Source organism: Drosophila santomea, chromosome X, assembly GCF_016746245.2.
Source record: "Drosophila santomea strain STO CAGO 1482 chromosome X, Prin_Dsan_1.1, whole genome shotgun sequence".
Taxonomy (NCBI): Eukaryota; Metazoa; Arthropoda; class Insecta; order Diptera; family Drosophilidae; genus Drosophila; species Drosophila santomea.
The window spans coordinates 5,434,186-5,578,364 of NC_053021.2; the positions used below are offsets into that span (position 1 = coordinate 5,434,186).

The 144,179-nt window shown below is 41.9% G+C and overlaps 6 protein-coding genes across 8 annotated transcripts; 3 read left to right on the forward strand and 3 right to left on the reverse strand.

Moving 5' to 3' along the window:
• Positions 1-14,516: 14,516 nt before the first annotated feature.
• LOC120456114 (thioredoxin domain-containing protein 17) lies at positions 14,517-15,715 on the reverse strand. Its single transcript, XM_039642741.1, has 2 exons — positions 15,098-15,715; positions 14,517-14,797 (listed from the first exon to the last, which is right to left on the reverse strand). Exons 1-2 carry the CDS (start codon positions 15,240-15,242, stop codon positions 14,535-14,537), a joined length of 408 nt encoding a protein of 135 aa, XP_039498675.1. The 5' UTR covers positions 15,243-15,715; the 3' UTR covers positions 14,517-14,534.
• Positions 15,716-16,368: 653 nt separating this feature from the next.
• Positions 16,369-17,476, forward strand: LOC120455807 (follicle cell protein 3C-1). Its single transcript, XM_039642267.1, has 3 exons — positions 16,369-16,500; positions 16,569-17,176; positions 17,242-17,476. The coding sequence occupies exons 1-3, from the start codon at positions 16,497-16,499 to the stop codon at positions 17,425-17,427; spliced, it is 798 nt and encodes a 265-aa protein (XP_039498201.1). The 5' UTR covers positions 16,369-16,496; the 3' UTR covers positions 17,428-17,476.
• A 142-nt stretch (positions 17,477-17,618) lies between these two features.
• LOC120457269 (UPF0729 protein CG18508) lies at positions 17,619-18,344 on the forward strand. Of its 3 annotated transcripts, none has more exons than XM_039644687.1 (2): positions 17,619-17,776; positions 17,853-18,344. In XM_039644687.1, the coding sequence occupies exon 2, from the start codon at positions 17,857-17,859 to the stop codon at positions 18,127-18,129; it is 273 nt and encodes a 90-aa protein (XP_039500621.1). In that variant the 5' UTR covers positions 17,619-17,776; positions 17,853-17,856; the 3' UTR covers positions 18,130-18,344. The 3 variants fall into 3 exon arrangements, with proteins under 3 accessions (XP_039500621.1, XP_039500622.1, XP_039500625.1); XM_039644688.1 differs by having other exon boundaries at positions 17,657-17,756; XM_039644691.1 differs by having other exon boundaries at positions 17,661-17,756; positions 17,828-18,344.
• Positions 18,345-18,538: 194 nt separating this feature from the next.
• Positions 18,539-56,827, reverse strand: LOC120457270 (neurogenic locus Notch protein). Its single transcript, XM_039644692.2, has 9 exons — positions 55,908-56,827; positions 43,204-43,285; positions 34,715-34,977; positions 34,437-34,641; positions 31,641-31,771; positions 21,256-27,422; positions 20,835-21,144; positions 20,308-20,745; positions 18,539-20,192 (listed from the first exon to the last, which is right to left on the reverse strand). The coding sequence occupies exons 1-9, from the start codon at positions 56,065-56,067 to the stop codon at positions 19,846-19,848; spliced, it is 8,103 nt and encodes a 2,700-aa protein (XP_039500626.1). The 5' UTR covers positions 56,068-56,827; the 3' UTR covers positions 18,539-19,845.
• Positions 56,828-57,146: 319 nt separating this feature from the next.
• LOC120456682 (irregular chiasm C-roughest protein) lies at positions 57,147-93,830 on the reverse strand. The gene is made up of 6 exons (XM_039643640.2): positions 93,083-93,830; positions 61,401-62,466; positions 61,231-61,333; positions 61,014-61,141; positions 59,845-60,952; positions 57,147-59,777 (listed from the first exon to the last, which is right to left on the reverse strand). Exons 2-6 carry the CDS (start codon positions 62,439-62,441, stop codon positions 59,287-59,289), a joined length of 2,871 nt encoding a protein of 956 aa, XP_039499574.1. The 5' UTR covers positions 62,442-62,466; positions 93,083-93,830; the 3' UTR covers positions 57,147-59,286.
• Positions 93,831-119,465: 25,635 nt separating this feature from the next.
• Positions 119,466-120,257, forward strand: LOC120456543. Its single transcript, XM_039643422.1, has one exon. It carries the CDS (start codon positions 119,466-119,468, stop codon positions 120,255-120,257), a length of 792 nt encoding a protein of 263 aa, XP_039499356.1.
• Positions 120,258-144,179: the final 23,922 nt, after the last annotated feature.

Genomic DNA, 144,179 nt, shown 5'->3' on the forward strand with positions numbered 1-144,179 from the left:
GGAGATATTAAACGTCATAAGTAGCTGAAAAAAAATGTATTCTTTGCTCGAAATTTGATTGTGCTACACTTTCTAAGATGTTTATTTCTAAAAAATATTTATTCCTCTGAAAAAATCTAGAGATGTGTTTCAAATTTTCGCACAGTGAACTACAGCTAATTAATCAAAATGTTAAGTAATGCACGCAGAAATGTGCTCAAATTCCTTGACCGCAGTCCACAGAATGTAATCATCCCTAAGAAGGGGACACAGCCATTGATTATACTTGATTAACCAACGGAAAGGGGGAAATTTGGGGAGTACAGCATGTCCAGCATGTCCTATTTGTCCTATTTGTCCTATTTGTCCTATTTGTCCTGTTTGTCTTGTATGTCCGGAATGTGTATGCGGTAACCCCTTTCGGGGACCACGGGAAATGCAATTAGTTAATTCAATGGCTATAATTTCATTTGGAACTTTATAAGCCATAATTTGCCACCGTTCGATTCACCCTGGATCAACCCACACAGCCACCTAAGTAGTTACCCGCTCACTGCCAATTAAACTAATGCCAATTTGTTAAACACGAGACGTTGGGGGATTTGGATCGGGCTTTGAGTGTATATAACCATGATATATGTATATAAATGCGTACACCTAGTTACATACGTTTAGTCACACCTAATTCGATGTTCGAGCGTAAGTATAAACGTACCTGCAATGAAACAGAGAAAAACGCACATTAGAATGACATATTACATATGTATAGTATGTATTGCTGCTTTTAATTATACAAAGCTAAAACTGGCTAAATTGATTCCACAAATCTGTAGCACATATTTTTGGAATTCAATCACGTCATATATATTATATGAGAGGTAAATTAAGTGGATATACGCCACAAGTTTCAAAAGGCAAAAGGACCCCGAAAAAAATGCCCCACAAAGGTTCTTTTTTACACGCAAAAAGGCTGTGCATCATTTTTCCTTTGCGACTTTGTCCATCTTTCTAATGCTTGGCTGGAACACCTTGACGAATTTTTTTTTCTTGGTTTTTTTTTGGGCTCGACATGCTTTTGCTCTTGTGAAAGGACCAGCTTTCCCGTTTACCAGGTTTTCCTTCGCACTTTGGTAACTTGAGCCCGGCCTGTGTGTAAAATGAAAATGCCCTCAAGGCATCTTCCAGCTGTCGCCCATTTTTACCAAATGCAGTGGCAAACATTATATATGTATATACATATATATTTTTCGGAAAATCATCTTCAACCTGGCCAAAACTCCGCCCACGACCACTCCCCGTTTTAAGGCGCGCCTGCCAAGCGCTTAATGATGCTTATTTCCTGCGTGGTATACACACACGCCCACAGCTGTGCTCAAAGTAGGAGTACAGTTTGCCTGTTTGTCCAAATTTCTATTTATGCTTAAAAACTCTCATCATCCGAACATCCTCTCTTGAACAACTCCTGTTTGCTAGTAATTTCACAAGCTTACTTATCATCAGATAAATAAATATATTAATATTTAACAATATGTACAATTCATAAGCTTGCTAGTGTCTCAGCCAGCGCTGTTTAAAATCGCGGAATGTGAGGGAGGTGTTGAATATTTTGTATACCTTATTAGTTTGCCAGGGGACCAGAAACCAGAAAAGAAATTGTTTTAAATTAATTTGCATGCCGAAGGAACGGAAGCCGAGCAACTGTTGAGGGACACAGGACAAAATGAAAAAGGCAAAGGCTCATTAAGGATTTCACCCCTGGGAAAAGCAAGTTTTCCCGCCACCATTTTACGCACTCTACATTTTTGGGGGTAATCCCCACCATGCCTGAAACAATTTTAATTTAATTAGCGATTCTGTCACTAACAAACCATTCATGTTGGAAAACAAGAAATGACCTAGACGTGTTATAAATAAATATGGAGAGTTTAAATTGAAATTAAAAAGTTTAATAAGATTAAGCTCACCAAAAGAGGCATGCTTACAATATAAATATGTATAAGCAAAAGTCTATCAAAAATTTCATAAAATGTAAAAGTGTAAAAAGCATCCCTAAATTGGCCAAATTTTTCCGGCTATTAATTTTTCCCATCTTTGTTCACCTTGTGAAGCCAAAATTATGCACAACAACAGCAGCGGAAAAGCTGTGGAAAGCAAGGAATAGGAAAATGGAAGGGAAAACCGTAACGAATACTTTAATCCCATTGACGTTTAATCAAGAAGGCAGTCTTATGTGCAATTACCCCAAAGAAAATATACAAGAATATTAAAATAGCTGGGAAAAACAAAGACAAGGCAATCGGTTGTACATTTCTCGCATTGAAGTTTCCCATGAATTTCCATTTCAATGCGACACGGCCCAAACAAAGTCAAAGCAAATTGTTTACCTGTTGATGGAGAACGCCCTCAAGTAAAGCACGAGAAAAAAAATGTTTAAAGCGCTTAATAAATAATCACATTTGCATTTTCACTTGTTGATTTTCGGTTGCCAGGCTGCCGAAACGGAAAATCTCTGAGTGCCGAGCGGAAAAGTGCTGACTTGAGGGTGGAAAATGGAAAATGGAAGCCAGAGGACATCGAAATTAGCCAGCCACTCTAAGGCTCGGTGCCAAAGGACTCCAGTGCATTTTCTGCTTTGTCATTGGTAGGCTAAATAAATTGAAATTAGACGATGTCAGCACAAAAAGAGGGAGGACAATACAGGATGGGAAAATGTGGTAAAGAAAATCTCTGTCCCAAAATCCGAGGCAAAGATCCAGGCGGCAAAATCCTGGCGTTACTGATACAATTCAAGGACGTCCAGGGGCACTCACGACATCGACTGGGTGTCCGTAAAAACACCCACACAATCTCACCAAGCTTCTGGATATGAATCATATTAGGATATGTAAGGGAGCCCCTCCAGTCATGGTGTTCAACTATGCTTTGTGTGAAATTTTTCGTCCGTGAAACTAAAAGTTTTCGGGTAAACTATATTAATGCTAATAAAGCGTTGCTGCATTTTGAAGATAACTGAAGATAGATCATCACTTCGTTAAATGCTGCAATTTTAATAAGTTTACAAATTAGTGTATGAAGAGCTGCAACAGTGTGCTTTCAACTACTATCATACTTTTTGATTTACTGCAATTCCTTAGAACTTCCTCCATAGACTTGAACGAACTGTTATTCTCAACCCACGTGTTTACTTATCTAATCTTGCTCTTACTTTTTCTTTCCTTCAGCTAAACGGCATCTGCTTTTCCAGGAAAATGGAGAGTCTATTTCTGAAATGTAGTGGGGGGGCGTAGAGAATGCGTTTAATTGTGGGTAAAAATGGCAACTCAGGTTCAGAGATTCAGCACCTGTGGCCCAAATTGTTGCCCATAATTCCCCCACTGATTTTCTCCGAATGTTGGGATTTGCCAAAAATAATGTTTGTGTATGGACAGATTTATGCTGAGTATGCGTAACATTTGCTCGGAAATATTTTGGCAGCAACATCATTTTTTACCACCTACCACCTACTCCTCCCCAAATTTCTTTCGCCGTGCTCTATAATTTCTCTCCGCTTTCACCCACTTTCTTTTTGGAGGGTGTGGCGTAAAGTTGCCCTCCATATTACCTCAACTTCATCTGTTCCAGCAAAAGACAAACATTAAATCACTTAAAATACCAGTCCAAGCCCTGGACAAACATACATACACCGAGAGAAAAGAGAGGTAGAAGGGGAGGGGTGTAGAAAAAGTAGGGAGAAAACACTGGGCAAGCGGGAAAGGGAAGATAAGGGGGCAAAGAGCCGCCAGAGGGCTTGTGGTTTCCTTAGCGCTAAGAACTTCAGGAATTTTTCGCACCCCTCCCCCAGGGCTTTTCTTCATTTTTCCAACCACTATCGCCCTCTATCTCACCCCCGCAAGTGGGGTATAGCACCCTCTCGCTCTTTTGTACTATTTTTGTATATACAAATAAGTGTTTGTCCTGGCATTTTGACATTCGACTATGGCATTTTCATCATAATAAGCAGTTCCTCCTTTTCTCCTTTTGTGGTTTTTTTGTTAGAAAATATGTTTTCTGCTTGAATTTCAATGTTAGGAAACATTTGTGGGACTAAAGCACATTTTAAAATGCTACCAACACTAACTTTATTTAATTTAATACAAAATTTATTATTTCGTAATATCTAAACTATTGTTATTTTACTTAATTCCTTGGTGGTCAGTACTAATTAAATACCCAAATAAATCTGCAAGATTTAAATTTTCTTTAGTTTCTTTTTTGACACTTTAGGGAATGCAAATGTTCGGTTCAAATGTTTGCTGATTCATTTATTATTTTTCCCAACATTTGCACGCGCTTTTCACACACACACGTACACACAGTCGCGATGAGTGTTGTATGCAAATAATTGCTGAGTGTTCTTTGACCGCGCCCCAAGCCCTTGAAATGTGTACACTGCTAGAAACTTGGGATTTATTAAAAATACATGTGATAATCATTTCAACCGCTTCATTATATTTGATTTTCCCTTGAACACTTCAGAAAAGCAATAATTTCGAATTTACATGAGGTAGCTGATGTTTCTAATTAGTTTTTTTTTCAGTGCGGTTATTTGTGTAGGTTTTTTTTGGGGGGTTCAGCACTTTCCTTCACTAGCAAGTCGGGGGCAAATGTCCTGACAGAAGGGGGGGTGGGAGAATTTTGGGGTTTGGGGGCGGAAATTTAAACAATGAACTGCCATTCCCATTAATATTACTTTAGGCCACTCGCAACTTTGACTTGGCCGCTGGTATTGCCTTTTTGCTTGTTTGTGTTGTCGCAGAGCCAACAAACCAAGAAAACAACAAACCAACTGAAGCAGCAGCGGCGTTTTCTGTGTTATTTTATGTTCTTATGTTTTCGCGGAAAAGTTCACAAGTCAAAAGTTTTGCTGGCATAGGCAAATACGAGTATATGTTGGATATACAGCTTTTTAAAATATATACTTACTAAACGGAAAAAAAATCTCAGTAACAAAAAAATATTATATCTTGATACTAGAAATTTAAGGGTAACATTGAATGATATTTTAAATCAAATAATTCCTTAATATTTTATTAATTATACAATTATTGTTACTCAACATAACATGCCACTTTGTTTATACAGCATGTTATTAAACGAAAAATAGTTGAAACGAAACGAGTTCGAATTTTTCAGCTTAATATGGGAAACGCATAATTGTGTCAAATGGAATTCCATAGCCGAAAAGTCATTTTCCCTTGACTTACGCACAGTCAAGGGACAAATGAAAAGGAGGAAAAATTCAACTTATTGAAGGAAAAACCATGTTTTTTTGGACAGGGGCGATGGTGGAACAAAGTTATTATTACTTTAATTTTGTAAGTCAGTTGCGTTGAGCGTGTAACTTTTCGGTTTTCTGGGCTTTTATTTTTATTGCTTTTTTTTGAAGGTTTTTCTTGGGTGGAGAAGGGGTAACTCTTTGTGATTTGTCTTTGCCCAAAGTCAGGAGCGAAATACCCCGAAAAATTCTCCATATTTACCGCTCTACAATCTCAGCCATCCTGTTTCCATTTTTGTTTATTTTCTAAATTAAAAAGTTACCCGAGTTCCAAAGAAAATGCGATCGGTTTTGGCACAAAATCCATTTCACTTTTAGCAACATAACAGAGAGAAAAGTTCTCTGCTTTAAATCTGCAGTTTTTAACAAATTAACACCAAGCATACTATACTTTTACAGGTAATGCATTATTAGCACTACACAATATTTACCATGAGTTCCCAGAAAAGTGTGTATGCTTTTAAAAAATAACTACGCACAGCTTTGGATATTTTTTTGTAGTGTATCTAGCGTATTTTCATGTGTGTTTGGATATTTTTGTTTTGTTGCCAGAAGTTTAATATGTTCCCCAAGGGCCTCATTAGTGGCGCCCCCTGTCGGTGGTTTCCACCTCTTCCATTTTTTTCTTTTTCCCCTTTATTTTTCGCTCTGGCCACCTAATATAAAAACATTTGCTCTACACTATTTGACAAGGTTTGGGCTGTTTGAAAATCTTTTTCCTCCTTTTATTTGGGTTCGTTTTCCACCGATTTGTGTTGATTGAACAAGCCAAAAAAAAAGGAAACTTGAGTATGGGAAAATAAATAGATAAATAAAAGAAATCAGCGTTGTCCAAATGACTGTCGATTCAACTTTAAAGAGTAGGTCCTATAATGAGTGTTATTATGGGATTACTTTAGAATAAACGAGCGATGATGTAGGGAAAAGAAAGGGAACGTCTTGCCACTTTGGAAAAACGAAGGGTTCGCTTTGTGCTTTCAGAACATCGAGAGCTGGCAAAATCTTGGCCATAATTGAATTATAGATTCTAGAGGATAGAAATTTATTAATCCGGTTAGTTACATATTGGTATTTATTTTACCCTTAAAGGTGAAAAAGGTACACAACAAATGTCCCATCATTAAGTGAACGACCTTGCCAACTACACGAATGAAGCCCACAGGGATGCAAACCTGATTATTATTTCTGGTGGCATCTTGTAAAGGACGACATTGCCACTATATGTTCGGTTATCCAGAAAAAAAATATATGCTAATGCCTTGATTACAATTTTACTAATGGCGCCAATTTGTTGTTGCCGCCGAAGGAGCGGAAGTAGCGCCAAGGAACGGACAAAAAGAGAAAGACGTCACAAAAGGACGAAGGAGGAAGTGAAAGGAAGTAACGCCATGAACGCCACGGAGAAGACAACGTTGTCGTAAAAAGAGGAAGACAGGGCCCATAAAGTGGCAAAAACCGAAGACGCCAGGTCCCAAAAAAATTACCGAGAAAATGTGGGCGGAAAATGCGAGCGGGAAAAAGGGAAAACTGAAAGCGAAATGATGCCAGAGCCGTTGGTTAAGTAACCAGCAGAGTCAAAATGTGGGTGGGAAACTCAGCACCCCCCCCTTTCCGCCCTTATTCTTGCCAATCCGGCAGATACAACACACAAACGTGATACGCCAGGAATGCGGCTAAAAACGGCCGAAAAGCGGCGCTTTCCACGGCCCTTTCCGTGTGTTTGTGTGGTAGGCCACGAACCAAAAGTCTGCACAAAAGCGACTCAAGTCCCGAAAATCCACTCGGAGCATCGTCTCCCAGTATCACTTTGCTCAGCCACTCAAGACGGCTGAAAACTCAGATGGAAATGCAAGTAACTCATCTCAATGGCGCTGACTCAGTTCCTGTAAACTGTGACTTCAGCAAAAATAGTTGATCTCCTATTAGTAGAATTAAGAAATCAAGCTCTCCGAATCTAGAACACTAATAAAATTGTAAAAATAATGGAGAGAGTTTGCAATTACAATTATTATTTATATTTATTATTATAAATGAGTTAAGTTCCTCCGTTTCTTCGGCGAAAAATCCCTAAGAGAATGCAGCTCATTCATTCAGATATCTCTCTTTTAATTCTCTGCTGAGAACATCCTCCCCGTGAAAACTCTCAAAGTGCCATTTCCACTCCGATTCGTTGCTCTCGCAGTTTTCCCAACGCAGGCGCTTTTCTCCAGCGACAGAACAATAAAATTCAATAAACCTAAGGCAGGAAAATGTTTGCCGACAGCGGCCAGCCTCTGGCCTTTATTTTGCCCAGAAAAATTCAATGTCCCCCGCCCCCCAAAAAAGTGTACCCCTCACTCATCCTACTCCTCGGCGAAGGCAATGAAAATGCGTGCAACATTTTCTTTTTCAAACTCACTCTCCAAACGGCAACGAGCTGAGAATTTTTAATTGCTTCGAATTCGGGAGTTTGTTGTTTTTTTTTTTTCTTCTGTTCTTTTTGCCAGGGCAGTGGGTGGCAGTGGGTGAGGGGGGGTGAGAGTGGGCGAATGTGGGTGCTGTGGGTGGTGCAGGAGAAGGTCACTTACCTTTTGTCTCCTCGGATTCTGCTCTGCTTCTTGCTCTCTGCAGAATGCCGCCTATGGTATTTTGTTGTTTATGTTTGTTTGCCAATTCATTTGGGCAGGAAAATTCGGGTTTTTGCTTGATTTATATATATACATTAACATATGTATATTTACGAAGACACTTTATTTATTTATTTGCCCGAAGCGTTTTATATTTTGTTTTCAGACACTTTATTCATTTGCTTGCCGAGCTAGTTTGGTTTTTCATTTAATTTGTTGGCACCTAGTGTTTTCATTTTTGCTTCACAGCTTGTGGCTTTCCTTAAATTATTTATGCACACACACACTTTCGAGCACTCGAAAAAAAAGTAGTTTTAACAAAAATATAACGGTTTATTTAAATGGATTTAATAGTAATATTGCTCATGGTTATTGCTATCGGCGTTTAGTTGTTTATTGAATCATATTTGTTTTGCGGCGCTGCGGATGATTTTTCCGCATGCTGCTGCTGCTGCGGCCAAAGAAAACTGCCTTTTCCGCGTTACATTTGTTGTTGTTTGGGCTGCCTTTTTGTTGTCGTTTTCTATTTTCCTTTTCATTTTTCCCTGTTCCGCTGCATTTGTTGTTGTTTCGTCTCTTTTCCGCCTTTTTGCTCTTTTGACAGTTTTTTGTCGACGGGAAAAACCCCCCTTGTGCGAAAAGCCCGCGATAAAAAGTGCGCAGCCGCCGCTCTTTCACTCGATTTGAACACTCAAAAAGGGAACTGAACTCACCTCAAACCTTTGAGTTTTATTATTTTCCAGATACCGCCGCTTCTCTGTTGTTTATCAGCTTCCGCTGGCCTATCGCCGCAAATATTTCAAATTTCGAATTTCAAATTTCTGACTTATGACTAGCACAGTAACCGAAAAAAAAATTAACAAAACATCGGATTTCCCATTCAGTGAAGTCGAAGACGTTATTATTTAGCGCACGCTGTAACTTTCAATCAAAGTCTTTATCAACCGCAGACTGTAAACAATTTTAATGATTACGTATTATGTATGTAGTATATAGTATAGTATGTATATGGTGTATATTATATGCAAAAACAAACAAACACACGACCGCACAGATAAGTGGGCTTATCGGTTGCTGGGAACCCAGTTTACTAGTATTACTTTCTGTGCTCCTATTTTACTACTATTTATTTATTGTAATCAGTTTCGTATTGCTTTGATTGCTTTTTGTTTTTCCACACCCAAATCGGGGATCGCATTTCGCGTTTCGCACCGAGATGATCGCTCGAGCACAACGCGCCAAAATCAACTGAAATCCAACTGAAATTGAATAAAGCGAACAGCCTCTGAATTCGAAATAGAAAAAATGAAAAAAAAAAATGAAAATAGATCGGCATGCTGAACGGCAGAGAAAGACGGGCAGTTTTAATCACACACGCAAAAAAGTCATAATAAAATTGAAAATGGAAAGCGAAAAAATCATGAAACGTGAGAGAAGACTCAGCAGAGGAAATGGGAAATCACGGAGCGGAGAAATCTTAATTATGACTAAAACTAAAGCAAATCAAAAAGATCACGAAAACAAATAGTAGTTTAACCCTTTAAACCTACGTGATTTGTTTAATATCTTTTCTAGCTTTCATTTATTATTGCTTAAAGATATCACAGCACATTATAAACCAGCTGCAGATCAAATTCAACCGAAAAAAATATGTTCAAGAAAAGTAGAGGACCAATTGAAATAGAGCAAAACTAAACATGATATATGGGATGATGAATTCGAAAAATAAACTTTGCCATCAGAGCGATTTCATCTTAGGCCATTCACATCACAGGAAGCAAAAGATCACGATGCGAAAACATCATCATCAAAGGGCTGCTCGAAATCTCTGAACAAATTTCCCAATCAATTCGAAAAGTCAACAAGTGAAACTTAAATATTGATGCGATCCGAGTGCTCTGATCACCGATCAATCAAGTATGCTCTAACCACTCAAGCAAACACACTTCATAACTGATTGATTTACTAAGGAGGGAAACTAAGTGGGTTAGCAACCATTTGAGAATGAAAAGTGTGAATGATTCAAGCGATACTCATAGATAGTAATCTTGCAATAGGCTATATCATTAATGATCTCTGGGAGCAACACTTTCAATTCTTATCAGTGCCAGAAGATACAGAGAGGTTAGTACCCATCTAATGATCATTATGGAACATTAAAAAACTTGTTTAGATACGTTTATTACAGCTGCCCAAAAGATAAGATATCTCCCAGATCGCGAACGATCTCCAGAGTTGTTTTTGTGAATCTATACAGATTCGAAAATATTTCAATACGCAAAATCTGCCACATTTCAAATTGCTTGTTCCGATTTCAATTGCAATGATCAATTCGTTGGAAAATAGTCACATGCTGCACTTAAATCTGAAATTGCTGAAACAGGGCAAAAATTGCACGACGGCGCTCAATCTTGATTGTTGTCTGTCGTTGTGGATGTGCATGTGTAGATGTTCAGTAATGATCACAATCACAATCACAATCACAATCACGATCACGAGCTTCTTTCTTATTTGATTTTATTGCTCGACTGCCGATCTTCGTTATGACAAATCAATTTGTTTATTGCTGCGGTTGTGCCGTCGTTATTGTTATTTTTATTATTATTATTATGGTTATGGCCGTTGCTGCTGTGGCACTACGTAATATAATTGCAATTAAACAAACACCAAATAGAACTGTATGTGCGCTGCCAGCGAGAGTCCAATTGGAATCGAATCGGAAACCGAGTTCCAATTCACAGATCCGAGTTCCCACTTCCGAGTTCCGAGCAGAACAGAACCGCTCTGACAACGCAGCCCGACTGATTCTGAGTTTCGACCGCCGTTGCCATCGAACCGCATCGAAAAAAAGGTCGGAAAGTGTTAAGCCAACGTCAACAAAAAACGAGGGGGCGCTGTAGGGTTAAGCGGGGGACGGCGACGAAAGCCAAAAGAAATTGAAATGAAGACCGGGAAACGGAAGCTCCCCAAAACAAATAATACCCGAAATAACTTAGAATTATTAATAAAAGATATTCGATATCCCTTGTGCACATATACGGTAAATGCAAAAAAAAATACATTAAAAATGGCAAAATATTGGAAGTGGTAAGAAAAACTAATCATAAACAAAGAAATTCATTAATTGTTCTAAAAATTCATTAAAAATATATGTTTGTAATCTGAATTACCGAGTGCCCTCTTTATTAATATGAAATAAATAAATTATTCTTTATATCTTATCATATTTCTAAACATATCATTCTGAGTACCTGCTATCAGACTGCTATTAGGTGGAATTAACCGAAATGCTATAAAGTGATGAGCAAATAAATTAAAGTAATTATTTTCGCACTTGTTTGTTTAGTTTCTACATAACTTTGGAAAAAACGTTTAATATGGGAACAATAGAAATAAGTTTTAAATAAAATGCACTAAATTAATGCATGGAAAACCTTAAGACTGCAGTCTTATTTTTTGCCAAGTGCAGATTGAGAAAATGTGCTGCACTTTTGTTGCCATTGACGTTGTTAACGATTTTCAAATAGCGCGCGGCAGTTGACACCCCTTGCCCCATTGGCCCCTCCCCCTTCTCGAACGCCCCTTTTTTTCAGTGTCGTCATTAGCAACGTTGCCGGCAAAAAATTGTTATTTCTGTTGTTTGTTTGACTTTCGCCTCGTTCGGTCTCGTTTAAGGTTTTGTTTGCCCGAACGCTCTATCAGTTGGAACTTCTGAACATTCTGATAAGAATACCAGACCGCCCACCTCCCCCCGCTACACAGTCCCTCCGCTCAGGTGGTACACGTTAATTTATCGCAATCATTTGGGGAAATCGGTCAGTAAATGCCTGGGGGCTGACCACCACATGGCTCATTACCAAATTGGGGCAAGTGCTGCCGAAAAGCCAAGGCAGCGGGGGCACTATAGGGTTAAATGCGGTGGGATAGGGTTTTCTTTTTTCTAGGTCACACGATCGGAATTCAGAAACTCAGAAGGATCAATCGAAAATTCTATATATTAAAGTTGTTTATACTATTGAACTGAATTATCCACTTTTCGGATTACTTGGTTCCTACCTCTATTTGTTCGATATATATAATAGATATATTTTTTGTTTCGCAATCGTTTCACCCTTTTCCCTCGCCTTTAAAAAAAAACACTCTATCCTCTTCAGATCCAACCGAGTGTGACATTTGATTGGATTTTTGCGTATTTATATCATTTTTTTCCTGTTATTTTTGATTTCGATTCGCCTATAAAAATTCAATACATATACATATAGGCAGATAAATATATGCATATATATATTGTATAAATATGTATGTATATGCAGAGCTCTGCGCAGCAAATCTAAAATATGTGCACACTGCCACATGTATCAGCTATATCATCATTATAGATATAATTTTCACATATCGTTCCTACACGTTTGTTTTTGCTGTTCCTATGGACTAAATGCGTCAATTAAATATAAAGAGCAATAATAAATGAAGTATACAAAGCGGCGTGAGCGATGCAGATCCTAAGATTCTCGTCTCGTATATAAAGATTATAAATAAAATATGATTTTCAATGACACTATAAATCGAAACACCTGCAGGTGCATACGGACGGCAAAAGCAAAATAAATACAAGTATCCGTTGCGTTAAAAGATTTAGAGCCCAAGGAAAACTCAATGCCCAGAAAAGAATATGTAGATTTCCAATCCGCATAGACGTTATGTACTATATAATCCCGATATATGCCATTCGGTTTCAGGTTCTGCGTATGCTTAATTTATTTGCAATTTGGATTTCGGATTTTTACGAGCTTCTTTAATGACATTTCGCTGAATTTGGATCGTCAGGGGTATGATCTTTATAGAGGGGGTGCGAACAATCAGCTGTCTAGCTTGTTACGTGCCTCATTAAGAATTTTTCTGGCTTTAATTGACAGAACAACAAAGTCCGCACAGAAATAAGACATAGAAATCAGAATTTGATTTCGTTTATTATAAATTTCCAATGTTTTCTGACTGCTCATTAAATTTAATTTTTCGCCACAATAAATATGCCAAGGTCAAGTCACGGCGAAATGTATTTTTCTCAATGTTTCTATGGAGGAAATTTCGGCCAAGACTTTGGGATTTTTTTAGATCGGAAAATATAATTTTCATTTACTACAATATCTAAACCAACTAAACTAGTAACTCGCATTATGTAAACGGAAAGAAATAACCGCATATTTTTGGGCTGAACCAATAAAAAACACAATATCCATGTGCATTAATAAGAAAACACATTTACATATAGTATGTGATATTTTTTTAAAGTGCCAATAAATAGTATAGAACGAATGGTGGTTGGCAAAGCAAATTTGTAGCGCCTGAGAAACGATAAAATAATATATTTGCAACCTTCAGCATTTTCCTCGCTGCCTCCCTGTTTGATCGCTGCCAATTTAATTTAATTTATTTGTTTTTTACTTTCTCATTTACCCATTCGCCGCGACTCGTTTGAACAATTTTGTTGTCATCTTCGCGTTTTTAATAATTTAGCACCATGCCGCCAAGTGGATCACGGTGCATGTTGCTGTCACTGGCTGCCTCTGGCTTCTGATTTATTTATTCATTGATTTGTCAATGATTTAACGTAAAAGTTAGCTAACAAAGCGCCCAAGAAGCAACAGTCTAGCCACACAATTAATATGCAACGCTGCTTTGGCCGAAGCAACAGGGTTTTTGCCTAAGAAGTTATGGTAACTGGGGTTCCCTGGTTTTACATTTGCTACATATTCCACTTAAAGGTTTACCTGACTTTGTTGCATACTTTTCAAAGATTTATTCACTTTATTTTTAGTTTCGTTTTAAATCTAAGACCGAATGAATTGCTTCTTTTGGGTAGAATTTTATGCACTTTTTATATTTCATATCTATTTTCGCTACGAACAGTTAGGGGAAAACGCAACAGGATATACCGTTACAAGTCCATTCTGGCATCCACATTAAGGCAGGATCTATCATGTCTTCCTTCATTGCTTATGTGCTTATGCTTAGTAAGTTTACAATTATTCACCTTTGCAAAACTGTGTGGTCGTGTGCTTCAAATTCGATGTTAATTTGTGTAATCTGTTATGTTTCGCTATCTTTCTTTGAGTTTACCTATTTATTGAGAACTGTTTTGGGTTTGTGTTTCGTTAGGCTTTTTGTTGGTTATTTGTTGTTGGAACACTTGCAAAAAATAAAACAAAACTTCAAAACTTAAATCGCGGCATTAGCGCGTGCGAGCGAGATGGCGCGTTTGCACGCGTGTTTACCGTTGGACGCGTGTGCCGCTATTACCGTTACAGCCCCGTTTCCGAATCCTTTTTTTCAGCCGCGTTCTGCCAAACGATTCGTCCTGGTCGACGACATGCGTGCAAATAAACGAGCAAATCCCGAGCAAAGCGTTGCCAGCCGCCAGAAGTGCTCGACTCATTCGGTTCTCCCCGTTTCTCTATTCCCCCCATTTTCTCACCCTCGCCACCGCCCTCCTACGACAATTCCACTCGTTCTTTCCTACGAGTGGAGCGCACAGCAAAAAGAGCCGGAGAGCTCACGGCGTGAGAGCGCGCGCGAGATAGAGCGCGCGAGAGAGAGATAGTGAAAGTGAGAGCGAGTTTAAGCCAATTCGCATTTTATTGAGCGACAAAAGCAGACTTCTTCGGATCGGTCTCCTCGAAAAAGAGCTCCAGCAGACTCATCTTGAGCAGCTGATCCCCATCCAGGCGCTCCACGCCCTTCCAGCGTATGAGTGTCGGTATGCCCTCCACCGAGTAGGGCGGCTTTCGGAACACGTTGTCCTTGCCCATCCAGAACTCTCGGTTGCCCACGTCCACCACCAGGATCATGCACTCCGCCGGCGCGTGGGTGCGGAAGGCACTCATGATAGTGTCCTCGGCTGCAAAATATCAGCGATAATTGGGTTTACTTAAGGGGGTGCTACAATCAACGAAGCTATTGACGCCACAACTATGCGATGAAATGCATGGAAATGATATAGATGAACCTAAAACTCAAAGCAAAAGCAACTGTAATTAAAGAGCTACCTAATAGCTTTATGCCTAAATAGAAACTAACCTAAAACCACAAATGAATGCATGAGAAGCGTGATAAGCAAGAAAGAACCGTGCCCAACTGGTGGACTAGTAACGAAGTGCGGTCGCGTGCCTCGGTGGGCGATGGGGAATTCGACACCTACCCGCCACGCAGTCCGGACACCAGCTGCGTCCGGCCTTGTCCTTCTCGCCATAGAAGTAGATGTAGATAGGGCTGCGCTGGTTCTCGTACAGCTTGATCAGATTCTCCATCTCCTTGAAGCCCCGTGCCGGTACGTAGTCGGGCATGCTGCCGTTGTAGAGGTGTGTGTGTGTGAATTTCTTGATTTCTGGCTCAAATTTGGCGTCTTGAACGGCGTTGCGGCTGGAGTACAAGTGAATTCCGTTTGCGGCGATTTCATGCGGATACCAAACAGCCCAAATTCAATTCCAATCTTATCTGGATCTTATCACTGGGTGTTACGGGTCACTTAGCCGCTGCTTATCGGCCATCGGTAAGGTTTATCGGGTAAATTAATGGCGTTTAATTTCGTAGTTTGCAGTGTTTTTCAATCTGTTTTGTTTTCTATTTTGCGGCAAGCTCCAACAACTGGGACCACACTGCCGCTCCAGCGAACGCACCACAGCCGGCGGTGCGTGCTGTTAGGCGCGCCGTGGTGAGTACGGAACTGTTAACCGTTTATCGAAACTCGACTCGAGAGCTTTTACTTAAAACATTTGGCACAATGAAAATTTTGACATTTTTATGGCATAAATCTATTGGATTGTTGCGTTTGTTCCACACAAATAACCTAAACTTTACCACTTTGGTCATGTTACATATCGCTGAGCTGTGAATATTTTCAAATGCTGGGCGGTCGATGTTTTCTGTTCTGTTGGTATTTCTGTTAAGTTCCGCAAACAGCACAAAATGCCAACTAACAGAAAACAAATCAAATAAGAAAAGTATTTAAAATAAAAATTGAGGTAAAATAAAGAATATTGCATTGTTGATTTTAAAACATTACTAATGTTGTAGTTACTTGTATCACTTGTAGTTATATGCACTATAGTACTTATTACTATTTGCTTGGTCGTATTTATATTACCCAATTCTTAACTAATGTTAACAAATTCTTCTGTAATTTGGCGGGATTTTAAAAACGATATTGGAAAGTAGTTTACAAATCTGCAAGCAGTTTCAACACATTAATAGATATTTTTAAATTTGATAAGAAAAGGAATTGGAAATATTTATGCAGCTAAAACACAACTTTCAGGTAACCATCTGCAAAAAATATGAATATGCCTCATAAATTTCGGAAGTTATATTCTTATATTATATTTTCTGCTCACTTTCCTCCAAGTGAATGAAGTGCATAAATTCTGCTTAATCAGGCATAACCCTGACACAATTTGTCGGTTCTCACAACTTGAACTTCGTTGGGGGTCACTTAAATGGAAGACTGAAAATCTCTCAAAAAAACTGCAAGCCCAGTAAGAAATGGCTTATAAAATGGTTGGCGCACCGGCAGAAGTATTCAGTGTTTCACAGTTACCACGATGGGTAAGCGTTCAAAAGGCGTATTGTACCAAAGATCATACTCATCAACAATTCATCAACTCACATTTCAGCTGCGTACAAGAGTTCCCTGCTGCTGCTGACGCTTCTGCTGGCCATCCACCTGGAGGCCTCCAAGATCGTCTACAAGAAGCCGCTCTACGGGATGGGCAATCTCATTAAGGACAAGCGTGTGAAGACGAAGCCTGTCAAGCTGGAAACCAGCTCCACCAGCAGCACCACCACGAGAAGCACCACCGCCGCAGAGGATTGGCCAACGGCCGTTGAGTTTGTGATCATGACGACGCCCGCCAGCGAGCTGGAAGCCAGCTCGGAATCCGTTGGTGCCATCAATGGCACCACAGAATCGCCCGTTGGTGAGGCGCCCTACATCGGATTGTCGGAGGGATCTACCAGATCCATCCAGGTGGAACCATCCACCAGCTCACCGCTGAGCACAACCCCAGCGAGCAGCAGTCTGGCGAGCAGCATTCCCTCGCCACCGACACCTGGAGTGCTCGTCCAGGATAATCAGCCAGTTCCCTGCACCTGCGGCGTCTTCCTCTCCTCGCAAATACCCAATGGCTTGCCCACGAAACCACTTATACACCAGGAATTGGATCACATGTTCCCCTGCAATGCCATCGGTCGCAAGCAGTGTCAAACCAAATGCCTGGAGACGGTGAGTACTGTACAGGGGACACCGGGAGGAGCGCTCAATAAACTCAACGCTGTCTTTGTTTGTAGATCGTACAGCACTTGCCGAATTCCGCAAATATAGTGTGCTCGGCGCTGGGTCACGATTGCCACAAGGAACGGGCGTATTTGTTCATCAAGAACTGCCACAACCAATGGGTTAATACGAATCTGCAGGCGGGCAGGGAGTACTGTTGTCGCTCTGGCCTTCCATACCGCTGCCCATTGATGGGTTAACACGCTGCAAATGAAATAAATGCCTGATATGAAACAATGTTCAACTGTATTACAAACGGTGTTATGGGGTTTAAACAGAGACTGTGTATTTAATGGGTTAATATTTGAAACCAGCTAACAGTGGTTCGAGTTCGTGCTGAATTAGTCCCAGCGGTTGCGGTTTCTGCTAGCGAGTGCGTATTTTTTCAAGATAACAGTATATTCGTGGTGTATTCAGGCCTTAAAGCAAAAACAAAAGAACTGGTTACACTGAAATTTTTGGCAATAAATAAAGTGTAAGTAAGTTAAGGAAAACAAAGCGCCCTCAGGCAATAACTTCCCCCAAGCCAGTAAGTTAGCTTCCAACTAGGTAAGTGTTCCACAATTCAGTTCAATCACTGAAACACCAATAACTCAACAGTTTTGCACCCGTTTTTATCAACCAGAACAATGGTGTGCGTGCCCTGTTTCATCATTCCACTGCTGCTGTACATTTGGCACAAGTTCGTCCAGCCGATCCTTCTGCGCTACTGGAATCCCTGGGCGAAGAAGGACGCCGAGGGCAATGTGATCAACAAGGCGCCCGACTTCCCCTTCGAGTGCAAGGGCGGCGTTTGCCCCTTCGTGCCGGGGGCCAAGAAAACCCCGACAAGCGCCAGTGATGCGGATGCCACGGTGACGGAGGCGGCGGCGGTGGCGGCGGAAGCCAAGAAGGATATCTAGTCGAAATGTTCCAAATACCATAACTATAACTTTTTTTTGACCTTGTTCATAAGCCTAGAAAAATGACGCACACTACACACAAAGAAAAACAACACCAATCCAACGTGCGATGTGTGGTGGGCGGCGGTCGGTTGGGGGGCGTGGCCGCTGGGGCGCACCAAGAATGCCCATCGAGTAATTAACTTTAATTAAATGTACACCTTGACCACGCGAAACAGTTGCTCTTTTCCTGCGGGTTCCTCTGGGGTTAAAGGTTAACTTCACACATTTCCATTAGCCACAATATATGTTTATGTGAATGTTACACATTATTCTAGGTGCATACTGTTAAAAACTGCTAAAGAATTCGCGTTTTTAACAGTTCGTCAATGAATGAAATAAATAAAATGAAATGAAATAAACACACGGCTTTTAAAATAATTATTTAATATTTATTATTTATGTCAAAAAGGTTGCAGTTTCGTTTTGCTGTCTGGCTGTTTAAGTTAGGAAAACAAGTAATTTTACAATTTACACATTAAAAACTTACACAAATTATAGGCGAAAGAAATTCGAGCAAATCGAACGAGAAAGTCGTGTCTGCGTTTCTCTAAGTGCGTGCTTTTCTGTTGCATATTTTTTGAAAATATCTATTCATCATCTTAGATCATAGAGGCGTCTTATATATATAGTAAACTTGGCTGGTTACTGTCTATATCATTTTTTTTTTTTCGTTTCGTTTCGTTTTTTGTTTTGTTTTAATTAAACTTATACGTTTCCGTTGGTGATTTGTGATTTTGTGTAATTTTTGCAAATTCTTTTGTATTTGTATTTGTATGTGTCAACTTAAATCAAACAGTTATGAGAATCTTTTTACAGTTTAGCTTAGTCAATATGTAATAATACATAATAGTCATAATAATAATAATAAAAAAAAACTTGGTGTAAAAAAAAAGGTTTGATGCGGTGTACGTCTAACAATTTTGTTTATATAAGCACTTCAGTTTCAAAACCTACAGAACTATGAAATTTATTTATATATATATATATCTATATATATATGTATATATTTATATAGCCTGTGGGCCATAATTAAATGTAGAATTCGATAAAAACTTAGCGTAGTCTTATGGCCTAGTGATATAATGGTCACTTACAACTACAAATGCCCCACAAACGTTTAATCGATCAATCAGAATTTGCGCTAAGTGTAGTTTCTCCTCTTCCTCTGTCTGCTTATGTTGCTTTTTTGTTTGTTGGTTCTTTCTTTTTACTGGAAGCTACGATGACGTTACGACAATAAGATAAAAAGCGCCACAAAACGAGCTCTTAACTGGAATATCTATGAGTAGATATATATATCTATATCTATATCTATATATATATAAATATATATATATATATATATATATATGCGATCGGCGCGCACTGTACAACAATCATAAAAATAATTTAAGTTACTACAATTTATGACGCTTCTCCCGCTAGAATCGCGTATTTTCAACTAACATCTAAAACTTATGGACACACAAAAAAAAAAAAATAGTCGCGTGAAAAAATACATAATCGTTAGAGATTAGAGAATTACAATATATAGCATTTTTAGATAGAACGTAGCCGCGGACTCTTTAAGAGTCCCTCTGCTGATATCCTTGGCAAACCATCCTCCAATTATCCTCATCCGATCTCAATCAGATCACCCAGATCATCCAGATCAAGTGGAACACCGACTTATGGTCAAATGTAGATGGCCTCGGAACCCTTGTTGGCCTGATGGCCACCGGAAATGTAGAGATTATTGGCCGCCGGCGACTGGACGCCCTCGCTCCAATCGGAATTCGATCGCGGCGACGAGGAGGACCAGTGGCCAGGTGACTCCGGCGAGGGCGTTGGGTAGCTGTCCAGCGTTTGGACCAAATGCTGCGGCGTATGGCCGCCGGAATGCTGGCTCGGTGGCGTTAGGTACTGGTAGAAGGCCTGCTGGTTGTGCTGCGACGACGGCGACAGCATGTTGGTCGACGGCGACGAGCCGGACATCGAACTTTGTATAGAGGGCGGATTCATTTGACCCGAGTGAAATGAGTCTGCGAGTGGAGATGGTAAAGTTATTAGTCAGCTTGCATGGAAATACGTAGCAAGATGGATAGCAAGATGGCAAGACCCTGCAAACCAATGCATCTAAAGTAATTGGTGACCTACCCGGAGATCCACAAAATCCATTCAGGTCCAAGCCCGCTGAACCGAACTCCAGGCCTCCGAGTTGCTGCTGCTGTTGCTGCTGCTGCTGCTGTTGCTGCTGCTGCTGCTGCTGATGTTGCTGCTGTTGCTGCTGCTGTTGCTGGGGGGATATCGTTTGCATTATTGCACTGCTCTTGGAGGATTGCGGCGGGGCGAGCATAATGCCCATATCGCTGCCCGTTGGCGAGATTATACCCAAGCTCACGGGCGAATTCTGTGGCCCCTGGCCACCAGCGCCACCACCTCCGCCGCCGACCACGCCACCGCCATTGGCGCCGCCCAGCAGGCTGTTCAGATTGCTGCCACCGAACTGCTTCTGCTGTGTGGCATGCCGCATCGCCTGGATGTGGGTGGGCGAGGTGGGCAGACTGGGTCGCGACTTGGCCGGCGATGGTGAACCTATAGCGTGTAAATTGAAATGATTAGTATACACACATGCACCAACTAACAGATGATAGCTGATAGCTAACTTGCAACTTGAAACTCACCCAGGTAGGCGTGGGGCGATAGCGCCAGGCTGCTCTGCACCGAATGAGGTGGCGACTGGTTCGAGTACGGCGGACTGAGTCCCTGCTCGTGGCTATTGCCGTTTCCGGCACCAGTCAGACCGCCCATGCCGCAGAGGCCGCCGGGCAGGATGCCGGCGCCGACACCGTTCCGCTGGCCATTCCCATTCATGCCGAGTCCTTGGCCGTTGAGCAGCTCCTGCTGAAATGGCGAGCCCATCGAGTAGCCGTAGTTGTCCAGCTTGATCATGTCCAGCCCGTTGCCCTGCAGCGACTGCATCGACTGCGCATTCTGCAATTGTAATTGAGTGCGTTAGTAAACCGCTTCTACCACTGATCCGCTGATCCGGTGATCCGGTGATCCGGTGAACCGGTGATCCTTCAGCACAACTCCACCACTTACCTTGATGCAATCCTCATAGCTCGGTGGCTGTTTGGCGCCCGTGTTCAGATTGCCGTTCGCCAGCGGTGCGGCCATCGCGTTCGAGTACATGGAACTGGTGTCGTACGGACTGGGCAGATTCCCGCCCATGCCCACGCCCACCGGCGATCCCTCCAGTTCGTGTGACATGGCCGCCACGGCTGCCGCTGCCGCTGCTGCTGCAGCTGCTTGTGCCGCCGAATTCGAGGGCGGTACACCCGGCACGCCCGGCACACCCGACACTCCTCCCCCCGTCAGCTGGCCCGGATTCAGGCCATTCAAGTTGGCGGCCTTTTTTGAGGCCGCACTTGTCTTTTTTGAACTGGCCTTGCGTCGCAAACTGCCCGTGGCATCGAGTCCATTGTCGGGACTGCCCTCGATCAGCTTGGCCTTCTTGGCCGCCTTCTGTTTGGCTGTCTGGCTGCTCTGCTTGCCGCTGGCGTTGCCGTTGCCATTGTTGCCGCCATTGCCGGCGGATATGACCGTCGGCTGGGTGATCAGCTGCGGCTGCTGCTGGCCAGGCGGCGGTGAACCGATCATCGCCTGCGGTGTCATGCTCAGCATTTGCGGAGATCGCGGCACATGCTCGTCCAGCAGCCGGACGATATCGTGATGCAGTCGCTCGCTGGCCACGTCCCGTGGCAGTCGGTCCATGTGATCGGTAATCTCGCGATTGGCAAAGTTATCCAGCAGCGCCTTGCACGCCTCATAGCTGCCCTCTCGTGCGGCCAGGAACAGCGGTGTCTCATCCTTATCATCCTGGGCATCCCGATTGGCGTGATGCATCAGCAGAATGTTCACCGCTTCGGTATTGTTCACCGCCGCCGCCCAGTGGAGAGCGGTCTTGCCGGAGTTATCCGCCGCATTGATGTCCGCATCGGCGGTGATCAGATCCTCCACCATGCCCTCGATGGCCAGGCGAGCGGCCAGTATCAGTGGCGTTGTGCCGTCGTGCATCCGGGCGTTTAGATTGGTGGCCCTGTTCCTCAGCAGTATCTGGAATACACCCATGGCATCGGCGGCGACAGCAGCGTGCAGTGGTGTCCTGCCGGTGTTATCCTGGCAATTGGCATCCGCACCGGCGTCCAGTAATCTCTTGGCGGCATCGGCACGCGCAAAGCGAGCCGCCAAATGCAGCGATGTCTCGCCGGTTTTGTCCATGGTGGCATTCAGTTCGGCTCCCTGGGCCAGTAGATCGGATATCACCTGGGCGGTACTGTCCTCGTTGTTTTCGATGTCCTCGCCGGTGTCCAGACCGCCACCGCGCACGGCTGCAATCATCAGGGGAGTCAGTCCGCAAGGGCCACGTGCATCCACATCATGCTTGCCTCCATCCTGGTGCGCCGGCGGTGTCATTATGGCACGCACATCGACCACATCCAGGTGGGCCTGCGACCAGACCCTCTGGTCCGCCTCCTCGTACTCGCTGACCATTGTGTGATCACTGGCATAGCCACCATTGTTGCCCAGACCCACGCCGGAAACGGGATCACTGCGCTGCCTCTTGGGCAGCGGCATATCCGATTCATCGTCGGACCAATGGGCGCCCGGCTGGCCGACTCCCTGCGACTGCAGGGCCACCTGTTTGTTGAGGTTGCGCATCTCCTGGCCGTGGGGATCACGGCGACGCCGCGACATAACCGCTGCCGGTGCGCGGAATCCCTCCGGGAACCAGGTGACGCCATGCGCCCGCTTGCGTTGCGTGCTGAGGACCATGCCAAAGAAGGCCAGTGCCAGGATGACCAGTATGATGCCGGTTATCACGTACTTTACGTTCGCCGGCGGCTCACCATTGTCCTCGTCGCCGGGATTCTTGATGCCACGCACGCTGTGTATCTGGAAGTCGTTCCGCAGCTGATGTTTGGCCGCCGTGGCAGCCAGGAATTCGGCCGCCTCCACGGCGTGGGTGAAGCATTCGGTGCACTTGCGATTGTCAATCTCCAGATAGATTTGTATGCCCGTCTGGTGGACCTGTTGCGTGTAGAGTATCTTGTTTTTCCTCGCAAATTCGGTGTCTTCGATCTCCGGGACGCGCACATTGTCCTTCCAGTTTATGATGATGTCGTGGCCGAGGGCGTCCTTCTTCAGCCGCACCGTTGTCCGCAGCATGTGGCTCATATTCCTGAGGAACTGCGCCTGTATCTGACGGAATGCCTCCACATTCATCAGCATCACCACGGACATGGCACCCTCGGCGAGAACCGGTGACTGTGTCTTGTTCTCGCAGTCGAGACCGTCCCAGCTGCACTCCGCATTGTTGCATCCGTAGTCGCAGAAGCCATCGCCGTAGTGCTTCTGGCAGTAGGCATCGAAGAGGCTGTCGCAGCTCTTCAGCTTCTGCTCGCAGTCGTGACCATCGTAGTGGCAGGCGGCATTGTTGCACTCCTCGTTGCATTTGCCATTCTTGAACTTGTTCCAGCACTCGTTGGCCGTGCAATTGGCCCACGGATTGATGCCCAGCGAGCAATCGTTGCCATCAAAGTTGCAGGCGTATGTGTTGCAATTCTTATCGCAGATGCCGTCGCCCTGCTTCTCGGTGCAGCCCGCCTTGTCGCACATGGCCCGCTGTTGCTCCAGATCCGCTGCATAGCGGACACTTCCCGATCCGGAGCCACCATTCCAGCCCGGGTAGTTGGCATCATAGATGTCGCAGCGTTTGCCCTTCCATTTGCTTGGGCAAAGGCACTCGAAGTCGCCCAGAAGATCCTCGCAGGCGGCGCCCTGGTCGCAGGGATTTGGCGAGCATTCGTCAAGCGTATCGATCTCGCAGTGCTCACCCAGTGTGCCCCTCGGACACTCGCAGCGGTAGCCGAATCCCTCGTCGGCGACCACACAGTTGCCCACCCGGCAGGGATTCGAATCACAGTCTTGGCCACTCTGCTCACAGTTCTTGCCGTAGTAGCCATTATTGCAGATGCAGTGGTGGCCACTCTGTCGGATGTTGCAGTTGCCGCCATTCAGGCACGGGCTCTGCGCACAAAAGTCCACCTTGTGCTCGCAATGTCGTCCCATGTGTCCGGGTCGGCAGTTGCAGTGGTAGTTATTCACCAGCTGCACGCAGTCCAGGGTGCCGGCATTCGAGCAGGGATTGCTCAGGCACTCGTTGATGTCGCCCTCGCAGCGGGCACCAACGAAACCAGGCTGACAGACGCACTCGAAGCCGCCGACGCGATCGATGCAGCTGCCATTGTTGTGGCACGCACCCGGTTTGCAGTCGTCCTTGTTGATCTCGCAAATGATGCCCATCGTTCCCGGCGGACAGCTGCAGCTAAAGTTCATCACGCGGTCGTGGCAGGTGCCGCCATTCTGGCAGGGATTCGGCGCACAGTCATCGATGTTCAGTTCGCAGTTCTGGCCCTGGAAACCCTGGCGACACTGGCACTCGTAGGCGCCAATGAGATCACGGCAGGTGCCACCATTCTGGCACGGTTGCGACTGACACTCGTCGATCTCCTTTTGGCAATAGCTACCCGCGTATCCCTGGGAGCAGTAGCAGACGTGACTATTTCCGTAATCCTTGCACGTGCCATTGTTGCACAACTGGCGCAGGCTCAGTCCCTTCCGGTCCGCCGCATCCTGGCAGGATATGGTCTGGACATCGCACAGCTTACCGGTCCAACCCGCCGAGCACTTGCAGCTAAACTGATGCTTCATCTGGCTACAGGTCGCCCCATTCTCGCACGGCGACTGACCACACCAGTCCACATACTCGGAGCACTGTTTGCCCGTAAAGCCGCTGGGACAATGGCATGTGTACTCGTTGTTTTGCTCATGACAGGTGGCTCCATTGAGGCAGGGATTCGAATCGCACTTGTTCAGCTTGTACTGGCAATTGGCACCGGAGAATCCGGCCAGACAGCTGCAGTTGTAGCCATTGATGCCGTCGATGCAGCTGCCACCGTTCAAGCACGAGCTCTCCGTGCAGTCCTCGTCATTCGTCTGGCAATTGATGCCGGAGAAGCCAAGTGGACAGGTGCAGGTGTAGCTGTTCACGTACTGGCTACAGGTGGCTCCATTCTGGCACGGCTGACTCAGGCACTCGTTGATGTCCGTCTCGCAGTGCTTGCCATCGAAGCCATCCACGCACAAGCAGCTGTAGTCACCGATCCCGTCCAGACACGTGCCACCGTTCTGGCACGGAAACGAGGCGCAATCGTCCGTATTGATGGCGCATTCTCTGCCCTCATAGCCCTTGGTGCACAGGCACCTGAACGAGCCGGGCACATTCACGCAGCTAGCACCATTCCGGCAGGGTGAGCTCAGCGAGCACTCGTCAATGTCCTCATCACAGTAGCGACCCGTATAGCCCAGTTTGCAGGTGCAGGAGAAGTCCAGGAAGTTTGAGCTGGGCGTGCACTTGGCCTCGTTCTTGCAGCGATTGCTGGCGCAGGGATCCATTTTGCTCTCGCAGTCCCTGCCCGTGAATGGCACTTTGCAGACGCACTTGTATCCGTTGACCTTGTCGATGCAGGTGCCACCATTGCCGCAGGGATTCGTCACACAATCGTCGATATTCGTTTCGCACTTCTGGCCCGTATAGCCCGGCATGCACTGGCAGCTAAAGGCGTTGAGCTTGTCGTAGCAGGTGCCGCCATGCTGGCAGGGATTGCTGCTGCACTCGTCGATGTCCAGCTCACACCGCTTGCCCGTGTATCCCGGCGGGCAGTGGCAGATGAACTCGTTGATCCCGTCCTCGCAGCGACCCTCGTTTACGCAGGGATTCGAGGCGCACTCGTCCACATCGCTGAGGCAGTGGGCGTCGTAGAATCCTCGGGGACACTCGCACTTGTAGCCATTCACCTGGTCAATGCAGACGCCATTGTTGGCACACGGACTGCTGATGCACTCGTCCACATTCTTCTCGCAGTGCTGACCGGTGAAACCGGGCACACACTGGCACTTGTAGGAGTTGATGCCATCGATGCAGGTGGCACCATTGTTGCACGGATTGCTGTGGCACTCATTCACGTTGACCTCGCAGTTCTTGCCACTGGTGCCAGCCTGGCACTGGCAGTAGTAGCTGCCCACACGATCCTGGCAATGGCCATCGAACTGGCAGGGATTCGATTCGCACTCGTTGATCTGCTTCTGGCAGATGTAGCCCGTGTAGCCGGGATCGCAGAGGCACTTGAAGCTGTTCACGTCGTCGATGCACTTGCCCCGATGGCAGGGATTCGAGTCGCAATCGTTGATGTTGATCTCGCAACTGGTGCCCGTGTAGCCCGGCGGACACTCGCAGCTGTAGCCCGCTATCGAGTCGTGGCAGATGCCACGATTCCGGCATGGCTGCGATTGACAGTCGTCTATGTTGATCTGACATCGTGCGCCCATGAAGCCCAGCGCACAGCTGCACTTAAATCCATTGATCTTGTCGTGGCAGGTGCCGTCGTTCAGGCAGGGATTCGATTGGCATTCGTCGATGTCGATCTCGCACTGGGTGCCAGTGAATCCTGGCATGCAGACGCAGCGGAAGGTGCCCGGATCATCCAGGCACGAGCCCTCGTTCTGGCACGGATGCGATTCGCACTCATTGATGTTCGTCTCGCAGCGCGGACCGGTGAATCCCTGCGAGCAATTGCATCTGTAGCTGCCCGGTGTGTTAACGCAAATGCCGTTGTGCTCGCACGGTGATCCCTGGTCACATTCGTCAATGTCCTCCGAGCAATCGACGCCCTTGTAGCCGGTGGCACAGGAGCAGGCGTAGGAGCCGTTAATGGGGCTTGTGTCGCAAATGGCGTCCGCGTGGCAGGGATTCGAGGTGCAGGCGTCGTCCAGGTGGCAGAGCAGACCCGTCTTGCCCTTGGTGCACTGGCAGTAGAAGCTGCCAACGCCATCGATGCACGTGGCGCCATAGAAACAGGCCGCCTGCTTGCAGTCGTCCGTGTTGTTGCTGCAATCCAATCCCGCCCAGCCATTCACACAGATGCAGCTGTACGAGCCGTGGGTGTTGGTGCAGGTGGCACCGTTCTGGCACACCGGATGATCCCGCTGGGCGCACTCGTCCACGTCGTCCTGGCAAAACTTGCCCGTGAAATTTGGCGGACAGCGGCAGGTGTAGTCCGAGATGCCGTCGATGCAGGTGCCTCCGTTCTGGCACAGATGTCCCAGGCAGTCGTCGTAGTTCTGTTCGCAGTTCTTGCCCTCGAAACCTTGGGTACAAATCACAATGTCACCATTAGTACGGAAGATCTTTCGTTTTAATACTAATACTATCCACTTTCAGTAGTTTAGAACAATCAAATTTTTAACGAGCGGCCGAACATTCAAGAAAATCCATATATGTACAAGTTTCCATTTTATTTGTTAAATGATCTCAAACAGCATGCGATTTGTGATCAATATTTTCATTAATTCAATAAAATAAATAGTTTTGGATATCAAATTAAGAATCAGAACGGTCACACTGAAGTGCATCTGTTCTATTTCCACCCCCCGTCCCCATCGCGCTCGCACCCGCGCGGTGCAATGAAGTGCATAAACAGATTTATGGCAACATCATAAAAATACTTCAATAATAAACGTTTAAAGCAACAAAAAGTGGTTGAGAGACCAGCAACAATAACAACAATACAAACAAGGGGAAGAGCGGGCAAGCGAAGGAATCGAACAAAAGGAACGGGCCGCTTAAAGCTGTAGTTGCTCTGCAGCTGTGCTGCACATGTTGGTTTCTCAGAGCGCTCTCTCTCTCTCTCTCTCTCTTTTCCGTTGCGCCTGCGCTTCGCATTTAAGCGGCTGCGCACCAGCGTTGCCCCTTTGGTTTTTTTCCCGCCAACGCTAGCCACAATGTTGAGCCCTAAAGTTAGCTATATTTTTCTTAGCCTCGCATTGGCTACTTTTCGAATCTTTCGCCGGCAGCACTGCTGCGCATGCGGAGCGAATGGGCAAACAAAGTGTAACGTGAAAACAGACAAGGCAAGGCAAAAAGCGCGCAGACGCACACACACACATACACAGTCATCAGCATTCGAGCAAACAAACACACACGCACACCTGAGGGCAGCGAAACAGAAAGTTTGCAGTTATATTAAGTTTCAGAAATGAAAATGGTGTTATGAAGAACTTAAGGGACATATGTATAATAATAAATTTTCATTGTAGGTATTGCAAAGATTTGCTTGTGAGTGCACTACTTTTGTGCCCGCTGCTGTGCCAGCATATATGCGGCCACTCACAAATACACAGCAACGTCATGTCTTTCGTTGTTCTTTCCCACGGTCTCATATCTTGCCCCAAGCCTCTGCCGCAGTCGACGCTGGCGTCGCTGTCGCGGTCAAACTATCTCGAATGCGCGCCAAGCCATCTGCCCTCTCGCTCGCACAACAATGGAAAAATGCCGTTTATGCTTCAGTTTTTCTTCGCTCTCTTCTCGCTCTCTCGATCAAGTTTTTGGACTTCGTTCATTGCGCTTTATTTTTCTTGGTGTATCTGTGTGTTGGAGGAATTAAATCGCATTTTGTGCCTGCAATGGTATTTGTTTTGTTGTTGTTGTTGTCGTATTTTTTAGAAAGATCGCTCTCTCGCTCTCGCTCTCGCCCACGAGATTTGTTTCTTTTAATGGATTTTCTTGCTTGGTCGGTTTTTTTTGTGTCCATGCCACAAAAGAAGGGCCTCAAATACATGAGCACACACTCACAGGCATATGCATGCGTGTGCGGCATTTATTATTATTATTTTTATTATTTGCAATTGCAACTTGTTGCTGGATCTTAGGGGGAAAGGAAAACAGGAAAAAACAAAAACCAAAAAAAAAAAACTAGTGACGAAAGTGACATTTTAAATGTGCCCCACGCCATTAACCATTTTTTCCTACATTTAAAAATATACTCAGCAGAGAGGGGTGGAGCACAACATGACACCATAACAACAACATCTGTTTCATATTCGCTGCGATTTTTTCCAAGTCACCCAGTCACTTAGTGACCGCACTTTGAACTCTAATCCTTAGAAAAAACTGTATCCCAAACGAATTAACCTTACTTCCGCTTTCGAAAAATGTTCGATTACTTAAATATCTTGGGAAGTTATAAGCATCCCTTGAAGGTTTCGATTTTTACCCCGACTTTGACTTTTATAATCTTGGATTTTAAACATAAAACCCTTGACCTTTTTTAATTTATATCTTAGATCCTCGAGGGCCCCATGTTCATGTTGTATCCCTACTTTTTCTACATCAGCTCAGCTCTTTAACCTTCTGTCGCCAATTGTCGCCCATTCAGTGTTTTTCTTATTGTAATTTCGTATTCATCATGTAAATTGCTCGCATTGCATTTAAGCACACATATGCATTTGTGAGTGTGTGCTTGTGTATGTGTATGTGTATGTGACAGTGTGTGTGCCAGTGTGTTTTGTGTGCAATTTTCAATTAATTCATTTCAATTGATGCGAATTGCACACGACAATTTACAAGCTGCACAAACTGCAGCGAGGGGAGCTAAAACAATTTGATAAGCTTCACTCTGTATCTTCGTCTGGCCTTTTAATTGCGTCCAATCAAAAATTCTAATGAGCCAGAAAGCGCGCAAATGAAAAGTGCAAAATAGTTCGGATCAGCTGGGGATCGTGTGAAAAATAGGAATCTAAACAGGAATTGGCAATATTTGTAGCGGAAAATGCAATCGTATTCATTTCATTTATTCTGTGGGAATGTTTTGCACAACAAAAAAACACACAATCGTCCCAGAGAAGGGTACACAAATTGGTTTATCCCTTTGAAACTCTAAAAAATTACATATATGTAGTATTAAAATACGTATAGTAACTGCAAAGTAGCATGTTTTTCATTTGAGGCATGCTTGTAACGATCGTGTGAAAGTGTGACCAAAGTTGGGATTTGCAATATTTATTGCTCTGGGAAATGTTATAACGCCTTTTTCGCATTCTGCTTTTTTGTTTTTAAAACTTGGGTTGTTGGCTAATGTTGGGCAATTCCAACCGAATTACAACAGCCAGCGAACAACCAAACAACGAAACCGACACGACACGAATCGCCCTGTGGACATCACGTTGCAATAAGAGCGCAAAAAACCTAATGGGAGGGGGAGGGGCAGGTCGGAGTTGCACTCATTATGCAAAATAAAGAAAAATTCAAAGCACAGCAGCGGGCGGCAACTCACTAAAAATTGCTGGCTGGGAAAACAAGTTGAGGGCAAACAAAAAAGTAACAAGGAAAACCTTAAATATAATCGAGCACAAACAAGAGGAAAACTATTGAGGCGGCGCTTAAAGGCAAAAAATGAATCAAAATATGAATATAAACAATTAGTGTAACTTAAAGAAAACGTGTGACCAAACAGAACCAAATGAGCCGTCTCAATACGATCCCATTTTTGGGTTACCTATCGTAACTTGGATTGTACAGAAGGTTCCGCTGCTATTTTTGGTAAGCAGCATGCTTCGTCCATTCATTTGTGAATAGTCCACATATTCATGTCCAGGCGGTCAAACATCTGAAAAGCCATTCAAGTGAGCAAATCTCGGCGAAAATTGCGCCAATTCCAGAGGCTATCATTTCCCCGTCTGCTTGGGCCATCCATCCACTCGCATCACCGACCAATACTTTTACCCAATGATCTGCGGGGCGGATTGGATGCTTAAGCACAGTTACGCCCTAAGGAGGTCATGCAACACTAGCGACCAAGCGACCACGCAAAGGAAGATGAAGAAGCCGAAGAAACCCAGACCGCCAGAAGAGAGGAAGCTGCAGAATCTGCACAAGAAACAGAAGAAAGACGCGGTGTGATGGGGCCACGATCTTTAAATTTGTAATGCGCCCGGAACGGTGGAATGGAATGAAATGCACTGGGAATGGGCTGCAATGTAAAAGTTGCAGTCAAAAAAAAAAAAAAAAACTGATGAATGATGCTGGGCCGGTCGAAAAAAAAAAGGAAAAAAAAAAAACAGGAGTAGGCGAGTAGGCAAAGGGGTTTTCAGCTGACAAACGAGTTTGCCCCTTGTGGCAGCTACTTCAGATACTTCGGCGTGGGCGACTATTTCTTTACCGCCGCCCCCTCCCCACTTGGCTCGTGGCCAGTCATAAGTCATGACTCACCATCATCGATAACTGGTTATCGATAGGCGATGAGAACGTTCTCCTGATGCTGAGAACTCAAAGCCTCGGGTGGAAAACCCATCGTAACTTCGCTGTGAGTCGGACTAGAAATATGAAATCTGGTATCTGGGTAGTCAGCAAATCGAAGTTATACTATAATACAATTTGGTGTCCAATAATTTTGATTTAAAGTGGATTGAGGGGAAGGAAACTAACGTTACTTGGATTGTATGGATGGTTCGTGCATTGCTTTTGTTAACGTTGTAGACGAATATATTTTACGCATTCTCAATAACCTGGCTTAATAACTAGCACTCACCTTTGGGGCACTTGCATTCGTAGGACAGACCGTTCGATCGGCAGACTCCGCCATTCTGGCATGGCGATGGCGAGCAGGGCTTGTACTTGGTGTCGCAATCCTTGCCCGTGTAGCCCGTGGGACACATGCACCTAGAAAAGAACAGAAGCGGGAAGAGCAATTAAACGCGGGTTAACACCAATTAAACTCGGCCAGGCTAACTGGCTACCAGATTGCCAGGTTGCCAGGTTGCCAGGCTACTGCCAGGCCAGGGAAACCATAAAATCTGTCCCTGGCCTCAACTTCCGTTTTGCAGTTCGAATTCAGATTCGGGATCTGGATTTGTATCTCAATCTGAGAGGGGGCTTAATTCGAGCGGGAGTGTGTGTGTGCTTGTATTGCTTAGAGGAGTCTCGACCGGTTTTTTGGTTACCACAAAACCATAAGAAAAAAAAAAAACAATGATATATTATAAAAAACTTCAGTGGAGTATCTCGCCCTCTCTCTCACTGAGACTCTCTTTTATGGCCGGGTTTTTGTTCACTTTGATTTCGTACTGCCGCTTCTTCTTTCATTCTTATACTGTTCGTAAATTTTTTTTTGGTTTTTTTTTTTTTTAATGTGATTTAAACTTAATTTGCTTGTGAGCCTTGTAAGCCGTACCGAAACTCCAACTGCACTGGGATTCTTGAGAAATTATGTTTTTCAGCCATTAAAACGAGTTTGGTTTGGTTTTGTGTTTTGTGCTTTGGCCGCCTATGGGAGCACCTTAAAAGGCCAATGGACAAGACCACGCCCCTCCCAGCGCTAATTAAGACCATTAAAGAGCATTTAATTAAATTAAACAATTAAAAGGCACCAACGAGCAGCTCTTGAAATAGCCAGCAGCATGGCCAAAACAGAACTCTTTGGGGATCTCAATTCTTCGAAGAAACCGCGCGCGATTTCCACCCATTCTCTTGCTTTGTTTCCCATCTCCCCAAAGAGGTTTTCGAGTAAATTACATTGGATTGAAAATTGCCGGTGCCTAAACAAAGAAGACAAAACAGAAACACATTCCGAAAAAAATTGATTTTTGATTGACATGTGAAATTCAGCAGGCCAATAGCCCAAGGGCCACTCTTTATTTTTTGTATCTTTCAAATAAAGTTCGGATTTTGGGATCTTTCTTGTTTCGTTGTTGTTGTTGTTGTTGTTGGGTGTGGGGCTCTTAATGAGCCAGTGAAATCTGCGCAGACTTCAATTATTTATGTTACACGTTATGAATCACGATTCCTTTTTTTCTATTAACTAAAAGGCAACATGAGTTGGAGATATTTAAGAAGCAAAGAAATGATTAGCATTCAGTGCACTCGAAAAAAATGCAGTTAACCTTTGACCAACTCTCGTGGTGAAAATTATTCATGCATTAAACCGCTCAATATTCAATGGAAATGGGTCCATTCCAATTGCCATGAATAACGAATTACCTATACCTATTCACTTAATTATTCGCTTGTGTTCGACGGTTTGTTTCCATTAATAAATTCCCACCAACTGACAGTTGACAAATAAAATCGCTGTCTTTGCCAAAATAAAACGAAACACAAAACCTAAAACCTCATAAACTAAAGCATGACTAAGCTTTGGCCGCCGCTTTTAGCATAGAAACATCATAAAGTCCCCAAATCGAATATGAAATTTATGCAAATTACCCTGCCAGCCATTCAACAGTGGCAGAAGATCATTTAGGCCCCCCATTCACTTGCCAATCGCAACGATTTATCTTGGATTTTTTCATTTTAAAGCCACACACACAAAAGGACCAAAATGAGGCGTATCTCAATGTAATCCTAATCCCACTCAATGTTTCAAAATTGCGTTTGGAGCAAATTATTTCAAGTGTATGCTAATTGCTTTGAAAACATCCGCAGTCAAACTAAACTAAAACAAACAGCAAACACATGTTCACATCGCACTTTTCAGCCCAAATGGTTTTTAGTAAAGATATATTTAAATGCCTCCCCCCCTTCCGCGCACCCTTTTGGATAATTTGTGTGTTTCAAATTAAGAATGCAAATGATTTCAAGCTGACACAAAACCAAAAATAAAAAGCCAAAAATGAAACGTAAACGAAGTAATTTAATTTACGTGCCTGAACCAGTTCCCAAAAAAAAAAAAAAATAAAGAGTAAAACGCTGTGTGTTTCGTCTCTAGACAAAAGATCGCCGGAAATTTGAGATCTTTTGTTCGACGACTCATTTTCTATAGGTCGCGATCGCGTTTTGTGTGTTTTAATTAGAGTGGAAATGTTGTTGGGGCCAATTGGGCAATTTGTTGTTGGCCCAAACGAAAATCAATAAGCTATGCAAATCGCCACAAAATCGAAATAAAATGAGATTTTTCTAAATTATTACTCTTAAATTGCCATTAATTAAAGGAAGTCAGGCAAAGCGGCCAAGCTTTAGATAAATATGCTAATCATTTCGCAAACGATGATTTGTTATCGATTTTCGGGGATTTGTTGTTTTTTTTTTTTGGCGGGGGCACAAAGAATCAGACGTGTTCGATCTTTTGTCGAACAGAGAAAACAATTTGCACTTGTCAGCCAGCGGCAAGTTGAGTTATCACATCCGCTGACAATTCGATTTATTGACAATCGGCGATTCGATTTGATAAACCGCACACAACAACACAAGGCGACATTTCGATGTCCACCGATTTGTTTCAATGTGTAATCGATGGGTTAAACAGCAATATCTAGATATTGTGTATTTCCATAAATATTTCAAAGCTGTTCAATGGTAAGTGGATGTAGAGGGCTTTTGCTGTACTCACTGGTAAGATCCGTGGGTGTTGACGCATGTGCCGCCGTACTTGCAGGGATTCGACTGGCACTCCTCGATGTCGTAGGAACAGGTGTCGCCCGTGAAGCCCGGCGGACAGGAGCAGGTGAAGCTGCTGCTTCCGGCCAAGGCGGTGCAGGTGGCTCCATTCCGGCAGGGAGAACTGGCGCACAGATTCTTCGTCTCGCAACGTTCGCCTGTTAAATAGAGAGTGGTGAATGGAACGACTTAATTTTGGAGGCGGGAACATTTTCCCGGTTGTCAACTCACCTGTGTAGCCATTGGCGCACGCACACGTGTAGTCCTCCAGGGTCTTCAGCTGACAGGTGCCGCCGTTGAGGCAGGTCACATGGTCGCAGGCGTTCGGCACCGCAATCTCGCAGAGGGACTCGTCGAAGCCCAAAGGACACTTGCAGGAGATGCCCGGGCGGCCGTTGCGAAAGGTCACCTGACAGGTGCCGCCATTCTGGCAACGCATCGAGTTGCACGGATTGCGGTGTTCACAGTAGTCGCCGACATAGTGTGAATCGCATCTGGAATAGATACAGATAGATACAGATGGATGCGGATTAGCGGGTTTGCCATTCAAATGGGTTGCAGCTGGCGATTTGAATGGGAGCAATGTGACGGCAGCCGACACATATTATTTGCACTTAACGAAAAAACGCAGAGTGGCGGCCGTGCAGGAAGTACACAGTGCATCAGCAACATTCCCACTGGTTTATGATTTTTCCCGCAGTGATTTCACCACATATCGTTCGCCAGTTGCCAGTTGCCAGTTTATCGACTTGTCGGCTTAGTCGACCAAAGTCAGGAGCCAGATCTGCGCCGCCTGATAAATCCCACAGTTTGACTCCCAAACGACGGACTCCAAAGTGTTAAAGCTGACAAAGTAGCCTCATTTCCGCCCGAGCTCGCGCAGCTCCTTTGGACCACTTTCACATGGCTGGACGTGGACAAGTTGGAGCGACAGATGGGCCATCGCAACGAAGGTGTTCTCTTAAACTTATCGAACTTAACCCATTTGTATTTAATCCTTGTTCCTTATATGTACATAGGTTCTTCAAACTGACTGAAGAAAACATTGATGGCAACGCGGTCATAGACAAATCGCTTCAATGAGTTTCCCATAAGCAATATTTTCTGGTGTAAACAGCGAACACAAAAAAATTTACTACAAATTGGTTGAGTAATGACAATGATGGAACAATATCTGCTCTTCCCATTGGAAACTAACTCTCTTTTCGCCGATTCTCCACTCCCTGCAACGACGTGGTTGTTGTTGCTGCTGCTCGACGACAACATTATGCCTGCTTGTTGTTACTTTTCCCTTGAGAAAACAATTTTTATGTACGGTAATTTGTGCGCGATCTTGATTGCATATTAAATTTTTTTTGCCGCCGCTGCTGCTGCTTCTTCATCGGCTGCAATGAGAAAATTACACGCATTGCTGCTGCTGCTGCTGCTGCTGCTGCTGCTGCTGCTGCTGCAGTTGCAGTGGCAACAGCAACATGAGGCAGGCAGCACGGCAGCAACATACCGAACAACCAGCAACAAGCAATGAATAATCATTAAGGCGGCTGCTGACCAAGCTGAAAGGCGATGGAGATGATGCTGCCGATGGTCCAGCCGGCAGGCGAGGAAAAACCGCTTTTCTTTGTCGAATTACTTATTTTTTTTTGCTACCGATGCTGCTGCTGCTACTTCCCGTTACAAGTGTGTGAAAATGCTTTAGATTTAGCATTAATTTGTAGCGATCCCCTTTGCAGACCCTGCCCAACCTCAAAGTCTGTCGATCGCAATCGAAGAGGACAGCTTGCAAATTTTCAAGCGAGAATTTAGAGAGTGGCCAACGAAAAGCGGTGAAAAGCATTGGCACACTGGAAGAAATTACTTAAAAGAGCTTTAAAACTAACTTATTTTCGTTATTATACAATCCCTATACAACTATTAATCGAATGCATTTAGATGTACTGAGTCTTTTGCAGTGACTTTTTCGCCATCGCAAAGTGGTCGCATAGGTATTTAGTCGATATTGGCCCACTGATAAAAGACCTGGCCAAAAATGAGAAGCAACATCGACGATGGTTAGGAGAAGTCAAAGAAGTGGCCGGGGAGGGTGAAGGGGAAGGCCCATTCAAATGAGGTGTCAGCCTTTTTTGCTGCTGTTGCGGCTGCTGCTGCCCAAGGAGAGGGAAAAATGTTGGATGGAAAAATTAATGTAATATAAATTATACACAGGCCAAGCCGAGTTTTCAGTTCGAGTTCCAAGTGCTCGCTTGCTAACTTGTTTTGAGAGGCAGCAAGAGAAGGCTGGCAGAAAACGTGACTCGCATTGGCAAATAAACCAAGGCAGCCACTGGGTGTGTTGTGTGTAAGTGTGTGTTGTGGTGTGTGTGTTGTGTTGCTGGCTTTATCTCCTGTTCCCCAGTCCAACCCCCCTCTATGCCCCCCCTTGATCTGTTTTAAACCTCCTTTATGCATTTGGCCAAAAAGGGAATGAGTCACCCACTGTCAGGTGAAGGAAGCGAACTGGAATCAAATCGAATGTTAAATGGGCAAGAAATGGATGGCGAAAATGCTTTATTTGATTCTAAAAGTATTCTATTTTATGAGCAAACAATTGCTGGTGAGAAGAGAGCATTAGCAGTATAAATCTACTGTCTGCGATTGGATCAGATCATTGTATCTGCATCTTTGCATCTCTGCATCCGTATCTCCGCTTCCAACTCAATTTGCGGTCGGCGATCGGGACAGAAATTGTTCACAATCATAACTACTGCATGGAGTGAATATGAAATATGCATAGATATGCATCTGTATACTGTATCTATATACATAGATATTTATATTCGCTTCTCACGATCGCTCGAATGAATGGGTAACCACAGCAGCTCGTATCGAATGGATTATGGATTATGGATTTCTGGGCTAGATGAGGGGGGGCGGTATTGGCCATAGACTTATGGCTTGTAGGCAAATGATTTAATGTCATCGCCCGATGATCATTCATCGGTTTTCGACCACTCTATGGCTATATATGGCTTCCAAAGAGATCGAAAGACAACTCCTCTCGACTCTGCGTTTATCTCTCGAGTGTTTAATTTCCCTATTGCAATTCACACGCCTTGTGCACTGCTATAAAAACCCTTTCAGCACTCTAAATATTATCTAAAAAATTGATTGGAATATTCACAGGCCTTACACAATTAATACAAACTAACGTTTATATCTAGGTCGGTGAATAAATGGTAGTTTCCAAACTTGATTCATCGATTTCCAATTTTGTTTGTGTGTACAGTGCAGGCGCAAACAAAGCCACATTCACGAATAATAATGTATTCATACATGCACATGCAGCTTTCTGCTGATCTTAGCACATTATCACAGGATCGGCGGTGGAGTGAGTGGAGTGCGGGGATTGCCTGACAACAAATAAACTGCTTATCACCGCACAAACACTACCGAGACACACTCTACAAAGATTCCAAAGTCGTTAGCTGTGCGATCCCATTTGTTTAATTAGCTGATAAGACTACACCAATTAGTTCAACTTGATCAATTTGTCCGAATGGGATTTTGTTTTTTGCTATTGATACCAATTACATGAAAGGATTACTTTGTAAATGTTCTTATCAGAAAACTTGGCTTTTCCCTACTTAGCTTTGATCTCATTAAATCGACTTGGTTTTGCACTGGGATTCCCATGATTCCAAACTCTACAATATTCGTTCCTAGAGTCTTTAAAAGGCGACTTGTGCTTTCCAATCTGATTTCAATTTCATGGTAGCTTTTGTTTACTGCACCTTCAAACGAAAACTCGGCGAAAAGTATGATGTGTATGAAACCATAAGGAGGATCAGTAACGAGAACAGGGGAACATATTAGAGCAGCACACTTCTCACATTACATGGACTCGGACTCGGGTTTTTGTTTTTTCGGCTTTTGCTGAGCCGTGGTTTTCACGTGAAAATGTGTTCGCTTTTCCATGCGCAGGTGCAACACGTCCATGTATTTCTCCTCAATTCTCGATTCCCGATTCTCCCTATCCCGGCACCTTTATCTATTGCTTCCTTTCACCCAGTCATTTGTGGTGGTATTTGCTTAGCTGTTCGAGAACAATGGGAAAAGGGAAAAGGGAGGACAGAGTGGAAAACGAACTGAACTGAAGTGAAATGCGTGACCCCGGCGGCCTAACCAACAAATTTTACACCCAAACAAATTTCCTTTCCGTTCTGTTTTTCTGTTTCCATCCATGTACGATCCGAAACCATTCCATACATCTAACTACATAACCATCCATCCATTTCCAGCTGTTGTTTGGTTTAGTGGAGAGAAGATTCGAGGTATGCTTCGGATCGGGTTTTGTTTGATTTCCCAGTGTCCGCCAGTAAGCCAGGTAAAAAATGCATTTTCTGACACCAGTCCGTCAAACGCTTTCCACACAGGTTCCAGTTTCCAGGTAACGAAATATACCAATATACCTGACCAAATTCCATTGCACAACGTGGGGATATCGCTTTTCGGAAATTCGAAAATCTCTTATACAGAACGGCGATTTTATTAAGCTTTTATTGGTTTAATAAAGCGGAGAACATTTTATCGATGTGAAGCATAAAAACGGTTTTATGATGGCTTGTCTCGCGTTGTCAGCTTGTTTTATTTATGCAAATAGAGGTCTATCTAAACTATCGACAATAAAAACGATTTTCATGCACTCAATTTAGTCTTTTTGAATTTAACTATTTGATGGCAGCATAAAAACACTATAAAGCATTACCCCAAAAAGTCTATCTAGACTCACTGAAGCTCGCGTTTTGTCTTTTAGAATATATAAATAAACGTTGTTTCTTAGAAAGAGTTCCCGACAGAAACCCAATCTTTTTCCCATCAATAACCATCATATAACTGATAGAGCCATGTTATACATATTTGTGATGTGACTTCTCTGAATCAAAAGTTGATATAAAAGTATAGAAATCAACATGCGATGTGCTGTAGAAAAGTTACCTAAAACCAAATTTTGATATGTGATTGGTCGACTTGCGGACGAGGTGTGTTGAAACGATTTGTCGCTGGCAGTGGAAGAAAAGTCAAAGGTATTTTTCCATATGTGCATAATTAAGAGATGCAAGCCTGGGAAAATCTTTCATTTGAGTTATGAGAAGACAAAGCTCAGATTTATGTAATGCATCATTCCACATTCGAATAATTAACATTATGCCTTCTTCTACGCTTCTTCTCTTCACCATCAAGCAAGCAACCAACCAACCAGCCAACCCAACCAGCCAACCCAACAATCCATCCATCCATCCATCCAACCATCATCATCAACTTGGTCTACCATCTTCAGCGTTTCGTGAGAATGCGCAACTTAATTGAGTTTCAATAAAACGTTTTAATTTGACCAAAGAGAGAGGCAACGAGACCTGGCTAAAGGAATTTTGTACGCCAACGCCTTGGCTGCAAAAAAAACAAAAATTAAATAAAAAAAAAAAAATACGAGAAAAACAGAGCACATATACATCTACATATAGATATGTGCACATATACAAAAAGAAAAGGGAGCAAAAAGGGTCTCCTCGTGAAGAATGTACAATGCAAGCGGAATGCACAATAAATATTCGCTACGCTTTTCGGGCAGTCAAGATCTCATGGGATGGGCCCAAAAGCTCCTCGGTCTCCGCATCTCGGGACCCTTGTTTCTTACGAGCTTGTGTAACACAGAAAAGCAATCAGAGCAGGTTGCAAACAAGTTTTTAGCCGAACATCCGAAGGATGTACACATATACATACATATATATATATTTATATATATACAAAGAGATATATAATAAAAATGGCTGCCCTGCTGCCGCAAGTTAAATGTGTCATCCCAGCGCAGATGAAATGTTGGCTTTTCCATTGTCATTTCCAGCACACATTTCCAGCGCATAGAGCATCGAGCCCCATGGCCAATGTGCTTAATGATCAGTTAATTAAAGTAATTGCAGCCTGGAAATGCTTTTCCCCTTTTTTCACTTTTCGAGAAGAAAAGAAATGAAAAGACAAGACATCAAAAAACAAAGAAAGAGAACAAGAACAAGAACAAGAACCAGAACGAGAAAGAGCAAAAGGTAGAAAGCAAAGAACATTTTCAAGTGCAAAGCGTGTGAGCCAAGAGTTCAAATAAAAACGTAAATTATTCCCCTGCGGCGAACGTTCGTGTGTGTGTGGGCATTTAGAAACACGCACACACACACACATGCCACGTCTGGAAAACAAAAGACTTAGGCAACGAACTTTTCTCACTCGTCGGTTAATTCACTTTCTGAAGATTAAATACGTCTGGGCATGAATGTTTTATTGCGATTCAATTCAAGTTGCCAGAAATTGCTAAGTAATCCGATTAGATACCCTTTTTAAATGGGACGGTTTGGTTTTCCATTTCTGCGAAATGTTCACATTTTGAGTGTTAATTTAGGCGCTCTTGACTTTCTCATTAAATTTACTTCCACAATCGATTGAAGCTGATCTTGTTTGAGTTCTAAAACAACACAGCAGCGGTTTCAATGGCCGATCAGTTTGCCTTTTTTGATCGGCAAGATCTTGGCGTTCGTTGTGAACAGAGTTTTTCTAGCTTTTCACCGACGACGGCCACCTCTCTTCTCTGCCCACAGAGACTACACATGTCAACCGATCCTGGCTTGCTCTTTCTTTCTTTAACTATCTTTGGGCAATTACATAAAAGCGCTTGGCTCTTAGCCTAAAACTGCGAGATGCCAGTTCAGTTTTTTTCTTTCCTTGTTTCGTTTATATATATATATATTGTTGTGCAGCAGCCTTTTGAATCTCGCGGGATTCGTGGGTTATTTTACTTTGCTTAGCTCTTTCTTTTAGTTGCCTTGCCTTGGTTTTGGTTTTGGTTTTGCGATGATCATCAAAGGCACGATCAAGCCAATGGCCATGTGTATGTGTATGTGCTGGCCTCTCTTTCTTGAAGCCATTTTTTGGTTTGTTTTTTGATTTGGCGATAAGATCGCTTTGAACTTTTGTCTTGAGCTTGAGCTATTAGAGCTGATTTTTTCGGTCTTGTGGCCACAACAACTGATCCTCGGATCGTTTACGACTGATCCGTTGCTGATCCATTTACCACATTTTCTTGATTTGGAATTGCTCTGGTTGGCAGAGCGCAAAAGTCTGTGTCCACAAAACCTTAGCTTTTATGCGGCTCTTGCGATCGCTTTTCCGCCTGCCAGCTTGTTTGTTTAATTGACTTGATTGCCAACACAGTTTGGTTTTCGTTTTGAGTGGACCGACCCGACCGACCGACCACGACACAACTATTTTTGCCTTTTGCTCATGTCAAATGTCATGTAGTCGGGGGTCTCAATTTTGTCTCTGCCATCTTAGAACAATGAGTTTGATTTATATGGCTAAAGAGCCACAAAAGCGAAGAAAAAATCGTTTTCTCGCTTGCGGTTTATGACATGTTAATGAGCAGCATCTCTTTCGGCCGAGCCACGCCCCCTCAGCGCCCCCCTTTACGGCGGAAATTTCTTTTGATGTATGAAACTGTTTTTTTATTTTTGTACCTTTGTTGATGAGTCAGTTGAGCCGAATATTAAATAAAAGACAAAAAATAATGGCAAATAAAAATGAGTGTACGCGCGAAACACGAGAGCCAGTTTAGAAATTCATCGATCCCAACAAAAAAGCTGTAAAAAAATGTATTTTAAAAACGACAAAAGCCAACTTTCGGATATTATCATTTGCCATAGCTTCCGTTTTATCCCTTTTGCTGACTTAACAGATGTGGTATAAAAAGAAATAAAGCTTAAATTAAACTGAGTGGCTGAAAATAGTCGAGGCATGAGTCTTCGACACGAACTGGCTGGAATGCAATTCGGTCTAAGCCTTTTTTGTGTGTTCTTGAAATGGGTTTTTTTTAATTATGCCATGTAGGTTTCGGCCCGCTTCGCAGACTCGTAAAAATCGTTGACGACAGTCTGTCAAAATATATGGATATTGCGATCGTTTCAACGGCTCGGCTCAACTCTCCGCCGAACGGACTCAAACTCTCTATTTATAATAACTCAAACGGAGTTATGCGTTGCGTACGTGCCGTTTGTTTTGGCCGCATTTGATTTATTGCAGAGACAACAGAGAGAAATAGACAACAAAAAAATAGAAAGAGAAAAAAATAATAATAAAAAAAGACAAAATGCTGAAATAAATAACAGACAACACACGGAGGAAACAAAATACGAAAATCGAAATACGAAATACGAGGCGAGTGAAAATCATGCGAACCGGGCTAAAGGCACGAACCAGAGACTCCCAGACTCTCGTTTAGGTTCAAACCGATTTGCCAGGAATGTCGCTCGACAACGAGCCCGATTTGATTTGATTCGCAGCTGAGAAGACTGCAGACCGAAGACTGCAGACCGAAGACTGCAGACTGGAGGCTGGAGACCGCAGACTTCGCAGGCTGAAAGACAGAAGATTGTGCGGGCGCTTTTGTCTGGCCGAACAACAACTTCCCACCTTTTGTCTAGACGAATTTCGAGTTAAATTAAAAGGAGTACGCACACCAAAATCCCTTGTCCTTGAAAATCTTGATCTCTTGATTGACATATGCAAATGCCACTTAGAATTGCGCAACGATCATACTCCACTCGTCTGGTTTTGACACATAGATCGTTGTGATCCTTATCATCACGATATTTAAAGTGCTTGTCCATAAACAGATTATCCTAATAAAATGTAACTTTACTTACGCGCAGTAGGTTTTGCCATTAAGTTGTGTGACGCAGTTGCCGCCATTCTGGCAACCAACAGTTGTGCAGGAAGCCGCGATATCTGCAAGAATAAATGGTAAAAGTTTATTGCCAATTCTAGTTGATTTAAGTTACACACTGCGTGTTGCAGGTACTAACATTCCCAATTGGGCATATTTCTGCGTTCTTAGTTAATATTCTATAAATTAACGTAGACATTGTCCCAACTGACCCGCGCCGCCCCCAAAAGCTAACCGCCATATCTGTAAGATCATGCTAACTTGTCGCCCATTTGTGTCTACTTAACATGCCACATCGTTGCAAAAGAAGTCAAGAAGAACGAACAACGAAGAACGAAAGAAGAAGAGACATGCCACAGGGAAAAGGGGGAGAAGAATCAAAAACATTCTTGTTCTGTTTGCAGAAGATCGAGAGATCGTATATGTATCGTATATGTAGTATCTGCCTTTTAAGGGCAAACGGGCGGCATGTCAAAGTCACCGTCTCTTCATCATTATTATCATCATTGTGGCCAATCACAGACAAAAAGTTCACTGCACTTGAACTGGCCAGCGCTGCAGAAAAATAGTTGGATAAGAAAACTGAAACGTTTGCAATCAAATCAAATTATTATTATGCATACACACACACACACACACACACACACATACAATGGCACACACACAGAAGAAAAAAGCAAAGAAGCACACAAAAATTATGCTTATTCCATTGAAAAAAATATGTGGCACACAAAATTAAACAAACGAAGCCGCAAACAAGCAGCAAACCCCCAACTTCACTTCACCTCCTCAGGTTCAGTCGTACGAAAAAGTACGACTGTATATCAGATGTGAACAGATTGGCTCAGAATAGTAGGCAATTTCAATTTCAATTTCAATGCAATTGCATTTCTTCTGCACAATTTACCATAGCTTGTATAAATGAAATTGTTTGCGAGATCTTTTTTTAATGGTTTTTAGCGGCACTTATAACGCTTTTCACACCTTCGCTGCTATTCTCTTGCGCCCAACTGTGCTATATATGTGTTTGCTAATTGGGCGTGTGGCGATTTCCTGCGCTGGAAAAAGCTCAGAAAAAATAAAAAATTATAAAATCGGGAAGGGGGGAAGGGGGGTTTCCTAACTCAGCAGAACAAAGCGTTCTGACATGCGGTTTGGTTTATTTCGGTTCGAATCGCGGCGACGACAATAAGTTTTGATTGCCCCCGACAGGCGGAGATAAATAAATCGCTTGTCTGCCCAAAGGGGCTGTGGGCGGCGGGGCGTGGCACGAGGTGACAGTGGGGCGATGGTAGATGTGTGCCAAAACACACACAATGAGTGGCCACTGTACCGTCTTGCATACACGAGCAGCAAATCAAATCGAATGCAAAAAGGCTTAAGCCAAAGCGAAAGCTAAAGCCCCAATTGAGTGCACAAATTGAGCATTTCCAAGAATTAATCGAACTTATATGGACAGTTTTGTAAAGTGGCCAAAAAAAATGATTTTGTAAGCATTTCATACACACATTTTCGCTCACTGCCTGCGTCTCCTTTAAACACTGATGATCGATGGCTTGTGGACAAGACGTGGCATAAATCCCAAAGATATACATATATGTACATATATATACAATATCTCTGATTAACTGGCTAATGACAATGCATAAATAAAGCGGCGAGGAAGCAAAAAAAGAAAGAGATAACTTCAAATTGAGTCACAAGCAGTGTGTGTGTGCACAATGTTGCAGAAATTTATGCAAAAGGAAAAATATTGCAGCATGCTCAGTTGCTCAGATACTCAGATGTTGCTCTGCATTTGATTGTCTTCGTTGGCCGCGTTTGTTTGTAAACTAATTGACCTCAATTAGTGTAAAAAAAACAACAACAACAAAACAGATGCAAAAAAACAGACAAATGCCACAAATCCAGCAGCGAAAAAGATATGAAAATAGTGCAGAGTCAGTGTGTTGTGGGTGCAGCATGCATATCTCATCAGATTTTCCAAAGCTGAAACATTTGATGTGATCCCATTGATTTGTCAGTTGTCAGGCAACTTTTGATAGGTTGGCAATCTTATTAAAATTGAAATATATTAGCGCTAACTAACTAACTAACTGATGAGCGACAAATGTGCGACAAAAGTGCCCAAGTGGAATGGGCAAATGGGTCCGAAATTGAATTATACACATTCCAGGTAAAGATCACTCGATGGGCACCGAGCTTAAATGTTTTTTTTTTGTATTTTTCGTGAGGTGTGGCTTGGGCTTATAGCTCTGTTTAATTAATTTGCCGGCAGGGAAGGCGAGAAAGACAGGGGGACAGAGAAACCACATATGGGCACTCAACGCTTCATCGACAGAGCGTGAAAAGATTTTCAGTTTTTTTTTTAATTTTTCAGCTAGCTTTTTTGGTATACACTACGAGTATCGGAGCGTTTTTATTGCGTGTGATTTACCGCACATGTAAAATCAACGTGGAATCGCTTTTGGCCGGCATTTATGCGCCGTTTAGGCAGATGCTTTTCCGCTTTTTCGCTTTTCCACCGCCGACAAATGAGCTGTTAATTGCTTGAGTTGGCTCTCAAACCGCGTTTAAGACCTAATTAAACTTGCTCAACGATATGTGTAATAGAGATTGTCGGCGTTTAGTTTGCTTAGGTTTGGCGTAAAGTTAAAGTAAGCTAAATCCAGGGGGGATCTCTCAAAGTCACGACATTTCACAATCACCGATGAAAGCAGGCGTGACTGTGACTTGCAAATATCTGTGATATTGATCGATGAAAATGACACGGAGACGACAGAAAATGTTGCACGTTACAAGAGCGAGATATATCATTTTTTTTAATAATTAATCATGTTGTGGATTTGGCTCTCGCACAACATACATACATAAAAAGCAAAAAAGTGTCCCTACCACCTGAAAAAAGGAATAAACCAACTATTGGCGCCATGAAGCGATCAATGAACCACTTGTAATTAGCCCAAAAAATAAAAGAAACCATTTACATACATCAAACAAATATAAACGAGCAAAAAGGAAGCCAAGACAATAATGAAATATCTCCGCTGGTTTTTTCTTTACAAAATGGTGCTTATCGAATTTGAATTTTTCGCATTACCACACATACGAATAGAAAAAACAACAATGAAAAAGTAGCAAACGCTATCAGCATAATAAGCAACAACAGCTGCGACAACTAAAACAAAAAGCAACCACACCAAACTAAAAAAAAAAAAAACAAGAAAAACACCAAGAAACACAAAAAAGCCAAACCACGGCCAAAAATTTCTCACGCTTTTCTCTAAGCGCTAAAAAAAAAAACAAAAACATATCAACAAGAATGTCAGCATGTTGAGATATACATATAATAAAACGGAAAACCAACGAAAATTGAATTAGGCTTAAAATGAATCCTAGATTTTCTACATTTCGGAATGAAAAGCTAACCATGCCGCTTGAACATGCCACATGTAGCAAGAAGGATTAGCAATGTATCTGTGCACTTGCAAATGAAGTCGGAAACTATAAGACCAAAAGCTTTTTCGGCCTTATCGCCCCCATAATACTCGTACACTATGCCATGCCGCTGGGCCCACTTCCTTATCTAAATTCAGTTTGTTCTCAGGCTGCCTTCATGTTTATTCATGATTTTTATTCGGCGACAATTTCGCCACGATTTGTAATTGGATATGGGATATGAAAAAGTCCGGATGTGCAACAAGTCATCAGTCGCGTAGATTTATGTGTAGGTGATTAAAACAAATAGTTGTGTATTGAACTTAGCTAAAATAGAAATTTCATTGGTCAAAACAATATAAGTGGTATTTTGTACAAACAATAGAAATAACTTGAACTTCGTTGGAAATACATAATGAGATTCTGCGGAACGCAAGATACTGTTCTAACCGTTTCTTGAAAGGCATCTTTTGTTATCTGCCGAAAATAAATGTACTTTAATTGCTTATTGATCGTTTAACCCCCACAACTTCTATTTGGCTTCCAATTTGGCATGCTTAAGTATTTCCATTTGCCATTGATCGCCAAGCTTACGATGGCCATTTATGCACATTTATTATATTTGAAGTGTGTATGGCGAGATGATAAAAGAAATTTTCATACACAATTTGCGTCGCAAAAACTGCAACTCTGATAAGCTTGCCGAAGAAAACGAAGCGATCATCGAGCGATCATTATTTTTATGGGAACTGTCCGGCGCGCGAATGATCACAAATTGCTGCGGGGGCCCAGCAATAAATAAATACTTTGCCTACCCAAATGTGTAATGGCGATTACAAAATTGGTCACAAAAAACTATGCTACAGTGGCGGGAAAAGTACGCACTACTGGTATATATGTACATATGTAGTAACTTAAAAAAGTTCGATCGAAATAATTGAAAAATGTAAGCAACTGCTCTTTAGTTGCAAGTTTTAAGTGAAGTATAAACTATCGAGTTCATTGACCCATAATCCACAATATTTGTTAATAGAAAAGCACATATATTATTTTGGACTTGGCTGTAAGCGTAGAGAGATCGGAAAATGAGAGGCCTGCAGAGGCGTTGTAACAACAGCAGCAGGCAACAAAATGCGGAAAGATTGTAGTGTTAATGAAAAAGTAGCCGCGATCGGTGGAGAATCGAAGTGGCAAAAAGGGGGAAAAGGGGGAGTGGCAGTGGGGCGTGGAGCGGGAGGGGGGCAAGTCGTAAAACGAATAAACGAGTGTGGGAACCGCGACGTCAACCAAACACAACGTCTCGCTCTTTCTTTCTTTTCGTCTTTTTGGGTTATGTGGCATGGAATTTTGCCTTGGCTCGCTCGCTCCACCTCTCTTTTTCTAACCCACTCTAACCCCGTCTCCGTCGCTCCATTTGCCACCATCTCTTTCGGCCCTCTATCTCTATCTCTGCTAACCCCTTTTGTTTGGTCCGAAGCGTCTGAAGCTTCTGATAGATTAATAGGCCACTGTCGTCGGCGATAGCAAAATAAAAAAGAAAAAAACAAAAAATAGAAAAAAACGAGGAAAAATCGGACAAAATATTGAAAATACAACTCCCCTGCTCCTCCCTTCCTCTACCCCGCAAGTGTTGAACCCATTCATACGTATAATTTTGGAGCAACATGGGGGAGGAAGTTTGTGGTTTTTGCGGTCTACGATATTGTTATTGCCACATATGTTGAAATAGATTTCGGATTAGACGATCTTTTGAAAAGGGGAAATGCCTGTGAATGTGGTTTATGGGTACCCTGATTGATGTCTTCATGAGAGTGGGTTGAGCCAGACTTGTATGTAATATATAATAAATAATATATAATATTATATGTGAATCGAAAGAAACAGGAAACTTATTACTGCAGTAGATGTTGCATTTAAATTGAATTTTGCTTGCGGCATTGCGAGTAGAACGTTGCGTTTTAAAGTGCAAGTACTATGAACTTCATAGCTAATAGAGAAATTGTCTTTGATAATGAAACTAAGTATATGGTAAGTAAGTCAGCAACCCACTTGCAAGACGCAAAACTTTTCACAGTTGAGCGCTGTTCATTCCACTTGATGATCATCGCTCGTTTTTCCCCCCCGTTTTCCACGCCACTTTTTTCACTCGCACTTTATTTTCCCACAGCGAGAAGCTCGGATGATTAGCATAATGCTTAGCCAAATGAAAGATAATATTATGGGAATAATTGACCTACCCGACGATGTAATTGAGTGCACGATAAGAGGGGGTGGAAAATGTTTTTTTTTGTTTTTTGTATTTTTGGGCGGGAGGATGAGTGATAAACAGCCCTCCGGAAAGGACACACAGCTGCAGTTGTAAGTAATCTATATGCATGTACATAACTATATACATATATATAGGTTTTTTTTTTGGTAATTGAAGTGCACTTGAAAACATATGAGACACTTTGACAAAATCCGCCCTCGCCGGGGAAAAGCATATAAAATGCATGCAGAGAGGGAGAGAGTGAGAGGGCAAGAGCGAGAGAGCAAGAGCTGGGGTTCAAGAGGTCGAGGCTGAAGGAAATGCGCGCCAAACGGAAAAGGCCGCGCAGGCGCACAAACAAAAAGGGTTGTTGCTCGGAAATCCATAAAAATAATGGCATATGAGTGATATTGTATGGAGTCTCGACTCGTCTCTCCGTCTCTCCCTCACTCTATCTCTCTTACTCCTCTTTGTGTGTATGTACTTTAAATAAACTGAAGCATTTAACACTTCCGGCAGACAACAAACCAGCGTGTGAATGTTTAGTTAAAGTTCGGAAAACGACAAAAATGAAATGGATGAAAGAAAAAAAAAAAGGCAGAGTCTTCAATTCATATTTACTTTGCAGCTCTGCTAATTTGTCACCGAAGAAACGCCAGTTCTTCTGGCGCCCTACAAAATGGGCCTTATGCAAATGTCGCGCAGGTTGCCAGCATTAAAGGGAAAACTCAAAGAGAAAGAGTCTGCAGATTCAGAAGATGCAACTGCATGATATGGCTCTTAATCAATGCTAAGTGAGCGTTCAGATGAAGTGGAACCCGGTTGCTAATGATCTTTGCATCTTTGCACAAAAGATGCAGCCCTAATAGATGACTTTAAATTCCAGATATGCATACTAAATCAATGTTGTTTGATAAAGCATCTACTCGTTTGTTTGGGAACGCCAAGCCAAAGCAGAGTTCCTGCAGATTCTCAACTGAAGTACTTTAGAGCCAGCGAGTGTCAGACGCTTGAAATTTGAGATACATTTTCAAGTGGCAGCTTGAAGCATGTGTTTATCTCAGTGTTTTTGTATCCTGCCGTTTCAAAGGTGTCTTTTATTTCTTTTAAGGATATATCACGGTTTCTAGTTACTTTACAATGTATCCACTTCTAGATGTAAGTGAGCAATAGCTTTCTCGATTTCAGTTTTTGATAACCATATAGTATCCAAGTTTCTTGTATCTTTTGGTGAATTGAACGATACACAACTCCTTGCTAATGTTTTATGTGAGGGTATCTGCGATGGGTCTGAGGCACCCTAGACCACCATGAAAAGTATCATTCGGTCATATCATCCCGTATCGTTCGGCATGGCTTCTTCCTTCGACCACCGATCATTATTATTATTATCATGATTATTATTATGCAAGCCAAAGTATCTATGCATCTCTTGAAGTCAACCACTCACTTGAGCTTGGACCGATCTCTATTCTGCCTCTGCGGATGATTCTCAAACACGCATGTGAAGAGAGAGATGGAGACGGATGAAGACAAGGAGAAGAAGGAGGCAGAGAAGAAGGAAGAGAAGAAGGAAGAGAAGACAAAGTCGGAGCAATTTCAGTTTCAACTTGAGAAGACGACGAGCACACGATCGGCGACTGTCGTCGATCCGCTCAAGTGTATATAATGATGATTGTCATTTTTCATTGCCTCCTCCAAACAGGATAGAAGACGGGAAAGAGACGGCTATACAACGAACCAAAGAGCGAGAAAGGGAGAGGCCAGAATCTTGGCCCGGCCAAGAACAAGAAGTTTCTATGCCAACTGATTGCGTTGCGTTTGCCAAGGAAATCGTAAATTTCCTTAATGACAAGACGCGAGCATCGTAAAGAAATTTCTTTCGACTTTCGAGCATACAACAACAATTTTCTAATTATTTTTGGATTTCTTATAACATTCATACACTGACATAATGACGTATTTTCGTGTTTTGTATTCAAAGAAAAATTGAATAATGGTCGTCGTAAACATCAGTAAGTTATTTCCTTAGAATATTTTTTGATTGCTGCGTTGTAGAAACTATAAGTTACTACCGTTAAGATCGAGATTTTCCTACCACTTTTCCACTTTTCGAAGACCACAAATGAGAGATCTGTAGGTATAAGAGTATCGGAGTAAATCGCATGGCAACATAGGGGGATTTCTAGGGGGCGTGGCAGGGGCGCAGCCTAAAAGCTCAAAAGCCTGGAAGACAAGACGACAAGAAGAGACCGGGCCAAAAGCGAAGGAAAGAAAACAGAACCGTACCAAAACCAAACAAGACACTTTGGGTAATATCTATAAAAATTGCTGTTGGTGTGTGTTTCCTAGAGAGGGGGAGGTGAGGGGCGGGGCTGGGTCGAAAGGAGGGGTTCTTCTGAGGTTGTCAGCCTTTTTTTTTGTTTTGTTGTACCTCGCAGATACTTCAAGAACAAGCCACACAAAGGAGACCAAAGAGACCAGTCAAGAAAACCCAAGAAAACAGAAAGAAACAACAGAAAAAAAAAACTAAAAACTTGTTCGGTCAGTGCGTTCGTTGTCTCTGTTTGTGTGTGTATCTTGTATCTTGGCTCGAATAGTATCTGTGTGTGTGTGAGTACCTGTACCTGTATCTACCGACTCGAAATGTACATGTGTTGGCCATAAAGAAAACTCATTAAACTGGCCACGGCAGAAAGAGTAAGTCAGGGCGCACTAATTCGCCTGGCCATCATTAAAAGTCAATAAAAGCCGAGAAGAGAAGCGTAGAGTGGAGTATAGACTTGAGAGCCAAGTCCAGTATAGTGAAGTCAAGTCAAGTCGAGCTGAGATTTAGAATCCATACAATCCATGGATTTTTCTAAGCGGATTTAATTGCAGCCGACACATGTGAGGACTGTTTTCATAATTAGTTTGGCCAGCAAAGAAGTACATATCTGTATATACATATGCGTATGTAGAGAGAAGAAAACCTCAATTCATTCGTTGGCCATTTGAGGCATTTTCCCAAGACAAAACTTGGAAAGTAGTTGTCAACATATACACTGCAGAGAGAGATGGGCTGGGAAAATGATTTTCATGTTTATGCAATGACTCTATGGGAACAAATAACAAATATCGGCAAAGACAGCACAGTGCGCAAAAACATTGTGGATTTCCGTTGAGCCGTTGAGATACTGAGAAGATGAGATGACTGCACATTGGCAAACGAAATTCTACCTGAAGAGCCTTGCCAATTCTGGTTTCAAAGGTGTGGTGTGTCCCGAAAAACAGGATCGAGATCGAGATCGAGCATCGAGCATTGGAGCATCTGAGCATCTGAGTATCGGGATCGTCTGGAACGGAACTGCTTTGCCGTATATCCATATCAAGTGACCAGGCAACAAGATTCCTCAACTCCTCTGCTTTATTTTGTTTTCCTTTTTGTTTTTTTTTGCCGAAGTTTACTTTATCACTTACAGGTTTTTTGATTTTGGCCAGGTCTGGCAAAAGGCAAGGAGTAACAGCAGAGTTAACACTTGAGAAATTAGCCGATTTCATATACCGTTTTTTAATTAAGTCTTCTTAAGTTACTGATGGGAAAGTTATATTTTCAAGTGATACTCCTGTTTTTTTGTTGTTTTTTTTTTTTTTGGTCAACGTCGGCGGCGTCGATTAATTAATAAATGCGACAGTAAATGGTCGATAAGTGGTTGTCTCAAATTAATTGAGACGCCCAAAATAAGAGAGACTTTCACAATAATCTGCGTTTTTAAGTGCCGCGTCCTTGCAAAAGGGTTTGCGTTCGTGGGAATTGACCTGATTTTTACCTCAGGTGTTATAAATGCATCTCAGACATGTTTTAAATTTATTTATATTGATAAAATTGAGGCATTGAAACCTTGCATTCAAGTATTTTTTGAGCTGATTTGATTGACTGCATTTTACTCACATACTGACGCATTGACATACCTACTCATAGCTTCTTTGATTTTGTAATGATCGGTTAATGTATTATTTATTCAAATGAAGTTAATGGTATTTACTAATGATGGCTAGTTATACAGTTTCATCTACTCCACATTTTTAGCAAGATAGTCTTTGTGTTCGTATAGCAGCTATAAATCTAGGTAGTACTACCCTCATCTTTGCTTGATCCTTCAATTTAAGTGCCCTTCTGGCCCTCTTAATTTGACTTCCATTAAATTTGGTTGCAACTTTATGTGGATGATCCATTCCGACCATAAAGTGTACACTTTACGACCCATAACCATGGGCATGTTGGTTATGCATCGCCATACATGCCGACCTCATGCGCCAGGCGTACAGGGTACACATACAAATATAGTACTTTATATAGTAGTAGTATATGGTATATGGTAGGTATGTTGTATATTGACTGAAGTCTAGGCGAGGGCTAATTAGGGAACCGCCGTGTGCGTGACTTACGAAAGTCAAGAAATGTGTTTTGGGTTTTTCCTTCTTTAGTTTTTGGGGTGCACACAGGATATACAGGAAACAGCCGGGAGCGGAGCGTGGAGATACAAAAGTATCTGAGGCGATACTCTACTATATGCCCGTTTCTTTCTCTCTTTCTCTCTCGCTCACGCACAACACTATGCCATGCAATGCCATACCATATCGTAATTTGATCTTTGAGCAAACAGCAAAAAGGACGCGCATGTGCAATATGCCAGGACACAGGGGTTGCTCCTGCTTCTCCTGCTGCTTCACTTTTGGCTCCAGGAGCCCAGCTGTCGTTTATTCCTATACTACACTATACATTCTATATGCGGTGCGATGCGGTATATGGTATAGGTATATATGCCTGGATGTTTTTGTATGATGAAATCGAATGCGGTGGTTGGTTCTCGAAACCGTTACGTGCCACATTAAACCTGCAAAAAAATAATACCCCAAATTGGTGGCTAAATGCAGGCGTTCGATCGCACAAAGTTGAACAAACTTGGATTGGAGCTAATGGGGCGTAAATTTGTGAGAACTTAATCGCTACAAAAAGGGTATATGAGCTCTAAGCGTTTTTTGTCTTTTTTGTTTTTGGCCTTATGAATATGCAAACACTTTTTTCTTAGGGAACTAGAAGTGAAATTAAATCGAATGTATGAGGTGGATTTTTAGGAATATTTCTGGCTTTAATTTACACATTTAATATTACTACTTTAAGCATTTCTTCTCCCCGCTACACAGTTTGCTATGTGCACAATTATTTGATGTCTCTTTCATATATCCCGTTTATTTACCTTTTACTACCAACTTCCTCTGGCTAATTTCTTGCAGCTGAAAAATGCAAATGTTGTGTCGCTCGCAAAGATCACACGTTCGCCCATGGCTAATAAACCCAGAAAAAAAAAGAGTTTAGGAGGCGGAAACCCGAGCTCAGGAAATGCCCAGGTAAAAGTTATAAAAATAATAGTTCAACGATCTTCGCTTGCAGCTGTTAAAAAATCGTAGAGTTCATATAGAGTGTGTTATAATGAAATTGCCCGATGCTGGGGGATCAAAGTTCTGGTAATGATCATTTAAAATGATTGATGGATTTCAATACTTTGGAGCAATGAAACTTGAAACATCTGACATATTCAATAAAAAGAAAGAAACATTCAAACATTCTCAGACATAATGAAATTTGTTGGAAAAAACTGTGATATATCTTCTTCGAGCTGCACTTTCACATACTTTCTCAAGAATTTCGCCAGGAGATTTTGAGTTCCGTGGAAAGCTGACATACTGAGGCAATCGACTCCAAGTACCCTAAGAACACCTACAACCGATCCGAAGCGATCCGATACGATACGATACGATTCGGTATTTACTCAGTGATTAGACAACGGCCGCTCCATATGCAAATACGCAAATACCCAGTACACAGTACCCGATACCCAGTAAAACCCCATGTGCATGCGCATGCGGCACTTATCGTGTGGAGGAGTTCGCTTCCAAAGCTGGAAAGTTGGAAGGAAGTTGGCCACTCCAGAGCAAATAGCGCAGTAAAAAAATAAAAAAAAAAGTAAAGTAAAAACACAAAGGAAAGAGTCGCCTTTTGCCGACGGTAAAATCGGTCTTTCTTGTTTCGAAAAGGTGAGTTTTCAAATCTGAGAGAGCATGCGCAGTCCGCGGAGAGCGGGACAGGCAGCGAGCGAGTGAGAGGCGACAGTGGAGCGAGAAATCAAGGAGAGAAAGATAGACGTAGAGAAAGAGAGAGAGAGAGAGAGAAACGACCACCTGTCCGAAAAGCGACAACAAAGCGAAGCGAAGGAAGACGGCGCAAAGGAAGCGCAATGAACACAAGCCACGCAAAGCAAGGCGAAGAAGTAGGAGCTGCCCAAAAGGGAGACGGACGGAAGAGGTTCAAAAAGAGAGTGGACGAAACACACACAGAGAAGCTGTTTTCATTGGGATTGCGACGATTCTTTAAGCTAGGACTTTTTACTATCTATGGGTTTACCTATCAAAAAATCTAAATACAGCTATTATACAGTAGCGCACTATTTGTACCTTTTCTTTTTGTATAAAAGCTGCATGGGCTGCTTAGTCACTTATCCGTTGCAAATGCATCCGATTTAATGGACCAACATTTCCTAGGTGTGCAATATACATAGTTGGATATATCCAACTGGTTTAAGCGGAACTAGTCCAGTTCACAAGTATATTTTGTAAGTGCAATCTAGCTTGATTCGAACTTTTGAAAAAGGAACACCAGAAGCCAACGTAAAATGAAATACTAGTATGCTCTGAATAAGAAAATTACATCCAAGTATACAGTTAGTAAGATTAGTTAGGATCCACAGCTACCAGCGCTACAAGATCATCTAATTTCACAGTTTAGTTTGGGTTCTATAAAAGCCCTAAAACATCTAATTTCATAGTTTAGTTTGGGTTCTATAAAACCGTTTTTAAGCGAGACCATGGATCGTTTTTTGAGCCCTGGAATTCCTGTTTCTCTGCACCCACCCTATATTTTGTACCCTCGTTCTGATCGGCGTCTCCGCTTTACTCACCAGTTCCGCGTACGGTGTTTGGCAAATTCGCAAACGCCAGCGTCAGCAGCAGCAGAGGCAGCGACGCCGGCAGCGACGCAACGGCGTGCATTTTGTTAATCCAAAAACAAATCCAAGTGTTTGGTGCGCGACTGCGACGTCGGCTGCGCTGCGATTGCATTGTAATCCAGTTTTCCAGTTAACCACTTTTCCAGTTTTTCACCTCTTCTCCTCTTCTCTACTCGCTTCTTCGGTTTCTTTAGCGCTCCTCTTTGGTCTCTCTCTTTGAGGATATTTCCTACTGCTCGTATTTTGTATGGTTAAGTCTTTATTTAAGCAATTTGTTGTTTTAGCGCGTTTTTAATTCGTTGCTTTTGTTTTGTGTTGTATAGTTTTGTTAAAACTGCAGACTTTAAAGCTTTATTTGATAAACTAAGAGGAGGCACTCTCCCGACGACGGCGACATTTTCCGTTTGCAAACATAAAAAAAAATGGCAAAAAAAAGAAGGCTTTTTTGCTTTTTTGCTTTTTTCCGCGAGGATCGAGCACAAATTCAAATTCAAACCGACGCCGCACGCTTGCGTATTGCTCTCTTGCGCTGGCTCTTCCTCTTCTGGCACTCGGCTTCCGTCTCACTCACGCACACGCGACTCGAGGTAGATACACTTTGTCGAAAATCCTTGTTTCTCTCTCGCTCTCTCTTTCCTATCCCTTCGACAGGCACTCCTTGCTGAACGGCTTTCTCGCTCTGGCCATCCTTTTCATTTCATTTCATATTCGAGTTGATTCAATTCAATGCAATTGAATTCGATGCGATTTGTTTGTATATCCTGTATGCTACGCGGGTTTCACTTCCAAAAAAAAAATATTCAAGCTGAGAACTGTGCTCTGCGCTTTCCAGGTTCGTCTGCCTTACGCTCGTCCGCTTTCACAACCGTTTCATCCACTGCAAAAAAGCGATCTGTTTCCAAGGCGGCAGTGTGACCGCCTCGCTGCGAGAGAAACATACCGTTTGCGAGCAGCCATCTTGCGTTTCGAGAATCGGTGGGTGAACAAGATCGAGATCGGTGGGTGAACAAATAAGCCTAGTCGAGTTCCGAACCACTGTTAAGCGCAGTTGCCCTCTTTGTCCGAATGGCGCTTTGGTGCAGTCATAGCGAGATGTAGACATGACTACATGTAAAATGCATGTAATTCGACAATGTAAGATTGGTAGGCACTGCAAAAAAAACAATGAATACCAATTGAAAGTCGTGCTTGTAGCATTTTGAAGTATTTTTATTTTTCTTTTATTTCAACTAATTTGAGTTCTTCTCGACTTAAGTTAGGTTTTCGTACTTTTCCCTTTTCCACGCAACACGTTCTTAGTTTTCATTTTGCGAACCATTTGCTCATATTCGCTGCATTCACTGCATTCGCAAACTCGCTGCCTGCATTTATCATACTTTTACTTGGCTTAATAGGATTTCATTTGAAATTACATTCGTTTCGTGTAACGTCTATATAATTGAACTCTTAATTGAATCGTTTGACAATTATCCAAAAAATGCAACACCATTCTTAACTCCGATTTTCGGTACGTTATCCCAGTGAAAAAGCTCTGCGCGATTAGCCCACGGAAAGAATAGAATTAGATTCGAGTGAATAAATCAGTGTAAACGAAGAACATTTAAAGCATTTTCTCAATTACTCTAGATACAATATGTATATTTGTGTATATAATGTTCCAAAAAAAAACAAAAAAAACAATTATTGAAACAATTAGTTAAATAAATACAGTACTGGCTTAGTGAATTAAGAACTCAACGAGGAATCATAAGGCAGCATTTCGTGTTAAAAATTTTACGCTTTACACTTAAATTTTTTTGGTAGATCGCTCAAATGTTTTACAAATTGTTTCTAAGCTTTTTAAGTTTTTTTTACCATTAAAATTGTTTACATGTACTTTGCTTTTACGTCTATAAATAGGCTTAAAACACTAGGCAGACAAAAAAAAAATATTACAAACATTCTCTCTAATTCTTAGCTAGTCATTTAATTTAAGCGTTGACATACACATTTATGCTCTATATATATTTATATATATACGATATACAATAATTCATTTCCTTCTTTACATAATTGATTTAAGTTCAAATATCATTTACTCGCTTACGGCTAGACAAAAAAAAATATTCAAGTTTTCACATGGATGTCCTGTTCCTGAAAACCCGATCAAGTTGAAAAGTGGGAACTGAGTTGGTGGTTCTAGTTTTATTCTATTCACTGCGATCACCAATATTTGGACATATTTTTCAGCTATTTGCGGCTTGGGGATTTTGTTTTCAAAATTGTCATAATACTGTAGCATGCCCTTAAAAATATAGATTTAATTTGAGATTCAATGTGAGTGTTGGTGCAAAGTAATGGCGGATTTTTTTTTTTTTTTTTTGATATTTTGCTTTTGGCTCTTCTTGACCGGGTCACAGGTCAAACGCAGCACTCTTACTCTAAACGTTTCTCTCACTGCATTCATTTTGTTTCGTTTCGTTTTGTGTATACGTAAACGTAATTAAGTCTAAAAATTTGATAAATTTTGGCTTAGAAAATTGTTTTTGCTTGCTGCATTTGCATTTACTCTTCTCATTTCTCATTTTTATGTTAGCTTTTCATCTTTTTACTTCAAACTAACTACAGGCTTTTTTCTTTTTTATAATTTATATAATTGAATTGATTTTGGGTTTTCTTTAAAATTGTATGCAACTCGCTCTTTTTTTAAAATGAACTTTTGAAGTTTTGTAGTTGGTTTATGTTTATGTATATGTATATTCATATGCTTCTGTTTTTGTTTTTCTTTTTGTTTCATTTCTGTTCGATACGTTTCGTGTTTAATTGATATACGATTTTTTTACTCGATAAGTAGCTTAAGATTTGCACTAGTTGATATAATTTGCCATTTGCCGAAACTCATCGAGTCTCAGCCATAAAATAATTAACGCTATAAATCACAATACGGTTTTTGTTTTCTTCTTGTTTTCTGTTTTCTGTTTTCTGTTTTTTTTGTTTTTTGTTTACACATATTTGCATGGTTAAGTTTTTTACTCAAGGGTGCTGAACTCTTTCTCCTTGGGGTCTGTACGATACAAAAATTTACAAACGATTGAAGTTACATTTCAGCCAAGACATTAATATATCCATATATATCGAAGTTAGTTGATGCCTCACAAGACCTTTGCGAAAAGTGGTCCACACCACTTGAACCGGAACCGGAATTACGCTAATATCGATGGACAAAAAAAGTTTACACACTAGAAGTTCTGCTTTTCAATACATTTACGAGTTATGCTAGTGCCTTCCACATACATATATATATCTCTATATATATATATCTCTATATATATATCCTTCTCCCTGTGCGCGCTTAGACGTGAGTGGCCAGAGGTCCTTTCTGCGTGTGTCCTTTGCCATTGTTGGACAGTATGAACTGGCCGGACGGACTCTGGGCGCACTGGCCGCCGTTGCCGCCGCCCGCGAGGGGCGTGGCCGCCAGTGTGTTGCTGCTGGCGGTCAAGTTCGAACTGCTGCCGCTGACGCTGCCACCTCCCGCTGCCACGCCCCCAACGCCGATGGGCGTCGAGCTACCGCCCACGCCCACGCCGCTATTGCCGTTCACATTGGCAACGGGACTTGTGGTGATCACGGCACCGCCCACAAAATGCTTGAGTCCGCCATTGGCGTGGTGGGCGTGGCCGTGGCGGGCGGCATGATAGGGGGGCGGGGCGGGTGTGGCCGCCGGATTGGCGGTGCTCGGCGGCGGCAGCGGTGGCAGCAGCGAGGAGTTCGTCCTTAGGTAGGGATTACCGTAGATGGCGCTGAAGCGGCTGTCGATGCCGTTCTGCAGCAGCGGTTGTCCTGCAAAAGTTGCCGAGATATCACATTAGTTGCACGGCAAATGCAATAAATGGTTAAAAGAACTCACCGAGAAATCCGTTTGCCTGCTGCGATTGTTGAGTCTCGTGTCGCTGGTTGCGCGGCAGACTGGCCCCGCCCCCAGTGCCAGCACCGCCCCCATTCACGGTGGCCGCCGAGTGCGGCAGCGTGGCCGAGTTCATGCCACCGTTCTTAAGCTTGCCACCACCACCGCCGCTCACAACCACGCCAGCGCCCTCGCCCGGCGGACTGTAGTCCAGGGCGTACTCAAAGTAGTGGGCATAGCCATTGGCCTGCGTCTGTGGACTGCCCTTGTAGGCGGTGGGCTCCTGCTGGTTCTTCAGATTCTTGATGTGACACTGGCGATTGTAGCGATCGCCGCCAAAGTCGCCCGCAAAGCGCTCATCGAATTTCACCGGGCCCGCAAGTGGCACACCCAGTGTGGCGCCCTTCATCTGGACATCGGGCATCGGGGATTGGGTGAGATTGATGGCCAGGCCATCGCCGCCCGCCTCCGAATACTCCACGTCATAGGCCTTCGCACGCAGCTCGCTCTTCAGTTCGTTGAGTTTATCACCGCCGCGCGACGCCTCCGGTATCACGTCCGCTGGCATTGGCTTCTTGCGGCTGCGCCGCTTGCGGTACACAATGATGATCATCACGACCATCAGGATGATGGCCACGCAGAACATGGAGCCCATGACGACCAGCAGCACGGGTATGTTGCCCGGTTCGCGCAGCAGTGTTATGACCAGCGAATCACCGCCATACGAATTCATCACCGTGCAATTGTACTTGCCAAAGTGCGTCGCCTTGCTATCGCGTATTATCAGCGCGGCACGCACGCCCTCCGGCAAATGATGCTCCTCGAAGATGTAGATATCCGGATCGGCGCTGCTCATGTTGATGATCTTGCCCTCAAACGACCACAGTATGTGCTCCGCCTTCGGTATGCTGAACGCCAGACAATCGATCTTCACGCGACCGCCCACGCCGCCAAACTGCACCTTGTGCGAGGTGATGATCGGTGCTCGCTTCACGTACAGCGTTGCCTCGGCTCCGATTTCCGGAAACCCATTGACCACCGCCTTGCAGAAGTAGCGCCCGGCCGTCTCGCTGCTCACCTTTAGCTTCAGTTCCGCGGCCACGCCAACCACCTACAGTAGATGATAGTCTTAGATACCTCATCAAAGTCAGCTCATCAAGAGTGTAACGCACCTGGTCGGAGTTCTCGCTGATCCACTCGATTTCGGGCTCCGGATTGCCGGCCACATCGCAGCGCATGCTCACAGTGGCGCCCAGATCGGCCTCCACGCTGACGGGACGCTGGCGGAAAACTGGGCCAACTGGGCGGGCGAAAAAGCGTTTGTTTAGAAAATGGGAAGTTAGGGAAATGGGAAATGGGAATGGGAAGGGAGAAGGGAGAAGTACTTACAGCTTATGTCCAGCTTCTTGCTCTGCTCGCTCTTGCCCACCGCATTGACCACCTCGCACTTGACACTGGCATCGTGATACTGCCGCGAAACATTGTGAATGATCTGGAGAAAAAGGGAAAGACGTTACTTGGTGCATTCATATGGCGAGCATAGAGTTTGGTGCGCTTACCATTTTGGTGGTAAAGTCGCCGGTCATGAGCTCGTCGTTGATGAACCAGCGATAGCTGAGCTCATGCGGATTGGCGTCCGCCTGGCAGCTGAGGATCACCTCGGCGCCCTCGGGAATTTTGCCACCCGCCAGTGCACCGCCCACCACCGAAACGCTGACCTTGGGCGCATACTTCACCTCGAGCAGCAGTTTCGCCGATCTGTAGGTGCGATCGGCGGTGTTTTGCGCCTGGCACGTAAACGTTGTGTTGTGATGCTCCTTCTTGGGCGCCAGTTTCAGTATGGATCTGGCCGTGATGCGACGCGAATCGGCCAGCGGTTCCTTGACATACTCGATGCCCTTGGTGAGCACATTGCCCAGGCCATCGATCCAGGTGATTTCGGCGGCGGGCTTGCCACCCTGCGACACGCACTCCAGTTCGATCTCACGATCCTCGGTGGTCACCAGGTAGTCGCCTTGGGTGATTTTCGGTGCCTCCGGCGGCACGAGCACCGTTAGCTTTGCGAATCGCGAGCGAATGCCCTGCTCGCCCTGCGGACCGGGACCCACTTGGCACTGGTACTTGGCGTCGTCGTCCAGCATCAGGGGATAGATGTCCAGTGAGAAGTCGCCCTCCTCGTCGCTGCCCACCATCGAGTAGCGCTCGAAGCCACTGAGATTGCGATGCTGGCCCAGTCCGAAGTCGTCCTTCGTCCACTGCAGCGCACCCACCTTCTCCATCACCCGGCAGGGCAACGTCACACGGGAGCCGACGACGGCCGTCTGGTCCTGCGGCTCCATGGCAAAGTGCTGACCCCCATTGTCGCCGCCCTTCGATTTGCTCTCATCCGCCGCTGCCGCTGCGGAGGCACTTGACGAGGAGGATGATGCGGAGGAGGAGGAGGAGGATGAGGAGGATGAGGAGTCACCGTGGTGCGAGCTCTGACTGGACTTGTTCTTCTTTGACTTGGCGTGGACGGCAATTGGTTGGAGGAGCAGCGTCAGGATCAGCACAAGGATCAGTGGCAGCACCAGGAGGCGACTGCTGCGCATTCTCTTCATTTTCAGCGCCAAATTGTTAACTCAGCTGCAAGAAGCATAAAAACCAAATGAAAAGTTATAGTATATAGTTATAGTAATAATCGTAGAATGAGCAAAAAGCACTTCAACTTATGTAAAATTCTACCTGCGCTTATCAGTTTTTTTGTGGCTATTTATGGTTTTTCCCCTCAATTGAATTACAGCGTTCAGTTTCGCACTGAATGCAATCGGATTGCAAGCTGATGCCATAGAAAATAATTACAAGCCAGGCTGCCAAGCTTGCAAAGGAGATGCGACTGTTTAAAATCCCCTTTCCTTCCTTTTTTTCGTCGCCGCCTTTGCACCTTTCACTTCTCGCATGGCAAACGAATGCAATAAAATTCGTTTTGTGGGTCAAGTTTAAACCAAATGAAAGGGCAGAGTGTGCATGATGGCAACAAAAATAAAAATAAAAAAGAAAAAGAAAGAAAGAAAGAACTCTGGTATTACGCTGCGGAATATTTGTGGGCCTTGTCAGTTGTCTGGATTTGTGCCATCAACTGCAGCAGACTGCGAATGCAACTGCAACTGCTGCTAAGCTGCAAATGCAACTGCATTTGTGCACCGAGAGAAACAAATAAATCAGCCAAAAAAAAAACACAAATATGGAACTACAAAAGTATACCTTTTAAGTTTGCTACATTTCTTGCTATAAATCTATAGGAGACTCCTCTGTTCTTTGAGCCGAAAACCGAAATTCGTTGCGAACTTGGCACGCATTTTCGCCTTATGGCGTTTTTTCCCAGCGATTTTGTAACGCGTTTTTTCACACATTTTCGTCGTCGATTTTTTTCGTACTTTCCGTTGGGTTTGTGTACCATTTCCTCGACTCTGAATGCGGCCCCCATAAACAAACATGAGGCCGCCAAACATATGTATGACATATGGGATAGGACCTCCCCCTAGTTTTCCCTTTCATTCCCTGTCAGTGGCTGTTTGGCCTTGGCATTTGCGGTCTTTGTTTGCTGTTCGTATTTTTCTTCGATTCATTTTCCTTTTCGTGGGGTAAACAAAAAATCCGTACTAGCCACAGAATATTTAAAGTAGAAGTATTCATTTGGTTGAGGTGAATTAAAAGTTTCTCACTTGTTGGAAATAAATAAGTTAAATTGGTTTGTGTATATGCGAAATGCGTTTCTCGCTGGCAAAACATTTTTAACTCCTTATCGAGTGCGAGCTTGTTTTGGCTTTGCCTTATCCTTGAAGCCGTGGAAAAGCGCCCAGTTTTTCACCGCATTTTCTCCTTGTCGACATCTAAAACCGTGGGTAATGCTAACGATTTCATCAAATTGGCACCACCTTCGCAGGGCCAAAAAAACAAAAAACAAGCACGTGAAAAGTGAAACAATGGAACGGAAAACGAAAAACGAAAAAGCGCGGAAAGCAGAGAAAAACAGAAAAAAGCGAAGCTCAAAACGCGTTTGAAACGCTAACGAAACGCGCCGAAAGACAGCATACATCCGCAAATACATATACATATATCCGAACAATCCGTATCACTATCGCTTTAGCTGCGGCTATAGCTATACGGCTATCCTTTTGCTATTTTCTGCGCTTTTTCTTCCTGCTGCTACCCTCTAAATGGCTGGGCATTTTAGGCTATTGTAGTATATAATTTATTTACCATTTATATATCCTTTCTTGAATATAATTAAAGGGTTAACTAGCAAAAAGTTCCTAAAACTTGGACTAGTGCACTGAATCAGAGTTTTCCAGGGTATGCGCAGGTGCCATTACACCTTCTCGACCATTTTCGCCATGTTTTCTGTGTGGTGTTCAGCTGCCTCTGTTGCTTGTTTACCAGCGCCATGATTTACGGCATTTGCACTTTGACTGCGACTACTGTGCTCCACTGTCCGTAGCCGTGTCCGTCCGTATTTTGTCCGTTCCCCAGAAGAGTCGAGAGAGAGTTGGGGCATATATAGAGCCGGAAATGGCCGGCGTGCGTATATGCCAGGTGATAAAAGGGAAGGGGGGTGAGGGCTTGGACAAAAGGCAAAGGAAAACAGTGGAAAAACTTTGGATAGCTACTGGTTCGCTTCGCTGGCAGCAATATGCTTGCCTAAATTATTAAAAATTATAATAAAATTTTTATGACCATAAAAGGCCAGCGAACGAAAGCCGCTTGGCTTGAGTGGCGTGGTGGTCGGGGGGAGGGGTTTGTAGCCCCCACCCCCCAAAATTCGCCACACTCCTCCCCCCTCCACACTGCACCACTGTGTGGCAGGACCCCATGGGTCCTTTGGCCGAAGTTGTACAGGAAATGACTGGACATGATTTTTCGTGCACACATAACTTTTGTTTTTAGTTGCGGTAGATTCTCGTTGGATAGTAAAAACCACTTCCCCGATAGTCTCTAGCCCCCAAGACCCCCACCCCCCACCAAACCCCTCGCCATTTTCCCCCATTTTCTTTTGCGTGCTTGGGACCCAAGGTATTGGAACTTTCTTCTTCCTGTGCCCCGCGACTTGGCGACTCCGGCTTTTATGTACTTCCAGGCGAGACATTAAAATTACTTTCGGTCTGCCATCGCTGTGTCACTTGCTTTTTATTGTGCCCAAGATCATGAATTACACTATAATCACTACGATTGTCCACAGCTACATGTGAAGTGGAGCGGAGCAAATATAAAGGTTTATTAACCTCTAGCTGGAATCAAAATGTTGTTGGTTTCGCCTAATTCGCATAATTTCGCCTTTTTTAGTTGTGCCGCTCAGTGTTGCGAACTCGTTAAACTAACAAATAAATTCAGTGTTGGACAATCGCATTTAACGCGCATAGTTCGCGTTAATTGCCTGCTGACTGTACTCTTTCGAAATATAACAACCATAATCGGGGCAATGTACATTTTTCGAGGCCCCACCTTGTCGTTTCCCATTTCCTATCCTTTCCGTTTCTGTGTCTTTTTCTCACACCCCCCTCTCACCATTTTCCCTTCTCCCCGCACACCCCTCCGCTTTTCTCCATTTTCCAGAATTCGCTGCGTTTTGTTTTGTTTATTGTAATTGCTGACTGTCGGCGTTCTTGTTGTTGCTTTTGTTGTCATTGTAGTTACTTGAGTTTGGTTTAGTTTAGGTACTAATCTTGTTGTTGCTGTTGTCGCGAACGCACGTGCTGAAAATGTGAAAATGCCAGCAGAAAAGGAAAAGCGACAGAGACAGCTATACGGCGGACAGAAAGGGACAGGTTCAGGAAAAACTAGCAGAGTAGTTTGGGAATTCTGTGAAAAATTTAATCGTTTTCCTTAACAATGAAACACTCTATAGCTGACGGAGAAAATAAATGAATTAATTTAAAATTAGTCTAATATTGTTTATAATTTAGCGCACAGTTTTTCGTTTAGTGTAATACGGCAACTTAAACCGGCGACAGGAAAAGCGGAAAAACACATGCCACGAAAACGCTAATGACACACACAAGTAAATACACAGGCACACCTACACCCACACGAATGCAGTGTCATAGAGACGGTTGGAAAAAAGACAAAAAAAAAAAAAGGAGCGCGGGAGGGAGAGGGAGAAGGGGAGGGGGTGGTGTTCCCAACATTATGTTAATTAGATCCCTCACGAAGGAATTTTCGCTGGAAATATCTTTCATTCCCAGCATTAGCAATGGGTAAACAAAAGTTTTTCCTTCTCTTTGGAAAACTACGCCACACACACACACACACACACCAGCACATTGAAGCAAATTAACACACACACACACACACACGCGCTCTTGCTGGATTGTCATGTGTTTATTATCCTTTTTTATTTGAGTTGGCGGAAGTTTACTTCTCGCATAGCGACTAACTTAAAGATGTAGTGTAAAAATATTTCAACAAAATGCACTTCAAACATATTCCCAGCTATTTATAGCTTAAAACTAGTCCCAAATTTGCGCCACAGCTGAAACTGGGAACAGTTAAGGACACGTGACTGTTCCCACTGCGAGGAGAAGAGCAACAAGAAAACTAACAAGAAAATAAGGAAAAATCGTAATCAAATTTATGTTGTTCAGCTGGTGCCACTTGCTCTTCTTCTTCTACTTCTTCTTCTTCTGCTGGCCGCTCATCAGTAGCAGCTATAAATTAGTCGGGGGCGTCGAGGAGGCGGCTGGAGGTGGGTGGGCGTGGCTTGGCCAATAAATTCATCAATTTTTTTTGGGAGGCAAAATTTCGCTCCCCAACAGGAAAATAAAACGTGGGAGGAAAAAGCAGCGGGGAGCTAAGCAAAACTTTTCGCGCCGCCTTCGCACTTGCCAACGGCCACGCCCACGGAACCCAACGCCCCCGCCCACTGCCCCGTTTTAGACCAGCACTCCGGCTGAAACTGAAGCTGAAGCCTTTTAATTGAATATTAATAACAAAATCCTGCATATTAAGCGGGGGACGGCAACAAAGCAACTTTGCCATCAGAAGCACAGAAACGCAGGCGGTTGCCGAAAGGACGAAAGGACCTTTTGTTAATGTATGCACACATCTGTGTGTCGCCGCGCACTGAAAACAAATGTGCGCGCCTCTCGAGAGTGGCTGCAAAACTCTTCAAGGCGACAGCACGACAAGTCGCCACCCATTTCGCGCAGTGTCGCCGTATGTTGGGCCCCCCTTGTAGTTGGGCACGTCTGCAGCATTGTGACCGAAAGTCCTGTGCTCCTGACGTTGTCAAATGTTAATGCAATCACATTGGAACCTCATTCAGTTCGACGGCAGCGGCAAGTGGAAACGAGAACGGGAATGCCAATGCGAATGAGACCAAGCGGTACACTAAATTCCATTATGCATGTAGTGTGTCAACTGCCAGGGGTGGGGTGTTAAGGGGGGGGAGCATCTCTGGAGCGAATTAAACTCCCCCGCTGAAAAATAGGTCCTTCTTTAATGCGCCTGGGCAGCTGGATTTGCAGAAAGTCTGCAAATTTCGAGTGTCTGCTGTATCATCAGTATATCTATACAATCTATACAAAATCTATATATATTTATTTAAATTATATTATTTATTTATTTATGGCACTTATTAATTGAATGACTGGCTTTCAAATTGGCGCAATCATTCATTTGCGTCTTTGGAATCTTTGCGTGTCGCATTCGCTTGCCTTTCCATTCGCCACGGCCACATTATCCACCTGGTGGTTGTTGTTGTTGTTGTTTTGGATACCTCATGCATATATGCTTAACCCCTGGTGGGCCATCTTAACCCCTCCCCCTCCACCGCCCGACGCGTCGGCGAGCGGGCGCAATTAAATCGATATTACGCGAGCCTGAGCCTGAAACCTGCCTAATTGCGGATGACACGAAATTGTTTGCTCTATAACAATAAAGCAAAGCGCACCGCCCCCACCACCCCCTCTCACTCTTTCCCCCCCTTTGGCACCTCTAATATGCCATAGATCAGTGGCGCACATGCGATATTGAGAAGGGGCGGCGGTGCACAGGTGGTTTTCGAAGGGTGCCTAAACTGGGATATTCACAATATTTTTGTCAGTGTACCAACTGAAAGTACCCCCCTTTTTAAGGCGGCTTCTACGCCCCTTTGTCCGTGCAAAGTTCAAATGTTGTGCCCTCTTGACCCGCGGCGCAAGTGCTTCGCCATATTTACACTAGATGGCGCTGTGCTGGCAAAGTGATTGAGCAGCACTGTGAAATTCGAATTGCAATTGATTCAATTGGAATCCAGCAAATTCCGAAATTGCGAATGAACGCGTTAACTGCGGTAATTAACTGCAGGCGAAATATTCCACTGCTGGCCATCAGCTGCTTGTTGGCCTAAATGCTTATGGGAAGTGCGTTAATTAATAACGACATTTTGCAAAAAGGTCCTTTGTTTCCCTTTTCTACAACTACGAAACATTTGCCTTGAGCCATTTTTTACTTTTCATTTAGCATAAACATTTTATTGCTTAATAACATATTGAAAGATATACCAGGCTGCATAAACATATCCTTTTCGCCGCTGCTCCTTCAGTGTATTCCCCTAACGGGAATTCCCCTAATGGGAAAAGGGACGAGGGAAGAGGTCCTGGGCGATTTACGAAAAGGCTCACAAAATGAGTTTAAATTCCCCAAATGCGCTTAGCTACAAATTTTCTTTGCCCCAAAACAACAACGCCCCAAAAAAAAAGGGAAAAACGGAAAATGGAAAACAATTTAAAGCGTTTAAGCAAAGTACTGAAAAATAAGCAAAAAAATAAAGAATAAGTATGAGAATGAGAAGGTAAGGGGAGCGGTGGTAATTGCACGTGTGTGCGTGTCTATTCATGTGCAACAAGGCGCCTGTTGTCCTGGGACTTCCAAGGGGCAAGGGGTGTCAGGGGAGGTGAGGGGAGGGGGGGGGGGTGGTTGTGCTAAGACAAGGCGCCCAAGCGGACATGTGTTTCTCGTTGTTGCTGCGCTCCTTTTGTAGTTTTGTGTTATTGTTGCAAGGAGGCGACTGCGCCGCTGCCTTCCGCCGTCTGCTGTATAATAAACAATCTCTTTTTTAAACACACACACACACAGATGCACCGCACACTCACACGGACACGGACACGGACACGGACACAAGTTTTACATGGGAATAGCTGCAACTGCAGCGACTATCGAATGAATCATTCACGCAGTAATGAATACGAGCACACTGCAACAAATTTGGCTAACGCATGAATCTAAAAATTGTAGCATGAAGCATAAGAAGCACAGAGCATAAAGCATGAAGCATTAAGAAATAAACCAAATAAATGTGCAAAAGGTACGAAAATGTGTAGCACTGCTATTTCAATTTGTTGCAATGCATTTGCTTTTTTTGCACAGTGTCAACGTGTGGAAGTGGCACAGCTAAAAGGTGCACGATCCAAGGAAAATAAAAACATATTAAAGAAATTGCGAACCTTATGCTGAGTGCACACTGTGCATTAAAAAGAGCAAAGAGTCGCTGCAACTTAAGTGAATGAAAACGATTGCCGAATTAATGTAATATTTTCACTAGACACATACCAAATATACATATGTACATACACATATGTAACGGGTGTTTTTTTTAGAGGTATAGAACTTTAAATTGCAATAAAACAACGATGGATTATTCGATTGACATGAATTTTATTGACATGAAAGATAATCTTGTGGCATTACATTTTAAATATGATTTCTGGCATATGACCGCCACGGCTGGCTCGGATGTAGTCCAATCTGGACGTCCAATTTGCAATGACTTTTTCCAACATATTTGGCCGTATATCTAAAAAAAACACCCGTTATATGCAAAGCAACTTAATGCATTATTTTTGCCTTACTATTTTTTATTTTTTTAGCACACAACACCATAGCCGCCTTTAAAGAGAAAGGCCAACCAGCTCGCCCTTTGTGGCATTTGATGTTTTTTCCTATCTCTCGCACAGTCTATTTGCTCGTATTATTATTATGAATATTAAGTTGTTGCTCCTTCGGCTTCATCCCTTTTTGTGCAGGGTGGCAGCACAAAATGGCATTAAATTAAATAAAGACCCGTATTAGGCATTCCCATGGGTGGGGCTGAGGGGGCTGGGGGTCGAGAGTTGAGCGAGGTTACGCCCCTCAGTTAAGGTGGAAGGAATAGTCTCTCCTGCATGCAGTGGATCAATAATGGGCACAAAGTTCCCCAACCAGTAGGACGAAATAAAAAAGGGTTAGACCGAGGAGCGATTTTCTAATGCCTTCGTGCACACAAAAAAAAATGGGGGATACATTTTTCCCTCTCTGTGTGACTAAAAATACGCCAGCAGCGGGATCATCATCACGTTAGCAGTGTGACCTTGCTGGATGGCCAACGCCGGCAGTGTGACCATGCCCAAGTAATAAGCATTCAATGGCTTTAGAGGTGCTTTGAATTGGCAGCCTGCTTTTTTGTGCCAGTGTAGGCCAGGGCTGGCTGAGGGGTCGGGGGGTGGCTATTATTGCTGTTGCAGTACAGTTAAGTCAATTTTACAGCGGCAATAACAACAATAAATGGCAACAATGTGCACTAAATTGTGCAAAACTTCGTTGCGTTTTCTGTTTTCTGTTTTCTATTTTCTGCTTTTTTTTTGTATTTCTTTCTCTTTCGGTTTCGGTTTTAGCCTTTGTTTTGCTTAGTTTCGATTTAGCCCATTCTCCCCCCTTTGTTGTTATTGGCTCCACTACTTCGCCCATGTCTTTGCTTTTCCCCATGTTTGCCCTGTCATCAATTAGGACATGCATTTGGTTTCTCTAGTTTTATTTTTTTTTTGTGTGCCCTGCTTGCCGTTTTTTTCGAAATAATTTGGTGCAGTTGAATAACAAAAAATGTAGCATGCATTCCTGCCCCCTGCGGTTGCCAGCGAAAACGAGAGAGCGGCATAAAAATTATGGACACAATGTGGAATATGCTAAATGTGGCAGAAAATTTCATATTCTGCACTCACATCGCATAGTTAAGTAAATCTTTTGGCGTTTTCGCTTCATTTTTATGGTTTATATGCATATTTCATGTGGAATTTAACAAAATAGTGCTAAATTGTTGGCGGATCTTAATTTTGGCATAGCATTACAATAATGTATTGATTAGTTATCTAGCCGAAGCGCGCCTTCAATCAATTTGGAAAAGCATTTTGTCCTTGCGCATGAGTGGACCTCCAGCTGCGGGGCCAGGGGAGTTGCGGGGGGTAGAGATGGGTGGCAGTGGGTGGTATGGGTGATGTGGGTGATGGTGCAAGTGCATCGACGACGATTTTGGAAAGGCAGTAAATAATAAAGTGCAATGTGTTATATAAGCCATATAAGCAACATGCACGCTGCAAAAAGTTAGCTATAAATCATTGAATATGGCCATAATATATGTTTATGTATATACATATGTACATATATATATATGCATATTTTATTTACAAGACAGATCACTTGCAAGACTTCCGTCCCTCCTGAAACATGAAATCCACCGCTGCTACAAGTCGCAACTCCACCGTGTTTTTCGATCAAAAGAGCGACTTTTCATTTTACAGTGCACACAGGGGGCGGGGGGGCGTGGCTCTATGCGGGCTTATGCAAATGTCGCGCAGCGATATCCAGCAACAAAAACAAAAAACGCGAAGAAAACAAAAGCAATCGAGAACAGAGAGGAGATATGTGTGTGTGGCAAAAGAAATGAAAGAGAATTGTGCACTTGAAAAGCGGCCAAATCGATGTCACCAGCAGAAATGCAAATCAAAGCAGAGAAAGAGAGCAAAAAAAAAAAAAAAAAAAGAGGGGGAAAAGATGAACGGAAAATCTGCTGGATAAAGGCGTAAAATAAAGGGCGGAAAATCGCGCTCCTTGGCAGTTTGTGAATGGCTGGCAGCAACTAAAATGGGAGCAGCTCAGCTCGGGGATATGGCGAGCGGCAGGGATTGATGAAGTGGCCGGACGCACAAGGAGCTTTGTCCTTCCTGGACATTCTTCGCTGGATGCCAGCGGGAAATACGCCTGCCAAATCCGGGCAAACGAAAGTTGTACGAGGTCAGTGAAAGGATCCCAGGATCTCTACTTTCAAGAAGAGTATAAGACTTCGAAAGGAACTGCTTTCTTGCGGCTTCCTTCAATTTAAAGCACTAAATATTGCATTTGGGCAACAAAAAACGAAATGCATAAAGTATTTCCGGTTTGGTTCTGGCAATGAAACAAAACTCAGAATGGGTGGTGGTGCGGTGGTGCGTTGTTGCCAAACGTTAATTGCGGCAATTAAGGACTCGCTCCCCTTGAATGTCCTTGCCAGTGTATTGTTCCCTCCCCGCGTCCCTGGTCGTTCCATTTCGTTCCGTTTGTTCTATAAATGTTTTAAACATTTTAATTAGTTTTAATAAACGGCCTCGGGAGGTCGCGGGGTCGCGGGGCCGTGGGGAATCGTGGGGGCAAAAACTGTTTGAAGTGGCCCGACTTCGTCAACAGTTTCGTGTCAGGTGCAGGTCCACTCATTCTGCCTCTCATTCGCACCCGCGCATTTCCCCGCCTTGTCCCCGCATTTTCCCTCATTTTCCTCGGCACACACGGCTTGACAATGAATTTTCGTGAAAAGGTCGTCGCCCACTTTTTTCTTTATTTCCTTCCGCTTTGTTTGCTTCTTTTGTGAGAGCTTTTCCAGCTGCCGCTGGTCCGCCGAATGGTCAGACTTCCATACACTCGCGGTCAAGACTTTGCTACTCATTATAGCTATCTACGAAAAAAACGTAATATGCCTGTGTACACACAACTTGTCCATGTGCTGTAATAAATGTACTCATGAAGTACATTCAGTTGCGCGCCTAAAGACCCATTAAATAATTTCTATATCCTTACATTTATTATGCATTAAAACGCTTATGAAAACTAGAACTTCCACAGTTTTTTTTAAATGCTATTATGCGTGCCACAGCTGTGGGTCAGGTGTGTGTTGGCGCGCAGACAACGAGGCGTATGCGTAATGTTTAGTTGGCAGCCGCTCTTAACCCCCTAACGCCCCCTAACAGCCGCCGTTAACCCCACGCCGGCTTCTCGATGTTGGTGTTGGTTTTGCTTTTGGGTTTTCGGTTCTGTTTTCTGGTCGCTGCGGTCGCTGCGAAATTTCCGCCTCTGAACTTTAGTTCACTTTTTGGATTGCGTGTTGCCAGTGCATTGTTTTCCCCTGCCATATAACCTATGTATGTATATCCCTCCCTCTCTCTCTCTCTCTCTCTCTCTCTCTCTCACGCTCGCACATATATCACATGTATGCATGTATGTCTCGTACCGCTGTAGCTAATATGCCCCAACTTGTTCGTGTGTTTGTGATTGGGTCTTGCGGCCGAGCACTAAATAAGTTGACAAGACTGCGGTGCCCGGACATTTTGGCGGGTTTAAAGGGTTAAGGGTTATTTGCGGGGTTGAAAGGTTGCAAAACCTCAGAACGCTTGAATTTCGCAAATTTACCAATTTGGAAAAGGTCGCCCCGCTTTCATTTTGGGTTCAATCGCGTCCTCTGCCAGTGGGCGTTGCGGCTTAAATCAAAGTCGAGTACTTTTTGGGTGGCATCCAAATATTTCCCATTACTCTCAAGGTGAATGGCTTTATTTAAATCTGTTTTATCCCCTTCTCCCACATTCTACGGGGGCCACTAAAGTTGCTTCTAAAATATTAGGAGTAAACTGCCCGAAACTGTTGCTTAAAGTGCGACTTTAGTGGCAGCTTTCCAGTGGAAATGGAAAGCCGAAAAACTTGCAGATAAGAATGTTTCGCGATGAAACTTGGTGCAGGCATAAATATAACGAAAATGTACAAGCAATGCTAAATAAATAAATAAATAATGAAAAATAACGATAAAAAATATGCCAGCAAACACAACACAAAAAAAAAGAAAAAAGGCGCTGAAAAAAGCGGAATAAAAAAGGAAAAACCATTTGCTGTCAACGCGGCGGTCGCGACAGGAAGACGATTTGCAGCCATTTGTCATGTTGAGGGCCATCGAGAGGGGGGGAGGTAGGGGGTGTTGGCTGACTGCCACGGAAGTGCTGCCGAAAAATAAAATATATATTGAAGCCCGCTCCAATACCGCCGTTTGCTGCTGTAATTCTCGCATTGGGCGTGGGACTTCGATGGGTGGAAAGAGGGGTTAGGAAAGAGGGGGAGCCCCCCCCGGGTGTGTGGGGGCAGGGTCGAGGGGCAGGGAAGCGATATGCAGGGGAAGCTGTGCCAGTTTTTTGTGAGGGGACTCTTTTTGGGCACGGGGAGTGTTAAAATATATAAGCAGTAAATAAGCTTAAAAGCCGCGTGGGCGGCTACAGCTTCTGCTTTATGGGCCCACAGTGAACGCCTGCTAAAGGCAAAGTTTCACTTGTTCAGCGCCTCGGAACGTATAATATAATATAATAAATCCTAAGTAATAGTAAATACTAAATAATACTAGAAAATACTAAGTCCTAAGTAATAAAAAATACTAAATAATACTAGAAAATACTAAATCCTAAGTAATAGTAAATACTAAATAATACTAAATACTAAATAATACTAAATACTAGGAGATACTAAATACTAAATAATACCAAATAATAAGTGCCCTCCTCTGCGCTTCTCAAAAGTTCTACTTAACCAAACTACTTTTCCAGGGTGTTTTTTAAAAATACCAAGTGTAAGAAGTGAATTTTAGTGGCAGCTGAAAATATCAATAATGTGCTAATAATAATCGACCAAGTGAAAGTGCCTGAGCCAGCTATTTTCGAGTAGCTACAACCAGCTGTGATCTCTGACGTGGAGAGAGGAAAGGAGCTGGGCAAAAGGAGAGAGTAGCCTAACTTTTGGATGCGACTACTGTGGCTGATGCTCCAACGTGGGAGGATGAATCCAAAGTAACCCAAGGTAAGAAGATTTGTGATATTGTTTTTGTTTAAAGATCTCAAATGTAAACGTGCACAATGCAATTTTAAAAATAGCTGCCTTTGCGGCAGCATTAGTTGTGAATTATCAAAACTTATTTTCAGATTTGATTCACTGTAAACAAAACGCGACAGTCTATCGAGAGTGCTTCATAGTTTAAGAAATATATAAAATTTCGTACTTCAAAATATATATTATTTACCCCATATATAAACCAATGCAATTGTAATTCATTTTCATTGAATTTTCGCTTCCTCGTCGATCAGATGCAAGTCACACTGTACTTATTGTTTGGCCGCTTGATTCTGCACACATGCAAAAACATCACTTTACATTTCAAACTGTTGGCAATTGCAGTGCCCACGCAAATGGGGAAAATCAAACGGAAAAAGGGAAAAGCTGTAAACTTCATTTTAAAGTCGCAGGCGGGGTGAAGAAAATCACTGCCCCCATTTGGCAAACCCGCTGCCCCGCAGGATTTTTCCGCCCCCCCCAACTCACCCTCGATTTGTATCCTTCTGTTTGAGTTTTTGTTCGAGTGTAGGCTTTTTTATTTACATTTGTGGCGCGCGTGTGTGTGTGGGAGTTCTTTTTTTCCGGTGCATACATGCTTGAGTTTTGTTTCAACAATTTATTCAAATTGAGTTGCGCAGACAGCCGGACATAACTCAAAGCCAAGTTTCTCAGCCAGCGAAATAAATATTTCTCGCTTTAGTCCTTTCACTTTCGCTACCCCAGAGTTTCCGAATTTCCCTCTGAGTTTTCCCACTCAGTTTTCCCTTCTAAGCAGGTGTTGATGGCTCCATTTTGATGGAGCAGCAGCTAAGCGGAAGCCGCAAAAGTGCGTGAGTCATAAAAATAAATTCTACGGCCGTTCGCAAAAGCCGAAAAAATCAAGGCAAAGAAAAAAAAAGAAAAGCGAGTCGAGGAAAATAAACAAGAGGGCATAAAAGCAGAGAAATGGCAGGAACAAAAGGGAAAGTTAGTCAGGAACTTTGAATTATTCGCTTTTGGCAGTCAATCAGTGATGGGAAATTTTCCTATTGGTAGAGGGGGTTTCTTTGCCTTAAAGTCGCTTAAACCGATTTTGTTTTGGCTATATTGGTTAAAAATACTGCTGCAAGTAGATGTATAAATTACAGTAACCTAATTCTGTGTATATTTAAGTTGAAAGGCACTTGAATATATGAAAATATGAAGAACTAAATTGTGAATGGACGAACGTGAATTGCTTGCTCTCTGATCAAATATTGATGCCACAATGTTGTAATGCATTTCCATGCTTTTACTGCTTTTATTTATTTTACTACTTTTACTTCTTTTACTGCTTTTATTGCATTTACTCCCCCCCCTGCACCCCCCGCTTCTGATGCACTGCAAACTGCTTTTTATCTACAACATTTCTCCCTTTCCGCACTCTTGAATCCTGGCTGCTGGCTCATTTGTCACATGAACTCACATGCAACCAGAGTTCCGGATATAACCATAACCCCTGGCCAACTTTCACTCCCCTCCCCCCCACAAAGTTCAGACTTATCATTAGGACTGCACTGCAAGAAACCAGCGTTCGATGAAATGACTTCTGTTTATAAATACAAATTTTTAGCTTGAGCAATCGAGCTTCTTTTGTTAGCATCATTATTTGTATTATCTTGAAGCAGTTACATGTAGCTTCATTCATTAGCTTGTTGTCTTCTTTTTTTCTCAGTGTCACTGGGCAGACGTCGACTCCAGCTGAGATGTGAATTGGAGTTGCAGTTGGGAGTTAGGAGGAAGGACACGTTCTGGGCTCAGCTGGGATAGCGATTCTTTCACATCACGTGCAGGTTAAGCAGACCAGGGCGGTGCTCTAGTGGGTTAAGAGGGGGCGTGGCCATAAAACGTGGCCAAGTCTGCCGGCGAGCAACAGCAGAAACTCCTCTGAAACACCGTTTTTAGATGCTTTCCTTTTTTCTACCCGTATCAATGCGATTTATGCAGGAATTCCAAGCCCTCCAAACACTTCCCCCCCTTCCCCCCCCTGGAAAAAATACCCGCACAAGCAGCAAAATGTCGCGATAAGAACGAAAAGAAACCGGGCAGAAAAAAGAAATGGCAAAGAATCACACAACGAATAGAAAATAAAAGAACACCAATGCTCTATGTTGAATGTGTAATCTATTGCTTGAGTTTTGTTTAATTAAAGTAAAAAACAAACAGGGATTAATGAGCAAAAATATTACGTTCTATGTTCTATGTTCCATGTTCTACCAACTTTAAGAAAGGGTATACAAATAGCTGGTGGAAAAGCGATGGCCAATATCACTCGAGAAAATGCAAAATAAATTGGCAGCTACCTTTGGCATGCCCAGGCATCTGCCCAACCTCGGGTTTTCCCCACCTCTCCCACCTTTCCCACTTTCCCACTTTCCACATTTTCCGCCGCTTTGCTGTTGCATCTTTGAATGCCGAAGGGCAGGGAAAATGGGAAAATGGGAAAAATCCAGAAGAAGGAGAAAAATCTGCGACAATTTTGTCTCATTGTCGCTTGTCTCTGGCTGGGCCACAAAAATTCTTGGCAACATTTTTGTTGGCCCTATTTCTATTTTCTATTTTCCGGGCTCCTTCTTTCTGCTTTCTTCGCCTCGAACTACAAACAAAAATTCCTGTCAATTGCCGGCGAGCCATTAATCAAAGAGGCGTGATTAAAGGCAAGTACGTTGCTGGAATCGCCGCTCGGAAAAGCAATGAAAAAGTGAGCCTAACTGTATTCAAATGGGGCAGAAAACAATTTTGAATAATTATGACAATTTGAAAAGTTTTCGATTTCTGTTGACTTAGTGGCTAGAGTAAAGTTGCCCCGCAATTAATTTGTTAATTAATCGAATAAACGCAAACAGAAGTGTTGGGCAAACTAATTCAGCCCAAGGGTGAAGTGGCAATAAAAACCGATGATAAACAACTAGATGAATTTAATAAATTGTTAAATGTTAATGTTCCATCGCAATAATCAAAGCATAGAAATAACTGTGTAAAATGCGGAAAAAGAAATTGAACTGATTAAAGGATTAACTGATTAACTGATTTTAATTCTTGACTAGTGTTACCTGCGGCTGATTGACATAATAAATTACGAGATTCCGTTTTATTTGCGTAATTTGGATTTCTATTTGCCAGTTAATGGAATTATTTGGAGCCTTGGGGGCCTGCGATTATTTGCCATTTGACTGTTAGCAAATTAATGAGAGAGAGAGAGAGAGAGCAAAATTGCAATAAATTATTTATGGCCAGAGGAAAAGCTGCTGTGCAAAATGGCCAACAAGGTCACGCGTATTCTGACCTACACCCTCTATGTATTTATTTATCTGCTTGCGTTATTTGGCCCTCAATTTGGCAATCAATTTGGATTTGGATTTCCATTTGGATATTCGTTGCGTTTGTCGTTCGCTTTCAGTAGCCGTCGATTATAATCAATTGCCACGCCCGCTTAATTAAATGGCCCCACGCCTCGCAGGCACTCGGCAATTGGAATGGGTTAAGCGTCTGCCTAAGGGACCGCTAGCGGGTTAAGGTGTGTGTGTCAGTGGGTGCTAACCTGACCTGATTGAGAACTCGAATGCAATGCACTTGCCAGCAGATAAGCTGCTTAGCCTACAGCCAAGGTCAGTGCATCAGTGCCAGAAAAGTGATAAAAAATGATTTCTTTTTAATTATGGAGAAAAATATGCATGAAAATTATATACACACTTCTAATATCAAAAAAATAGTAATGAAAATAATATACACACTCCTAATATGGAAAGAAATAGTACACCCATTTCTGTAAGACATTAGGTCAATTTCAATATCTAACTATACATATGTACATATATACATACATATGTATATATTATATATATATTATAAGAAAGACTTTTTCTTCTAGTTCCTTTCATAATATCCCTTGGTTTTATCTTTTCTGATGGGCTTTCCTTTCTTTCTACGTTCTTTAGTTGCTGTCGGATTTTTTAGTCAATAGCTCGACAGTCCGCCGCTTTTCCACCCGTTTTCCACCCATTTTTCCACTTCTCTCGTTGCGGCCTTTGTTCGCAGCAGCCGCTTTTCCTACTCCTTCTTGTTATTATTTGCGGTTTGCTGGGCAAAAACTTTTTGCCGTCTCTTTCACCTGTAATTTTTGCAACTTTCAATTAGGAAGGCATTAAGCCAGAAAGTGCTTCATTGGGATGCTGGGAAATGGAAGTGGAAATGGAAATGGAAAGGGGTTTTCCACGGCCAAATGAAAAGCTGTCGCAGGAAAAAGTATATACAAATATAGAAGAAAGCTGGGCGCAAAAAAAAATGCACACAACTAAAATTTTTCTACACGAAATGAATTTGACTGAAGATGGCAAAAAACAAAAATGAAACAAGGGGCCTGTGGTTTTCGCTATATATACATATATATATGTATAAACTATATATTTGTGTATAAACTATATAGTTGTGTATATTCTATCCCTAGTTGTGATGCTTCGCAATATTTTTTTGCGTGCTTTACTTTTTTGCGGTGGGCGTGGCTTGTTTTTAATTAAAAATGAATTCACCTCTTGCCGCATCTGTCTTTCTGTCTTCGCAACAAACTGCAAAAAATTATTTGAGGGGGTTGAAATGAAATTGGAAAATAGATGGAAACTTGCGGCAAAACTGAATAAATTATTGGCGAAGAATGGACGTATTTTCTGGTTCGTATTAGATTTAAGCATCTTTTTAGTTTTACTTCTCTTTAAATAAATGAGATTTGGGTTCTTATTTGTTTAAACCTTCCCAGTAAAAGAATATAACTTAATTACCAAAGTACACTCACTTATCAAGTTTACACAGCCCATCGAAAGCACTCGAAATCTCTGTTTGCCAAACTCACCTGAAAAGAGCGAAAATAGAGAAGATGAAAATGAATATAAAAAACTAGGTAAACAGGTTGAAAATCAATGTGCATAACGATTTTGCAGCAATATTTTTCTTTAGTTTATGTCAACTTTTGTATATTTCTGTTGCCATTGTGTGGCATACATTTTATTTGCTTAACTGAAAACAGACTGAAAATAGAAACACGAATCGTGAGGCAGCAACAACAACTGCAACAACAACAACAACAACATCAAAGCAATTGACAAGCTCCAATTACAAAAACAAAATTGATTTAATTTGAATTTCTCGCCAAATTGCAGGCACACAAGCCGAACAAAAGAGCATTTATCGGCTAAACTAAACTATAAAACGTTCCAAAATAAATGTAAGAAAAACAAATAAACACAAAGGGGGAAATATTTAAAAAAATGCGGCATGAGAATGAATGCTAAATAGAGTAAATAAAGTGGACAAAAGTGTATTGCAAGGGGATTGGTGGCTGATTTTTCTCATAGCCCAATTATCCAATTCCAACGCTCTCTGTTGCTCTATGAGTGGATTTTCCAGGGGCGATCCCTCCCAGGGGGAGGGGCAGTGGGCGGCAGTGGGCGTGTCGAGCCTGATTTGACCTCGTTGTGTGCGGCGAAGTTGGCGGCAATAAGCGAAAAACTGATTACACTGCCAGCGGCAGTAAACGCAATTGAAATTGATAGAGGCCCCCAGTCATGGGCGAAGTTAGAGGGGGGAGGGGGGCGGTATTGTGTGAGGTGGGTGGGTTCTGCATATCTTTGCTGGGTGGGGGTGGGTGGTTGGTAGACAAGGCCACAAAATGCTGGCAAGCTGTTCAATTTTGGAAGCACATCCTTTTTTTCCATTTTGCCACAACAAATCGTTTACATAAAAATCTCGTTAGGCATATTTAAAGCGTATTGGTTCTAAGTGCAAAATAATTTCATTTTATTGTTTTACGGTTATACGGTGGCGTATACGTAATTTGAACATACTAATTTTGTTTGGATAATTAAATGCTGTAAATGTTGCAAATGTTGTTAAATGTAAATGTTAGTCCTATGCAAGTTTGCAATACGATACAGTTTAGATGTTTCTCGCTTCTCGTGTTGTTAAAGGATATTTCGCTTTTGTGCTTTAATTGCCACATGATACACACGCACACACACTAACTCTCACTAATGCCCAACACATTAACAGCTCACCGACACACACACACACATGTGCAAGGCATATGGATGAGCTGTGAATTATTACACGACACCGGGCGCATCTAATTAATAACAAAATTTTAATCGCCCAACGATAGCCGGGCATTAGCTGCCACTCCCCCCTGCGCTACCGCCCACAACCCCCTTACTCCGAAATAAAATACTCTGTAATGTCGCTGATTATTATTGTTATTGTTATTAGCGCTTGGGAATTTATGTGCGCAAATTTATTTGCTGCGTCGCCACTCAAATTGAGCATCATTTTTCATTTAAGTGGAAATTAATATTTTTACGCCCTAATGCCATGGGCCACGCCCCAACGCTCCAACGCCCCCACGCATACGCCCCCCTCTCTTGCTAATTATGTCACGTCGTTTCCCAAGGACGATGGAAAAAACAATATTCGGCGAAGGAAAGAGCGCGAAAGGAAGCGATTTTGATAAATATATTAATGTGCCAGGCAAATCACCCTCTTCTTTCTCCTCCTTCTTGGCTGTGCTATATTAATTGTGCTATTGTGTGAGATATATATATATATATACTTCGATATTTTGATGGGGCAAGGTAGCGGCCGGAATTTGTAGCACATTTTTCAGGCTGATTAGAGGATATTGAACAGGAAATTGAATGGGAATTTAACGGCATTCGTCGTTGTTGGTCAGGTAAATGAATTTAAAGTGAGTTTGCAAAGTTTGGAATGGGGTTTTCTGTAGATTTAAGATGGCTAGCAAGCAAAAAGTTAAGTATTATACCTCAGCTGTTAACGCAGGTTGACTACAACTAAACACACAGCATTTTTGGCCACGACTTCTGAGTTCTGGACAGCAAATTTCTACTGCAGCCAATCGCCCATTGTGTCTCTCGATTTGCCACCTCCTTGGCCCGCATTTCCATGGCGATTTTCCCCCGAAACACATTGCTCATTGCCAGGCAGGGGCATAAATTTTCCTAAAAGTGTGGCTGCTCCCCCTGCCCCCCTGCCCCCCTGCCATGCCCTTCCACCAGCCATGTTGCTCTATTTGTCAGCTCGTGAAACAATCATAACACCCCTCCACTTTGGATGCACCCCCCTTTGTGGCGGCTCTGCTCTTGGGTTGCAATGTTTTTTGGCTTGGCATGTAACAAGCGATCTCCCTTTTCGTCCTTCTGGAGCCTCGCTCCCGTCGAGTTGCATACATTTGTCATGCTATTTGGCCAGGACATCGTCACACTGAGAACAATTATCGCAGATTCCGTAACTCATTTGCATTTTCTCCTGCATTAATGGATGGATTTTTGTTTCGAATTTCATGCTTCATTTTCACTCTAAACTACGATTTATTATCTATCTATATAAGTATGAAGAAATTCAAATGGTATCTTTCAGTGTATCCCCCCCTTTTCGGCCATACCCCTGTTGTGCTGTGTGTCTGTGTGTCTGTGTGAAAAATTCATTGAATCATATGACAAGACAGAAAACGCATTGCCTTTCTTGTGGGCCAAAATATGGGCAATGCGGGGGGAGGAAGGGGTTTGGGTAATGATAACCAGGCCTAAAACAGATAGCAGCGCAAACATTTCAGCTCACCACCCCCGCCCAGCGCTGCTGCATTGCGTCGCAGGGGGCAGCACTGAAATATTGCGTATACGCACTGGGGTACGCCGGATAGTGGTGTGTGTAGCATGCGGCTGGGCGACAAACGGTGGCAGGGGTACGGTGAACTAACGACGCCCCAGCCACGACTTTAAACATCCTTATCAGCTGCAGTTGCAGGGAAACTAGCTGGGGGAAGGAGGAAAATATGGAAAGGAGTTCGGACGGAGATAGTTTTGAATTTCATGAGTCCTTCGGGAGAAGGCGGGCATGCACTAATGGCTTCACTCTGCTCTACTTTTTGGCACAAATTGCAATTATTAATGAGCTCTCAGATACGTGGGGGCATTGCAATGTTCTTACGTTTTACACGAGAAATTTGGAAAACAAGCCAAGCCGAATAATGAAATTTTCAAAGTTTTACGCCCCAGTGGTAATAATTGCAATACAACCAAATCAAGGAATGCGTTTGAATACAAGAAAATATTTGCCAATTTATAAAATAGATGTTTAATACAAGATGAGTATTACGCTCGTTAAATAAAAATAAGGGAAACAGTTTAGCTACGCAGCAGTTACAAAATGCTTTGATTTGAATAATCGAAAAATGCCACAATAGCCTGCTATCCCACGCATGTCAAAATCAAAAGTTGAACTTTTCCAGCTTGGCAGCTTTTGAAGTGACTTCAGCCGCAGACAAAGACGCCCACACACAAAGTAATCTTTCGATTAGCCAAGTTAAGATGAGGGCCACCGCAACGAAAACCGATGGAAACAACAGATAGACAGCAAGAACAGCAAGAACAGCAAGCAACAATTCCTCTAAGTGTAACGAATTTCTTTAATTAACAAAATGAAATATAAAAGCGATATTACTACTTGGCCCATTATGTTGGGCTATCATTTCTCTTTTATTTTTTGTTCATCAATTGTTGCGTCACAACAACTTGAACTTGCACAAGAATACTGCGCATGCATTTGGATTTTGTGATACCCTGTAACTTTTACAGCGGCAACAGCAACGCATATAGAAGCAACAAAAAAGACAAGCAAGCACGAGCGTCAAAAATACGCACTTTGCCACCCACTTTTTGTTGCCTACTTTTAGGAGGCCGAGCCAAATAAAAAGAAAGCCAGAAGTAAACACACTGCGCGAAATACGTGCCAGCAAAGGGGAACTTGGTAAAATAGTTTAATCAAATTAATAGTTAAAGGCAAACACGCTTTGCAGCCACAGCTCGCATGCAGTAATTAATACATAATATGTTTTATTAACTGTGCTGATCTAAGCATATTTTCTCTGTGTGTAGCGTACAAAAAAAATCAACATTTCGCGACATGGTACGCTGATAAAAACGACAATTGATGGGCGTACGTGGGCTCATTGGGGCATGGGAAATTGCTGAGTTATGTTTTATGACAAATGGGCTGCCGGGGGCGTGGTCCACCACCCAATACGCCCACTAATTGCCGCAGTTTCGGCGACTCTGCGACGGCAGCAGCAAGATGATGGCGGAAAAGTAGCTTTAACTTTAACTAAGGTGGCTGGACACGAGGCAAGTCTTAGTAAATGAATTGAAAAGCAATGGTAATTGATTGAACTGCCTGTCTGTGAGGAATACAAAGTTGAATGGCAGGATTATGCTGGCCAGTTGAAACCTGCTCATTTTACGATTCGCTAACACCTTGTGTATGCTACTGTGTTTCAAAAGGGAAATGCGTCCAATCAGCGTTTTCCGCCTCGTGAAAACACTTCGCCTGCCGCACAATTTTCTTGTCTCCTTTTCTTTTTTGCAGCCCTAAAATTTTTTGATTTGCTTACGTTTTTATTTGCCCATTTTTCTGTTGTCTTTTTTTTAGCGCACTTTGTATGCCGCTTGTCATTCATATTCGAGTGCTGTTTTTTTACGCCGCTTGTTGTTGTCACTCTTGCTGTGGTAAGCGTTACGTGTCCTGCTTAACTAATCAGATGTGCATATGTATGCGTGTTTGTTTATATGTATGTATATATATATTTTTATATAAATTTGCACGCACGAAGCACGAAAAAGGAAGAGCCCCGTGAAATGGAATGAAATGTGTAGCATTTATCAAACAGTAATATATATACATATGTGAAAAGTAACATTGGACATGAAACATTGAATTTGCAACACAGAATGTGCAACATTGAATTTGCAACATTGTATGTGCAACAATGAATAATATTATTATCAGTATTTTGATTACAGCATTCGAAATAGTGGTCCAAATATGGAATGTCATACCTCGTTGAATTCGTAACTAAATTCCCTATCAAACTGTGTTTTCAAAATAAAATTCTATTTTTTTCACATTTTTTGCAATTTTTGATGATGTTACCCCTTACAAAAAATGCGAAAATTTGGCCAAAAATTATTTTAACAGAGTCGGTCAAAAAGTGATTCGGTTGGTTAGTATTGGTAATTAGGAGTACAAAAATGTAATTCTTTTAACTTTCTGACCATTTTTAGCCAAGTTATACCGAAAATATCAATCGTAAATATTGAAATTTTGGCGAAAATCGTTTTTCTGTTTTTTTGCGTAAATAATTATCAGTATTTTGATCACAGCAATCGAAATATTGGTCCAAATATGGAATGTCATAATTATTCCACACTTAGGAGGTAGTTTATTAAATTATATATTTATGTACGGATTCTTAACTTAGTAAATATTAACATAAAAATTAAAAAAATAACATGCCATTTGAGGTAACTTTTCTGCGAGTGCATCTGCGCTCAATTGTGCGGATTGTCAATCGTATGCAATTTAAATAAATTGAGTGTTTTATTGGGTTTTCAATTTGATGCCCACCGCTTTCCGCACAGAGTTTCGCCGCTTTTCCCCATTGTTCGCATTAATCATTGCAAATTGTGCTTGGCGGTGGTTTGTCCAACGATCGAAATCGCAACCGAAATCGCCAAATCGCCAAATTTCCAAATTGCCAAATCGCAATAAACCCAAGTTAGAATATTTTTCGATGCGCAAATATAATCAGCATGCCGATGTGCACATTATGGCGGGCTTGCAATTAATATACGCCCATTAAAGTGAAAGTTTTTTTTTTTTTTTTGTTAATTAATTGTTGTTTCGGCATTCGCAACAAATTGGAGGGAATGCAATTTGGGGGAAAAAGGTGTTGAGGGATTGCTAATCGATTCAATTGTGGTCAATTCCGATCGGCATGCAAATCAATTGATTTTCGCTGGTAATAAAAGTGATGTTACTATTTTGGCCCTTTACTTGTTTTCAATGCATTGAATGCACGAAGTTTGTGTATTTGGCGCCTTTGTAATGCTTAAAGTAGAATAAACAAATAATTTGTTGCAGAGCGCGTTTTTATCATTTCGCAAAATAATGGTAATTTTCTTAAAACTCAACCTGTTTGTGGAACTAACTCGTTTCTCTGCCACGCCCACACTCATTATCATTTGCCGTTTTTCTGTCTGCTGTCTTTTTGTTACCATTTTTTGTTCCCTTTTTTTTGTTTTTTGCCATTATTTTGTGGCAATGAAATGTGTTTAACATATAAATATACAAATTCATTAAAACGAAACAGCGCAGCGAATTAAAGGAAAAAGACAGCGAGTGTGTTGACACAGTGCGACTGTAAAAGTTGCATTTGTATTTAATTTGGCGCAAAAAAATAGTGCTCGCGTTTTTGTTGCACATAATACGGAGTGAATAAATGTTTTCACAAATTTGTTAGTGCGCGCTGCCTTAATATTTTACACGAGTGCCCAGACGGCCATAAAAAGTTAGCAGTATCATTATACATTTTTAACAATTGTGACAATTGTTGTTGCCAGGACAACGCACACACTCGCACACACACACACACACCATTGTGTCCTGCATCCTGTTTCGCGTCCCAACACAGCTGCAATTTTCACACGCTTGTTTGGGTTTAACAAAAGTAGCGGTGCCAGGAAAAATAATAATAATCATCACCATCATTGCCGTGCTGCCACAGCGGAAAGAATCATCATTTTAAATCTGTTAAACACCAGAATTTAAGTTGCCATTTTCCGTGCGAAGTTGCCAAGGATCATTCTACCTCAAGATAGTTTCTAAGCTTTTTCCCACTTTTTTTTCAAGGTTAAACGGAATTAAAGAATGGATTAAAACACCCGCCTTTAGCTGCATAATTTTCCAGTTGTAGACCATTAAAGCTCTGAATCTGTAGCCACATTCAACGACCCATTGAACTTCTAGTTTTGCTTGCCAATAAGATGGAATTCCGAAAGTGTAGACACAAGCTTTTACATATTTTCTCTGCGAACTGAGCAAAAATAAATAAAATTCGAGTTATAAACAAGGGCACAAATAAAGGGGGTTGGTATACGAATGTAGGAATACGAATGCGAATACGAATGCAAAGAATTGATGCAGAATTCGAATAATTTTATGGCATATTTAAGTGTCTGCATAATTTGCTACCCATCTCTCTCTTCCGCTGGCCAGCCATCTCTTTCTAGAGATGAGCACGTGATAAGCTTACGAAATGCGAAATCGAGCGACTTTTTCGCTGAATATCCTAGTCCACCAGTTGCATAACAATCAGCAATCTAGAAGCATACCACTCAATCGGGAGTTTCAGCTTCTTCAGCTTCTGTGGGTATTTTGTTTATCGAATATATACTGTATAAAAGCTTTTATTATTAGCTAGAAAGTGTTCGAAAACATAAATTCTGTTGAGGGATATTCTCTTTCTTCAAGCCATCTCTAGTTTTGCGGTCCACTTTGCTGTGCAGTTTGGTAGACCCGGTTCACTTTTCCATCTTCACCTCCCCCAACCCCAACCCCATTTCCCTTTTCATTTTTACGTTTCTATGCCTGTGGGTTTTCCTGTTTGCGGGTGTGTGTGTGTGTGTGTCGGTGTGCACATGACATGAAGCACAAAAGGTTCAACTGACTGTAAAACGCTTAAATTGATTTAAATGCAAAGTCGACCCGAGACTCCGAGTTTGAGTTTGAGTTTGAGTCCGAAATGAATGAATGAGTGGAGTAAGTGATTGGATAGTCAACGGGTGCTAGGCCAGCACCATTTTCTATTTCCCGACCATTTTCCAGCTTTTGACTACTGGCCCTCAAGGATATTTTCCTTTTCGACCCTTAACCTTACATGCTTTTAAATCATGAGCACGAAAGAAGCGTCAAATTCCTCGCACCGCTTATTTTCGCCAAGTGTATTTACTGGATATGGTGATCATTGATTGCGGATTAGTTGCAATTACTTCATTCAGCGGCAGTGTTGTAAGCAGTTTGCAGTTTGCTTTTCAACCATTTTCAACACTAAGCAACTGCATCTCCAGTTGAAAAGAGAAAAAAGTTTGCTTGATGCTTTTGAATGACCAAAACTACGAAGTGTTCTATCTGCACTCATTTTAGATAAGATGCAATGATGTATTTTACCTAATACAAAGAACACCTTTTCGGACTTTTCCAGTTGCCTGCCACGAATTCTGTATTTTCGCGGCAAACTATCAACGAAACTTTGGCCACTAAACATGGCAAAAGTAGCGCCAGGCGAAATATGAGGGTAAAAGTTTGCTGGTTTGCTGGTTTGCTGGCTCTGCGTGAAGCTCAATGAGCTCAAAAATCTCTTTTTAATACTTGGGCATAACTAAATTAACAAAGCATAAGTACACACTGAGCTGGGTGATGTGTGTGTGTGTGTGGGGGTGTATGTGTGTGTCTGTCTGTCTGCGCCTGAAGTTTGGCTTCATTTAACAATTTTAGGCAAATTAAATTTTGGCCAGCCTGCAAGCCAAAGCAATTTCCCAGCTACAAATGAGCAAGAATTTTTCGGGGGTGGGAGGGAGGAGGGGGGCATTTTCCACCACCCCAAGTTTGTCTGGCACACAAACATGTACATACTACATACGTCAGCCTAAAAAATATGAGTGGAGAGCTCTGCGGAATTTGCCAGCAAAATAAAAGAAAACATTTCGGAACACGTTGAAATATTCATATATAACGAGTTTCTAACACATTTAGGCAATGTTGCATATTTGTTCAAAAGTCGTTGGTTATTTTACTTACTTCCAATGCCTGGTCATCTCTCAATCAGGATGTTTTGTTTAGTTGCGAGTAGCTGATATTAGATATTCTGCAGTAGGCTTACGATCGAAGAGTTTGGTTTTAGAAAAGCTTTAGAAAATGCTGCACATGTTTTGCAACTTTTTGGGCACTCTTTCGCCGTGTTGGTTGGCGTGTCCTTGCGTTGCGCCATAAGATGGACAGGATCATGGACAGGGATGTTGGGATGTCGGCAAATAAACGCTTGTAGGTTGTATAAAAATTGTATATGCAAATGAAGGCAAACAGCAGCAGAAACAGAAACAGAATCAGAAACAGAAACAGACAGCGACGAGCGGCAGCAAAATAAAATAAAAATAAAATCATTTTGTTTCCCCCTTTCCCATTTTGTTTGCCTCTAATGTGGAGGTGAAATGGACAAGGGCAGGACACCCGGCTTCCTGGACGGTGTCACTCCGTTTAAGGATGCCAGGACCCTTCAGGGATAACGAAGGATGAGTGGCCAACTTCTTTCAGTGCCGGCCTTTTACTTTTGTTTCCTCTTTTTTTTTTCTGTCTTATGCACGAGAGATATGTACTTATATGTATATGTATATGTATATAAGTATGCTGGCTTTTTCGTATGCCGTGTTTTGTATGCCGTGACTCCTTCTCGTGACTGGGCCTATGAATTGAATTATTAAGCATGCTCTCTCGCTGCCAGGTCATTCAAATGCAGAAAGCGCCGGCAGCAAGCGACGCGATTTTCTGCTCAAATGGAGGCACAAACTTCAGGCCAAAAAACACAAGCAGAAAAGAACATAAGAACATAAAAAACATACAAAAAATCAGGAAAGTAAAGCCTGGCGGAGAGGAAAAAAAATGAAGAAAACAGTGGAACATTTGCACAACGGCAAAGTGAAATGAAAATGCGCCCCTGCAAATAAACGAAAATTAACCAAATAACCAAAGTGAGACGAGCTGAACTCAATCGCAGCTCAATTGGAGTCCTTTACTGCCAGGCTTTAATAATAATCATGTTGGCTAAATAAGGATATACTTTGTGGGTCCTTGATTTTCCATTCAGTTTTAAAACATTATTAGTACATATAACTGAACAAACTTAAAATGTGGCTAAAATCAAGTGAATTAAATGTAAATTCAATGGCAATCGATCGATCTCGGAAAATATTCCGAAAGCTGGGAAAAAGGCGAAGAAAATGAAATACTGCAGTTTTGTCCACTTTAAAAACTCGAGAGCTGACCGAAAACTTTGCCCTTTTCACAGCTCGGACTGCATAGGCGTAGAAAAACAAGGAAAAGAGCAGAGCAACCTAAATGTATACATAGAATAAAAATAAAAATGAAAATAAAAATTACAAACAAGGACGCAAACTTTTCTAATCTAAAAAAGCACAAAGGCAAACACCAGGCGTTCCTGGGCGGTGGGCGATGGGCGGTGGGTGGTGTTTGGTGGGCGTGGAGTGTAGGCCAAGTGCAAAATAAAATTATGGTATTAAATTTTCATGTCAATTACAAACGGCGACAGCCAGCAACAGCAAAAAAGTGTAAGAAAGAGGGAGAGCAAGCGAGAGAAAAAGAGAAAGAGAGGGAGAGAGAAATGGGCGTGTGGAGTGGGTTTCGGAAAAGCCAAGAAGCTGGCCATAATAAATGACCTCCACCTCCCCCCCTGCTGGCAATTTCCACACCCCTGGAAAACCACCCAATGAAAAGCAGGTGTCAAAAGCAAGTGGCGCACTTGCAATTACAACAAAAAGCATTCAGGAGCCACAAAAAGGCACGCAAATTTAAATGAAATTTCAAGAAAATGCTGAAATTATGGCGCACTTTTTTGGGCTGCTGCAAAGCCAGAAATTAAAGCAGTTGTTTGCTCAATCTTGGCTGTGGCATTTTACCACTTTTACAAAAAAGAAAACCCTTTAATTCTACTTGTATTTTTAATTAGTTGTGTTATTTGGTTGACCCACTTAAATGTACTTTTTAAGGGGCAGAGCCTTGGCTTTTTGCATAAATACCCATCGATACTTAAGATCTGCATTTTTAAAGTGTGATTTCGAGCAATCGCGCTTTTGAACAAAGTTTTAGCACTAGTTTGCTGCTTATGTATGTGTATTATGTATTTATATACATAAGTACCGATGCTCGTGAGTATTTTTCACTTTTTTTTTGTTAGCCAAGCTTCTTGCCGCTTTTCAAAGTAGGTAAAAAACTTTTCCGTTTCCTTCTCCATTTTGGCCACCTACTTTTGGCCAAAAAAAAAAGAGGGCTTCCAGCATTTTTTCGCATTGCCGTTTATTTCCCTTTTATTTTGTTGGCCAATTTCCGGTAATTCAGTTTTATGCAGCAAACTTTTCTATTTTTTCCCGCTTCGCTTTTCGCAGCGTATTTATAAATAAATATGTTTTTTTTCTCTTTTTTCTTTTTTTGACGATGGGTGGGTGCTGTTCTGTTCTGTTTGGGGTGCTTTTCGTGGTACCCAGTACCCAAGGTCATAGAGATGTGTAAACTTTTGCCCATTTGCAGTTGGGCGAAGCAACAAATGATGATGAACATTTTTATGGGGCAGCACAGTGCGTTTCACGTCGTTAAATCACTGGCAAGGGATCAGAGTTGAGAAGTCTGTGAAGTTGTGTGCACTTTTACGGATTCCATTTGCCATCGCGCTGGATTTATTGTTCTACATTTCAGTTTCGTATATTCTTTTATTGTCGATTATTAAAGTTAAACTGTATGTTTTTTTGCACGTTTCTCAAAGTCTCAAAGTCTTTCTAATCTAAGCGTATATATGTAGTTATTATACTTTATATATTAACTTATAACTTTTAAACTTATTATAAAATAAGTGCTTTCTGAAGTAGACCAAAGTTGATGAGCTGCACTGTACACTAAATATCTCGCTCGACTTTAAATTGACTTCGATAATTTTCACTTTCACAGCATCACACTGCCACGCCCTCACCGACTACACCCGCCTCCCACATTTGCCTTACTCTTAATTTGATTAGAAAAGTTTCGACTTGAAAAAATCTGAAATTTTATGACTCAAAGAACGCAGAAAAAAATGTGAAACAGCAAAAAAAAATACAAAAAAAAAAACAGGAGAAGAGAGAAATATTTTTGGTCTGGTTTGTTGAGGTTTTCCACCCACAATTTTCCGAATACTCCCAACCACCCCCTCCCCCTTTTTTTTGTTGTTGTCGCTATTACCCGTTCTTCCTCGCCAGTTGCTTTGTTGTGGTCTTCACTTGAAAAATTTGATTGGCAAACAAGGTTTTTTTTTTTGCGTTGCTGTTGTCTTTTGTCATTTTTGGCAATTGGCTAAAAGTTAATGGAGTGGGAAACTCAAAGGGGGGGTTTTCCACCGACTTTCAAGCGAATCGCTCGCAAACTACAATTAAATTGCACGAGCATCTAAACCAAATCAAATGCCATCTGTCAGAGTTGAAGCCACAAAGAGTTTATCTTCGCAAATGCGAGGAACTCGGTTATCTACCTTTTCTTTATCATTCAGCTGGCAACTGTTTTAGTTTCTTAAAAATAACTATGGAAAATAGTAAATAGTCGTAAATATTGCAAGGAGTTATAATTTTAAGAAATTTAAAGTGGAAGTAAAAGTAGCAGTGCTTTTGAAAATGCGTACATTGTTTTTTAAGAGATGTCAAACTATTTAATTAGTTTGTGCAGAGCCAGCGTTAAATGCAAAAAAAAGGCCACAAAATAATTATGCATACTAAATCAACATGAATAGCCGTTGTAAGCCAGCGCACCCAAGTGAATTTGCTCAGTGGTGGAAGTCTGGCAGTTGTGGTCATTCCATTAGCGCAGTCCGGAAGCGGAATTCGACCTCTGACCCCCTGGGAAAAGCGTCCGACCAACTACCAACCCACCCACCTCCACTCACCTCCACTCACCTCCACCCACCTTTCATTTTTTTTTAACACACTTATGACGTGGGCGGGCGCCTTTCCTAATTGACTTGAAACATTTTCGCCATGTACCACGGCCACATGACATAAAAAAACAAAAGTTCCCAGTCATTTTGCATTGATTGATTGATTGATGGATGGATGGATGGCTGGTTGGAGGGCTGGATGAATGGATCGACTGATGATTGGCCGGTCTTGGATTTCACTTGCACTCAAGCAACAGCGCCCCTTAAATGCAAGATAAACAAAAGGAAAAGCTCGCAGGGAAAATGCGGGGGAAAATAAAGCATAGCATACTTAGCTGCATCAAATATGAAGGAGAAACATTTTTCGGTTAGCTTGAGTAAAAGTCCTCGAGCCGAGCTCAGACCTCTTAACCCTTGCCAGACCCTCTGGGCTTTTTTAAGTTTACCCTCTTGCACAGAAAGCAAACATTGTGTGAGAGCTCCTTAAAGGAATTGAAGAATACGTTGAAACTAAAAATGTTTCAAGTAAGTCACAGGCTTTCACACATACCACGTGTGTGTGTGCTTTAAAATTAAAGTTTAAATAATATAATAATATATTAGGTTCAAGAAAAGCGTTCTACTTGGCTTATTTAACATGTTTCACATGCCATAATAGCTGAAGACTTGGCATATCACTTAAGTGCTTTAAACGCGACTTACCATAAAGGAAAATGCCCAGGAAAAATGTGGAAAGTTGCTCGCTGCTGTGTTTTTTTTTCTCAGCCTTTTTTATTTTTCGCGGTCCTGCGACGTGTTTTTTGTATTTTTTTTTTGTGACCAAGTGGATATCGTGTTTGGCCTTGGAGGCGCTGCTGTTTCCCCCACTCAAGAAACGGGTTTATGTCGCCAACTTCTACGTCTAGAAAACGCTCCTCTTTACTATTTTTTTTAGTTGTGTTGCGTATTTTTTGCTGTTGTTTTTTTTTGTTGCAGGTGCAACTTGCGTCGGATGCTGAATGAATGGGCTGGATATTTCTCTTTTGCAGACCGGTTGCACAGGAAGTTGGCCAACACGCACACCATTTAACAACACAGGCACACACAATAACAAAAAAAAGTAATTAATTTTTTTTGTTACATTCAGATTTATTGCCGAATTTTTAGTGATTTTTTAATTATTTTTTTTTTAGATTTTTCGAGGATATTTTAAGGATTTTATTTTGCGATTTTTCGGCATGGTTTCTTCGGACTTAAATTACAGACTTCATGAATTCTAGGAACAAACACAGATTGCACTTTCAAAAAAATTTGGTTGCTGGCATTAGATGTTATGTTGTTTATTTCGTATTGTGTTGGATGCAGTATTTGGTTTGTGGCTGTTTTATTATTTAAAATTTAGCTTGTTGTGTTTGCTGCTGCTTCTGCTGCTGTTGTTGCTGTTGTTGTTGTTGTATTGATGGCTTGTTGTTGCTGCGAGCGTCACGCAACCGAATTACTCGACATCGGAACACGTACTAAAAACTTGTTATAGGAAAATCGCTCTTTGGCCGTCGCTGCTGTTGGCGTCTCTGCCGGCGTCGACGTCGGCGTTAACAGAGGCACACGCGCATGCAAAAACAATGTGAAATGCTCCTCCAAGGGGGAAGAACTGTTCCCGTTTGGGACCCCACTCCCTCACCACTCCCCGCTCCCCCCTGCCGCAGAACACGCAGCATGAGAAAAGTGTTCCCAAAAAGTGGAGTTCGCGTGCCGTAGTGTGACTGCTAAAAATAAAATACCCGAGCGTTGCTCCCTCTCTTTCGCTCCGCTGCATGCTCCCCCCTCTCTCCCTCTCTCTCTCACTCTATCTCTCTCTCGCGCTCGCACTGTTGCCCGGCTAGCATGCTGTACTAAATTTAAACGAACTGAAACGAAGGCAGCCTCGTGCTTAAAAACCAGGTCGTCGGCTGTCGGCTGCCATGTTAAGGATATAACAGTTCTGTTTTCGGTAACAGCTCACCGTTTTCCTTTTTTTTTTTTTTGTTTTTTTTTTTTCCTTTTTCGGGGGCCTTCCATATGCGAAGATATCGGGCGTGGGGATGGGGGGTGGGGGGGGGGCTTAAGTGATATTATAGCCCGGCATAAATTAGCCATCGGGCCCGACGCATTAAAATCTTGATTGGTGGCCGGCAGATGCAGCAGCTCCAAACCGAAACAGAGAGAGAAAAAAAAAAACATAAGCGGAAGTGCCACACAAAAGTGACAGCGCCAACAGCATGCCCCACATCGAAATGTGTGTAAAACTATAAATACGAATTTACAGAAAGGTAAAAACCTATAACTCCCACCAGTGACGAATTTTCAATGCAATTTGGGAATCCAGGTAACACACGAAATCAAAGTTACAAGATTAATACATTTCATAGATTATTTGAGCTTGCCTCTATGGAACACATTTATTTGCACACTACTTTTAGTGTTATGTATGCTAAAAGCTTGAACGCGAATGTACCTAGGTGGGGTAATATATGGGAGGAGACATCCCCCGCGGGGGAAAAGTGTTATATGGGAAGGCGAACTCTTGACATTGATAAGACAAACTGGCATAAAGAGTCCCACTGCCACTTCCATTTCCACCGGCGGCGAATGGGTCACCCAAATGCTGGAGCAACACAGTGGCAACTATTAAATTAAACACCCTATTTAAAATTATATTTAAAGTATGTGAATAATTAAATTAAACGTATAATTAAATGCTTATATACATTTCTTTTCGTATGAAACATTTGTTTTTACTTTAAAATGTTTCATGACTCAGTTTGTAGTTTTTGTCAACAATTAATTAAAATTTTTTTTTTAATATTTATATTCATAATTTGTAGAAGTTCTGCTGGCAGCATCCGCGTTTCCACTGTGATCTCGTGACAAAGCAGCTGAAAAGCGTTTTTCCCCCCTTTCGCCAGTTTTTCCAGTTCGAAGAACTATTGACAATTCACGCCACTCTCTCATTTTCCCCGGCGATTGGGAATGGGGTTAAAAATTTAAATAAAATGCGCATGCAAAAAAGAAGCATGTGAGTGAAAAGGCGGCAATGTGAAGAAGGCACAACAGATGTTTACAACAAAGGCCAGGCCCATAATTAAAAGCTGGCCCAGAATGCAACCGAGAACTTTCCATACTCCCGCCCACCTACCGCCCACTTACCGCCCACCTACCGCCCACTTCTTCGCACAATCTCTTTACTTATAAATCGGTTCTGGGTCAGCGCTACTTTTATCTCCTCGTCTCAACATTTTAAAAAATGAAGTAATTTAAGATAAGTTTAAATGCGTACATTTAGTTTAAGTTTTACGTGGACTAAAGAAAAATAATGTTTGAAAAATGCTGGTAAATAGCCACATTTTTGTGCAGTGTCCAGTGCGTTTTTATCTACGTTAATGCGAAATGTTTTTATACACAAATTTACGAGTAACGCCTCCCAAAATAAACAAAAAAAAAAACACTAAGAAAAAATGCCTGCACCAGAACCGAAAAATAAAACAACAAAAAGGGGGGCGTCTTTGGGAAATTTTTGGGCCAGGGATCTCGTTTCGCATTTCATTTTTGTTGTTGTTTTTTTATACCCGTTACTCGTAGAGTAAAAGGGTATACTAGATTCGTTGAAAAGTATGTAACAGGCAGAAGGAAGCGTTTCCGACCATATAAAGTATATATATTCTTGATCAGGATCAGTAGCCGAGTCGATCTGGCCATGTCCGTCTGTCCGTCCGTCTGTCTGTCCGTCTGTCCGTCTGTCCGTCTGTCCGTCTGTCCGTATGAACGTCGAGATCTCAGGAAGTACAAAAGCTAGAAAGTTGAGATTAAGTATACAGACTCCAGGGACATAGACGCAGCGCAAGTTTGTCGATTCAGGTTGCCACGCCCACTCTTACGCCCACAAACCGCCCAAAACTGCCACGCCCACATTTTTGAAAAATGTTTTAATATTTTTTCATTTTTGTATTGGTCTTGTAAATTTCTATCGATTTGCAAAAAAACTTTTTGCCACGCCCACTCTAACGCCCACAAACCGCCCAAAGCTGCCACGCCCACACTTTTGAAAAATGTTTTGATATTTTTTCATTTTTGTATTGGTGTTGTAAATTTCTATCTATTTGCCAAAAAACTTTTGACCACGCCCACTCTAACGCCCACAAACCGCCCAAAGCTGCCACGCCCACACTTTTGAAAAATGTTTTGATATTTTTTCAGTTTTGTATTAGTCTTGTAAATTTCTATCTATTTGCCAAAAAACTTTTGGCCACGCCCACTCTAACGCCCACAAACCGCCAAAAACTGTCCTTCGCACTTACACTAGCTGAGTAACGGGTATCATATAGTCGGGGAACTCGACTATAGCGTTCTCTCTTGTTTTTGGTTCGATTTGGTTCGATTTTGATTTCTCGGTTGTGACAGACGAATGTCAATAGAGGGAGACAGGCGATGTGCCGCTCCAACGCCCCATCACCCCGTCGCACTCGCACAGCTCAGCAGCCGTCGCATGCCCATCAACAACAAATCAATGACGACGACACATGTTGGACATCCCAACTTGAAACCGAAAACTGGAAGTCGGAAGAGATAGTGCTGAGTGGGGACGACACCAAGGAATCAGGGTGCACTGCGAGAAATGCATTCGAAGATTTAAAAATGAAATCATATTAAGTTTTAAATATGTTATATATGTATATGTGCCAACACACAGGGAACCAACGTTCCCTTAATGAAATTTGGAAATGTAAAGATTTCAGTTGCAGTTGCAGAGATTTCAGCAGCCCCGCACACGATTTTCGCTCAGTGTCTCGGGGGACAACAACAATGCGAGCGTTTAAGCATTTGGAAGCAATTACCGCAGCAATGAAGCGTTGAATGAATGGGAATGAATGGCCAAGAACGGCAGATGAGGTAGTTGAGCGGTATGCCGAGGTGCGGAGCGAAAGGGACAGGAACAGGGACAGAGAGAGGGATGGGGACAGGGACAGGGCGCTGCGATGCCGAGCGGGACACACGTGTCCATGTGGATCATTTTGGCCCCCCCTCCCCCTGCTCCCCTTGCAAACGAATTTATGTACATTTTTGTGCATATTTCCTGGGATTTTGGATGCTCGTTTGGCGCTCGGTCGCTTCTTCCTCTTATTTATCGGGATTACTTACTTAGTGGAAACGACAAACGACTTTAGACGGAGAAAGAGGCAGAGACAGGGACTGAGAAAGAGAGGGGGCTAAATGCGGAGAGAGAGATGGGCAACGGAAACACGAGACGCTTCAAATGCCAATGAGCCGCAGATGAATGGTACAGTGAACTAGTAATAGACTCACGTATACACGTATATAAGTGTGTAGCATTGCCGAGGGATCATAAAAAATATGAATAAAAAATATGGATCTTAATATATATGAAATCATATATTGAATATTATGAAGAAATTTGCCTAATGCTAAAATCCTACATTGAATATTATAGAAACATTTGCCTGATGATCAAAACCTATATCGAAAATTATAGAACAATTTGTATTTGCATAAATATTTGTATAATATTTGTATAATATTTATACAAATAAATGCCATTCTGGCAATCTGCACTGTAGTTGAGCCTTCCGAGTTGTTTCCGCATAATCGAGGGCGGAACAGCGGAAGCTGTCTGCCGAAAGAGAGGGCTATACACGGGCCGAAAGAGACGGCGCTTTGCGATCCCCACCAGGCACGAAAGCCTTCGTGGGTGAAGGGGAGAGGGAGAGGCAGCTTTAATCTAATTGCTGCACTCCGGAAAATCTAGAAACCAGAATCCAGAATACGAGCAGTTTTGACTTTGAATTTTTGTATCTTTCTACTCTAAGTTCTCCGCCCCCAATTTCATTCTTTGTCGCTTTCTTCTGGCAGTTTCTTCCTCATTTTGGTTGCCCTTTTACGACGTTGTTGCCGCTTTTGTTTGTGTTCTGCCTCTTTAGTGTTGTTATGATTGCAGTTGTTCGAGTCGCTCTTGTTTTTGTTATTTTGTGGCCGATGACAGCTGATGAAAATGAAAATTTGAAGGAAGCGCCGCCTCAAGTACAGTGGGCTAAACGAGCTGAAAACCCAGTGGAAGTATTTCACTCTTATGACATCAAATGAATTAAAAACTAGTTTGTTAAACAATCGACTTTATACAAAAATTCTATATCTACTTGGGGTATTTTTATCATAACTTGGCTAAAATGAGTCACAAAGCCGTAAAAATTGCCGTTTTGAGCAGCTAATGATCCGATTAATCAAACCTAATCACATTTTTGCTGATTTCCATAAATATATTTTTGACCATTTTTGTTGCCCTTTTTTAAGGGGTAACATCATGATTTTTTGCCAAAAATGGACTAAAATTAAAATGTTCTTTTTTGAACGCCAATCGATTGGCAATAAGATTACGAGCTTAACGAGGTATGAAACTTCATATTTGGGTCGTTACTTTTCATGTTGTGGCCAAAATACCGATCATTTTGATGATAACGACTTTTGAAAAGATTTTCCTCTGCAGAAGCATAGTTTAACAAATAAAATCTGTATTTTTTTTTTGTTATACTCCACTGTATCAGAGCCTCAAATCGCAGCCTACAAAAACTGTATTGCTTGGCACTTCCGTTGGTTTATGCATTTTTTGTGCATTTTAGTGATTTGTTTTTTTGTTGCCTCCTGCTCCCTTTTTTTTGTATTTCGTATTTTGTATTTTGTATTTGACTGTTTGCTCGGGCATTTCAATAGAAAATTTTAAATATTAAAGTTTTGTGTGTGCTTAGCGCCTGATGCCTCCTGATGTTATTGTATTTGCGTTTGATATATTTGTGTACAGCCACCACACCGCTTGTTGCTGCTGTTGTTGTTGTTTGGAAATTGAGTTTCGGCGTTGATACTTCTATTTAGTCAGGCCGAAAAATGTTCTTTTAACGCTCGCGCACTCAAGTGGGTGCGAACGAGAGGGCCCGATGTGGAAGGGGGATGCGTGATGAGCGCTTCCGTTTCCGCCGCTAGTAGGGCAATTATAATGCTACTCAAGCCGTTCGAGCGCAAATAATACCAACTGAAAAAGCGAGGGAGGAGTCGAGGGTAGCAGACGTTGTGCTACCCATTAGTATTTAGTATCGATATCAATAGCTTGCAAATCCATAGCTTTTTTAGTTGTACACTAAGAAGCATTAGGAGCAGTCGTTCATTTCGTATAACCCAACACTTTTGTCATAAAACCGGGCATGGTCAAGTGCTTAAGAAGTATAGGGTATGTGAACTGCTTAAGTATCAATGCAGTTGGAATGAAAAATAAGCACCGTGACTATTGTAAGTCATTGTGTTGGCGTTTCATTTTTTTCTTATTTTCCAGGGGGCACACGTCAATAATTGCGCTCGAAAAGAAGTTAAGGAAAACACAATCAAGCGAGGGTCCTGCCAAGATCTTAACCCCTGTTCCCCCCTGCCCTCTGCCCCTTGCCCCTTGCCCGCTTGCTTAATGTGAAAATCATGCAATGAACCAAATTCGAACGGAAATGATTCACACTCCAACTGAAATGCGATTCGAGTGGCTCGTTCGGGGGCAGTGGATGCGGCGGGTGGAGTGGGGGGACCAGAATGAAAATACAAAAATACAAAAGGTGAGGGGGGATGCCCCGAAGAAGAAGAAGGAGATGAGGAAGAAGAAGAGGGGCGCATCGAATCGAAATTGCGTTTTCAACAATTGCTGCAACACCAGTGACGCCACTTGGAACAACAATGGCAAATGTTTTTCCTTACCCCCTACATTCATGCATGTGTTTGTGAGATGAGCCACTGTCAACGCGGCCAACCATAGAAGGGTGTTCACTACACTGGCCAAAACTAGAAGGGTGCCCTGTAACGTACGTACGTATGTATGACTTAGGATCCTCAGCCTTTTCGCTCAGTGCACAGCGAACAGACAAACAATGTCAAAGCAATGCCAAGGCAAATATTTCACTTCCTGTTCTGTCGCTCGCTGGCGGTTTTCCTCAGCCGCGCTACCCCGACAAAAGGTTCAAAGGTCAAGGATTTTCACGTTTAATTAGACGTGAGACGTTGTTGCCACAGCAGCAGCAGCAGCAGCAGCAGCAGCAGCAGCAGCAGCAGCAGCAGCGGTACGTGGGCGGCAAATGGGCGTGCCAGCATCTGTGGGCGCTGGAGCGGCATTTAAATTTCCAATTAGCCACCCACTGGCGGCAAAAGCTGCAGGTTAAATACCAGAGTGACACAAAGGAGTGTTTTTGAAGCTTAAGACGTCGGCTTGGGCCGAGGAAAAGTGGGCGGGAAAAGTGGGCAGGAAAAGCAGCGTGATGAAGGCAGGTGAGAGGTAGAAGGTTCGGTTCAGTGACGATGAGACATCATTGTGCTCGCAATTGTTGCTCTTTAATTATGCGCCAATTTATAATTAAATGATCTTGGCCATATTTCAATACTTCATTTTGCACTTTGCCGTCCAGTGGAATAATTTTCAATTTGTCCATTTGATTGATGTCTTTTGTGCGATATTAATAAGCTCGCCCAGCATAATAGATTGAGTGCGGGAAACTACTGGGAAATATTAGGATCCAAAATGTCTGTGCGCCTTTGCTGCTTATAAATTATAAACAATTAATCAATGAGAATCCAAATGCCGTACGTTGTTGAATGGCTGCAGTGAAATTGGTTCTAGAACTGACACTACTTTGGCCAAAATAATTGTTAATCTATTACAGGAACAGCGAACATTTGATTCAAATGTGAATAGTGGCAAGTCTTAAGCTATAAACCTATAAATCAACAAAAGAGTAAGTGAAAATCGATTTGTTGATGCAATTTCCTCGTTTTTATCCTTTTGCGTAAAAATACAATTTTGCGAAACTGAAACACGTTTGCACATTTGTGTCTTACTGAGCCGAGTTATCGCTCACAAGGAAACACACATGAAATATTATTTCAGACATAATATATACTAGTATTTAATAACATAATTTCATTTAGAGTATAGCATTTCGCAATTATTTGCCTCAGTTTGCATGTATGCTCGGGATGTTTGCGACATTTTTGAATCGAATGCTGGATGCTGGATGTTGCATGCTGAATGCTTGTTGCATTTCCCTCACATTTTCCAACCACCAGAGTTTCAAGCCGTTTTCTCGACAAGCGACGCATGCCATTTGCCATATTTCAATTGCATTTTAATTCATTTGAGTGTGTGCCTTTTCAGTTTCTTTGCCATTTAACCCCACCGAGGCTGACACTTTTCCCGCTTTTCCTCGCCGCTTTCCCGCTCTTGCCCGCTTTTCCTCGACTTTTCTCGTTTTCTTCCTGCTTCTCCCGCACTTTTCCCCGCTTTTCCTGGGGAAAACCCAACACGCTGCGTCAGCGTTGGAGCCTCGAGGAGTCTGGCACTACTTTAGCATTTAATTATTCTGAAAGAGATATGTGCTGGCACATATTTACGTTCACACTCCATGGGGTTAATGTAAATTTTTGGTGGCAATTTCAAGGGAAACTTTGGGTTTTGGCTCAAGGGATTTGCCAACTGGATTTGGATACATGTGGGCGTGGCGCAGTATGTTAGTCAAATATTTGTCCCTATTTAATCGAATGCATATACAGTTTTATCGGAAAGCGCTAAGTATATATACATATATGTATGAATTCGAAGCTGATCAAGTTTAATGATTTAACAATGATACTTACATAAATACATTTCTACAATTTATATGTAATTAAATCTTGAATGCTGAGAAGTGAAAATCTGTAAAGCACAGACAGCAAACTCTGAATCCAGTTTCCCAGTTGGCGTCTTTGTCTTTGGCCATTTAATATTGTCACTCACAATCGTCAGTTTTCGGTTGTTGTTTTTCCGGCTTAAGGCGCGCTTTTTTATGGGTTTTTAATTTTACTTTGATTTGATTCCCATTCCCCATTTCCGTTCCGCGCTTTTCCCCGCTTTTCCCCGCTTTTCCCATCGCCTTCGCCATGCTCGAATATGTTTTTCTCGGCTTTTCCTTCGCCTTTAGAGGTCCTTGCAGTTTCTTATTTATTTATTCGGTTCCGTTTCTGCTGTTGTTCGCTTTAATAGCTTCATAAAAATTTCTCCATTTGATTTCATGTCAATTTGGCTTACTGGCCCCCCTCCCCCACTTCCCCACAACCCGCCATGCCGTTGGCTGATCAAAATAAAATAATAAAATTCAAGTAAATGAAAATGAAAGGCAAATAAAATTTTATTAACTTAAAGTTGGGGTCATTTTTGCGGTTTGCGGGGGGTTGCTGCTTTTAGGGCGCGTTAAATGTTAACACGAAATATGGCCTAAATGAAAGATGGTCGTAAAAGCGTTTCTTGGCCACCCCACCCATTAATTGGTAATTAAAAGCTGTGCATTTTTTGCCGCGTTTTTGTGTTAAATTGATTTTAAGCCATGTCTGCTAAATTTCAAAATTATAAATTTATAATAAATATAATTTCCCAGAAGCGCCTTGCGAACTACCTAGCTTCAGCACATTTTTTTCTAATGAATGATGAAATGAGGGGATTGTGTTTTAAGCCGCAACTATTTATTACCAACTGGAAATTCGCTTTCCCAGTAGAGCCCATTAAAAACGCAAATTCCGCGTTCGTTGCGATCTGAAGCGTATTTCCAGATTCCGCAATTCTTTTTTATTGCCGCCACTTAAGGCGAACGTTCGCAGTTCCTTTAAAAATAGATTCTAAGTTTGGGGAGTGAATGACGAACCCCTTTTCCCCGCTTTTTCACAACATTTCTCTGCCTTCGCCCCATCGCAGGACCTCAATGTATTTCCGGACTGAGGAATCCCCCTGTTTTTTTACTGGGTGCCATGGTCCGTTTAGTTGTACAAAATATTTCCGCTTTTTCTTGGTTTTTTTTTTTTGCAGCAGTGTGCGCTTGATAAAATTAAATTTATTCATAATTTTTCCAAACGAAGGGAATTTATTTTGCCTGCGTTTTCTTACCCAACATGGTTTTTTTTTTGCCTTGCGAAGAGTGGAGTGCAGCTCACTCAATTTCCTGGAACGATTTGCAAGCACATTAAGAGTGGCCCGGCACTGGGGGCTTTAGGGGGTTAAGGCGGAGCTGGCACCTTGACCAAACGGCTTGACAAATATTGACGAATTGTTTGGCCACCATTCAAATAGAAACGCTAAACAAGCAGCGCACATAAATGGGAAAATAAAACTGAAAATTGGAAAGGTACAGTGAAAAGTCGATCAATTTGCCCAGTTGTAAAAAATTAAAAAAAAAAAACAATTTATGTGTCAAAAACCGAGATACGAATTGGTTAATTAAAAGTTAAAATAACCCTTGAAATCTAGATTTTCACAAGACAGTTAATATATTTCCAAATAATATAGTTGTCATAAGAAGCCGAAATAAAACTAAACATTTGGTGATTTGCTAGGATCAGTTTGCACCACTACGATTGCCTACTGTAAATGCGGGAAAAGCAAATAACAGTTAGCAGGAAAAGCGGAAAAAGCGGGAAAAGCAAATGAAAAGCTGGGAGCAGCGGGCAGAAGGAAAAGCGAGCAGCGTAGTGCGGGAGACCGCACAATAATGGGGAAAAAGGAAAGCAAAGTAGGAAATTATGATATCATCTTTATGACGCCATTATGGTCGCTGTCGCTGTCTTGCTTTTCCACCCACAGACTCGACCCCTTTCGCTCGTGTGTGTGTGTGTGTGTGCGTGTGTTTTAGTGTGTGTGTTAACCACCCACCACCCACTCTGTAAACATGCTATGACTAACTGTCATGACCTCCCCCATCCACCACCCTTTCCACCACCCACCGCCTCCTGCCAGGAAAAACTGTTGTGAATGTCAAAGAGCGGAAAGGCAAGCTGGGGAAAATGCAACAGTTTGGCCCCCGGCTGCCTTTGGGTTAAGCTAGAAAAGGGTTAAGAGCGCCCGCAGCCAACTCACAAGCAGCAGATTCTTGTTACCTACTTTTAATTATTTGTTAAATTACTTGCTTAAATCCCATCGTCTCCCTAGTAGAAGTAGAAATAACCAACTGCATATATTGAATTGTCCTTTTCTCAAATATTTCATGCTCTAAAAAAATGTGTTGGTTAAAATCACAGCAGTACACAGAAAACATTTCTTGTTGATTTCATCTATTCGCCTTTTCTTTGGTCGGTGGCAAAAGTTTTCGCCTGTGCTCTGAGTTCTTGGAAACCAGTGAAAATGTTTAGTTTTGGCCTAAGCACCAGCTGGGATAATTATGCCAAAGTTGAGGTCCCATATCGGGATATACAGATATACCGTACTTTGCAGTACAGTATATACCCCCTTGAATATACCCACACACACACACACACAGCCCCAAAAGCGGCTTTGTTTCGAGCTGTTTTACGTGTTTTGCCCGGCCGAAGTCTCTCATAAATTTAATGATGTTTTTGCCTCGGCTTTCCTTCTTGCCTTCACAATTTCCTTCTTCTGTTTTTTTTTTTTGCTACTCGGTTTTTCGGTTTGTGCGTATTTTTCAGGCTTCAGTTTTTGCTTTTCCATGCGGGGCGGCGGAGAGGGGAGAGGGGATGGTGGGGATGGTGCCTAATGAACGCGCTGATGAGGCGGGCGCATAAAACTCGACTTGCAACTCAGCTTCCAGCGAGCGGCGGTGTCTAACGTTCTAGAAATAACATTTGTAGGTAATAAATTCAAAAGATAATACACCCACAAGGCCTGGTGTTCTAGTGTTCTGGTGTTCTGGGGTTTTGGGGGAGTTCTATTCTGGTTTGGTTTTCTTTCCAGCCTGTTTTCTAGGCTGCACATAACTCGCCAGCGCCTCCTTGCGATTGCTGCACTGCGAGAAAAGCTCAGCATACACCATTCCATGCCAATTGTGATTGATAAGCAAAATACAAGCGCACAATGTGCCACAAACACACACACAATATCTATCGAAATATTAAGCAAATATTGAAGCAAGCTCAGCAAAGCTCGGCTCGCAGTGTATTTATTGCAGCATAAAGCCAAGCCGGCGTATAAATTTAGCCAACTGCTGGGGCGTTAGGGGGTTAAAGCACCACGCACATTGAAATATTACACCTGCAATTGGCGATGGTGGGGCGCGTTTTTGTTTTCCCCACTTCTCTCCCTGTGGGTGGGTGTTAATGAGGTTGTGTCTGCCTGCCTGCAAACGAAATGGGTTGGGTTCTTGAATTCGGGGCTGAGGTCAGAGGTTACGGCGTGTAACGATGCGTTGGCCAATGTCAGTCGCCGTCTTCATCAAGCCAAACTGCGTTGGCTACTAATTTGTATTTCACTTTTACAGTAAAGTCCCCCTTCCCATCTCCGCGCTTTTAAGCTGCTTGGAGTGATTAAATCATGTGACTCTTTGCGCTGTTTTAATTCCCTTAATTCCCTGCACTCCTTGTGCCACCTTAAATAGTATTTAATACTTTGGCCACGCCTCCGAAAGTCGCAGTAATGTGAAATTTTAAATAAAATCCTGCGGCATCCTTCGCATGAAAGCGCATAAAAATCCAGCAATGATATACTCATACCGCGTACTTGTTGTACAACATTTTCCACTTAAGCCACAAGAAAAACCCAAAAAAAAAAACAGATTCTCTTCTTTCGAAGGTGAAAAGGTGGGGCTATACTCGTATATATGTTACATAGCTATCTGGCGGAGGTTTCGAGTGGGCGGCGTGTCATTAGGTTACATGCTTTTAATTACAATTCAGCGGGAAATGGGGGAAAGTCGGGGAAAACCGAGAGTCCAAGGCAACCGCCGCTGTGCCGAATCCCGTCCTGCGGACTCCTGCCAGGTCATCGAAGTTACGGCGGAGTCTCGGAACTCCGGTATCCGTAAATCCCCCTGTTTTTCCTACCCACATATGCAGATTGTCTGGTGGCTCACCTTTTTTGGATGCCCCTTTCTGGTTTTTTTTTTTTTGTTTGTTTTCTGCTGGTGAACAACACAAAAATTATGTCATAAAAATGTTGCTTCTAATGTCGAGCACATACACTCAGCAAAATGTTATTAAATTAGTTTATTAATCAATCATGGGTATCATTATGTGAAAGAGACTACTTTCTAGCTATTTGTGACTTCTCCACATTTAGTGATACAAAAGCAAGGAGAAGCAATACTTTTTCGCTGAGTGCACGTGTAAAAAACACACACACTTGCAGCGAAAGCCGCAGCCACAAAATGCCGCATTAAAATCACAAAATATAAATACAATATGCAGGGCTTTGTGGCAACACCCCCTCCCCCCTTTCGCCACCCATCTGTTTGGCGGAAGGAAGCAGGGAACTTTTATGTTTACGGCCAAGAACGTGAAAGGTTGCCGAGGTCCAGAAGCAAAATGAGTAGAGAGGGGGAGTCGCAGGTAAGTGACTAACTTTCCAAACTTTGCCAGCGATAAAAGGCGCTGCAACAATTCCTTTTCGATATGGAATACTTCCCGTTATAACATTTCAGATCCATAAAAAACAGGACATGAAAAATGTCGATGGAAAAACGCTGTGGAAAATGCGAACCATTGTTCATTTGGATTATACACAATACCCTCCTACGTTTGAATTACTAACTAGTGAAATGATGATTTCATATTTTTCATGGCTGGGCCATAAAAATGCGTTGAAATTTGTACGCAGCCATTTGGTCCCCTCATTAGCAGCGCATTTTCCTTGAAAATGCAATTACAATAAAATGCAGTTACTCTTAAGCCGCGCCAATTAAAATTCAATCTCTGGCCCCCCATAATTCCACGAACTATGAACTTTGCGTACCGCGAGTACAGCAATTTATGATCTTTTAAGCCTGCAACCAATCCTTAATCCCCAATCCCCAACCCCCCATCCCCCAATCCCCAAATCCCCATTAAAGTGCCAGATGTGTGTGGGTCGTAAAATATGAGTGATTCCGTGTACTTTCATATTTCCAGCCTCAACCGCATATATCTTCCTGTATCCCTGTGTCCCTGTATCTGAGTATCTTTGTATCGTTGTATCTTTGCATCTCGCGATTCATTATTCTTTCCTATTGTCATCTATTCTCCCCCTGCCAACCCCCCATCCCCACCTCACTTTTTGCTTGGCTGGTCTTTAATGTGTCACCGTAGACATCTATTAAAACTTCATTCATATTGCGGTTTGCAGGATACACGCGATGAGCAGGATCCATCCACGAGCAGCGCATTCGAATCTGATTTCGGAAATGGAATATGCGGTAGCACGGGGGGCTTGGGGCTTGGGGCTGAAGGGAGGGGCGTGGGGGGAACCCCCGTCAGCGAGAACAAATACCAAAAATTAGATGAGCTCGGCTTCAGCTAGCAAGTCCATCTGTCAAACATTGTGCCTGGTGACAGTTTCTGCGGCTTTTTATTGTTGCTCTGGATGTTTCACTAAAAACAATGTATTAAATGTTTCAAAAGGCAATACTAATATGGCACTCTTGAACTATGAAAATAGATTTCATTGAAAGTATCTAAGAGAAAGCACGACTTTAAGTACAACATCCATAAACATAGTAAACGTAGTACGTTGAAAGTGTAGCGTTTTTTTTGCGAGTGTTTTGGGGATGCTGCTTATGATGATGTTGTTGCCGTTTTGATGGCTCGCTTTACTTTTTCCTGCGCTGCTTTTTGGGGGTTGGGGGGAATGCTAAAATATGAGCACATATCACTCGCTTAGAGTGTGTGTGCGGGTGCGGGTGTGTGTGTGCTCTTGTGTGTAGATGGCACATGTGGCCAGCTCCCCTCCAGGACCCGCTTTTTACCTATCCCCCCTCTCCCAGCTGTCGTGCCCCCAGCTACCTGGCAACCATATGTGGCCTTTTATTACGATTATGATTACGTGTAAGTGCAGGAGTTGGGGTCCTGCGACTCAGCCTTCTGTCCCCGGGCTCCATTAAAGAAATCAGAAGCCGGCAACTGCTGACAAAATCAATGTCCTATATATACAAGTATGTATGTATGCGACAACATCATTATGCTAATCACAATGATTAGAGCTGGTGAAACCCTGCGACCGAACGTAGCACAAAAAACCAATCTGAAACCTGGCTCCCAGCAATTTGTCACGCCGCCTGCGAAGCCAATCGCTTTTATCAAACGCACCAGATCTCGAACCCGAGATCCCAGATCTTTGAAATCATCGGAGAACGAGCTACAAAACCCCAAAAACCTAACTAAGGCAAAAATTAAAACGGGCAATGTCGACAGCTGGTTTTTAGTGAATTTCCAATACCCTGACATCAAGAAAGTGACGAAATGCAACATTTTAATTTAACACAAGTGCCACCTAGAAGCAAGAAATTGTATTGGTGTTCTTCCTGCCTATGAAACTACTTAAATAAATTACTTGAAGATTTACTATTTTCATATCTATAAGAAGAAACTCAAGCGGCTGCCATTGGACTCCTTCTCGTGGCAAACGATTAATTTGTGGAATAAGTTCAGCGGTCAGTTGAGCAACTCCAAGTCCAAAGACAAAGACAAAGACAAAGCAAAAGCCAAAGCCAAAGCCAAAGCCGAGTTACGAGCCAAAGCCAAGTTAAGAGCCCAGGGAAGAGCCCTGGCTCCAGTTTCAGTTTCAGTGCCAGTTCCAGTTCCAGTTTTAAGACAAAGACAAGTTCTTGTGTTATTTAATGTGGCACGGCGACGGCGTTGGCGATGTGCTCATTGATAATCATAATCAAGCTAATGACGCGGCAGCCGATAAGCTGCACTGTGAGAAAAGGTGACCTCGAACGTGAACGTCTTTAAATTCCAATTGAAGAACTGTTTTGTTAGTAAAATCAGACTTTAAAGCGCACAAGTTGCGAGTAAAGAAGTTGCTAAAGAGTTTGCAGTCAGCACTGGTATCTGAAGTATATTTTTTCGAGTGCACTGCGGCGTGTTCCCAGTCCCGTTTTTAAGAGCAGGGAGCGGCTTTAATGATGATATAGCTGCCGCATCCCAGGCTGATCGCTCCGCCGGCAAGTGACGATATCTCCAATTGGCCCGAAAACATTCCTCAATCCTGGCCGTGGCAATGGCGATGGCGATGGCGATGGCAATGGCAGTGGCCATTGGGCACTTGCTACTTATCCGGGCCAATTATCTCTGGGAGAAAAACCGATTGGCCGGCTCATCGAAGACTGGAGTGCCGGACTACTGGACTGCCGGACTACTGGACTGCTGGACTGTCGGACTAATGAGTGCAATTTGCTTCTTGTCTTGGCCACTAAATGCTCGCATTAGTTTAGATAAATAGCTTAATTAATACGTTTAGTCTGGCTGGCAGCTAGAGAGAGCCTCCATGCCCGACAATTACAACAATAACGAGCGGCAATTATTAGCCTAATGGCATTGTTTGATTTCCGCACTGCACTTTTGGGCGCCCTATAGTTCGAGTTCCGCTAAGTGGCCAGTATCTCGTGGAGTGTGGTGGTGTTGGTAGAGTGGGGTGATGATGGAGTGCGGGGGTGTTGTATATAGTATAGTGTATAGTGTATAGTGTATAGTGTGTGTAGACGGGGCTATTTGGCCTGGCCAAATAGATAGATGGCCGCATTCAGTGGCCCGATTAGAGCATTCCTGCACGCCGCTCCATTATACCAATTCGCACTAATGGGTGCGAGTAATTCTCGCCCTTTCATCGGGGAGCACTTTCACTGATGGAACTGCGCCTGTCGATGCGAATGGTGTGCCTTGACAAAATGGAGTTTCCAAATCCTTGGCAGTTGTGTAGAAGTCTTTGTGTATATTGTAATTTCTTTGTTATAACCACTAATGGTCTCCATGACGGCGCGCCTCCACTTAAAAGCTCATACATATATCCGAAAAAAGCCACACCTGAGAGATGGGCTTCCGGCGATTCACTCAGCGTCAGCAGCCAGCAGCCAGCATATCGAAATCAATTTCTCACGTTTTCAGTTTCATCTTGCTGGTCGATTTTAGAGCGGTTTCCCTGTGTCTAATGACTGCTCTCCAGATCGAAGGCGGCAAAGACAAAAGGTAACGCTGATCCGCGACCTATAAAGCCTATAAAGTCTAACCGAAAACTGAAAACTGAAAACCGAAAACCGAAAACCAAGAAACGCCCCCGTTTCGGCTGAAAACAATGAGCGTGACTAATGCAAAATATCCGAGATACCTGGCCGCGGTCATAAACACCTCATCAGCGGTCATTACGATGCCTTCTCTGAACGAAATTAGAAATAAATAAGCCGCAAAACCGTACGCAATATGTCTCAATATGTAATTCGGGGTCATAAATCGCGGCGTGGATCGCCGCTCGTTAAGAAATTAAATTAATAAAACTTAATTTGCACACAGGGCGAATCAAGACGAACGAAACGGACGCCAAATCGACCAAATGACCAAAATCAGGGCTCCAAATGAGCTGCCCACTACTTTCCACAGATCGTTCTCTCTTTTTGTGATTTTTGAATAAACTTTTGTGGCCTATACCCTAACAGAGGGTATATCGATCGAGATATAACGTTTCAAAGGTATTCACAAAAATAGGTTAGAGATTGTGAGCTACACTAAAGGAAAATGTAATTATTACTTGTAAATTAATTAATTTTAAAGATGTTTATATCAAAGGGTATTATGCAATTGTAAGCTTTTTCGTTTTAGTTGGCTACAGACACAGACGCACACACATGTATGTATATTGTTTTTACTTTACTTTTGCGGGGCGTTTGCGTCGACGGCATTTTTGCTGATAATGATCGATTTGGCGCTCGAGAAATGTGTCAAAAGCAACACCAAAGTCACTCGAATGAGTCGGCGAATTTGATTGGCCGGATGATTGATGAAACGGTTTGGATTCGTAGCTTATACAAACGAGGGAAGGGGAAGGGAGGCGGGGCAATAGTATAGTGGAGGGTCCGCCGGAAGGACCCTTATAATGGATTGTTCACCATCGAGGGGGCTGGAGCAAGCAATAATTGGATTATAATTTGTTGGGGCACTTTTATGTCGAATACGATTCCAAATCGAAGCTTAGATGGGCTTCGAAGAAGTATCACTAGGTATAGGTTCATAGCTGCCAATTGGGTACTGTCTTGTTTTCAAATTGATTGTGTTCCATTTAAAGGTAACATATATATCAATGAGTGGTATTCTATTTGCTTCTGCTTTCTACTCTTAAATATATCCCCCCTTATTTTACCAGTTAAATATACATTTTTGCTATGGTCACCAGCCGATTTTGGGATTTTCGCCGATTTGCCTACCAGCTCAACCGCTGCAAATCCAATTTGTTTGCTTAGGATGCATGAACCACAAATCAATTACGCGCCCTCTTCAAAAACAACAACCACAAAAACTGCAGCAACAACAACAACAACAGTTCCACCAATTACAACAACTAAAACAACAGCATCAATACCAAAAAAAAAAGCAGCGGGAAGGAAAAACTACACGGCTCAAATTAATGAAAATCCAATGAAAAGCGCCACATGCAGAGAGAGTTCACTCCACACATTTTGGGCAGCCACAGTCGTGTTCAGCATAATAGCACCACTTGTCAGAAGTACTGCACGTGTAATAATGCCAAAGGAACAAAGAAATCAATATATAAAATATTGTTGTCTAAAGAAATTTGAGATAAATTAACCCTTTTCAATGAGCTGATATATAAATAAAATGTAATATTAATGCAGTTCCATAGAACTTATATAGAAGTAAGCACAAGTGTGTATGACAATGCACGGCAGTTTCTCGGTTAAAACAAATTCATTACGCAACTGGAATGAAAATGAAAACAGGATGAAATAACCCGGCGAGCATGACAAATTGAGGGCCCTTTTCCGGGGGCCCAGCGGGCATACGCATATACATACTTTGGTTTTTTTTTTTTAAGGCCAATAAAGAGCCGATCGCTTAGCGTGAAAAATGCGTGTGAGCAAAGCCACACAAGTCGACGGACGGACGGACGGACGGATGGATGCTCCGCGTTTGATTGAGTTGCATTTCCTGATTTTCGAAAACGAAATGAAACGAATACGAAACTTGCTACGAAACCCAAGACGACTTCTAAAAAATAGAGATCCAGAAATGTTGACAAAACAAATAAACAAAAGTTTGCGGCGCAAATTCAAAGGAAATACGCTAACAAGAATGCCCAAGGAGATGAGTAGAGGCGATAGCAATGGAGATGGAGATGGCGGTGGGAGAAGGAGAAGTTACGTCTCGCATTACAAAGGCTGTCATTATCCTGGCTCGAATGTCCAAGAGCCTTTAATTATATTTCTTTAAAGAGTTTTTGGAGTGCAACTGCAGGCTGTCACCCGACTGATTTATCCCTGGAGGCCCAAGTCCTTGCAGGTCCCGCCCACAGGCGCCTGCTTCCCCGGGTAATTCGATACTTTCGAGTGGTCAACCCCATACATACACACAGAGCTGGCCCATCGAAATTTGATTTCCATGTTTTGGATGTTTGGGTTACGCCCGCGCCGCGTCTCCATAATTTACGATGTCCAGGTCATCTGGAAGCACTTGTGCCCGCTCCTAATTGCAGTCGGGCACGCCTGCAGCTGTCAGCCCCGATCTCCATATCCTCGAGCAAGTCCTCTCAAGTGGGTGTGGGTGTGGACCCTTCGGTCTCTCGAGTTGAGTTGCCATTCCGAACTTAGTTGGAGTGTTCCGACCAGGCACCAGGCACCATTCACCAGGCACCATTCACCAGGACCCCATTAAGATTGGATTGAATTGGTTGCTAATGACCGGCGACGAAAGTTGTCCGCTGGCCGATGATGGCTGCGATTTCAACAGGATCCTTGAGTTATCTCGCCGCCATGGCGCTCAAAGGGTTGCGCTTATCACACATTTGCAAAAGACAAGATTGTATGTGTAGAAACCCGGAGGAAACTATCCAACTATCTCGGTTTCCAACAACCTTGTGGAATCGCAAGGGAGGCACTCATAACATGGGTGGCCAAGGGGATGGTGGTAGGTGAAATAAATACAACTTATCTTAAGTCTATTCATGTGAGAAACTAAAGGAACACGTGACAAACTACATACATATTTACATCTGCATTTTACATACTAATATACAGACATACATATATCTACATACCACGTGGTTCTGGGTGCGGGGTGCGCGGTGTGCGCCGCGGGCTCACTAGTGCGTGCAGCGGTGTGCGGGGTCAGTGGTCCGGGGTCTTACTAAAAGTAGAAAGAAAAACAATTAATAACTACGATAGTATTTATGTATTTAATTATAATAATAATTTAAGGTTAAGCAAACTAACTGTAAGGAACAGCCATTTCTGCGGCCAGAGAGCGCACCTCAAAAGAGAGTCCAAAGAGAGGAGCACAGTTAAGAAATGCAGGGATACCAACTACCGTTAGAATCGCTCTTTTTTTCGCCCCCTCTTTCGGCGTACCTTTTCTTTTTTCGCGAGCATCGCCGGTGAACGCATATAGCTGCTGCGCAAAAGTATAAATTTAATTTATTTACTCAGGTAATCGGGCTTAAAATCGCGGTAAACGCGTTTAAAGTGTTCGCAACAAGTGATCGCAGCCCGGCGAAGTAATTTCCCCTCGTTATTTAGCGTTTAAATTCATTTTTACAAATGACGCATTAAAAATTGCGTTTTCACCACACACATGTACATGCATACGTACATATGTGTGTAAGTGTGCCTGCAATTTGAATAGAAATTGCGTTTTTGTTCTTTTTTGTTCTTGTGATTCCTTCCAAATGTATTTAAAGTGTGTGTTGAAGTGTTTAAAGTAATAAAAAGTGTGTGTCCGCAGTTTTTTAAGTAATAAAAAGATCAAATAGGGGTGCAAGGAAGAAAATGAAGGAATGCGAAAGTCACCACCTACCGTTAAAATCGCACTTCTCGCTCCCCCTCTTTCGGTTATCCGTTCTTTATTGCGCGCAACGCAAAGCGAGCGGGCGTATTTCTACTGCGCAAAAGAAGCAAATTTATTAATTTACATTGTTAATCGGGCTTAAAAATGTATAACGCGTTCGTAATGTTTGCAACAAGCGATCGCGCAGCCTGGTGAAATGATTTCCACTCGATATTTGGCAATTATTCAAATCAAACGGCGGTTTTTATAAATGGCGTTTCAATTATTGCGTTTTTGCTACACCTACATGCATACATACATATGTAGATATGTAAGGTTATGTGCGCGTGAACATATAAGTGCTTGCATTTTGAAAAACGTGCTATTTTTTTATTTTTTTTTTTTTTGTTGTTGTTGTTGTTGTGATCATTTTATAAGTATATAAAGTGTGCGTTTTTGTGTTTAAAGTGTGTGTTTCAAGAAATGAAAAGATCAAAGAAAGGAGCAAAGGGGAAAATGAAGGAATGCGAAAGCGGCCACCATCTACCGTTAGAATCGCTCTTTTCTCTCTCCTCTTTCGGTTTTCCGCTATTTTTTGCGCGCACCGTGCTTATTTCTATTTCTACTGCGCAATATTATAATTTGTACTAATTTATTATGTTAATCGGACTTATAAATTGTAAAAAACGCGTGTAGTGTTCGTAACAAGTGATCGCGACCCGTTGAAGTAATTTCCACTCGATATACATATGGCGTTAAAACAATTCAAACGGCGGTTTTGCAAAAGGCGCTCCGCAAATTGCGTTTTGGCTACCCAATCGCATGTGTGTGTTAGTGTATATGTGTGCACATAGGTGCAAGTGTAAAAGTGCGTGCAATTTTAAATGAAATGGCGCATTTTTTTTCTTTTTGTTTTTGTGATCAATTCTAAAATGTTTAAAATGTGTGTCGAAGGTTTTTAGGTAATCATAAAAAAGTGTGAGAGAAAAGTCAATATTCGTACCTCCCACATCTTTAAAATTAGTTTGCAACAAGTGAGTGAGGTAAGTGATAATATATTGTGATTATATTGATTATATTCGAAAGTTTTCCACATAAAATTTCCCATATTTTAATATAATTACAAAAATGTTTAATGGGTTTTGAGTAGCTAATGTTGCTTCATAGTGTACGGTTATTTCATTCAACATTTTACTCTATGCTATGATATCTTAAAAACGAAATTGCTCCCCAAGTTTCTCGTTTTTCCCCGAAAAGTAGTGCTTAAAAGTCCCCTAACCTGCACGCTGCTGTCACTCCCCAAATACTTCCATGGACTCCCCCCCAACTTCCTCTAACTCTTCCCGATCTTCAAAGAAGCACCGGGGCCCACCCCGAATAGCGGTTCCCCCACTAGAGGATCTGGAAATCAGATTGTCAACATGGCGTCGCACGTGATATCAATGCATTAACGGAAGTGTTTCAATTGTGTATTCCCCGGGTGCCCCAAAATAGCCACGGAAGCAAACGCTGCAGCAAACTTCTGGCTAAAGATCAATAATCGTCGCGCCCCTCCGCGAAGGTAAGGCCCAAAGTCACCCCCCCCCCCACTCCTCCCACCCCAGAAAACATTGAAAAATGTTGCCGCGCGCTGGGCAATAAAAAAAAAGTGTCCGACTTCCCCATTTCGCTTTGTTTGGTCGCAACCCTCTAAAAATCCGAGTACCAAATACCGAAAATGACAAACAGACGCGGCAAATAAATAACGAGAAATGCCATCCGTGTATCGTGTAGGGGGCGTAATTTGTGGACGGGGGTATCACGGATCCGGCGTTTTCCTACCCACTTATAGTGGAAAAGCCGGGACAAATTAACACGCCAGGCGAAAGTCCGGAAAATGCGAGTGATCCGGGATATGGGAGCTTCGGGGGATAGATCTGTAGATGTGTTACCGTAGCCTCTATTTTAAGACTCCGGGCAGACAACTCGGTCGCCTGATCCAGTCATTCCATTCCATTTACATCCCCAGTCGCATCCATGTAGCACCTTTATTAATTGCAGCCAACGAGACGAGCGTTTGACATGTTTAATGCGAAAATATCGAGGGGAGCAGGGATACTGCACACCGAGAAAATGTGTGTATCCAAATTACATTGATAGATTTTAGAGTTGCAGCAGAAAGCTGCATACACAAAGTTTTCACATAGTGAAAACTACCAACGATCGATCTAAGAATTTATAGTTGATAACTGACTTAAAATAAGAGATTCTGTATTTTTTTTGTTGATTGTTTTGAAGACAATATTTATTTTACATTCGAGCGCAATTGTCACTATTTTTTCTCACTGTACACCGCCTTAAAGTCCCGTTCTCAGATTGGGGAACATTTGTCGGTCTATTTTGGTAAACAGAATGCCAGAACGTCTCTCCCCATCGCGGGCAACGTTGACATAGGCTGGAAATTCTTTTGACTCGATCTATTTCGGTGGCCTCCCAGACGAGCCAACATATTATATCTCGCACATATATAGCGATAGCGCATTGCAATCTGCAGACAGCGGATTGCAGACTGCAGACTGGGGGCTGAAGACTGGGGGCTGAAGACTGGGGCAGAAGACTGAAGGCTGAAGACTGAAGACTGAAGGCTGAAGGCTGAAGGCTGAAGACTGAAGACTGAGGCAAAGACAGCTGACGCCAGGCGCGAGGGCAAAGTCGAATATCGTAATGCCATGTGGGGATCTGTGCATCTTTATTCCCCGATCGAAGGGACTCTGTTCGCATGTCTGGCTCGAACTTCTTTCCATTTTATCCCTTTGTGTGAAGTTTTCGTTTGAAAGGGGGGAAAATGGAATGGCGTCACCGAGAAATTTCATTAAAACGCGTTCTGAATGAATGCATTTTTTAAATTTACATTCAAGACTTGGGCCTGATGTGCTGCACAATATCATGCATAAGCCTCAGTCAGGGAACCTAATTCAACTAGAGTTTTAAGCCGCTTTTTGAAGGTGCAGAAAAGGGGAGTCTGAAATATAAGCAAATCAGTGCTATACATTTGTGTTTGCTGTGGCTATTTCCTCCTTTTGTTGTCACTGCTTTACGCTTGCTAAGTGCCAAGATATCCCTAAGTTTGGCATCAATTATGCAACTCTGTATTTCCCCCCTCCCCCCACACTCTGTGCAGTTTTCCAAGCCACTAAGTATACCTTTGTCCCCACTTCTTCATTCATTTGCAATTTCCATTAAAATGTCATTGAAATTTCACTTACAAAAATTTCCCTTCAAAAACCAAACCGAACTGGAGCAAAAATAAAAATTGAGTAGACGAAAGAACGGAACTGAGTTTTGTATTGTGGTGGAGAAGTATGGGGTAAAAGCGGGAATTCGAGTTGGTTTGGGGAAAACTTTAGCTGGCAATTCTATTGCCAAACGCATTTTGCACTTCAATTGCACGTGAAAATGAAAATGGAAGGGGTGGTGTGGTGTGGTGTAGTGAGGTGTGGTGTATTGCTGCAAAAGTCTGCGAAAAACTGAAAATTCAAGCCTGTTAATATGCGTAAGTGTGTGGGGCAGGTGGGTGTTGGATGTCGGATGTTGTGTGGTGAACGGTGGTTAGTGGTTCGGCAAATGGGTGGAATCTCCTGCGAGGAGTCCTGGCGTGAAGTTGTCTCTTTATTTTTCTTCTCGGGCTTCTGGTGCTGTCATTGATATGGCATTTTCCCCAACCACCCATAGTACCTCTGAATTTTCCCAACCTCCTCCACCCCATTTTAGCCTCACCTTCTTTCGTTGTCGTTTTGTCGCCTGTTGTTAATTGTCATTGCGTCGCTTTAAGCCGCTCAGTGGCAGGAAAATGGGAAATGGAAGCCTCACCTTGTGAGTCGGAAAAGAAAATCAGGGGAGGGTGGTGCTGGATAAAGTGAATCAAAAGAGAGGCCAAGGAGCAGCCAAGTCTATCGGACATACTCTTGCCGAATGTCACTTGAAATCGGAGAGGAAAGAAACAGCAGTCTGTAAATTAACAAACAATATATTAATTATGCGATTTTTTATGTATCTATTTTCTATATCATACCAGTTGTCTAGTATTAGATTGGATATTCGAGTGCATAACACTTTTAGCTGTAGCATATCAAAACTTGCTTAGCCCACACATTATAATTCCTCAGGACAGTCCGGTTTGGAAGAGATGATTTTAGGAGCATATGCTTCCCTTCGGTGTGGATAGTTTCTGCCTCAGCCGTTGTTGTTATTGCCGCTTCTGCTGTTGCTGTTTTCACGCGCGGTTAGCGCCTGTAATTGCATTGCCAAGTAAAGGACGAACCGCGAACAGTGAGCGACATTCGTTCGTGTGGCTCTCCATGTGTGCGCTGCACTCGAAAAAACTATTGGTGGACTCTTAAACAGTATTTTGTGCCATAATATTTCTACCCTTTTCGATTTTGGGCAGTGTAGTTTTAGTGCGTATGTGTGAGCGTTGGCGTAAGTGAAATTTATTTCAACAGCCCCCGCCAGGCATTCAGCCCCAAAACTGTCGGTTGGCCAACTTAGGCGAAAAATTGAGAAGCAAGGCACCATCACCAGCTCACCAGCAAGGCAGCATCAACGGCAATAGAATGAAATGAGGCTGCCGGGGGAAGGGGAAGGGAAAGAGAGCGTTTTCCGGGGGTTAAATGTGCCCCAATAGGGGGCGCCATCTGCGGCGCACTGGCGCCAAAGTGATGGAAACCTTTTCGAATGCACAATCTCACAGCGGTTGATCCCGAAAAAAAAAAAACAAAAAATGAATGAAAATATGCAATTTTTAGAGAGAGAGAGAGAAAAATCGTTAAGAGGGTGCATAAAAGGGCCACAGCGGTTTATGGGTTAAACTTTGTATCGTGTAGAGTACTGCTTTCTCGGTTGCAGCAGTATTGCGATGCTAATAGAACCTTAAAAGGTATATGTTAACAAATACGATTTGCAATTGAAATTCCTATCTATATATACACCCACTGTGCCCAAAAAAAGAAAAGGAAAAAATCCCCCAACTGAAGCTGCAAGCAGACGTGTTTCTGTTGCTGATTTTAAATTTTAATTAAAGTGTGGCTCCTTGGGTTTTGGTTTTGGTTTTCGGTTTTTGGTTTTCGGTTTCGGCTGCGACCACTTGAGGTTCACGATCCGCGGCAAAGCAAACAATGGCCTACAAGTAGGGGCACTTCTTGACACGCTCTTGCCACTCAAAAAGCCCAACTATTTTGGCCCCGGGGGCAGCAAAAATGGTGCGAAAGAAGAAAGGCTTTCTAAAATACCCATAACCCATATATATTGGTACGCAGAATGCCGGGCATCATGGCATCCATGACCGATGAAAGTCGATTTCCGTCAACTCATGGTGGGCTATAAAAGTGCCAAAAATCTGCTTAATGGCACACACAGCTTCATAGTCCATCGCCCAGAAATGATCTACGCAATTCTAGTGCTCTGTCTGCTGGGCAGTTGTTGGCCAGCAATGGCCCAACAAGGCCAGAAGGTGGAAAAGGATTCGTTGGCCAAGGATCAAAATACCCGCTTGGCCGGCATCTATGTGAAGGATGGCAACGAAAATGGCCAGCTGAGATTCCTGGCATCGGGACTGACCAGTAGCAGCAGCTCCAGCTCTTCCAACTCCGGACTCAACTCGGCCCTGAATCAGTACATAACCAATAAGCAGGATATGCTGGAGCAACTGCGTCCCACCTCGGACACCACAACAACGGGAGGTGTTACGGGGACAACAGGCACCGCGACCGGCACAACGACGTCGGGTTCCGGAAGTGATCTGGTCACCACAACTTCCCAAGGCGCTATCTACGTGCATCTGGGCAACTCGGGATCATCTTCGTCTTCCTCCTCCTCGTCGTCCACCAATGCGGCGATCAACCAGGTGATCTATGGATCCTCCCCAGTTGCCGGTCTCTTGCCCCAGATCGTTGGCCAGGCGGTGTCCAGTCGAGTGCGTCCCGGTGGCCAGAACAACAGAAGGCGTGTCCCCGCCCGTAGGCGCCGGGTCAACAAGAGGCGTGGCAGCATCAACAACAACCAGCGACGTCGCCGGCGTGGCAACAAGCGTGGCAAAAACAAGGCCCAGGTGATGGTGGTTCGACCAAATCGCGGTTGAGAATTGATCCAAGAGGATCCACCTCCTAGTTAAGCGAAAACGTACTTTTTTTTTCTCCAGCCAAGGAATTTTTTTTTTTAATGATTACTATTAGTATGCGAGAAGGCAACCTTATTTATTTATTTAAACGATTGAAAGCAATTACACTCTGCAACCAAAGTGGTTTTATTCGGGGTAATTATGGTAGCGGATTAATTGATAATTAAATTCTAGCTTTAAAAGAACATATGTACATAAACATATTTCATGGGAATCGTTGCTCACCTCTTGTATGTTTTCCAATCAACCAAACTCCGATTGCAAAGCCTCAAATTTTGTGTAGGCCAGTGGGTTTGGCGTAGTTGCACTAATTTATGGGCCAACTGGTGTTCATGTTCAAAAGGGCCGCCGTCGGTGTGTCTGCGAGGTGCGCTGGCAACGAGGTGCCGGGAAGAACCCCCTTGGTGAGCCCCTGGTCAAGTGCAAGACAAACGGTCTCCGGTCGGCTCTGCATGCGGCGGTCAATGTCTTGATAAATGTCTGCAGGATGGCGTCCGGGGAGTTGCCTTAGCCAAGTAGCCCCTCGTTCTGGCCAGCAGGACGACCCCTTGAGCGACGCCCCTGTTCCATTTCGCGAACTCCTAAATCACCGTCACGTGTCCTGGCTGTGTATTATGTGCTCATGACTGTAATGAGCCTGTAAGTGGACCTAATCAGTGTCATAATAATAGAAATTAATCACTGCAAGGCCATAATGGCATTGGTGGCGAAAAAGGGGGGCCCCGAATGGAGGCGTGGGCGCCCACCTGCAGCTGCTGGCAAAAGTCAAAGTTGAACTGGCTACTGGCTGGCATTTTGCTCTTGTGCGGCTTTGTGCAGCGCTTTGGCGCACATACTTTGTAAATGTTTTGCAATGATTTGATTTGAAATTCATTTGAATTATTGCTTGCTTCCTGTTTCCGGTGCCTTCGAAATACTTTCCTGTTTCCCTTCCACCGCCCCCCAGCCCCTTGCCCCTTGCACCTTGCTCACCCATACCCTCTACCCCATGGCGAGGATATGGAAGGACCCTATGATGTACGAGCAACTTGGTTGGCCTTCTCTTTTGCTTCTCTTCCTGGGGAGTTTATTAAGTACTGCCAAGAATACACTGAAACGAAATTGATTGAAATTGCTTATAAAGTATAAATACTAATGCAACACTATTACTATAACAGATATTTGTGTTGGTGGTTTAATTAAATATACATATATATTAATGCATGTACATTCCCCCAAAACATTCCACCCAATTTTCCTTTTTCGCGCAGTGCATTTGCATAGACCAAATAGCAACTGGTGTGTGAGTGTGCGGAACTTTGTTAATATGCAAGTGAATGGACATTTCCGGTACGGACAAAACGTGCCATGTGCCAGGCCAAAAACCGAGAGCCAAGGTCCTGGGCAAGTCCGCGAAACCTTTTGGGGGAAAATCTGTAGCGGACGGGGAGCCAGGGACACCGGGGGTGGGGCTTACGGTTACAGGCTTGGGACACAGGTTCACAGCCCAAGGACATGTGCTGTGCTAAAAGTCCAAATCACCATCCACTGCCCTTGGAAGCACTCGCCGTTTCGCTTTGGCCTAACATATTTCGCTGCCCTAGAAAGACGAACTTCTCAGCCAGGAATTAGATTTGGAACTGAATAGTTTGGACTATGAATTTAGAACTTGTATCTAGAATGCAATTCTATAGAATAAAATACCATATTACAGTAAAGAATATTTACAGAATATTTAGGTTAAAAGTAATGTCGCGTACACTGGGTTTTATCCATAGAAGCGGAGAAGTTAGAGGGCATTGCAAAAGTCGCCTACTTGTTATTAAAAGTTTACTTTTGCCTCGGCTCCGCTCATGTGTAATTTTCAATTAAAATGATTTGAGTAGACAACTTTGAACGCTTCTGGCAGTGACTCTGCCACTGACTTGGCTTCTGATTTGGACTCGGATACGGTTACGGGACGGGATGCGGGATGGTTTACGGGATACGGATTTGGGACCTCAAGGAAAGGGCCACAAATGCGGGGGAAAATGGAATGCCACAAATACTTTTCCAGGCAGAAATCATAAATCATGCAGCAGGCAAAGACACGAACCGCATTGGAAATCGACGTCGGAGACCCAAACTGCGGCGTTGACACACGGTACGGGATACATCGGCAGGGATATCCGAAAATATATACATAAATATATCCGTGTGTGTATAGAGACATGGACGGACGGTCGACTAAGTGGGCCACAAGTTTCGCTTCACTTTTGAAATAGTTGCAAAGTGGAAAAGTTTGGCATGCAGAGTGTCCACGTCTGTGGTCAGGAAAGGGCATAATTGTGGGGCATCCTCCGTCGGGTCGAGAAAACCAAGGAACCAGGGATCCAGCGATCCAGGGAATGTGGGAGTCAATAAATGTGCGCGTGAGTCACGTGCCAGGAAGCACCGGGATTGCCTGCGATAATCATGACACTTTGTGTGGCAAATTTCTGGTAAATAGCATCGGAATGTCTGACATATATATATTATTTTTGGTTTTATGTTCCATCTTAACCCCTTATACACTCACTAATTTAGTACTATATACGCGTGTGTATGCATGTATAATGTATTTGTATATAATGAGTCACGCTGCCATCACTTCTAGCTGTTTGGCTTTAACATTTCAGTTTTTGTCCAAGTGGCAATGCAGCAAGATGTAGAAACCGATGAAATTCTGCGGTTCCTCTCCTTTTTATCCATTCCTCACCGTTGTCTGCCGATATTTCTCGAATTCTTCGTGGCTTTTTTGTTATTTTTTTTTATCCCTCAAAGCAATGGTCAATTGACATGGCACCAACAACAATTGTGGCTTAGTTGGGCCCCCTCCCCCAGCACTTGAAATCGATTTTTGTTGTTCTGTAAATTTCTTGTATTCCGTTGGCTTTTAATTGCCGTGACGTGTTTGTTCTACCGGTTTTTTTTACCAACTTTTTTCGGCCTTATTGTTTTTTGTCTGTTTGGTTTTTGGGTGCTTTGGCCACTTGACGTTTGATTTACTTAGTACTTTTGTGGTTGCTCTACAAGACCAATTGTAAGCCAATTTTCGATGGGTTGAGTTGGGAGGGGGGGGGGGGGGAAGGTGGGGGAGTGGGGCGGTTGAGCAGGGTGGTAAGGCCTTCACAAGTGGACAACGACCTTGTCGCTTTTTTGCCTTTTTGGCACACTTGTCAAGTGCGCTTGTTCACTGCCTTTTTTTTGGTATGGTATTGTAAAGTCTATTTTTCGTTGGTTTTGCCCGAAACATTACCGCTGATGATAAATGACTTGGCGAATTAATTGCGCAAAAACAAAAAAAAAATAAACACTTTTAAGAGCCATGCACATGTCTCTCAAGCGTTTGATAAATGTCGCTCCACAAAATATTTTGTGGAGATAAAAAATGTCCAGCAAATATAGCATAGAGGAATTTGGATTAATCGCAGTTGAAATCATGAGAACTCATTTCACGGCTTGCAGCTTAAAGTGGCCCACATTTATAAGTTTAAATGTGATAATCATGAGCGTAATTTAATTATGCAAAATATCTTAAGTGGCTTTCAAAGTGAATCAAAAGGTTTTACATTTTCTGAAATCACAGTCCTAATTCGGTTGCCAATTAAGACCCATAAATTGCACGAACTGATGATTATTTAAAGCCGAATTTTCGCCTAACTTGTGTAAATGCAGCCCATCCCCCGCGTTTCGCAACTTAAATCCATATGTGCTGATAAGAAAATTAATTGATTAATTCCGAGTGTCTTCATAATTACATCCATTGTAATAGATACAAGCAAAAAGAAACCAGTTGCAAACTAACCAATCAGCTGCCACCCATTTTGACTAGCTCATCCACTGATTAGACCACCCAGTTTTCCACCCATTTTCTCACCCATTTTCCCACGCCCTTCAAGTCCTGATTTGGCTTTGATGGGTGATTGAAATTTTGCAGAGCGCGTACAAAACTTCAAGCACAGTTAATTAGGCTCAATCAATATACAATGACAACAAGAAGGTGATCGGAATGGGGCCAATAATTAAATCTAATTAATTTGCAGCTGTCAAGCGAAGAAGCAGAAAGCAAGAAAAAAGTAATGGGGAAAATCAGTGGGGAAAAAGGGGTTTTAGTTACACCTTATCGATTGGTAGCCCCGTCATCCTTTAACACCCTATTTCATTGCACTTTTGTACAAAAGTCAGTTTCCCAGCTACCCACAGAAAAATACGGAATTTTTCGTCCTAATGATGCCTTGCCCCAAAAATCCCCAAAATACCATCCTCTTTTAATTATGGGGCTCACGAAGGGGACTGGGCGAAGGGGGTGTTGGTTGTTGCCTGTCTTACATGTGACGTAAATCGGAGTTTTAGGTTTTTTTTTTTTTTTTTTTTTTTTTTTTGCTGATTTCGGTACGACCTGTCAACCGAAATTTTGCTGCCCCCCAAAAAAGGGGGAGAAATTAGTTACATCTGAGAAAAGCCATAGTTCATATTATAAAATATTTCTTTGCTCGAAAAGGTATTCTAAATAGTGGATATTATTCAGTTGGTAACTAGGTTTTATGAATTTACCATTTATGAAATTTGTTGTATTGTTATTTGTTCTGTTTGACAATATGCTGTACAAAAAACTTTGCTTCATCTAAATTGGGATATCATAATACCAACTCTACTTAACTTTACTTCACATCTACAAAAAAAAGTTAGTCAAGAGTATCTAAGAAGTCGAAAAACTTCAGTTCTGTGTGAAAAGTCGACTATAAAGGAAAAACAGAGAAAACTTGAGGCAAAACACTTGAACATCTAAATCAAATTAATCCCAAGAAAAGACTTGCTCCCTTATGCGCTAGGTGCACTGCAAAAAGTTTTCTATATTTTATATTAATATTTGTCCAAGAAAAGGAGTATCAAATAAATAATTTAATCATTAAAATTGTATTTCCTGTTATGTTTATGTTTTGAGTATTTAGTATAATTTATTAATTCCTAACGTTACCATTTGTATTTGGTAAAAATGACTAATTTGTTCTCTATGTGTAGTTCTGACCCATTCTTCGTCTAGTTAGCCCACTTTTTTTCCCCTTTTTTTGTAGCCTACTGGCAGGCGTAGTTTTTGTGCTTCACTTTGCTTTCGGCTCAAGTGCGAACTTGTTAAATTTACGCAAGGATCTAGAAGCCTCAGCACACGCATACGCAATTAGGAAAAAAGGGGGGTTTTTGCAGGTTTTCCCAGATTTCGCCAGATTTTCCCGGGATTAGAGAGGTCCGAGGGGAAGTTGTAGCTCAGTTACGCAAACAAGCAAATCAAAAAACCATTTGACGCACTTTCATCATCAACGGGTATTAGGAGCGGGCTTAGGGGCGTGGCACCTGCTGTTGCTGACACATTCGAAACTGCCAATAAGTCGGAACCATATAGCAAACATACACCACCCCGCCCACCCTGAAACTATTCCCTTTTGGGAAACTCTTCCCCTTAAGAAGCTGGAAATGCATGGCGAAACAACAACAATAACAAGCTGCACTGAGTGGAAAGGGGGCTGACTTAGAGTGGGGAAGGAGGTTCTGATTCAGATATTTTTGGATGGCAAGGGGTGTTTGAAGGGGAGCATTTCCGTTCCCCCACACTGCTTTCTAATGAGCATTTAAGTCTGGGCCAAAGCTTTTTGCATAAGCTTGCAATCGGTGAAGAGTCTTTAAGGAAACCGATAGATAAGAAGATTACCGATAGCCACGTTGCGTCAAAAGATACAAACTTTATAAAAAAAGGAATCAATTAAAATAAAAACGAAACTATTCAAATAAACTGTAAGTAAACTGCATTTTGAGTTACATTTCCTCGGTCTACCTTGCAGACATAAACATAGCCCCATAAAATCAGATGATGTAACGTAATTTATTAATCGCGATAATTTCGATGAATTCTCACGATGTCATCGCCGTTATCGACTGACCCTTCCATCACTTTCCGCCCTGACTTTTGCTTGCTTGCAAACATTTTTCGGTCAAGCAACAAGAACAAATTTTCGGCTTTCCTTTATGCTACTCTCTTAGTTTTTTTTTTTCTTTTATTTTTTTTTTTTTTGCACTTTTGTGGGTCAAGTGCTGCTTTTGATGCTGACGTAGCCATCGCTTTTATGCTGCTGCTTCTTCTCCTTTTTTGGAGTAGGAATTAAATATCAAGTGTGCGAGTGTGTGAGTGAGTGGCCGGCACATGTGTGCTGCCTCTCCCCCACCCCCACCCCCAATATATCCATCTCACTTGCACCCAGGGCATGGCCTTTTTTGCATATCATCATACACGTAAAGTTTGCTTTTGCTTTTTGCCTGCTTGCCGTTGTTGTTGCTGTTTGTTTGTTTGTTTGCACGCCCCGTGTTCCTTATGCTACCCATTAACTGGCCTAGGGTATATTCCATACGCAAACATCGCCGAATATGGTACTAAATCTCTTATTTGTATACCGCCTTTTTAAAATTGCAGACATTTAATGATTTTTAATGGAGTATATTTTGTGGCAAACTCGAATAGGCTCCGCAACATAAATGGGTCGCATGGTAACAGACGCCTATCAAAAATAATGATAATCAAATACGTATAAATATTTACAAGGCTGCAGTCCGATTGATCAAGTGCAGGATAGTGCCGTGTTTGGCAGTATGAAATCGATCTGCCTGTTTTCTCGTTTCTGCTGGTGTTCAAAAGCCCACACATCACTTTTGCCCTCACACTCTCTCTTTCTTTCTTCTGCCCGCAGAAGAGTGCTTTGAGCCCCGGACCCGACCAACATCCTCTGCGGAACCCCCTCTTCTGCCCTGCTCAACTTGAAGTTCTTGTGTTTGGGTTAAGTGAAAAGTGATTGAGCAGATTTTTGTTGCGAATCTTTGGGCATCCTCCTTCTTTGTTGTTGTTGTTGTTGTTGCTGCTGATGCTGATGCTGCCCGCATTTTGTTCACTATTTCAGATGCTTTTGTTTTTCGACAGCTTTTAATTGTTGCCTTCGCCAGCCGGCTTCCTCAGCGTTTTCTGCTCTGATAAAACAAACACAAAAACTGTGTGCAAAAATAAGCAGGAAAAAAATAGAATATATTGAGAAATTGCTTTGGTTTTTGTCTAAATTTGATTGACAGCTGATCAAGATGCGGAGACCCATGATTGATGAGTGCGGTAAATCAATCAATCAGTTGATTTGAGTGCACCCGCGGTTAATAAAGAGTTCAATCGAAAGCTATGTGGATAACTATTACGGGCAAGAAAAGTGCATCAATCGACAGTTTCTTTTCAAGATAGATTATCTTTGTTCATATGTAAATATGTACATACAAATTGTATATGTTTTAAAACCCACAATAATTGATCAATAAAGGATGGATATGTAAATGGATTGCCGTTGCAAAAGAAAATGCCATATGCACTTAAGCACACTATAAAGGCGCACTGTCCTCTTTGCCTTCAATCGTGCCATCGCCATCAATCTCAATCATCGTAACTTGACTTCGTTTCCGTTTTGGAAACACTTTTAGGGTTGCCGCTTCGAGAACATAACTGTAATTTCGCAATTATTGTTTGCACAATCGCGCATCATCAATCAAACGAACCGAGGAAAACCCACAGCACAATCAGCACCTGGTACAGTTCCCCATGTTCCTCACTAACCCCACACGAAAAGAAAATGTTTAGACTGAATCCACAGAATAAATAAATATTATTAGTTACTAGTTTGAAATCGGGCTATTGGTATTATGCATTGTTGTTACCTGCTGGGCTTACATTAAATTAAATGTTATATTTCTCGAATAGTATCCTTTTCAATCAGCGTCATGTCTAAGATGGAGTGTTTAAAGGTACCGTCTTAAATTAAGTTGAAACATCATATTTTTGAAATCAAGTTTATTCACAGTCTACCGCATTATCATTGTCGCACTTTGGCGATTTTCTGCGAAGCATAAATCAAAAGCGGAAATGAACATGGCATGTGCATTCATGAGATCGACTTCATTAGCAGCTGCTGGAGCAAGCTCTGATTGTTTTTTGGTTTCAATCAAATCAGCAGCAGTTGGCAACTGAAATAGGAATACGAGCTCGAATGGGAATGTGCGGAAAGAAAAACGGTTCCAGCCGGAGGACAATTAGTGCGAATGCTAATGAAATCGAGGCACCAGGAGGAGAACTTCCAACTTAACAACCGAGAGTACTTCATTAGGTTCCGCATCGGAATCGGACTCGGAATCAAAAGCCCCCCGTTCCACCGTTCCATCGTTCTCCAATCCCCCAATTCCTGCAGAGAGTCCCCACAGAGAAATGGGTAGCCACTCATAAATGCTGGCCCTGGGTCCAATCAGAATCGGAATGAACTCATAATGCAAACGGCATAGTGGGCAACAAACTGAGGAGATGGTGTCAAAACTTTTATGTTGAAGAAGGATGTCATAATTAACTTAATTTATTATAAATTCCAATATACAACGGGTTGTAGAATCGCGTATAGGAACGAAGTAATCTTTTACTTAGACGAGGTTGTAATTACAACAATATAATTAAATATAAAACAATATAATTAAACAATCTGCACTGCAAATATATAAATTGATGTTTGGAATGCGTTCATAATAAGTTTTTTTAAAAGCTACCAAACTGCAGTTCTTAAAGCTATTAAAAAACTCCCCAACGTTCATTTTTTCGACCCACTGTTCCTCGGTTGGCTAATTAAGTTTCATTAAAATTTTGGAGAGGGAGCTGGGGCGCCTCTATACGTCTTCCATTTCGGGATATATTGTTATATCTTAATGCCGCGACTCTGTATTTATCATTGGCTCATTCGGTGTTTTGTGTATCAGTGTCGTTTGTCGCTCTCGTGATAATCAAGATTTATGCCTGGGTGCATCAAGAAATTTCAGGAGTCCGATTATCGAAAGAGTTTGTTATTATTTTTAGTTTCGAAAGAGATGAATGGATTTTTAATTGGGGCTGCCCTTGGTTTGATTCTCAGCCCTGTAATTTACCGAGTTAACTTTAAGTGCCCTACGATTTCTGTGTAAATCCTGCACGAAACGTTAAGATTAGGGCCTGCATTTTTGATACAATTTGCAGGAAAAGGAAAGTGTAATCTAATCGGAACTTGGCTAGCAACAGTTGTAAATTATGACACACTCACCGAGCAAAAAGAAGAAAATAACCGTCACACTAGACTAGGCCCATAAAATATTACCCAAAGCACTTGCAATAATTCACTGGCCTCTCGCATAGTGGGTTAGTTTAGTTTTCTGCCTTCACTCCGACTTTTCTTTTTCTTTTCCTACTTGCCTTGCACCAAAATGTTTCCAATTCCATGAAAAAAGCGAGGAGAAGGAAAAGGGAATGAAAAATAGTCGACAAATGATAATTTTGAAATATGCCCATTGATGAGGATCGCTTTTCTGGGAGTCGGCTTTGGTTTTAATTGGGAAACGAAACACGAAATTGGAGACCAGGTTGGGATTTTCTTCTAAATGTGTTCTATAATATTTTATAATATGTATATCTGAATATCTATTGTGGTTTTAATAAGTTTAACAAATAAAAATCAAGTACGACGAAAACGGATTTTCATATACGTTTAAAAATAGAAAAGTAGAAAAACAAAAATTATGAGATATTCTATCGATCTACTTTGCATTTATCTTCATTAGCAAACCGTGGTCAAATATTGTTGAATCTCAGAGAGTACATGCCAAATGGGAATAAAATATTTCAATTGTCATTTGTTGCTGTTTCTAATTCGGTTTCTGTTCTCGTTTTCCGCTTCTGTTGTTGCAATTGCCTGCATTGCAGAAGGTCGTAAATTTATTGCAAATAAATTTATTGCTCAGACTGGGGGTCACCCATCCCCCTTAAAAAGCTCCCCTAATTCCCCCAAAACACAACAGTCCAGTCTGTCAGCTGTGGAGAACATGCGACAGTGAATTTTCTCAAAAAATTGAAATCCCCAAAAAGTTTCCGTATTTCCTGCTGCTGTGGCCTGTGAAAATGAAAGGAGCCATCCCATTTTGACTATCCCATGCATATTAAGTTGTTCTTGTTGGCCTTTTGCACCACAATTATTCCAGGTTGTCACAAAAGTCAGGGGCGGACTTGAAGTACGTTTACAACGGGGCCTATGCAGCTGGCACCGACTGGCGAACTTTACAAATTGAAATGTATTACTTTGCATTCAGATTGGAAAAAAAAAACTTGGCTAATAAGCCATCAATAACAAAAATCAATTGTTAAAACATTCACTTATTATATACATATAATATTATTTTTTCGTAGATATCAGCAATAATGAAATGGATACCACCTCAGCCAACCAATACTCATTAGCTGCTACAAATTATTAGCCATTTATCAGTAATTCATTTTGACATATTAGAATTTCCGAATTTCCAATTATACATCATATTTGGGGCTAACATTTGTTTGTGAAATTCTAGTGTTTTAATAATTGCATTGCTTCGAGATCTGATAGGTTTCGTTGAATTTCAGCTTTCACTTAATATGTATGTCCCCATTGAAAAGGACTTTTCTCCATTGACTTCAACTGATGGCTTTTACACCATTGAGAAATGTATACAAAAATGTTCGGATAAAACAATTTTCGTAACCCAACATTTAATATGGCTATCATATGCTCCTGCATAGGCAAACTCAATTTGTTTCTCATGAAATGTTTTTGGTGAACCCCAGATATAAATAAGTTGGCTAGTATTTTGTGTTATTCGCTTATTATTTATGCTTATTGATATTTTGAAATGAAACAATTTACCATCGGCAAGCAATTTTCCGCAGTGTGTACTTTCCCCTCTGCAGATTTTAGTCTTAATCACCACATGACGTGGCATCATCGACGTCGGCCTCGAAATCTGGTAGATCCGGGGACACCGGGTGCTATAGTGGGATATTGGGGAGAGTGCGTGTTGCTTATCAATGGAAACTGCTGATGACATGGAGGGAATACATGGAGGCGAAAGCAGGACGAAGAATCCGAGTCCGAACCCGAATTCGAAGCCGGAGCCTGTTTATACGCGTATACGCTCGTAGTTCCCCGGCCGAGAGCAACTAAATTAAAATTATTTCAACTCGAGTGGATAGCGAGCGAAAAGAGTCTTCGGCAAATAACGGAGCCATTAAAACCAGTTGCAAGAGAGGGTTAAGCGATGGAAAAGGGGGCAGGCAGGTGCAGGTCTGAGGAGCATCCCTGATTTTGATTGCTGTTTTGCAGCCACCTGACGACGATGTTCTTGTCGTATCAAATTATAAATACGTATGTATGTACCCCGGACGGCAGATGCACTGAACGGACTCCAAAAAATGGGGAGAGCCCAATGCAAATAAACGTGCTATTTGAGCTTAAAGGATCGCAGTGTTTATACTACAGTATATACATATATACACTAGGACCACCGATAATTGAATCTGAACCTTTAAGATAGGCAAGAGAAAGGTATAAAAGCTAACAAAAACGTACTAAAAAGTTTCAAAAGCAAGGTGTGCGTAAAGATTATTTTTAGAGCATGCCCATATAAAGCTCAATAGTTTCCACTGACTTACACTTTCCTCCTGACAGTAAAGAGTTCTATAAAATCTCATGACACAAACGCTTGACCAGTTTTAAGCAATTCTCTCAGATGCAAAGCCATTTCAGGGAAAAAGGAAGTCAACAAGTGAAAAGTCAAACAATTAAAAACTCAATTAGCGCCATATTGAAAAGCTGCCAATCATTTGTCACCTCGACCCCCAACGCAAAAAGAGACAATAAAAATGAAAAAAAAAAGATACTACCGACGAGCTGCAGATACATTTGTATCTATGTGCTGGGCTATAGACTATGTTTGTTTGCATTGTGCGCCGCAAATTGGTCAAAAGTACAAAAATATCAAAGATTCGACCCAAAACAAAGGCACAAAATCAACAGCAGGGGAAAACCCAAAACAAAAATAGAAAAAAAATCAAGAACAGAAGGAGCGAATGGCGAACCAAATCAAACAAAAAGCAAAGGCAAATAGCAAACCTCACAAATAGAGCGTGAAATTGACAAACAAAACACCGAAAAAAAAAACATGCACACACAAACTGTAAAAGCTGCACAAAAACTGCATAAAGGAACTAAAATAAAAGACTGTCAAATCCGAAAAGCAAAAAACCAAAAGAAATAAAACTATACTAACTGAACAAAAAGTGCCACAAATGCAAAATAGTTTGACCAAGCCAAAAGAAGAGAGGAAGTTGTGGAAGAAATGCCAAAAGATACATTTGTATCTACGCATGAAACATGTGACAAAAGCCTTGTTCAGCAATTGAAAGCACCAAATAAATGGTGAAGCAGATGGTAAATTAAACTTCAAATTCCCAAACAAAATCCCCGAAATAAAGAAATAAACTGAAAAATACATAATCTACAAATGATTAAATGGAATAAATGTTTTAATCATGTTAGTATTTGTATGCTTTTATGCCTTTATATGGATATTTGCTTTGAATGAACGGTTAATAAGAAAATGCAATAGGTGTATCAAATATTTGATTATTCCAAACCCAGCTTCTTAAAACTCAAAGTGGCACATATGTACGAGGATATATTGAAGTCATATTCCCTCCGCCCAATGAATTTATAATTTGCCGAGTGACAACTTTGCATGTCTAGACTGCAAAACCCATGAAAGTATATATAGGATAAGGCGCGTAGTGAGGTGCATTCAAACATAATGTCTTTAATGTTCTTGCATTTTCTCAGTTACCCATTTCAGTATTTTTTATTACTCAAACGGAAAGCGCCAAGATACAAGTGCAATTATGGAAATTCATTTGATTTGTGTTTACGATTTTTGCGAACGTCCGCTGAGTGTTAAGCATCAGCGCAGAGGAAGACAGAAAAAACCCATATGAAAAGATTTAATTCACAATTGCCAGAGTTGAGAGCTTTGGGCTACCCGTTAACACATGGCCGCAAAACGCAAATCATGCGCCTAAAGATCTGCGAGACACAGTAGTGCCCCCCCTCTTTACTCGCAGTTGTAGTCGCTTTTACCAACTCATTGCCTCGTAATTAGTGGAAATTACCACTTTGGGGAAATACGGGCAGAAAAAGATAGCTAAAAGAGTGAGAGAGGGACAGGATGATGCGTGGATATTCGCCGCTTGTAATTACAATGCTCTGGGGCAGGCGAAGAGATCGTTCCTTGATCACACCTCTCCTTTCTCTGATGCCACGGCAGAAAGGTGAAAAACGCAGACAGATAAAGAAGAGAAAAACAAAAACGGTTGACACCTAACTGAACCTGAAGATGGAATACCCTTAGATCTTCATTGTTGTCGGAAAAGTGCATTAAAGTTAAGAAACGTGAATTCTTAAACATTTTTAATGGCGCTGTTCCACACTGAATTACTATTTTATTGCAGCCCCTTTATTTATATTTAATGGGTATGGTACCGAGCAAAATGAACCCGAAAGTCCGTATACCCCAACTGCGCCGATTGTTTCCGCACAATCTTACTGCACCTTCGTAAAGGCGTTCGCAAAAGTTAAAAAAAAGAGATAACTTAACTCTGGACATGACACGGCAATTTGTGTCGCCGGCGACGGCTTGCAAAATTAATTTGTGTCCGCTGTTATTATAAACTTTTCCCCCCGCATGCAGTTGTTCGTTTGTTTGCTTGTTGTCTTTTTTCGTTTGTCTTTTTATTGAATTAAGCGTCGTTGGTTTTTTGTGGCTCACTTTCAATTTGTGTCGAAAATGGCGCCCAGCTCAAAAGCCAAGGTGAGCTGACCACCAGGGATGCCAGCTCATTAAAGAAATTTGTGAAAAAACTTGCTTTCTTCAAAATTGTCTCTCTAAAATCAAATGTGGCATTAATACATCTTTGTTACACGAACATTTTTGGTAGCCCCAAACTTTGGTGTTTCTGCGTGGGCGTTCGGCTGTCTGATTTTTTAGTTTACCGCTCCCCTTTTATTGCTCCGCCTAGCCATCAAGTCCGTCTTAATTCTCGGTGGCAATCGAATTCGTCGCCGCCTCTGTGCACTTGACATTGACGTCCCGCTCTCAAGCGGCCCAAAAGCCAGTAGAAGCCCTGTTAAAGGCGAAAACCCCTTTCCAAGAGCCATCCAAAACCCGGCTTCTGCGGTGACTGCGTCTTCGTGGGCCAACACTTCATGCTTCATTTGAGGCCGCTGCCTGTCCAACGAGCCGGAAAGGTAAACACAACCAGGCGACTGGCCATGTCCAGAGCATCCTCCTGCTCAGGAGGAAAATTAGGACGAGGACAAGGAGCTAAAAACTGAGGGCAGAGAACTGAGAGTGGCTAAACACTCTCCCTTATTACAGTCAAAGTTTTGGAGAAACTTTGAGTGTAAGGCAGCTACAAATGCAAGTGGAGACTCAAGGATTAATTGAATAACTAAAAGGCAGCTTATCGCTTGCAACTTAATGATGGAGCTCAACAAAAAGAAGCGAGTATTTTGTACCCCTAAACCATTGTATTTAAATTCTTTAAACTACTGGTACAACCTTATAATGTTAGTAACAGCTCAAAGAAGCTGGGTCCGCCAAAATCGAATTTTTGAAATTTGAAAGGTGGAATCGTTTGACCATCGTTTGACCATGTTTGACCACCAATTACTTTTTTTTGACCACGTCCAGTTTTGAAGATATGGATTTTCGAAAATTTTCGAAAATTTTCGAACTTCAAAAATTTGACTTTTTTGAACTTTTTTTTTTTTAAATCGCAATAACTTCGTTTGACCACGTTTGACCACCCTTTAGAATTTTGAAAAAACTTTTAGTTTAGAAAATATAAGCACTTAAGCAATTAAGCATTTTTCATACCCCAAAACTAAATATTTTCAAACAAAATCGTTTGACCATCCTTTAAAAATGCTTTTTATCGTTTGACCACCCTTTAAAATTTTTTTATTTCGTTTGCTTACCCTTAAAAAAAAATATTTTCGTTTGCCCAACTCTTAAAACTAAATATTTTCAAAAAAAATCGTTTGACCATCCTTTAAAATTGCATTCTATCGTTTGACCACCCTTCAGAAATTATTTTTTTCGTTTGCTTACCCTTAAAAAAAAATAAAAACGATTTCCCACCTCTTAAAACTAAATATTTTCAAAAAAAAACTTTTGACCATCCTTTAAAATTGCATTCTATCGTTTGACCACCCTTCAGAAATTATTTTTTTCGTTTGCTTACCCTTAAAAAAAAATAAAAACGATTTCCCACCTCTTAAAACTAAATATTTTCAAAAAAAAACTTTTGACCATCCTTTAAAATTGCATTCTATCGTTTGACCACCCTTCAGAAATTATTTTTTTCGTTTGCTTACCCTTAAAAAAAAATAAAAACGATTTCCCACCTCTTAAAACTAAATATTTTCAAAAAAAAACTTTTGACCATCCTTTAAAATTGCATTCTATCGTTTGACCACCCTTCAGAAATTATTTTTTTCGTTTGCTTACCCTTAAAAAAAATAAAAACGATTTCCCACCTCTTAAAACTAAATATTTTCAAAAAAAACTTTTGACCATCCTTTAAAATTGCATTCTATCGTTTGACCACCCTTCAAAAATTATTTTTTTCGTTTGCTTACCCTTAAAAAAAAATAAAAACGATTTCCCACCTCTTAAAACTAAATATTTTCAAAAAAAAACTTTTGACCATCCTTTAAAATTGCATTCTATCGTTTGACCACCCTTCAGAAATTATTTTTTTCGTTTGCTTACCCTTAAAAAAAAATAAAAACGATTTCCCACCTCTTAAAACTAAATATTTTCAAAAAAAAACTTTTGACCATCCTTTAAAATTGCATTCTATCGTTTGACCACCCTTCAGAAATTATTTTTTTCGTTTGCTTACCCTTAAAAAAAATAAAAACGATTTCCCACCTCTTAAAACTAAATATTTTCAAAAAAAAACTTTTGACCATCCTTTAAAATTGCATTCTATCGTTTGACCACCCTTCAGAAATTATTTTTTTCGTTTGCTTACCCTTAAAAAAAATAAAAACGATTTCCCACCTCTTAAAACTAAATATTTTCAAAAAAAAACTTTTGACCATCCTTTAAAATTGCATTCTATCGTTTGACCACCCTTCAAAAATTATTTTTTTCGTTTGCTTACCCTTAAAAAAAAATAAAAACGATTTCCCACCTCTTAAAACTAAATATTTTCAAAAAAAAACTTTTGACCATCCTTTAAAATTGCATTCTATCGTTTGACCACCCTTCAGAAATTATTTTTTTCGTTTGCTTACCCTTAAAAAAAAATAAAAACGATTTCCCACCTCTTAAAACTAAATATTTTCAAAAAAAAACTTTTGACCATCCTTTAAAATTGCATTCTATCGTTTGACCACCCTTCAAAAATTATTTTTTTCGTTTGCTTACCCTTAAAAAAAAATAAAAACGATTTCCCACCTCTTAAAACTAAATATTTTCAAAAAAAAACTTTTGACCATCCTTTAAAATTGCATTCTATCGTTTGACCACCCTTCAAAAATTATTTTTTTCGTTTGCTTACCCTTAAAAAAAATAAAAACGATTTCCCACCTCTTAAAACTAAATATTTTCAAAAAAAAACTTTTGACCATCCTTTAAAATTGCATTCTATCGTTTGACCACCCTTCAGAAATTATTTTTTTCGTTTGCTTACCCTTAAAAAAAATAAAAACGATTTCCCACCTCTTAAAACTATATATTTTCAAAAAAAACTTTTGACCATCCTTTAAAATTGCATTCTATCGTTTGACCACCCTTCAAAAATTATTTTTTTCGTTTGCTTACCCTTAAAAAAAAATATTTTCAAACAAAATTCAAATAAATCTCACAATTTTGGCAAAATACTCTCTCTTTCTCTTTCTTACTCCCAAGAACGTAATTGTTTGTTTGTCTGGTTCATGTAAAATTTATTTCAGTAAGCTGTGGCACCAATTCACACGCACACTTGGTACTTGCCGGTACTTGACAATGCATACATACGTACATATTACAAAAACATTATTGTGTATTCTGCTTATTCTTCACTAGTTTCTTATGCTGAGCAACAACAATTTCATTTGCTTAACAGTTACTTCGCTGTCCGACTGAAAAGCTGCATAGCTAAAAATCAGTCGTACGTTTCGTTGCTAGCAAATTGGTTTACATACATACAACCCAGAAAAATTAATAACAATTGTGTTTGCTTTACCATATTGTTATCCAACATAATTTGGGGTTTTCATAAAAAATAAGTATTTTCATTTTTTATTAAATTTGATTTTTTCAGTGCAGATAGCAGAACCGAAAACGTGTATGTGTGTTTTATTTATATGCATGTGTTGGTTCTATACAAATACACCTCCGGTCTTTAATCGTTTCTTGGGAGTAAGAAAGAGAAAGAGAGAGTATTTTGCCAAAATTGTGAGATTTATTTGAATTTTGTTTGAAAATATTTTTTTTTAAGGGTAAGCAAACGAAAAAAATAATTTTTGAAGGGTGGTCAAACGATAGAATGCAATTTTAAAGGATGGTCAAAAGTTTTTTTTTGAAAATATTTAGTTTTAAGAGGTGGGAAATCGTTTTTATTTTTTTTTAAGGGTAAGCAAACGAAAAAAATAATTTCTGAAGGGTGGTCAAACGATAGAATGCAATTTTAAAGGATGGTCAAAAGTTTTTTTTTGAAAATATTTAGTTTTAAGAGGTGGGAAATCGTTTTTATTTTTTTTTAAGGGTAAGCAAACGAAAAAAATAATTTTTGAAGGGTGGTCAAACGATAGAATGCAATTTTAAAGGATGGTCAAAAGTTTTTTTTTGAAAATATTTAGTTTTAAGAGGTGGGAAATCGTTTTTATTTTTTTTAAGGGTAAGCAAACGAAAAAAATAATTTCTGAAGGGTGGTCAAACGATAGAATGCAATTTTAAAGGATGGTCAAAAGTTTTTTTTTGAAAATATTTAGTTTTAAGAGGTGGGAAATCGTTTTTATTTTTTTTAAGGGTAAGCAAACGAAAAAAATAATTTCTGAAGGGTGGTCAAACGATAGAATGCAATTTTAAAGGATGGTCAAAAGTTTTTTTTTGAAAATATTTAGTTTTAAGAGGTGGGAAATCGTTTTTATTTTTTTTTAAGGGTAAGCAAACGAAAAAAATAATTTCTGAAGGGTGGTCAAACGATAGAATGCAATTTTAAAGGATGGTCAAAAGTTTTTTTTTGAAAATATTTAGTTTTAAGAGGTGGGAAATCGTTTTTATTTTTTTTTAAGGGTAAGCAAACGAAAAAAATAATTTTTGAAGGGTGGTCAAACGATAGAATGCAATTTTAAAGGATGGTCAAAAGTTTTTTTTTGAAAATATTTAGTTTTAAGAGGTGGGAAATCGTTTTTATTTTTTTTAAGGGTAAGCAAACGAAAAAAATAATTTCTGAAGGGTGGTCAAACGATAGAATGCAATTTTAAAGGATGGTCAAAAGTTTTTTTTTGAAAATATTTAGTTTTAAGAGGTGGGAAATCGTTTTTATTTTTTTTTAAGGGTAAGCAAACGAAAAAAATAATTTCTGAAGGGTGGTCAAACGATAGAATGCAATTTTAAAGGATGGTCAAAAGTTTTTTTTTGAAAATATTTAGTTTTAAGAGGTGGGAAATCGTTTTTATTTTTTTTTAAGGGTAAGCAAACGAAAAAAATAATTTCTGAAGGGTGGTCAAACGATAGAATGCAATTTTAAAGGATGGTCAAAAGTTTTTTTTTGAAAATATTTAGTTTTAAGAGGTGGGAAATCGTTTTTATTTTTTTTTAAGGGTAAGCAAACGAAAAAAATAATTTCTGAAGGGTGGTCAAACGATAGAATGCAATTTTAAAGGATGGTCAAACGATTTTTTTTGAAAATATTTAGTTTTAAGAGTTGGGCAAACGAAAATATTTTTTTTTAAGGGTAAGCAAACGAAATAAAAAAATTTTAAAGGGTGGTCAAACGATAAAAAGCATTTTTAAAGGATGGTCAAACGAATTTGTTTGAAAATATTTAGTTTTGGGGTATGAAAAATGCTTAATTGCTTAAGTGCTTATATTTTCTAAACTAAAAGTTTTTTCAAAATTCTAAAGGGTGGTCAAACGTGGTCAAACGAAGTTATTGCGATTTAAAAAAAAAAAAGTTCAAAAAAGTCAAATTTTTGAAGTTCGAAAATTTTCGAAAATTTTCGAAAATCCATATCTTCAAAACTGGACGTGGTCAAAAAAAAGTAATTGGTGGTCAAACATGGTCAAACGATGGTCAAACGATTCCACCTTTCAAATGTCAAAAATTCGATTTTGGCGGACCCAGCTTCTTTGAGCTGTTAGTAACAAGCTAATTCTTTTTGTCTTAATGCTCAAATATTTGTGGTTTTCAGCTTGTTTTATTGAATTAATTTCCAGAGTATTTTAAATACATTTTTCTAAATATATTTCACTGAATCTATATTCTCATTTTCTCAATTTTCCTTTTGCGTGCGATGTTGCCATTTTGCAGTAGATTTTCCTAGCCACGGATCCGCCCCAATCAATTAGCCAAATTGTGCATAAATTTGTGGACGCTTATCAATGTCAATATTATCATTACAACAAATATTTATGGTGTATATGCATTTATGTGTGTGCCTGTCTATATGTAGAGATGGGCGTGACTGCTTCTTTTTTTTTCCCGCTTTTCCATTTATCTATGGGAAAAATTAACACATATTTCACTTTATAGCCGGCGAATATCATCGGAACTTTGGAAGGGGGGATATTGGTGATATTTGCTTCGGGTCTTCCACTCCCCCTCTGTTGGGCGAGTGTTTTTTCTCCAGTTTTCCTTGCTTTTCCTTTTGCTTCTTTTTCCCCTCTTTCAACCTCCCCTTTCGGTCGTTTGCGGGCTAATACAATAAATTGCAATATCGATAAAATACACGAACGTCACGCTTCGCTCACGGCTCACGCCCCCCGCTTTTACTGCCCCTTTTTTCCAGCCATACCCCTGACCCCCTGCACCAGCCCCCGTCCCACTCATTCACTCATTAGATGTCCTCGTTTTATGGGCTCTGCTTCTTTCGTGTTTAGCCCTAGACGTCTAGGACTTTGCGGGGAAGGGGATGATCCTGGGCTACACAGCAAGGAATTGATTGACTAATGCGAACTTTTAATCTGAAACATTCAATGTCATTATCTGATATTCATTACGATTGCATATCACACCACATTTGTAGTTCTTATTTAATTTTTATGCATATGTAAATATATTTATTATCTAAGCTTTTTCCCGTAAAAATGTGTTAAACTTTATGTTTTTTTTTGGATGAAATGCAGTTTGTATTTGGGGTCTGTCGCGCCCCTTCGAGCACCACAAAAAAAAGAGAATGAAATCGGCTCACTCCTCAGATATCTGCGTTGTTGTTGACTGTCTGCGCAAATGGCGCAGCAAATTGAATTTAATTTATTGATTATCCTGGCGTTTTATTTTATTTTTTTTTCCTGCGTCTTTTGGAAGCCGCCCAAGGACCTCGAGCGGAGAGGAAAGCCAAAACAAAAACACAACGATAGGCAGCAAGAACACATCGCAGAATGTAACTTGGTTTCACTGATTTGGTTTGTATTGCCCGTGAGAGGTGCGGGGTGGGGGGCGGAAAGGTGGGAAAATCGGGGAAAAGCGGGCGGGGCCGGTCGGGAATTTATGGCCCATCGGAAGGTGAATTCAATTTCTGTTGCAAGCCTAACGAAAGTTTTGATTCAGAGAACGAAATCTAGTTGCCAGATGATTGGTTTGGGGGATTATCTGATTTATATTATATTTATTCCGCACAAAATGCCCGTGCTTACACGATTTCCTGAACATAATTGAATAACTAAATAATTCAGGGAGTAAATGTATAGAAGATACAATATGCTTGTTGCAGGTCAAAGTGTAAGGAAAACCAAGGTGATATTTTATATTTACATCTATTAAAAAAGTAAAACTTCATTTGAAAACCAATTAAAGTAAATATAGCAATCTACTTGAATCTATATTTCAGTCTTTGTTATATCACGTAAAAGTAAAGTCAAATCCGGTTGAATCGGTTCTTTGAGGGCCACTTGGGGTATCCATTCATTCAAAAGAAATACAGATACAAGATACACCTGCTTAATTTATGCTCGACCAGCTACTGCAGCATAAATTATCTTTATCATATCCATAATATTATAATCTTTCGGGTCTTGTCTGTTGCCCTTTTTTTTTTTTCTTCTTTACGGCTCTCATTCAGCCAGTTTTTGATGTATGACCCACTAGCTACATAGATACTCGTCGCTGAGAGTGTGTGCGTTAAGTTGTCATTATGATTGACAACAAAGTCGACGTGCCTTGGTTTTCTAATAGGCCACGTCGATTAATTCAATTGTGCGGAGATAGTTAATGCAGTGCCACTTTTTAGAGGTTTGCCAAGAACTTCTTCTACCCAAAACAAACAACTTTTTGGGCACTGAAAAATACGTTTTTATAATCAATTTTATCAAAATGGGGTTTTGAGGCATTAAGTACATTTCTTATAAATGAGATTATTCGTCAAACAAATAAAGTCATAATTTAAACACCTCTACCTTAATATTTCAATCCAGCTGTCAGATGTAAGCAGTTTTACAACATTTATAGTTATACCTGGCATTAAAGCTACCATTTTTGTGAGCCGTGTGGTTGAAAGTTCATATGCTAATTTGAAACCCTTAAGCCCCCCGAACAAAAAAAAAACCCAAAAAACTCGCAGCCCACACGCATTGGATTCATCATACCTAAACTTATATATTTCGTTTCGGTTTTCGGTTCGCTTTCGGCTTACAACTTCATTTAAATGCAGAAGTTGCTGCACGAAAAAATAAAAAATAAAAGAAATGAAAAAAGCGAACGCTCTCGAATATGAAATTTTAGTTATTTGATCCGAAAGCATTTTGACAGCCAAAAAGTTCTTTTTCATTTCGAGTCTTTGCATTTAGATGGTAATGCCAGAGGCGTGGGGCATACAGGGGCGTGCCACACGCCAGCTGCATAATTGATAAGAGGTCGGGGAAAATCGGTGGGTGGGGGGTGAATGCAAATCGCAACGAATGCAGATAACCTTGTTAAGATGCCAATTACGAAAATTAACTTGGCCCTCTTGCACCGACGAACTTATTGATTTTGCATTGACTTGCACTGGGTTCGAAGCCAAAAGCGATGGGTTCCTTCTCCTCTCACCGTGAATATTTTCCAACTCTTTTGCGTTGATGATGATGTTTTTGATTTGATTGGTATTTAATTTTCATAGTGATAGAAAATGATAATAATTAGCATAATTTTGTTTACATTAAAATCAAAGATAACTTGCCAGCTAAGGGAATAGTATCTATATTTTAAACCATTTATTTCTGATGACGATAACACCATCTCTAATGCCCCAGCTATTTTCCCCACTTAAATGTTTTTTACCACTCTGACCCAGTCTTCTTGGCAACCTCATTGCTCAATTGGCAAATGTGTGTGCCTCCCCTCGGAAAATGCACAGCGCTATTTTCCCCTGAGGAAAACTTTATGCCAAAAGGAAATGACAAGAGGTGAGAGCGAGCGGAGCGGAAAAATGTGAGGAAATTCACTCGACGGAAGCAGAGACAGTTTGAAATAATTACATTGCACAAATCGAAGAGTAGGGGGTATTCAATGAGGGGGAAGGTGGCTGCTGGGCAATATACATATATGTACATATATATATATATATATATATATATATACACCCATCGAACAATTGGGGCCGGGGAAAAGCATTTTCCATTTTCCGAACCACAGAAGTTGCTGCCAGACGGCAGCCATGGGCTCAAATCCAGCAAAAGTACAAATAATTTCATTATAATGCAGGGAGAATGTGGTTTAGGGCCGGGGTGTGGCTCCAACAGGTTAAGCAGGCACTGGAATGATGGGAATAACGACAGAACGCAGAATGCTAAATGCCAAGAAAAGCAGAGTGGGACGAACGACAAAAGCAACAGAAGTGCAACTGCAGCAACATCGAGAGCCAGCAGCAATAATTGCCAGTGAAACACAAGCAACTGCAATATCAATATCTGAGCTAAGTGCAATACTAACTGCGGCAAGAACACAAAATCTGCAGTCAGAACAACAAACTGGAATACCACTGCTGATCCTATCTTTTAGGGGCAGCTTGGCTTAGTTTCGAAAGCGATTCGTTGTGTAAACATAAATAAAAAAATATTTAATACCATATAGTAGAGTAAAATGCTGCAATATCAGCGTTATCCGAAGGATATCAAAAGATATTGGGAATTGGAAAGCAGCAAAGTATAAGAGTATACCACAAACTGAGAAAATTAAATCAGAAACATAAATAATAGAACGAATTCCGGGAGCACCGTAAGCAACATATTATACCAAACAACTACTACTCGCCAGGTGCAACAGCAAGGCAAAAAATAACAGTCACATTAGCAGCAATATTAAGAGTTAAGGCAGCAACTTCTGGCCAACTGCAATACCTGGATACAGCAGCAACATTATGAATCAAACCGCAGCAGCAACATCTGCACGGTAAAAAATGCAATGCAACTTCGCTTCTGACATAGAATATTAGTTTGTTGAAACATCCAAATACCTGTGCTGCATTTATGCCTTTAAAAGTCATACTGAAATGTGATACTATGCTTTAAGTTTTAAAAACTATACAAGTCACTTGCACATTTTTCTCAGTGCAGTGGCTACAGTGGCAACAGCAACTGTAATAATTGCAGCAGCAACATAATCAACTGTAGCAGCGGCAAAAGCAGCAACAGCAGCAACTTGCAATATTAGCAGCCACAGCAGCAACATGAAGAACCTGAGCAACGACAGCAACATCGGGGGGCAGCATGCAGGGCGAAGAACGGCAGCAACATCAGCAACGT

Bases quoted from the DNA above. Each gene is read 5' to 3' on its own strand.
- LOC120456114 (XM_039642741.1), bottom strand. From the start codon at position 15,242: ATGCCCGACTACGTACCGGCACGGGGCTTCAAGGAGATGGAGAATCTG. The intron at 14,798-15,097 runs GTAGGTGTCGAA...GATATTTTGCAG, and splicing joins GTGTCCGGACTGCGTGGCGG to CCGAGGACACTATCATGAGT.
- LOC120455807 (XM_039642267.1), top strand. The intron at 17,177-17,241 runs GTGAGTACTGTA...CTTTGTTTGTAG, and splicing joins AAACCAAATGCCTGGAGACG to ATCGTACAGCACTTGCCGAA.
- LOC120457269 (XM_039644687.1), top strand. From the start codon at position 17,857: ATGGTGTGCGTGCCCTGTTTCATCATTCCACTGCTGCTGTACATTTGG.
- LOC120457270 (XM_039644692.2), bottom strand. From the start codon at position 56,067: ATGCAATCGCAGCGCAGCCGACGTCGCAGTCGCGCACCAAACACTTGG. The intron at 34,642-34,714 runs GTGAGTTGACAA...TCTATTTAACAG, and splicing joins GTGCGCCAATGGCTACACAG to GCGAACGTTGCGAGACGAAG. The intron at 20,746-20,834 runs GTGAGTTTCAAG...TACACGCTATAG, and splicing joins ATCGCCCCACGCCTACCTGG to GTTCACCATCGCCGGCCAAG.
- LOC120456682 (XM_039643640.2), bottom strand. From the start codon at position 62,441: ATGAAGAGAATGCGCAGCAGTCGCCTCCTGGTGCTGCCACTGATCCTT. The intron at 60,953-61,013 runs GTGCGTTACACT...CATCTACTGTAG, and splicing joins TCAGCGAGAACTCCGACCAG to GTGGTTGGCGTGGCCGCGGA. The intron at 59,778-59,844 runs GTGAGTTCTTTT...CAACTTTTGCAG, and splicing joins GCAGGCAAACGGATTTCTCG to GACAACCGCTGCTGCAGAAC.
- LOC120456543 (XM_039643422.1), top strand. From the start codon at position 119,466: ATGAAAGTCGATTTCCGTCAACTCATGGTGGGCTATAAAAGTGCCAAA.